The sequence below is a fragment of the Panthera pardus genome, unplaced genomic scaffold (genome assembly GCF_024362965.1).
Source record: "Panthera pardus isolate Hobbes unplaced genomic scaffold, ASM2436296v1 HiC_scaffold_6, whole genome shotgun sequence".
Lineage (NCBI taxonomy): Eukaryota > Metazoa > Chordata > Mammalia > Carnivora > Felidae > Panthera > Panthera pardus.
Window position 1 is genome coordinate 86,236,337 of NW_026526991.1, and position 121,896 is coordinate 86,358,232.

The 121,896-nt window shown below is 38.4% G+C and overlaps 2 protein-coding genes across 3 annotated transcripts; both read left to right on the top strand.

Moving 5' to 3' along the window:
• The first annotated feature begins 19,791 nt into the window (after positions 1 to 19,791).
• Positions 19,792 to 41,401, top strand: LDHB (lactate dehydrogenase B). The gene is made up of 8 exons (XM_019452186.2): positions 19,792 to 19,899; positions 22,973 to 23,107; positions 30,683 to 30,800; positions 32,021 to 32,194; positions 33,851 to 34,024; positions 37,779 to 37,896; positions 39,341 to 39,464; positions 41,037 to 41,401. Exons 2-8 carry the CDS (start codon positions 22,979 to 22,981, stop codon positions 41,202 to 41,204), a joined length of 1,005 nt encoding a protein of 334 aa, XP_019307731.1. The 5' UTR covers positions 19,792 to 19,899; positions 22,973 to 22,978; the 3' UTR covers positions 41,205 to 41,401.
• A 22,979-nt stretch (positions 41,402 to 64,380) lies between these two features.
• On the top strand, positions 64,381 to 120,696 carry GYS2 (glycogen synthase 2). 2 transcript variants are annotated; one of them, XM_019452183.2, is made up of 16 exons: positions 64,381 to 64,810; positions 73,275 to 73,456; positions 77,369 to 77,560; positions 85,673 to 85,855; positions 91,824 to 91,968; positions 95,683 to 95,800; positions 96,205 to 96,325; positions 99,365 to 99,471; positions 100,369 to 100,428; positions 101,363 to 101,441; positions 102,197 to 102,310; positions 111,605 to 111,731; positions 115,050 to 115,145; positions 116,330 to 116,493; positions 117,964 to 118,044; positions 120,221 to 120,696. In XM_019452183.2, exons 1-16 carry the CDS (start codon positions 64,690 to 64,692, stop codon positions 120,437 to 120,439), a joined length of 2,109 nt encoding a protein of 702 aa, XP_019307728.2. In that variant the 5' UTR covers positions 64,381 to 64,689; the 3' UTR covers positions 120,440 to 120,696. The 2 variants fall into 2 exon arrangements, with proteins under 2 accessions (XP_019307728.2, XP_019307729.2); XM_019452184.2 differs by having other exon boundaries at positions 120,273 to 120,696.
• Positions 120,697 to 121,896: the final 1,200 nt, after the last annotated feature.

Here is a 121,896-nt window from a genome sequence, read left to right on the forward strand (position 1 = left end):
AATCAGAATCACAGTAAACTTGAAGTGCTTGGACATGATTAACTGACTTAGTAAAGGAAGAACATAAGAATCAATTAATTTAGGAAATGACCTGTGCTCATTATCTCTCTTGGATAATGCATTTGTCCATCTCATACACCTTTTCATTTCTCCTTCCTTGTAGGTGCACCATGTTATGGAGAAAAACCCATTCTTCCACTAGAAATAATACTGTAATTTTTTTTTTCAAACTAACAACCAAAAACCTGAAAGAAACATAAAGTGCTTTTTTTTTTTTTTTATTCTCAAGTTAGTTAACATACAATGTACTTTTGGCTTCAGGAGTAGAATCCAGTGATTGATCTCTTGCATAGGATACCCAGTGCTCATCCCCACAAGTGCACTCTTTAACGTCCATCACCCATTTAACCCACCCCCCACTTCTCCCATCAACCCTCAGTTTGTTCTCTGTATTTAAAAGTCTCTTATGGTTTGCCTCCCTCTCTGATTTTATCTTATTTTTCCTCTCTTCCCTATGTTCATCTGTTAAGTTCTTCAAATTCCACTTATGAGTGAAATCATATGATATCTTTCTCTGACTGACTTATTTCACTTAGCATAATACCCTCCAGTTCCACCCATGTTCTTACAAATGGCAAGATTTCATTTTTTTTCATTGCCAAGTAGTATTCTATTGTATATATAAACCACATCTTTTAATCCATTCTTCAGTTGATGGACATCTGGGCTCTTCCCATAATTTAGCTATTGTTGATAGCACTGCTATAAACATTGGGATGCATGTGCCCCTTCGAATCAGCATTTTTATATCCTTTGGATAAATTCCTAGTAGTGCAATTGCTAAAAAAAATAAAAAATAAAAGTAGAACTACCCAAAAAAGTGCTATTTAAAAAAATGGCATTGAAAGAAACTAAGTGTCATCTAGGCTGGAAAGAAACTTTTGACCTAATTTATGTGGTACAATTTTCCTCCAAGATCACCTATTAACTCTTAAATATGTGCTATCAGGCTGAGTTTATGCAGCCTACACAGACTACACATGAGGTAGTTGCATAGGAAAGTCCCAGGCAGCTAGGAGGATTTGTGGCTGGGCAAAAATGACAGGGGTTCTGTGGGAGCACGTAGCTCTACACCCTAAGCACCTTTAGATTCGAGGGTTTACATGCATTTGTGAATGGCTGTGAGGTAAAAAATAGTATTGTCTGTGCATCTGTACATCCAGGAAGTCCTAATCTCCCATTATGGAGCCACTAGAAGTTTCCTTCAGATGGGCAAAGTGATGTTTACCCACTGCCAGCAGTTGCTCAATATTTGGGAATTGCTGGAATAAGTGTCTCAGGTCATGATCTTCAGAGTTCATGAATTCTAGCCCCACATCGGGCTCTGTGCTGATGGCTCAGAGCCTGGAGCCTGCTTCAGATTCTGTCTCCCTCTCTCTCTGCCCCTCCCCCCCTCTCTCTCTGCCCCCTCCCCCGCTGGCATTCTGTCTCTCTGTCTCTCAAAAATAAACAAATATTTAAAAAATTATTTTAATAAATAAAAGCTTATAACTAAAGATGTATTTACATTTTGAGTAGTGTGTGTGTGTGTGTGTGTGTGTGTGTGTGTGAGAGAGAGAGAGAGAGAGAGAGAGAGAGAGAGAGAGAGAGACATTGTCAAAGAAAGAGAGAGAGACCCATTGGAAACTACTGATGAGATACTTGGCGTTCCTCCCTCGGAAAAATGTTCAGGTGCATGGACACACAATTTTATGTAAAAATTCAGAAACTGTATGGGTTTACTGAAAGGTTAGGAAATTTTACATTAACGAATACAATTTTAGGCAGTGTAAAAGGAAAAACAAACACTTTTCAGAAAATAGGGAATGTTAGGAAAGAGGATACTCCCTGGTTCAAACACAGACACACAGCCTGAGCTGAATTGGGTTAAGGAAGAGGCTGTGTCTAAAATCACCATTTAGCTACCTCGTACTTCATGCTCCGATGACTCAAAATCACTTGCTCCAAGCTTACGCTCTGCCATTTCATGTCTCAGGGTCTTTGCCCTGATTCACTTCTCTCCCTCTCCCCTCTCCTCTCCTCTCCTAAGGTTGAGCTGAAGTTTATTCAACTCACTCTTAGAAGTGAATACAGACCTACATTTTTTAGGAAGCTTTCCCAGAACTCCTAAAACCTCTACTCCTCAGCGAGGCCAGAAGCCCCAAATATCCCCTCTGGTGATCTCTAGACCTGAAGCGATTTGAGCCCAGGAACTCTGAGTGATTTAACTTTGTGTCCTCAGGTCTCAACACAGTACCTGAAACTCAGAAGTGTTTTTGAATAAATGAATAAGAGCTTAAAGTTTAGACAGGCTTGAACTAATTTTCAGAAGAACTTGAAACAATATCCCTGCCTTGAACAGGCTTGTTTTAAAAGAGCACGCACCCATGAATAAATTATCCTATCTTTTCTCTCGCTTACAGCAAAGCATACTTTGAAAAGGATTGAGGCACCTCCTTCAAGGTGAGCTCCCAAGAGCCAGTTTTCAATAAGTGAATTTTTATAGTAAACATTTCTCATTCCTTTCATTACACTTTCATGATTATTCCCTAAATAGATGTACAGTATATGGTATAAATTTTTAACAGCTACCAAAATATATACAGTGGAAAAAAACTTTTCTTCCCACCTCACCCCAGTTACTCAAACCCCTTCCCAAAAGCAACCACCATAAGCAGTCATTGTCTAAGTATATAAAAATATTTTCCATTACATTTTAAGACATACATTCAAGAGAAAGAATCTGCTCGTGGCTAAAATATTCTCAACCTCTGACAACTGCTGAAAGGAAAGAACAACATGGTCTAGAGGCCTTTCACAGATGGATGAGTGAGTCTGAGGTATCTGGAAAGGATCCAGGCAAATCTATCCGGGAGATGGATGGACACAGAGGTCCCAGTCCCAGAGAGAAGAGCTCTGGGCAGGAGATAAAGATCACAGGTAAGGAATTGTTGATGTCACTGGAATGATGCTAATAGCCCAAGCAGCACAGGTAGAGGGAGGTGAAATTCTGGCATCAAACTGAATCCTGGGAAGCACCAATACTAAGGACGATGCAAAGAGAGCTAATAACCAGATTCAGGAAGGACCAGTTAAGGATTATCATAGTCAGTTTGGGTTGCTATAACAGAACACCACAACTGGGTAGCATATAAACAACAGAAGCTTATTTCTCACAGTTCTGGAGGCTAGGAAGTCTAAGATCAAGGCACCAGCAGATCCAGTGCTGGTGAGAGCCCATTTCCTGGTTACCATCTTGTTTCTGTGTTCCTCACATGGCATAAGGGGCAGGGAGGTCCCTGGGATGTCTTTATTAAGAACACGAATTCCATTCATGAGAGGCTCCAAGCTCATGATCTCCCAAGAGCCTCACCTCCAAATACCATCACACTGGGGATTAGGTTTAAATATATGAACTTTGGAATTCAGTCCAGAGCAGTGAGTGATAAATTAATAATGTTTGATTTTGAAACATCAAAGTATCGGCAAATTTTGTACTGTGGACATTTTAAATTACATTGATACACACTACGAAAGCCAGCCCTGTAGGATACTGTAAATACAGAGATTCAAGAAAGTGTTATCAGCACAGTGACAGATGCAAAAAAGTTTAATCTATCAAATATTTATTGAGTGGTTTCTGTGTGCCAGGACCATGGGAATATAACAATGAACGATACAGGTTCTTGTTCTGTCCTTCTGCAGATCCATATCTTGTTGCAATTGTAACTCTAAGAGAATGCCCTGAGGGGACCTTTCCTCCTCACGTTAGTGGAACATTCAAAGTGGAGACAGACGTCTCCGGTTGCCCTGATATGTAAATCATCCACTTGAACTTGGGACGATTTTGAAAGTCCTGTAAACATCTACTGCCGGACCTGCTCAAAACTTGTGCCTAGAAAGCGAGATCAGGAGTGCAATAGGGAAAGCTTGCTAAAACAATCCGAAGATGAAGACAAAGATGAAGATGAAGGAGGAAGAGGAAGATGAGAAAGAAGAGAGGAAAAAAAGCAGCAGCAGCAGCAAGAGCAGCTCAGAGTGTCTGAGGCTTCCATGTTTTCATCTAATTTTCATTTGTGTATCTATTTATTTATTTGATTGTTTCTTTTAGAGTTTATTTATTTGTTTTGAGAGAGAGACAGAGTATGAGTTGGGGAGGAACAGAGAGAGAGAGAGAGAGAGAGAGAGAGAGAGAGAGAGAGAGAGAATGCCAAGCAGGCTCCTCACTGCCAGCCCAGAGCCGCAAGTGGGGCTTGAACCCATGAACCATGAAATCACCACCTGAGCTGAAGTCAAGAGCTGGATGCTCAAACAACTGAACCACTCAGATGCCCCCATTCATGTATCTATTTAAAAGTAAAAAGAAATCATTATTTTCCACATTATGCCTTAAATTATTTTAGGCTCTGAGAATACAGAGATGAAAGATGGGTCTCTACAAGTTTGCAGCTCACTGAAATTCACAGGCTATACCTGTTGATTTAAGTAGATAGTGTGAATAGATAGCACTTTTCCAGAGAGCCCCTTCCACATGCACAGCTGCACCAGTGCCACGGCCCACACATGCCCAAAGTAGAGAGGAAGCAATAAGAGGGACTCTTTCTCCTGTTTGGGTTAAGAAAAGACTTCAGAAATTATAGACCTGGGGTTATTAGTTCTCTACTGGTTGCTGTTATAGGGATTATCCTGCACTTATTGTATCTATTTTCAGCTTCACAACAATCTGATGCCATTTTTATGTCCATGTTACAGAGGAAAAGCTTCATAAAGATTACTCTGCCTACTACCTTTGACATAGCCAATAATGGAAGACCTGGATTCAAGCCCAGATGATCTGAGAATGTACCCTTGTGATCGTCACCCTTGTTGCCTCCTATACTTGCCTATCACCTTGATCAAAGCATTTGGCAATGAACTGTATATGCCTTCTTTTGGGAGTAAAGGACTCAAAGGTAAGCTCTGAGACTTTTTAGAGGTTTAGAACAGTTTTCCACAAAATGTGTGCTATAGAAACCTGTATCAGAGTCACTTGGATGTTCATTAAATACAGACTCTTCAACACCAGGCTTTACCTGCTGAAAATTCAAAATTCAGAATCTTCCAAAATGCTTCTAAATATACAATGCCATGAATATCAGCCCACTTGTTAACCATTTGAAGCACCCATTTTATTCTGACACAGTAGGAAATTGAGAATTTTCCTCAGCGCTTGCCTATGAAGAGGATATGGGGCCACAATAGAGTAAAATGATGCTGGACTTGCAAATGTAAACAACTGGAAAACTAAACAAAACAGGAGAAACAACAGTTTTTAGACATTGGAAAATAGGGGCACCTGGGTGGCTTAGTAGGTTGAGCATCTGACTCTTGATTTGGGCTCAGGTCATGATCCCAGAAGCGTGGGATAGAGCCCCACATCAGGCTTTGTGCTGAGGGTGGAGCCTGCTTGAAATTGTCTCTCGCCCTATTTCCTCTCCCATGCTCATGCACTCTCTCTCTCTCTCTCTCAAATTAAAAAAAGTGACGGGGGTGGGGGGCGGGGCGCCTGAGTGGTTCAGTTGAGCATCAGACTTCAGCTTGGGTCATGATCTCTCAGCTCGAGAATTGGGGTCCCACATCTGGCTCTCTGCTGTCAGTGCGGAGCCGGCTTGGGATCCTCTGTCTCTCTCTCTCTCTCTCTCTCTCTCTCTCTGCCCTCGCTCATGTTCTCTCTATCAAAAATAAACATTTCTTTTTTAAAGAAAGAAGAAAAGACATTGGAAAATAGACATGACAAGAACATAATCTCTGAAAAACAGGAAAGAAGATGAACCATAGCATTGCCCTAAATTTCTTCATTTTTTGGGGTTGTAATGTAAGTAGAGAGAGTTTGAGCAAAGCCTTGAAGCCCTGGTAAGTGGAAGAGAGAGGGATTGGCATTCAGGAAAGCGGAGGCAGCTGGAACACGTGGGGCATACATAAGATATAAGGTCAGCAAAGAAAATCTGCTATGGAAATGTAAACTGAGTGACTCCCAGGGCCCAAATGATATTTGGTGATAATCTGAATTCTGACCAGCCACTGTATAGGCATCCTGTTGAAGACCCCAGTCTTCATGGTATACCCCAGAAGTGTAACACATTATTAATACGTGTAAGCCAACCACAAAATAAAATTACTCTAGAATTGCGCTAACAGAGCTTAAGAACAAGCCTCAACAGAATCAAGCTGATCCACAAGTGACTTAATTGCCTTCCAAACAAACTTCAACTCTCTCTATAGAATGCAACAAACTCTCTCTATAGAATGCTCAGTCGGTTAAGTGTCCGACTTCACCTCAGGTCATGATCTCACGGTTCGTGGGTTCGAGCCCCACGTCGGGCTCTGTGCTGACAGCTCAGAGCCTGGAGCCTGCTTCAGATTCTGTGTCTCCTTCTCTTTCTGCCCCTCCCCTGCTTGCAATCTCTCTCTCTGTCTGTCAAAAATAAATAAATGTAAAAAAAAAATTTTTTTTTAAAACATGACAACATTCACAATTACAATCTCCAGCATCAAAAATAAAAAGCTAGATATGGGAAGAAGCAGGGAATTGTGACCTATAAGTAGGGGAAGAATATTAGTCAATACAAACAGAAGACAGAAATGACAAAGATAGTTGAACTTTACACACACACACACACACATACATACATACAGAAACACTTAAAGATGTAAAGGAAAATATAAATATTAACAAAAGAGCAAGTTAAAGTATAAAAAGAACCAAGTGGAATTTCCAAAGATGAAAATATTATTTCTAAAATTTTAAATATACTGGGTGGGGGGCACGTGGGGGGGGTCAGTTAAGCGCCTGACTTCAGGTTAGGGCACGATCTCACAGGAAAATTCAAGCCCCACGTCGGGCTCTGTGCTGACAGCTCAGAGCCTGGAGCTTGCTTCAGATTCTGTCTCCCTCTCTCTCTGCCCCTCCCCCACTTGCACTCTGTCTCTATCTTTCAAAAATAAATAAACTTAAAAAATTTTAAATATACTGGGTAAACTTGAAAGCAGATTAGAAACTACAGAAGAAAATTTCAGAGAATTAGAAAACGTAATATAAAACTATGCAAACCAAAGCACAGAGAGAACAAAAAGACTAACTTGTGGGACTTGGTCCAGCAGACTGGCACTGATGATTTCAAGCCCTCCTAACCTTGATTCTTAGCATCACCAGCAGCATCAAGTGGCCTTGGCCAGTTGGTTTGAACTCTCTGTGCCTCAATTTCCCCAATTTACAAATAGGGAGAATCATAACACGTGGATTAAAGCATTCTCATGAGAATTAAATTTAATATATGTTGATATAAGTAAGGTACCAGATACACATAATAATCATATACTGTGATGAATTTTAACAATTTTTATTAAATACCAAACAAGCAAGAGAAAAAATTGATCATGGAACTATTCCTAACTGATGATCTAAGATCTTCAGTATTTGAAATTGGAAAGTATAATTTGCTAAAAGTAAAACAATTATAATGAATAATAAATAACTTACTTCTGAAAAGGAATAGAATTTATTAGTCATGTTGTATGATTAAAAAATTTTCAACTACAGATTTTCCTCCACTTATGATGGGGTTAAACCTGATAAACTCATCATAAATAGAAAATATCAAAAGCCAAAAATGCAGTTAATATACCTAATCTACTGAACATCACAGTTTAGCCTCACTTACTTTAAATATGCTCAGAACACTTACGTTAGCCTGTGGTTGGGCAAAATCATTTAATACAAACCTATTTTATTTTTTTTTAAATTTTTTTTTTAACGTTTTATTTATTTTTGAGACAGAGACAGAGCACGAATGGGGGAGGGGCAGAGAGAGAGGGAGACACAGAATCAGAAGCAGGCTCCAGGCTCTGAGCCATCAGCCCAGAGCCCCACACGGGGCTCGAACTCAGACCGCGAGATCGTGACCTGAGCTGAAGTCAGCCGCTTAACCGACTGAGCCACCCAGGCGCCCCTATACAAACCTCTTTTATAATAAAGTATTGAATATCACATGTAGTTTATTGAATACTGTATGAAAGTAAAAACAGAATGGTTGTACAGGTTCAGAATGGTTGGCAAAATATATTGGTTTTTTACCCTTCTGATCGTGTGCCACTGCCCAGTATCATGAGAGAGATCATACTGCACACGGCTAGCCTGGGGAAAGCTCAAAATTCAAAATTTGAAATATATCTACTAAATGCTTATCACTTCTGTATAATTATAAAGTTGAAAACCTGTATGTCAAATATGCTGAATCAGTATACCTTTTAAGATGTAGAGACAAAAGGATACATATTAAGTTGTTAAGGGTAATTACCTCTAAGGAGAAGAATGGGAGATGGGGAAACTGAGGACTTTTGCTTTCTACTTTGTGTATTTCTATATATTTTCAATTCTTTCTAAAATCATGGACTCTTTATAGAATGAAATTAAGGGAGTTAAAAAGAGATGACCAGACAGTATAGTATTGATGAGGTATGAAAGCAGAAAAATGTTCACCTTTAAGCAGATAATCCAACAGCTTCACACAGCAAAAGCGCAGCTCTTTCTGCCCAAGGGTCCTGTCCCTGTGCTACTCAAGTAAACTTACTAAGTTGCACAATACAACGTCTCAAGAATTCTTTCTTGACCTTTGCACTCCAGGACCCTGCAACAGTATCACTTAATTAGCCGGAAATTGACTGATGCTTTCTTCTGCCTCTGGCTTGACAATGATTCTGTTGCCTCATTAAATTGTTACCTTTCTACCTTAGAAACTATTAGACAACTGTCTTAAGGTCAATATGCGGTATTGAGTATACTGTCAAGGTGATAGTGGGCCATTTTAAATACCAGTATCACATCTAGCACATAGCAGGTCTCAATAAATATTAGTTCCCTTATGTCCCTCTCCCTAATTAGTTCCCATTTCATTTAATGAGCAACATCAGGATTCTGGAATTCAGCGGTTGCTTTTGGTGCACCTTTCTGTCTTTCTATAGCTTTTCTATATTAGTTTTGTTTTTACTGTTGTTCTTTTCTTTAAAATTTATTTTTTAAGTAACCCCTACCCCCGACTTGAGGTCAGAACTTACAACCCCAAGATCAAGAGTGGCATGCTCTACCGACTGATGCCAGTCACCCCCACATTTTTCTTTTTTTCTTTTTTTTTTTAAGATTTTTCTCCTATAGGCTAAGATCGGAGAAAACAAAATGAGAAACTAAAAAAGGGGCTTTTTTATATTCAAATGCAGAGAAGAAAAGTATTCCTTCTGGTATTTTTGCCTAGGAAATACCAAAGAGCATTTGAAGTGAAGGGTAAACACAGCTGCAGGGAAATGGCTTTTCAAAAACCCATTAAGCTAACCGGTTTCAAGCACTGGTGATGGATGATTGATAGAAACAAATTCCTTTGTGGAACACAAGAACACTGCAGGAAATTGCATTTTAACCTGCCTTAAATAATGGGCAAGACAGAATAACTAACTTAAATACACAGTCTGCAGCCAAATGCCTGAGGCATATGTTCTCTGCAACATTTTCTATCAAAAAGTGAAATTCCTGAGTCCATAGACACTGCCTAAAAACCTACATAGTGCTTGATATATTTTAAAATATTTATACTGCATGTTTTCTATTTAGAAAGATGATCTTTGCATGTTGCACAAATTGTTCAATATAAATAAGTAAATTTAAAAGTGTATATTTAAAGAAGTATATATATTTTTAAAGAACATTTGACTCATATGAAAACTGGTGAAATCTGAATAAGGTCTATAGTTTAATTTATCTAGTAGCGTATCAATTTCAATTTCTCATTTTTTTTGTTTTTTGGGGGCTTTGGGGAGGCAGAAGGAGAAGGAGAGAGAGAATCTTAAGCAGGCTTCATGCTCAGTGGGGAGCTCTATGCAGAGCTCAATCTCATGATGGTGATACTATGACCATAAGATCACGACCTGAGCCAAAATCAAGAGTTGGGCACATAACCAACTGAGCAACAAAGCGCCCCTCAATTTCTTGGTTTTAATAGTATACGGTAGCTAAGGTGTTATTATTGAAGGAAGCTGAGTGATGGGAGTATGGCAACTCTCCAAACAATTTTCCCAACTTTTTGTGAGTCTAAACTATTTCAAAATAATAAATTTGTAAAAATTCCTCGTACTTCTAATATTTTGGTTTTAAAATAAAAAATGACACTGTGATTTAAAAATAGGCAAAAGAATATGTCATTGAGGACCCTTTCTGTGGTCAGTGATCTCCATACCTGAAAAAGTCCAGAAGAACCTCAAACGTTATCACTTGGTCTCTCTCTGGCCTGCCTTCCACCACTTCTTATTTCTCTTGGCTGGTTCCAGTTTCAGACAGGTTCTCTCCAGAAGTTACAGTGAGTGTATCTAAGGTGAGAAAAACATTAGAAAACAGAAAATTCTTGGCTGTTTTCACATAAGGTGAAGTTGCTAAGTAAAAAAAAAAAAAAAAAGAAAAGAAAAAAGAAATATCTACTGTAGTAGATGAACAGACAATGGAAAGTCAAAAAAGAAAAAAAAAGCAAGTGTTCTATAAATATTTAAAAGGTATAAGGTATAGATTTTTACCAATAATCAAAGTTATACAAATTTAGAAGAAAGTACCATTTTCATCTAATAAACTGGTAAAAATAAAACATCAAGTAAAACAAACATGGCTAGGAGACCTAAAAGGGTACAATTCTGGAAATTTGTTCCTATGGTTTGTCCCAGTAATCTCACCCTCAGAGATCCTAAGGAAGGAATAAAAAATACAGATGATGACTTTGTACAAGGATATTTATGCAATGTTATTTATCTCAGTAAAAACTATAATGTGTCTAAATATGGGAATAGTTAAATGAGTTATATTTCTGAATGATTGAATATTTAGTAACCTTCCTGACTTCTTGTAATACTTTTTAAAAGGAAATAAAAATACATAAACCTGTGTATTAAGAATGACCTTTAGATTTTAAAACAGTTTTCTTACTAGTTATGTGATCTTGGGCAGAGAATTAACCCTCTGTGTCTAAGTTTCCTCATCTATATAATGGTACACCTGGGTGGCTCAGTCGGTTAAGCATCCTACTTCAACTCAGTTCATGATCTCACAGTTTGTGAGTTCAAGCCCCGCATGAGGCTCTGTACTAATGACTCAGAACATGGAGCCTGCTTCACATTCTGTGTCTCCCTCTATCTCTCCTCTCCTCTGCTCATGCTTTGTTTCTCTCTCAAAGATAAATAAACATTAAAAAAATTTTTTTAATGAGGATAAAATGATGCCTTATATATATTTTTAAGTTTATTTATTTATTTTGAGAAAGCGAGAGAGAGAGAGAGAGAGAGCAAGTTTGGGAGGGGCAGAAAGAGAGGGAGAGAGAATCCCAAGCAAGCTCCATACTGTCAGCGCAGAGCCCAATGTGGGACTCAAGCCCATGAGCCATGAGATCATGACCTGAGCTAAAGTTTCATGCTTAACCAACTGAGCCACCCAGGTGCCCCACACATAGTACTTTTTTTTTTTTTAATTTACATCCAAGTTAGCATATAGTGCAACAATGATTTCAGGAGTGGGTTCCTTAATTCCCCTTACCCATTTAGCCCATCCCCCCTCCCACAACCCCTCCAACAACCCTCTGTTCTCCATATTTAAGAGTCTCTTATGTTTTGTCTCCCTCTCTGTCTTTATATTACTTTTGCTTCCCTTCCCTTGTATTCATCCATTTTGTATCTTAAAGTCTTCATATGAGTAAAGACATATGATATTTGTCTTTTGCTGACTGACCAGTTTTGCTTAGCATAATACCATCTAGTTCCATCCACATAGTTGCAAATGGCAAGACTTCATTCTTTTTGATTGTCAAGTAATACTCCATTGTGTGTGTATATATATATATATATATATATATATATATATATATATATACATCTTTATCCATTCATCCATCGATGGGCATTTGGGCTCTTTCCATACTTTGGCCACTGTTGATAGTGCTGCTATAAACATTGGGGTACATGTGTCCCTTTGAAATGGCGCACCTGTATCTCTTAGATAAATACCTAGTCACACATAGTACTTTTTTACAGTAAATGAAACCAGTTGGTGCAGCATGCCTCTTTTGATCTCAGCGTGGTAAGCTGAAGTCCCCCATTGGGTGTAGAGCTTACTTACGAATTAAAAAACAACAACAACAACAAATATATATATACATACACACACACACACACACACACACACACACACACACACACATCAGTGACAACACTTTCCTGGGCTTCAGCACTACAGTTTGGGAAGTCAGGAAGCATAAGTGGTTGCTCTGAGGATCCAGACTGGCATGAGAGAAAAGGAGAGGAGACTATTTTCATTCTATTTGATTCTTAATCTTTTCATTTGCTAACAATAAAAAGTTAGTATTTTGAGGGGCACCTGACTGTCTCAGTTGGTAGAGCATGCGATTCTTGATCTCAGGGTTGTAAGTTCGAGCGCCATTTTGGGTGTAGAGATTACTTAAAAATAAAATATATTTTTTTAAAAAAAGTTCATATTTTGAAATGTACAGGACCAGAGCACCAAAAACTACTCATTTTCTTCATGGTCTCTAAATTAAGAGAAATATTTGAAGCTACTGAAGAAACTTGGCACCAGAAAGAATAAGAGGCCAGGGTTCCAGGAATGGAAAATACTGATGGTTATCCAGATCTTCTCACAGGGAAGATCTTTATAATGTCCTGAGGGCATGGGGGATGGGCACATCTGTTCCCAGAAGCACTGCCCAGCCAACCTCAAGAACACTCCACTAAAAGCAATAGGAACGTTCTGCTTTCTTTTCTTTTTTAAAAAAATGTTTATTTATTTTTGAGAGACAGAGAGAGACAGAGCATGAACGGGGGAGGGGCAGAGAGAGAGAGGGAGACAGAATCTGAAGCAGGCTCCAGGCTCTGAGCTGTCAGCACAGAGCCCGACTTGGGGCTGGAACCACAAATTGTGAGATCATGACCTGAGCCAAAGTTGGACCCTTAACCGACTGAGCCACCCAGGCACCCCGAAAGTTCTGCTTTCTGATTGGCTCTGCTGGAGCCAGCCTACCTGAAGTTCAACTTTGGACAAAAATTGTGAACTTTAATCTGCTGTATATTTCACTGTGTGAACACTTTCTCCTCTATCACCCCGAGGACTGATCCCTTACCAAGACAAGGCTCACCTGAGGTATCTTACAAAGACTTATCATCTCCCCTAGTAGGCAAGAGCAAAAAGGCATTTTTTTCATGAGTGGGTCATGTTAGTCAAAGAGTTTTCCACTGCTGCTTTTTAGACACCCAGAGAAAACAGCCTCCAAATGAGTAGGGAAAGGGTTATCAGTAGGCAGGGATAGATGAGACTCTGGCGGGGGTGGGGGGCTGACTGCAGCTTTGGGTGGGAGGCTGCAGCTCCAGAGGCAGGTTTTGGTGGGGGGAGGATAAACCCGTTACAGACTGCCCATGCTAGGTGCCATGAACAGAGTCTCACAAACTGTTATCAATTCCTGATAAGGTCCTAATAAAATGTCAAGGACAAAAATACTTGGCAGCAACCCAGTCAGGACACCTCTCGCTCTTGAGAGCTTGGTACTTTTGCTCAATAAAATATCACTTTTCTCACTCTCTGCTGTCTGCGAGATTTATTCCTCCACTCTGTGGGACAAGGACCAGTGTCTTTTCCACCCACCTGTAACACAAGGACAACAGAAACAAAAATCCATGCACACTCGGGGCACCTGAATAGCTCTGTAGGTTGAATGTACAACCTTTGGTTTCGACTCAGGTCATGATCTCACATTTTCTTGAGTTTGAGCCCCATGTCTGGCTCTGCACTGATAGTGCAGAGCCTGCTTGGGATTCTCTCTCTTTCCCTCTCTCTCTCTCTGCCCCTTCCCTGCTCTTTCTCTGTCTCTCAAAAAAAAATAAATAAATAAATGAACATTTTTTTTTTCAAAATCCATGTGTATTTTTTGACTTAAGCTCAGGAACTTTAGCACAGTAATTCTAAACATCTATCAGTCAGGCCCACCAGGGGCCTGATACCTCTTAGCACAGACTAGTCCATATTCTTCTCATTCCATCAGGGTCATTCCAAAACTCCTGGTATAACTCAGGATATCATTACCTCCCTTTAAAAAAGAGTAGCTAGGGGTGCCTGGGTGGCTCAGTTAGTTGAGCGTTAGACTCTTGATTTTGGCTCAAATCATGATCTGATGGTTTGTGGGATCAAGCCCCACATTGAGCTCCACACTAACAGTGTGTGGAGCCTGCTTAGGATTCTCTCACCCCTCTCTGCACTCCCCCCCCCATCTCTCTTGCACTTGTGTGTGCTCTCTCTCTCTCTCAAAATAAATAAATAGACATTAAAAAAAATTAAAAACAGGGGCATCTGGGTGGTGCAGTCAGTTAAGTGTCTGGCTCTTGATCTTGGCTCAGGTCACGATCTCATAATTCATAAGTTCAAGCCCCACAGTGGGCTCTGTGCTGATGGTGTGGAGCCTGCTTCTGATTCTGTCTCTCCTTCTCTCTGCCCCTCACCTGCTTGTGCTCTGTCTCATTCTCAAAATATATAAATGAAACTTTAAAAATTTTTAAATAAAAAGCAAATAAAGAGGTGCCTGGGTGGTTCAGTCGGTTGAGTGTCCAACTCTTAATTTCAGCTCAGGTCATGGTCTTGAGGTTCATGGGTTCCAGCCCTGAGAGCCCTGAGTCAGGCTCTGCACTGGTGGCTTAGAGCGTGGTGTGATTCTCTCTCTCTCTCCTCTGCCCCTCCCCTGCTAGTGCACACGATCTATCTCAAAAATAAATAAATAAACATTTTTTAAAAATTAAAAAAAAATAAAAAGGAATAGCCAATATGTACACAGAAAAGGTACTCTAAGTTACAACTATCCAGTGGACAGCTAGACAACTAAACCTAATTATTTTAATAGATTTCCAAGACATTAAACCTTCACTACTTTCTCCTCTAATAACCGAAGTCCTTGTTTGTTGTTATTGTTATTGTTGTTGTAATTAAAGATACCTACCAACATCAGTTTTTCATTTACAAGGAAATATTGCCATCATAGTTTCAACTTGAGTAACAAGTCACCCATCAGAGCTTGGCTTCAAGGAGCCTCAGCTATCTGCAATATATGTAAGAATTAGAAAACAAAGGACAGTGGGGAAAAATGCAAAAAACAACAAAGAAACAAACAAAAATCTGGTATAAAAGAATCTATGAACCAAGAGATGCCTCTCAAGTCCTAACTCACAGAGCTTATTTGCATATATTATGCCCTACGTTTCTGGGAAAAAAGTATCTTGTCAGATGCTGTGTTACCTGAAGATATAAAGATGAATAAAATACGCTGAAGGAATTTACAGTTTTAATAAGATTAGCTAATCTGGTTTTATAACCACAGAACAACAAAAATGAAAAAACAATTAAAAGGATTCCCACAGGCACACAGGGGTGAGATCAAAACTATTTCTGGTTCTATTGGTAACACATAGAGTAATATGAGGTCAGGGACTCAAACACTGGGTATTCATTAGGATTAGATTATGTCAGAGCTCCTATTCTGTCCTAAAACTCCATGAATATAGTTTTAAAAGAGTTGATAATCTGACAACAGGAGATAATATTTTTAAGGCATAAGATGAAAAAAGAAAGAAAGAAAGAAAGAAAGAAAGAAAGAAAGAAAGAAAGAAGAAAGAAAGAAAGAAAAAGAAAAGAAAAGAAAGAGAAAGAAAGAAAAGACCAGCAGTTTGGGGTAATTTACTATAGAAACAAAGCACTACCCCATAGAGTAGGCTTCATCATGGTTCATGAATATCGTTCACAGCGGGGTCTGGGTAGCTCAGTCAGTTAAGCATCCAGCTTCAGCTCGGGTCATGATCTCAAGGTTTGTGAGTTCCAGCGTCACATCAGACTCTGTGCTGACAGCTTGGAGCCTGCTTCAGACTCTGTGCCTCCCTCTCTCTCTGCCCCTCCCCCACTAATGTACGGTCTCTCTCTTTCTCTCTCTCTCTCTCCCTCTCTCTCTCTCTCAAAAATAAATAAATTAAAAAAAAAATTAAAACAATATTGTTCACAAAGGCCCACAAGTAGGAGAAGCACAGACAATTGTATATTATTATGTTTACAATCTGTATTCTACCATTTTTACAAACTTGTTTATTAACATGATATATACTCACCATTTGAGGGCATCTTGTCCATCTTGATCTCTGAAACAGTGCCTGTCACATATGTCTCAATAAATATTTTTTGAAAAAAATAATCTTCTCTTTGGATGGGTTTTTGACTTTTGCATTCAGTATTATAACCAAATTTCTGGGAACTATTTAGTTTTATCTCTAAATGAACTAGCTTAGCATTCACTGCCTCTGTTACCCACAACACCAAGCAATCTCCAGTTCTCAACAGACGTTGACCAGGTGTCCTACAAACTTAACTCATTCCTGACACTGTCTATGTAGAAATAGCATCACATTCTACAGGTTAAGTAAGGGCTCAGTGTCACAAGACTGTCCTCCCCCTCTTACTTCAGATACCAATCACATGTCCAGGTTGTCACCTGTGCTTCTGACTGACTGGCTATAAGTCACAGGTTCCCATGACCCCTTCCTTGGGTTGGATTAATTTCGCCAGAGCAGCTCACAGACTTCAGAGAAACACTTACATACAAGATTATCATTTTATTATTAAAGATATTGTAACAGATACAAGATGAACAGCCAGATGAAGAGATCCATAAGTGAGGCCAGGAAGGAGTCCAAAGCAGGAGTTTCTATTTCCATGGAACTAGGGTGCACCACCCTCTCAGCATGTTTACTAACTCAGAATCTGATAAAATCTTGTCCAAGAGGTTTTTGGTTTTTTTTTTTTTTTTTTTTTTTTTAAATAGATTTAGTCTTCAATCTCCATTCCAGAGGTTGGTGCATGAGCTGAAAATTGCCCCCCTCTAATTACCTGGACTTTCTGGAGAACAGCCTCAGCCTGATGCTAGTAGGGACCCCACGTTAAATCACCAATTACCATAAACTCAGGTATGCTGTAAAGGTCTTGTTATGAATAAAAGATACTCCTACCATTTAAGAAATTATAGGGGTTTTAGGAGTTCTGTCCTGGGAACCAGATGAAGACCGAATATTTTTCTTATTATACCATACTGTCTACACTTTATGCCTTAACTTCCCCCTTTCTTGGATTCCTAATTTTGCTTATTTTTCAGTGAGTTTGGGATATAGCTTCTAAATGATTTCTTAAAGAATGGAATCATATGGGGTGTAGGGAAGGAGAAAGTTTTCCTTGACCCTGGTAGGGTCTCTGGCTAGGATGGAAAAGTTAACTGATAAGAGACAGATTGACAGGACAGAAACATGCAAATTTTATTATTTTTTTTTACACCTACATGGGAGCCTTCGCAAAAGAATGAAGATGGTAAGAAGTAATCAGGGCAGGAAGCTTTTATATCTTTCAGACAAAGAAACAATAAATTTGTGAAGAATTTCACAAGACAAAGAGATTTGAGGTTTAAGGGGTAGTAGATAGGGAAGAAGTAACTAGGAAGATAAAGGTTAGTTTAACAGAATTGTTTAACCAGATTTCTGGGTCCAAAATCTCTGTTTCTGGTGATAAGAATGTCTCTCTCCTGGCACAGGGAGGGTACCTTTCACGTGGGAGATTTATCTCCTGATTTCTGGAGTAGGGTAAGGGCAAGAGTGGACGGAGGTCAGAGTGACCTTCCACTTTTGCTGTTATCTCACACTTCTTCAGCTTAAGATAGATATTCAGTATGTCAAGGTGCCACATTTTAGGGTAGCATGTCCTGAACCCCATTAAGGGAATATATTGTTTGAATCATTGCATGTATAAAATTGTCTTTCACAATTCACACTTCAATTTTTTTAATGTTTATTTTTAAGAGAGAGAGAGAGAGACAGAGACAGAGTCAGAGCACAAGTAAGAGAGGGGCAGAGAGACAGAGATGGAGACACAGAATCTGAAGCAGGCTCCAGGCTCTGAGCTGTCAGCACAGAGCCAGATCTGAGGCTGGAACCCATGAACCATGAGATCATGACCTGATGCAAAGTCAGACACTTAACTCACTGAGTCACCCAGGCGTCCCTCACACTTCATACTTTAAAAATAAGCTATCTAGCTTTATAATTCTCAAAAATCTTTAAGACTGGTACTACGTGCTGTCCTGGTATCCAGAGTTGCATACTGGTGAACTCACTTTGATCAATCAGATTAAATGATTGTGAGGGTATGAAGATGAGGCTAGAGGAAAGAAATAGAGACCTCTTCTTATTTTTTTCTGTCCCCCTTTCCCTCCACCCAAAGACACACACAGTAATGGAGATGGCAAGAAGGAGAGAAAATAGGGAGCTATTTAGAAGTCTACAGGACATGTAGATTGTTTCAGAAAGTAGGTGAGAAAGAAGTCTTTCTAGGATGATTTTCAAGTCTTGCTTCAAACTTGGATTCAAGGTGAATGGAATACTTTTGAGATTATCCACCAAAGTCTTCTTCTCCTTCATTACACAAGTTTGAATTTGTAACTGGACCAGGAACTGGTTGCTATAATCCTGGAAAGTTGGAGATTTTTCAGTTCATCTAGACAGACCCCTTTCTTAGTGGCCTCTGTCTTTGACTTTTTTATTGTACTTTAACCAATCACATTGTATTCTAATTGAAAGAATTGCCTACTTGTCTCCTTTGAACTGGGAGCATCTCAGGGGGGCGTGGTGTTATATTCATCTTTGTACCTTCAATGCCTGGCACAAAATGAAATGCAAGCAGTAATTGGATTCATGATCATTTACATAAAAACAAACACAAAAAACTTCCCTTCATGTACAGGGTGTTTGCTAAACCTGAAAGCATTTTAAAACACACACACACACACACACACACACACACACACACACACACACACAACTGAAGCTAAATCTTCAGGATGCCTTCAACTGCTTATTCATTCATTCACCAACACTGTATTGTACTAGGCGCTGGGCTGGGTGTTAAAGACACAGAGATGAATAATAACACTCGCCTTTGCAGTTGCTCAGGGACCAACAGAGAAAAAGCATGGTACCCCATTATCTTTCCTTGAGGGCAAAGCTGCCCTTGAGAGGATGTACATTTCCAGAGGAACTTCAGAAGGCAGGCACCAGGCCTTACAGATCTTGTCAGCCAACTAGTAGGAAATGGAAGGATATTTCCTGAATTAAGACTGGGGGCTTGGGGATGGGAGGTAGTCATTGTTGTAGCGAATGAACTTCATCACCAACAAAGCTGAAAATTGAAAATGCAGGCTTTCTTTCTCTCTCTCTTTTCTTTTTTTCAGTTTTATTTTTAAAAAAACATTCGGAAGCACCAATACTATTCCAGGGGAAAGTGCCACCAACATCTTGGCCAAGAACGGCGGTCCTCTAAAGTTTATTTCTATTTGCACTAAATGCATTCAAACGAGAGCATGAGAGTCCAGAGCAGCCAAAGATGGGCAAGTTGTAGGAATAACGGGGCTTCTGTGTTGAAAAGTCCGTAAACTGTGAGGCTGCAAAGAGCAGAGGCCGCCCTTGCCATCGGAAGGTGACCTCCTCACGTGGGGAGGGAGAGAGCGTGAGCACACTGGAGCCCTTGTCCTTGAAGGGGATTGAGCGAGCCGAGGGGAGGGGTAGGCGGCGATCGGGTTTCCAATCACAATAGAGGAAGCTAAGAGGCTGTGGGGCGTGTGGGCCCCGCCTCCTCCTCTCTCCTTGCAGATCCTGGGCCGGAGGAGACGCTTGCCGCTGACGGTGTCTTCTTCGCGCGACCCTTACAGCCGTTTCTCTCTGGTAGGTTTCAGCCCAGGACCCCGAGTCCTCGCTCAGGGACACAGGGTGGGGCGTGCAGGGGAGTCCTTGCGTAGCGACACTAGGGAGAAGGACCAAGAAGGACTGCCGCTTTCTGGGGCCTTTCGCCCTGAGCATCCGGCCTGGGCCTTGCTCAACCCCAGGGCGCGGGGCGGCAGGCCGTGCCCTTCGCTGGGGAACGGGAAGGCAGAGCGAAGGGACTGCCAGAGCCCAGGCCTTGTCCTCACCGCCGCAGAGCTCGCCTCCAGCCTGCGCTGTATCAGGGCAGAGACTTGTTGCATTTGCAGCTTGCCCTTGACCGGTTTATGGCGGCCGCATCACCCCCAGTGCCTGCTGCTGGCCGGAGCCCGGACACGTGCTTGAGGAACTAGGGGCGGGAGAGGGAACCCGACAACAGTGAGGGCTGGCTGATCTCCAGTCTGGGTACTGGAATCCACCAGCACGGTAATGGACAAATGCCCCTGCTTTTGCGGGGACGGGGGTGAAGGATTGGCCCTGCGCTCCAGTTTTCACCCGGCCACAGATCCAGGCCTTCTTGGACATGCGGTCCTGTTCTCTTCTGGCTTCCTTTCTTCATGCTTCGGGTGCTTTGTTTACTTGGCCAGCTTTGGGTGTTGAGAGTAAGGAAGGGCTGGAATTTTCCCTAGAGACCTCCTGGGAGATCTGTGTTTGCCGCCTTCCCTTGTGACCTGCTGCTCTCCGGGGGCCCGCGCGGGGAGGAAGAGGTGGCCTGTGGGCGGCGAGCTACGCAAGCTGCAATTAGGGCCCCGGGAGAGCTGGCGGGGGCGAGCGGGCGGGCTGGGACTTGTCTAGTGGAGGAATTATATGGCAAAACATGGCTTTTTAACCGGCTAAAATGGAGGGGTGGCCTCCAAAAAGGACCTTTTTACCTGAACCTAAAGCTGTGGTTCATTGGCTCATTTCTAATGATTTATATGCGCCGGGAGGAGGTGGGGGTGGGAAGGATGTCCACCAGCAGAGGCGCTGGACCTGAGGTTAGGATGGAAAGGACGAAGAGTCAGCGACTGTTACCCTTTACCATTCTGTTTTTTATTGTTATTTAAAAATTTTTAATGTTTATTTATTTTTGAGAGAGAGAGAGCATGAGCAGGGGAGGAGCAGAGAGAGAGAGAGACAGAATCTGAAGCAGGCTCCAGGCTCCAGAGCCCCACGTGGGGCTGAACCCACAAGCCCACGAGATCATGGCGTGAGCTGAAGTCCCAGGCTTAACCGACTGAGCCACCCAGGCACCCCAACCCTGTTTATCATTCTTTTTCCTTGCAGCCAACACTCTGATCTTGGCACAGACCTGCATATATAATAGAGAACATTTTCTTCTAATTTCTTATAGCTCCTATTAAGGAAAAAATTTTAAAGCACTTTTCTCCAGCAAGATCTGAAAGAAAATATGTACTGGCTTCAGTCTCTAAACTGTAGTTTCTGAAGTTTACAAAATTAATTTAGAAGGTTTGTCTGAACAACTAATCTGTATATAGCAACCGTTTCTGGTTTTTTCCTTTCCACCCTTACTGGATTCTATATATAAGGATCTTAAACCAGCTAGATGTAATGGAGAAAACATGAGTATTTTGTGTCTGTGTTCAACAATAAAAGATGTGGTATTCATCAGATTCTGCTCAAAATGCAGGACGTGTGTGGATTTCTTTGTAAGACCATCCATTTGTGGAGACAATTGCACTAGGTTGACTATTTTTTCTTTAGCACCGGTGAGAAAACTGCAGATGTACTCTGCAAAATAATCACTAAATGTAGTTCCTACAGATGGGGTGCAATATTTTGGGCAGGAAAAATAGCTATAGAACAAAATAGTTGTCACATAGTTGTCTTCCAAATTCAAGTACTTTATACCAACTTAGAGCCTTACCAACTCAATTACTTAACATATCAGTTACTAAATGAGGTGTTGTTCCTTAGTCCACTGCAGATGTGAAACAAAAAAGGAGACTGGAAAGCAGGGCACGGTTTGAAATAGTTAAATAGGTACAGTGGACCTGACAATCTAGCATAAAAAGTAAAGAGAAAACTAAACTAATAATGGGTTACTATTATAAGTGATTGTTGCACTGAAGAAAGGGCTTTGTTGAGACCTGTACTGTCTCTCTTTAAGAAGTCAGGGCAGAATATTTTGTGTCCTAAGTTGCTACAGAATTGGCAAATAATTACTGAAGTTTATTTCAGTAACTTTTGACATTTTAGTTATCCAGAAAATGCCCCTGATTATCTGACGTCACAGATAAATTTGGTGTTACCAGATGGAAAGTTTTCCAACAGATTTTCTTTTCTTTTTCTTTCTTTCTTTTTTTTAATGACTGGAACAAAATTATAATTCAAAGGCTGGTATTCTCCTAATGTGACTCCCTGGAAGGAAAATGTATTAAGCGTGTACCTGCCTTCCAGTTAGCTTCCAAGGTGCACTAAGCGGAATTGAGAGTAATATTTCTGAAGATTTTACGTAAACATTCATCACCCTTTTCCTATCACTGTATGGATGTCCAGTACACTGTAACAGGTTTTAAGTGAGACTTAAAGTAGAAGAACCATTCCCTGTCTTCAAAGAGTGATAATAACCATTAGCAGTAGGAATTATATTCATGACTGGCCATTAATTCTTTTAGACCAAGCTTACATATGGGTTAATATGGGACCCTAATTCAGTTTACATAGTTACATATAAATTCTTTATGAGGGGAATGGAAACAAGTAGGCTAATCTAAATGTAAATATTCATGTCTTTCAGCCAATAAATGAACAGCCACAAGACAAAATTGTTGCAACTTGTTAAATACTAGCACAGAATCACAGGCTGAAGAGAAGGACCCAAATTCTTATGGCTTCATGGAAATTTTTGTTTTAATGAAATTCTCTATTAAGCAGACTACATGGTTCTTTAAATAGATTTTGTGTTGGAGAATGTCATTAGGGTAGTTTTCAACCATGCCATAGTTCAGAATTGCAACAGTAACATTTTATGGATTATTCCCATCTGGGTTTCACATGTGGGTGTATGTATAACGTTTTGATTCTTTTCTTGCAGGGCACAATGGCAACTCTTAAGGAAAAACTGATTGCACCAGTGGCAAAAGAAGAGGCAGCCGTCCCAAACAATAAGATAACTGTAGTGGGTGTTGGACAAGTTGGTATGGCATGTGCCATCAGCATTCTGGGAAAGGTACATTTCAAGAACACCGTGCATGATAATTTCAGCTTGTGTATACAGTCTCTTTAGGCACTTCATGGTTTTATTGTATCTTTTAAAAGATTTTTTTTTTCCTGAACAATTTTAAGTAAGTTATAGACCTTGTGACACTTCACCTTTAAATACATGAACATGCATTTACTGAGAATGCTCTCCTTATGTGACCACCATAGAATTACTGTACTCAGGGATGTTAACATTGATACAATACTGTTATCTACTGCATAGTATTTAGAGTTAAAATTCTCCCAACTGTTTTATAGCTTCTTACATCTGTTTTCACCCGAATCCCAAATCATATATTTTATATACTTGACATGTCTCTTCACTCTTCTTTAGTTTGGAACTGTTACTCAGCTTTCTTTGTCTGTCTTATCACTGACAATTTTGTAGAGTGCAGGTCAGTTTTGTAGAATGCCCATCAATTTATGTTGGTCTGATGTTTCCTTGTAATTAGGTTCAGGTTAAATTTTGGGGTTATCACTAGGTGACGTCATCTTCTTCTTGGGGCATCACACACATCAGCACGTGATGATCAGCTAGTCTTATTACTGGTAGTGCCCAAGATGCCCTGGTTTGAAGTGATGAGTACAAGATTTCTCCATTGCAGAGGTCCCTTTACCCTACATAATTAATAAATAATCTGCACAGGACTTGGTGAGGTTATGGAAATAACCTTCTAAGTCCTTCAGAGTACATTTCCTAATAGGACATAAATTCTCACATAATCAATACGGTTATCGGCATCAGGAGATTTAACACTGATGTCATACTGTTAGCACCTTCCACCCCTGCAGACTTTTCCCTATATACCTCCATAGACGTCTGGCTTCCCGTATATATACTCCAGGTAGGTCAGGCCATTGCTTTTTTTAGTCTCCAAGGACTTTTGAGGAAAGCGGTCTTTTCTTATTCACCTCACTGGATTGATTCCTTGAGCTTTCTGAAGGCTGCCTTAAATGTAGGAACCCTGCCCTCCCTAAAAAATGCTGCTTTGCCTTCAGTAGAGTACACTATCCCTTTGTGTTATATCTGAAGGCTGCCCGAACAACCCTAGCCAAGTATGTTTCTGTTGCAAAGTTTAAATTCTCAAGGAACAATTGTATACATTATCAAAGAAAACAACTAAAATATGTAGTACACACCAATGAAGGTTTTCTGCTTTTACACTTTTCTAGCTAGTATTGACTTGGTGCCTGTTATTAGGATGGCTGTTTCCCAAATTTCAGGGAATTGAAGCAATCACAGTTTAGTGCTCACTGTTCATGCCAGTTAAAATGAAAAATATTCCAGCTTACATGTCTTTTAAAACATTTATCGAATATGTACCATATTGAAAGTATTTTCATAGGGGCGCCTGGGTGGCTCAGTCGGTTAAGCGTCTGACTTCAGCTCAGGTCCACGAGTTCTAGCCCCGCGTCGGGCTCTGGGCTGGTGGCTCGGAGCCTGGAGCCTGCTTCCGATTCTGTGTCTCCCTCTCTCTCTGCCCCTCCCCCGTTCATGTTCTGTCTCTCTCTGTCTCAAAAATAAATAAAACGTTAAAAAAATTAAAAAAAGTATTTTCATAAAACCCCTCATTTTAAACAACAGCCTCAGAATGGGAAGTGTTCATATCCTGTTTTCAGATGAGGTGGCTGAGGTATAAAGAGATCAAGCAGCCTGCCAGCTGTCACAGAGCCGAAGGGTAGAGGTGTGTTTGTGTTTTGTTTTTTAATTTAAGTAAACTCTACCCTCAACGTGGGGCTCGAACCCTCGACACGGAGATCAGAGTCACATGGTGCACCGCCTGAGAGAACACAAGTTGCCCCAGTAGAGATGTATTTTGAACGCGGACTCTGGACTCTTGACCATAGCGCCTCCAGTTTCTTTTTATTCTGTGCTAGTATGTAGGCAGTTAAGAACATAAAGGTGTTAGTAAAATACGAGCTAAAGATTTTTCTTTCCTCCTGCTGATCGCAAAATTTGGACCTTTTGGGAAACAGCATCTGAGCCGTCATTCCATGAAAAGTACCTCTGGTTTTCATTGCAAACTTAAAATCCCCTTCAGTCAATAGCTTGTGACTGTTTGCAGTTATATAACACTTTGGCCCAGTTCTAGTGCTTGGGAGAACAGCCCCAGCTGCTAACACAGTAGGAGTCTTCTAATTTCAATGCTACGAAGGAGTGGCTGCCTTTATTCAGAGACCATTTTTACTAATTAAAAATGTTTAAATCTTATTTTAGTGTGTGAGGATTAAAGTGCTTCAAAATTAGGATTCATAGTTGGTAAGGATTACAAGTGCCACTAATTTAATAGATGAAAAGAACGGTGCCTACTCTGTCAGGGGTTCATATATGACTTCATTTACTCCTCAAAAGCTGGTGGGGCATTGCCATCTCTGTATTACAGTTGGAAAGAAACAAACTAGAAAGGTAAGCCACTTGGTTAAGATCACACAGAGATAGTAAGTTCCTGATCCGGTTTTGAGTCCATCACTGGACTGGTGTGCTTTACAGAGAATACGCATTGCTTTCTCCCCAGGAAGTGAGCCAAGCTGTGGCATCAGAGATAGAGAGGTGAGGAGGCCCACACCTTTGCTAGGCCTGAGAAGGCAACTGAGGCTCCCTAGTACAGTGTCCCATTACCACCAAAAACTCAAGTTATTTTTTGCTTCTTTTGCTCACTTTCCCCATCTTCATTGCCTTTATATTGAATGTAGTAAGCTTTGATAAAAATTGTAGCTCCTGTACTTGAACTTACCAGTAGTTTCACAGGACACAGGATACAGTTCTCAAAATCTGAGACTTCACAGAGCAATTTGGTGGAGAGCACACACACCTCCAGGGGGTACCATTCACACAGTGTTAGCAACACTTTTCCCATCTCTGAGTTTATCATTTACCATCTGTCATCTTTCTCCAAAATACCATGCTCATTTCTAAAATCCTTTTCCAGGGGCGCCTGGGTGGCTCAGTCGGTTAAGCGGCCGACTTCGGCTCAGGTCATGATCTCGCGGTCCATGAGTTCGAGCCCCGCATCGGGCTCTGTGCTGACAGCTCAGGGCCTGGAGCCTGTTTTGGATTCTGTGTCTCCCTCTCTCTGACCCTCCCCCATTCATGCTCTGTCTCTCTCTGTCTCAAAAATAAATAAACGTTAAAAAAAAAAAAAAAATTTAAAACCCTTTTCCAGGAGTGCCTGGGTGGCTCAGTTGGTTAGATGTCTGACTTCTGCATAGGTCATGATCTCATAGTTTGTGAGTTTGAGCCCCACAATGGGCTCTATCTATGCTGGCAGCTCAGAGCCTAGAGCCTGCTTTGGATCCTGTGTCTCCCTCTCTCTCTGCCCTTTCCCCACTCTCTCTCTCTCAAAAATAAATGAACATTAAAAAAGAGAGAGAGAGAAAAAAAAAACCTTTTCCTTCCATTTTCTGTCAGCTCGAATGTTCTACCCTAGACCATCAATGTTGACTTCTTCCTTTTTGATATGCCTTTGTAGGCAGGCAGTCTCTGACTATCCAATATCAAGTTAACTTCCTTCCCAGAAACTTTATTTTATTCATTTATTTTTAAATAATGATTCTAATTCATCAACTACAGTAAATTTTTTTAACATTTGTTTATTTTTGAGAGACAGAGCGTGCATGGGGGATGGACAGAGAAAAAGGGAGACACAGAATCCGAAGCAGGCTCTAGGCTCTGAGCTGTCAGCACAGAGCCTGGCGTGGGGCTCGAACCCACAAGCTGTGAGATCGTGACGTGAGCTGAAGTTGGACACTTAACTGACTGAGCCACCCAGGTGCCCCCCCTTCGCAGAAACTTTAACATCACCCTTCCTTATGGTCTTTTTTAAATGTTTTTATTTGTTTTATTTATTTTGAGAGAGAGAGAGAGAAACATGAGAGCGCCTGCAAGCTTGAATGGGGGAGGGGCAGAGAGAATTCAGAGCAGGCTTCCCACCATCGTGGAGTGAGGCTGGATCTCACTGTGAGATCATGACCTGAGCTGAAAGAGCCACCCAAGCATCCCTGCCTTATGGTCTTTATAGAACTTCACCCTCTGTTAGAAATCATCTCAAATTATTTGCTTAGTTCCTGTTCCCTTTCTGAGATATTCCATGAGAGAAGCGACTTTGCTGAATTTGTTCATTACTGTGTTCCTGATTAGTAGAATAATGTCTGGCACATTTAGTAATAAGTATGTATTACACAAAAATAAATGTTTCTGCTATTCCTAGTAATCACTTACATTTTGTCAAGTTTCGATCGTAGCTTTTCCTTTTCCATGGCTTCTATTGCCAAATAGAACTCCTGCCCTACTGCCAATCACAGGCTCTCCATGTTAGGTGCCAAGGGGAGGCTGTGAATATTAACTGCATCATGTTGTCAGGGTCTTGCAGAACTTTCATTCCACGCAAGGTTGTCATAAACCCTTAGCCTCGGTGTTCAGCTGCCGTGGAGTATCTATCCTCACTTACAGTCAGCTAGCTGTGTTCTGGTGGTACAGCTACGGCCTGAGAAGTCTCCTAGGAGCAATGCAATTACAGGCCTGTTGTGAAGTAGTTTTAAGAGAACAGGACTTGACTTAAAAGTAGGACATCATTAAAATTTGGTACTTGTATAAGAATAGACCAATGAATAACATAGACTGAAAGCCCAGAAAAAGGCCCAAGCAGTATTTACTAATATAAGTGGCATTCCACGAATTGCTGAATAAATGGTGCTTGTCCATTTAGTTCATTATTTGGAAAAAGTTATACCTTTTCCTCCCACAAAATTTCATGCAGATTAAGCACTTGAATGTAAAAATGCAACCATCAAATACCAAGGCATTGGTGGCAAGTAATTTATTGGCTAAGAAGGTCAAGAGGCAAATATGGCCACCTCTGGTCCACACAGGACTTTAGATTAAAAGGTATTTTTGTTGTATGTTAAACAAAGGGTCAGATTCATCAGTGATGTTCTTGCCTTCTACCTGACCTGTTCCTTGATAAGATTACTGCTTTCGCAATTAAGCCTTGCTATTTCAAACTATTTTAAATATGTTAACAGCTTAAGTGAATTCATAGGCTTTATATTACACGTTATTCCCTGCTTTTTGAAAGCTCCTGTTCCGCCATTTTGCTTTTACTGAAAGACCTCCATTAGTAGCTGTTTTCGCTAACCAAACGAAATCCCAAGAGGGAAACTGTTTTACCTCAAAAAGGTAAAAAAGCAAAAAGCAGTCAGAGTTTATTTTGTTACAGAGGCAGCACACATCCCAAGCAGTGAGTGGCCCCACCAAACTCCTTCTCTGGGAACCACGCCCACTCAGCATCTCAGCCTCAAGCTGCTCAGCTTTGAACTGAGCATCTATGCTTTACCTCAATTGAATTCTGTGCATCTGAGCAAAATGTGTCCTGAGGTATCATAAAAGCTTAAGAGAGGCTATTTTGGGATTTGAGAATTCTCAAAATTTTCCCATATAAGTTAATGGTAATCGCTTCTGTTTTATGCCGTTTCTGCTTACAAAAGTGTTGATAGGAACATTCTACTTTATGATAGCGGGGGAAACCTGTGTATGAACACAGAAGGAGATTTATTTCAGTCCAACAAGTGTCGGTACTTAGTCACATATCTTCTGTTTTGCCTGCCCCCACACTCGGAGGATATTCAGTTGTGCAGATGCAGCTAAATTCAGTGCTACGATTATTTTTTTCAAGTGTTGCATCTCTTCCTTCCTTGCCAGCTGAGGATGAGCTTCTCAGCCAATTCTCTACACCCACTGGCTGAAACAAAAGACAGGATCTGAGATCCTGTGACATCCTTTTCCACTTAAGCCTGAAATTGTTTTGCCATGCTGACTTTAGCAGCACACATGTGGTGTTACTAAAATAAAAGTGATATTCTGAGTGCTTAGTACCTTGACAGAATATTATGGCTATTATTAATTTATAATGTATTAATTTAAGGTTTAAAAAACACAAATGAGGGTTTGTGGGATCTTGTCAGAGGCTGCAGAGGAACAAAACCATTTAAAAAGTATCAAAACCTATTTTTAAATAAAACTTGCTACCAATCAATGCCAGTATTTGATAGATGTGGAAATGAGAATATAGTTACTCAGTAATCCCCAATTCACAAAATGGTTACTTCATAAATTTGCAAGTCAATCTGTTGCTTGGAATTAACACATTGGGAGGTTCAATCTCAGAAACCCTCACAAGCAAGCCTATTATAATTCATTTCTTGAGGCTAGCAAGCCACTGGGATTCTAGAGACTGCACGGTGCTCATTTGTTGGCTCCTACAGGGAGCAGGACCTGCTTTGACTGGTAAACTAAAGGAGGTCAAGTTTTCTTACTGGTTTCTCCCTCTGCTGGCCAGCCCTCCAGACTCCCTGAGTTCCACCCTGGACTACTCTACCTTTCCCTTCAAAGTGCTTTCTGAACCCAATTACCTACCCTTTTCACTATCAACACCCCTCTCCTGTATATCTGATGACACTATCCTTAGAAGCAGTATCTGCATTTTTAAGTGGGCTTCAGTCTTGATATATCATATTAAGCTGATTCTTTTGCTAACAGCCCTGAAGACAGTAAAGGCAAGGACTCTAGTTAATTTTGGTGGGAGGGATAACTACTTTTTCCAAAGGTTTCACAAATTTGAAAGCTGAAAGGTTGTTTGGATACATCTAGACTGACAACCTCCCCCCTCCTTACTTTTCCAAGAAGAGATCAAGTTCTTATTAAAGTAAATATCATACATGATTGATAAAAGGATAACCCAAGGCTTTGTTTTCTCCCATTCTTCATGTAAAGATATAGAGAACATGTAAACATAAAACATGTTACATATAAAACATTTTATGGAATATAAAATTATGATACTGGATCAAGATTAGATAGTATATTTGTTGACTTAGACTTTTATTTTGAATGAGTAGCAGAGGATGACAATTGGAATAGAAAACAAGAGAGCTTAGAGAGTGGGGAAGTTTGGGTTGACCACAGGAGAATCTGCTCCTCCTGGACCCTCCCATCCATAGGATGCCTCTTCCTTTCCCCATCATGACAGGTCGGTTCAAGACAACCTGGGGAGTTCAGGCTCCAACCAGGGCTTCAAATTCTACTCTATGCTCAAATTATTGGTGGTTTGAACCAAATTTTTCCTCTGAAAAACCCTCCAAACTGGAGGTGACTTTAGGGATGGACACTGCCCAGGGTTGTTTCTGGGTCTGGGTGAATCTTCACCACCCCTCATTAATGGGAAGTCTTGTATATCCTAAGACCACTGTTTAACTGTTGGTTTCATGAGGAATCTTTGTCTACATATTCTTAAAGTGATTTGTATCATGGTAATTGAATCCTAGTTGAGTACTAGAAGGTAAAATTTAGAAAAAATCAATGTTTTAAATCTTAATAATCATAATTCAAGACTTTCTCATGCAGTTTAAAGAGCACACCTAACTCCATGGTAGAATTCTCAGGGTTTTTAGACACTTGGTACTTAGCCATTTAAAGGGTCCCTGTTGCGCTTCAGCTGAGGTGCCCTCAAATGGCTTAGGGTTATAACGCCTGTTCTTGTGTTTCTAGTCTCTGGCTGATGAACTTGCCCTTGTGGATGTTTTGGAAGATAAACTCAAAGGAGAAATGATGGATCTGCAACATGGGAGCTTATTTCTTCAGACACCTAAAATTGTGGCAGATAAAGGTAGTTGCATTTTATGACCAAAGTGATCTAATAATAGATGCCCTTACTCTAATATAAAATTACTCTTCTATCCTGGTGAATCTAGCGTTGGTGGTTTTTCTTTCCTTCTCAGTTCAATTCATCCTCAAGGACAAATGCAAGTATTACCTCTATGAATTCTTCCCACATGATTTCCACACATCTGATGCATAACATTTTAGGAAATTGTATCATAATGCTTGTTTATGTGTATCTGAGAACAAGAATGTTTTAAACCCCCAAAAATATGTGCACAGAGTAATTGGAGTGCTTTGAAGAAGCAAAATAAAATTCATATTCTGTCCCTGTTCTGGGTTAACACATGTATGCAGTGATATTGCCACCATAGCAGTATCTAAAGACAGAAATGTGGGCCTCAAAATAATTTCTATTACTAATAGCTGCTCTTCATCGAATTACTAGTATCTGGGTACTGTGAATTTTTTGAATATCACATTTTACCTCATTTTCCCAACCAGCCTATGAGAGATAGATCTTATTATCTTCTTGTTATAAGAGGAAACTGATAAAAATATTAATAATCATCAAAAGTCACATAGCAATACAGTTTATGATGTGACTCAACCATAGCTATTGAATCTAATGATCACAATCAGGTCAAAATGTCTACATTTTGGGAAGTGTGGCACACTTCCTTGAGGAAGAAAATATTCTCCAGAGAAACACAGCTGCTAAAAGGGAATAGGCTTCCTCAAAATATTGCGTATTAGAAATTAGTTTCCAGCCAACGACAAATTAGTTTCTCTGCCTTCCTTCCCCTTCATAGATTGGATTAACATTACAAACCTAGAAGTGTCCTTAAGTCCCTTTTTTTGTTGGAGGGCTGCCTGTTGAACTTTGGACTCACTGTTCTGTTTTATCAAATTACTAGCAATCTAATATTCTCTAAAGTCAACAGCATTTTGAATTTGTTAGCCAGAAACATAATTTAAGGCCTTCTTTATTTCCCCGGTCCGTTCTCCGAGCCAGTTGGATTGCTTCTACATAGCTCAAAGAGGAAGAAGTCATTTCTCTTGAGCATCGGACTTCAAATCCTTATAATGTTGAATTCTTGCATACGTAATTCTTATATAAGTTCTAGAAGCTTCTGTATGTTCAGTTTCTAGAGTATCTCATATATGATGTATTTTGATGCAGAGTTGTATTTAAAGTACCTTCTCTTTTTCCCCCTCTTCTTCAAGATTACTCTGTGACTGCCAATTCTAAGATTGTGGTGGTAACCGCAGGAGTCCGCCAGCAGGAGGGGGAGAGCCGGCTCAACCTGGTGCAGAGGAATGTTAACGTCTTCAAATTCATTATTCCTCAGATAGTCAAGTACAGTCCTGATTGTATCATAATTGTGGTCTCCAATCCAGGTATTTTATTACAGTGATGTCTTCAGGTTCATTCCTGTTAAGTTAAATGTCTTGGGGTTTTGTTTTATTTTGTTTTTTGGCTTAAAAAAATATGTTCTAGTATTTGACTAGCAGAATCAATTCTTGAAGTAATACTTGTGTCTTCTTTTATTGACCACAAAAGACTAGTGTTTTCAAAACAAATGGCAGAGTCCGAGGCCAAATGTTTAAAACTGTGAGAAGAGTTCTGTATAAAACAGTTGCATCTGTTTCTTTCATCAGAGTTTGTTGCAGAGTCTAGAAGCTTTTTAAATTTTCTAGGAAGATTATCCTGGGATTTGTAATGAAACATTGAAAGGTGGCTTCTATTTGTAAGAAACATTTTAGCATATTTGACCTTCTGCTGGCCAAAAAGTGTGTTCTAGTGGCAATGAATTTGAGAGTAGCTTAAAAGCCATTAGTCAGTCTAATTTTAAAGATAGAAATAGACTATCTTAATGGACAAATACATGCTAATGCCAAATGTTACTTGCTTTTTTCATTAAATCAACATTTGCAAAATAAACATTAAAACTTCTGGTTAGAGAGAACTAAAACTTCTGGTTAGAAAGAATTGCATTATTTCATCTCAATAGTCAGAAGCCACTCTCTGTTTCACACTTGTGTCTGTAATTTGCCACCAAACATACTGTTTATTGGTGAGCATAGTAGATACATTGATAAAATGATAAAACCAATGGTTTCTGACACTTCACGTTGAAAAAGATTGTGAATAAGAATCAGGGGAATCCTTATGGCTTAGGGAATATTGAGAGTTGGGAATCAGCAAGGATAGAGATTCTATTAGTATTATTATCGGCAATCCTGGATGGGTGTTACTAAATAGTTCACTCTTATGTATGAAACTTGTTGCAAGTACATAGTGGCACATAGGCTTGGAACAGGAGTAGCAGATAGCTGGCACTCAGGAAGTTGCTGTATCCTGTGCCTAACGCAGACATTATTAACTGGTTATACAACTTTCCAGGTATAGCTTCAAAGTCTTAACTCTCCAGAGAGTTACTCCCACCCAATCAAAGTTGCCAAGGAAGAGTTTATAATATCCCATCCAAAATGACCTTAAAATATCATAACCAAGGTCTATATATGTGTGGAGGTGGAGATTGCAAGATTGACCTCTTGCCTTCCTTGTGTGCACATTTTATCCTTTTGACAGCTTAGCCTGTAAGTGCTGTGATCCTGTCTAGACCAGCAAGTTTTACTCTACGAAGTGTCAGGGCTGTGCCACATCAGGATAGAAGTTCTATCCTAGACATCCTTTCATTAAATACTACAAAATGTAAATCCCTTGTATTATCACAATTGCTTACTGATTAGTATTTTGTGCCCAGGAAAATGTGTAGTAGTGTGTCTTAGTAATTTAGTAACCCATGGTTTTTGGGTTACGATGACATTTATTACTGTCATGGAACATTACAATCGGAAGAAATTTATGGGACGATCTGGTTCTCTCTTACCTCCATTATCCCCCAACTCTATAAAGTCAGTATTCACATCTTTCTGGCCACATCTCAGTTGAAGGCTGGAAAAGTTGGGGAGGAGGAAGTTCCTCCCCATAATTGATGTAGCAGTTGAAATCAGTTTTGATTTAGTCACGTATTTTTTTAAACCTTTCAGTGGATATTCTTACATACGTTACCTGGAAACTAAGTGGACTGCCCAAACACCGTGTGATTGGAAGTGGGTGTAATCTGGATTCTGCTAGATTTCGTTATCTTATGGCTGAAAAACTTGGCATTCATCCCAGCAGCTGCCATGGATGGATTTTGGGAGAACATGGCGACTCAAGTGGTAAAGAAAAAATCCATAATATTCTTATGTGTACTTATGGTATTATTCTTGCCATTCTGAATTTTCACATACTTCGTGTTACAAATAAGTAATTTGTGGGAGAATATTTTGATAGTGACTAGGTAAATATGTATACATTCCTCATCAGTTTTTTGCCTGCTAAGTTTAATATTCATTGATAATTCTTTATTAAATAAATTGTTACTATAATTGTCAGACACAATATTCAATCATTCCTTCTCTATTTATTATGTTCTACTGTAAAAGAGAGCTTTATCTTCCCCAGTTATGTATTCATTTACTTATATAAATGTGAACTCACATTTTTATTTTATTCCACAAATGTTCTCTTGCTGTCATCGTAATGCAGAAATTGTCCCAGATTAGGCAAGTAACAGGCTCTTCAAACTGGCTCCTGTGTCTTTTTGACATATCCCAGCATTTTTTGAGCACTTCTTTGTGTCTGGGACAGTAAAGTGCATCATGTCGGTGTTATACTTATTGGTGCTATACCTCCCTGTTCCCTGCACGTGCCGTGTTTCCTTCGAAGAGGAATGGTGTTTAGAAACCAAGATCTCCTAGGTTTGCTCATGATCCTGGTATGTCTCTGCTTCTAGGTCCTTTCAACGGACAGAGGTATTATATCCATTATTTTTATTGAAGGGGGAATAAATGGGTAACAAAAGCTTTTACATAACCAGTGTACTATTCTATAGTGTAAAATAAATCTTGCTTTGAATTAAACCTGATTTGGGGGCACCTGGTTGACTTTGTCGGTAGAGCATCCAACTCTTGATCTTGACCCTGAGGTCGTGATTTCAAGCTCCACAGTAGGCATGGAGCCTACTTGAAAAAAAAGAAATGAAGAAAAAAAATGAAATCTGATTTTTAATAAGTCATTAATAACTCATTTAAGTAGTAAGAGATCATTTGGTAAATATCTCAAATATGTTTTTAGGAATTTAAAAAGAATTGTTGGACATAAATTAATCATTATAAAAAGACCAACATTAAAGTTATATTGCACTCCATTTCTTTTATAATGCTTTGTTTTGAAACAGTTAAAAAAAACGTTTCTTTAAGTTAATATTTCAACTTTCATTTAAGTTAATAATTCTGTTCCACGGGATACAGAAATATTAAATAAATAGGGCTGGTTCAGTTGGAAGAGCATCCAACTCTTGATCTCAGGGTCATGAGACCTGAGTTCAAGCCCTGCATTGAGCTCCACTCTGGGTGTGGTGCCTACCATATATATATATATATATATATATATATATATATATATATACACACACACACACGTATCTATGTATATATGTATATGGCATATACATGTGTGTATATATACCATATACATATGTATATACACATATACGTATGTATATGGTATATATACACATATATACGTATGTATGTATACACACATATATCTAAAATTAAAAAATAGGGGTGCCTGGGTGGCTCAGTTGGTTAAGTGTCCGACTCTTGGTTCAACTCAGGCCATGATCTCACGGTCCGTGAGTTTGAGCCCCACATCAGACTCTGTGCTGACAGTGCAGAGCCTGCTTGGTATTCTCTCTCTCTCTCTCTCTCTCTCTCTCTCTCTCTGCCTCTCTGCCCCTCCTCCCCTGCTCACTTTCTGTCTCTCTCAAAATAAATAAACTTAAAAAAATTTTTAATTAAAAATTTAAAAAAATAGTAAAATAAAATTTAAAAATAAACTTAAAACATTTTTAAATGAGTTGATATTTCTCTTCCAAACAATTTGATGTAAAAACACTTATGAACAATTCTAATTTTATCTTATAACTTTTAAGCCTATTTATTAAACCAAAATACATTGTGTAGGCTAATGGTGTAAAACTGTAATTGTCCACAATACTTTAATACTGATGATCGTCTTTATTTTACTACATTCATATCTGTCCTACATGCAAGGAACTATTTTCTCCCTAAAAGGTTAAGGTATAAATTTTCTTTCGAATTTAGTGAGAGTATAATGTGATTTTAGTTAAGCATTTGCTTTGGTGTAAGAATTTGGACTTGTGACTGTTGTATTCGTGCTTTTTTATATAATCATGCTAATTATTATTCAGGTATCTTGTACCACTTCATTCGAGAGTTCCTTATATCCAAGGATTTGCTTGAATTTACAGCCTATATAAAAAACTCTCTAGTGTACAGTGAAAATTCAATCAATGCTAGTTATTATACTGTGTGGTTATTAGAACCACACATCTAGAAGTGATAGTATGTGTCCTACAGTTTAAGGCTTGCATCATAATGAAGAAGATAAGGCAAAGCAGGAGTAGTGGCTTATTAAAGATCCTTCAGCAGTTAGTGGCATATCCAAAAGTAGAATCATGTCTTCTGACTCCTATCCAGTCTTCTATTCACTCATCACTGTCATTTTTTCCAAAACGCTTTTTTTTTTCTATTTCCACATTTGACCTGTATTGTGTACAACCCTGACGTTGATTATGTAGATTTCATAGTTTCATCAAAAGCCATGAGAGTACCTTAATTTTCCCAAGAATTAGCCTGGGTTCGCAGAAGTGGTGGACTTAAAAGGGAGTCTTGTTTGGGCATGGGTAGCTTTGCCCTTCATAGCTAGTTTTAGCCATACTAGACTTCACCCATGCTTTTGCTCATATTTCCTGAGTTTACAGTGCTCTCCTCCAAAGGTCTCTGAGGAACCATACTTATTTCTCAAGCTCCTCTTCAAATGCTTATTTTTTTTGCAGCCCCCTTTTTTTATGTTTATTTTTGAGCAGGGGAGGGGCAGAGAGAGAGGGGGACAGACATCCGAAGTGGGCTCTACACTGACAGCAGAGAGCCAGATGTGGGGCTCGAACTCATGAACCATGAGATGAGCCAGAGTCGGATGCTCAACCAACAGCCACCCAGGCGTCCCTTTGCAGCCCTTTCTGACACCCTTTACCCTTAAATTAAAGCAGACACTTATGTTTTATTATCCTTTCTCCATACTTCCATGATAGCTCATCCCATTGCTTTACTTTCCTTTACCTGCTTCTCCCAGTAAATTCTGAGCTTGTTGACAGCACAGAACATGTCCTCATTCATTTTTGTACATCTACATCTTTAATATAATATATACTTTTGGCTGGGTAAAGGTAAGGCTGGCACAGGTAAGGGTGTTCTTACGCATCAAGCCCTCCAAAAGATGTAGTCAGTCACTGATAGACCTTTGCTATGCCTCTGGAGGCATTCCTGGAACTATTTGATCCAGTTAGGACCAGAAAAATTCACTGTGGTTACATGGAGTTTCGTTCAAGGGATGGGCTAAAGTTGGGACATGAAGAGATAGAGTATATTTGGACCTTATCATAGGATTTTTTTTAAACTTTGCTCCAGAAGAAAGAGGTTTATTATGTAAGAAAAATAAGTAGGAAGTTAACAATTTCTCAAATCTAAAGTTTAGGGTAGTCCTGAACTGAAACCCATTGTGATTTCACAAACCTAGAGGGAGGCAAGGAGTTTCACATTCTCTGTAAGTAATGACACAATAATTCTGTGTTGCACCAAAATGGTTGAAAGTTAAAATGTCAAATGTGTGGCTGTTTGAAAGCACATGTCTGCCTTTGGGGGAAAGTTTACTGGCCAGTTGTCTTGGGAGCAGTTCCAGGGGGAATTCACTAACTTGCCTCTGAGGTGAAATCTGAGCTAAGAGAAGAAAAGAGGTTTTAAAATAGTGTCAGAAATCTATGAAATGTTTATCCTTTTTCTCCAGTGGCTGTTTGGAGTGGAGTGAATGTGGCAGGCGTTTCTCTGCAGGAACTGAACCCGGAAATGGGAACAGACAATGACAGTGAAAATTGGAAGGAAGTGCACAAGATGGTGGTTGAAAGGTAAGTAGAATGGTGGTTGATTTAAAATGGTTAGTTTCATCTTTATTCAGATAAAATTAAGCTGCCATATAAGTCCCCCTAGGGAAAGCAAATATTTTTCTGGAGAAATTCTGTTATATAGGGAACAGGAGCAAAATGTGGAATTAACAAGTGAGAAGGGAGAAAGGCTTCCCAATTGTCTCTTATCGATAAATAACGTTGACTTAACCTAGAACCTGGACACTGTCTCGTCATTGCCTAAAATGAATGCTTTCTGATTGATTGCTAAAAGTATGAAAGCTGTGCTGTATTTACCTTTCCACACTTAACTAAAGAGGTCTCCCTCTTTTATCTCTCTCTCTCTCTCTTTTTTTTTTTTAACTAACCATCTTCCCTTCTGTGACCTTCATGCTTATAAAATAAGGTGTCATTCTGGAATAGAGTAAAGGATTATGGGCTTGGATTCAAATCACAACACTGGCACTAACTACAGTCTTGCAGAAGCCATTTAACTTTGAAGTTAAATCTCAGTTTTGTCCCCTGTAAAGTCATATGCTAATAGAATTATTATAAAAATTGAGTCACAAGCACATACATAACACTGGTGAGCATTTAATAAATGTTGGCTGTTATTATTTGCAGAGAATTGCTACAAGACTTTCTCAAACATGGAATTGTTTTGCTTAGTTTAAATGTAATGATTTTTTTTTTGGAGGAAAAGATTATTTAAAACTGTGAAAAGATTATTTAAAACTTAGCATTTCAGTTAACGTAATCCCTTTATTTTACAAATGAGAAAACTGGGACTCACCCTGGCAATATAACTTGCACAAGGTCTCCTAGCCAGTGATTGCATTAAATGCCAGTTTCCTAAATTCTAATCTTGGTTACTCCTGCTACACCATGACCAGAGCCGTTGTGGGTTTCAAGGTGTAAATTTTAAGCTCAGAAAATTGCCAAGCAAGGTATTGTCTTCACTGTGCTGTTAGCTTAGTCATAGTATTCTAGGTGACAGTAAGTGGGACCTCAAAATCAAGGTATATTTTGTCCTTTGAATGTAAGGGTCCTTTTATTTTCATTGTTTCCTGATTTCCTTAATAACTTTGGGAATATTTATGTTTATGAATATGAAAACTTGTTGGAAAAAATATTTTTACCACTGTGACTTTGTAAATATTCATGCATACAATAAGCTGTTTAAATTTATCGAAACATTCATATAAGAGCCTTCTAGGTAGTGTTTATAACTTTAAACATTTTTACATGTATGTTAAGTCATTTAACAAACTTGTGAAATAGATACCATTGTTATCTTCATTTTATAGTAGAGGACACTGAGATAAGAAAGGTTTACTGAAGATTGCACAGTTAATAAGAGAAAGAGCAGAAGCCAAATCCAGAGTCCAGTTTCAGTAATTATTAAGTCTGATTTCAATGATCTCTTTATGATTCTTTCTTTCCTTAGTGCCTATGAAGTCATCAAGCTAAAAGGATATACCAACTGGGCTATTGGATTAAGTGTGGCTGATCTCATTGAATCCATGTTGAAAAATCTATCCAGGATTCATCCAGTGTCAACAATGGTGAAGGTAAGAGAAACTGTAATAAATATAATATAATTTTTAGTATTATATTTTATGAATAGATTTATTTAAAGAAGGACAAGATAGTCTCAGTCTGATTTTTTCTGAATCTCAAAAGTTTTATGGAAATTTCTCTTTTTTCCCCTTGTTATTAAATATTAACTGTGAATCTTTTTTGACACATTCTCAAAATGTATAATAGCTCAAGTTGACATATTAATCTATAGATTGCCTTTGCAGTATTTGATACCTTAGCAAATTTAGTTCAGTTTAAAAGCTATGATATACTTCAGTAGAAAATGATTATTTTTCAATAAAATTAAGATTGTATTAAAACATTGTGTGACTTAACTGATTCATTTTCCACAAGTTAGTGGCAGGGGTGAAAACATAAGAGGAAAATGCAGTAGATTAAAAGAAATATGCAAAAGAGAAAGATATAGACGTATTTGGTGGTTAAATGTGGTATCAGGTGTTTGTGGTTTTTTTAAATACTATAGCAAAACTTTAAAGTAAGTATGGCAAAAATTTGATAACTCCATTCAGACTTGGAGTGCATGTTTGGAATTTGTTTATCTCTATTTTGATGTATGTTCAAAAATGTGTTTTTATTTATTTTTTAAATGTTTATTTATTTATTTTGAGAGAGAGAGAGAGAGAGTGTGAGTGGAGGAGGGGCAGAAAGAGGAGACAGAACCCCAAGCAGGCTCCATGCCACCAGCACAGAGCCCAACACAAGTTTCAATCTCACAAACTGTGAGATCATGACCTCGAGCCAAAATCAAGAATCAGATGCTTAACTGACTGAGCCACCCAAGTACCCTGTATATACAAAAATTTTGGAATTAAAAGTTTAAAAAATAGGAGCACCTGGCTGGCTCAGTTGGGAGAGCATGTGACTCTTGATCTTGGGATTGTGAGTTCGAACCCCACGTTGGGTGTAGAGATTAAATAAATAAACTTTTTTTAAAAAGTTTAAAAATATATATAAAAGTAACTTGTTTGATATAATTAAATAATCCAGTTAGTTATATGGTTAAATTAACCCTGTGAATAAATTAATTGCTTTATAGAAACTGATAAAGTGTTTTGGAAATTGTTCTATTTTTTCAGCAACTCTTGGATGTTGCAGAAATCTTGCCTCTGAGTGGCTTCCAATTACTTATTCTTGATCAGCTATCATCTGAAATTCCTGAACTAAATAATTTTTAAAAATTTAGGATTTCATGAAAAGCAGCCCATTAAGAAACACATTACAGTACAATTTAATGTGAAGACATATATGAAATTTTATTAAAGTATATCTAAGCAGAGAGGGATGTGTCAATAAATTTAATAAAGTACTTACTACTTTCTTAGAAATTTCTAGTTTTATCCTTTATTTTGTATATTCTTTGTATAAAATCAAATTCAAAATGTAAGTATTTAGAAAATATAGGCCTGTAAGTGTTGAAAATTAATGGATGAATTTGTGTTTATCTTATTAATTCCTACATTTCTTTCTGTTTAAACATAGGATCTGTGATCATTCTTATCTGTGGTTTCATTTCTTAGTCTGTATTTCTATTGTTCTGGCAGGGAATGTATGGGATTGAGAATGAAGTCTTCCTGAGCCTTCCATGCATCCTGAACGCTAAGGGATTAACCAGTGTTATCAACCAGAAGCTGAAGGATGATGAGGTTGCTCAGCTCAAGAAAAGTGCCGATACTTTGTGGGACATCCAGAAAGACCTAAAAGACCTGTGACTTCTGGCCTCTAAGCTATAGAAATTTAAAATTACAATGTGATTAACCGTGAGCCTTTAGTTTTTCATCCATATACATGGATCACAGTTTGCTTTTATCCTGCTAAATATGTGAATCTGGGCTCACAGAATCAAAGCCCATGCTTGGTTTAGTGCTTGCAATATGAGCCCTTGAACAAATAAAATTATCTTAGTGTGCTTCTGTTTCTGGGATTTTTTCTTTAGTGACTTCTGAAAGATTTCAGTCAGTATTTCAAATAATTCTTCCCCCCTCATAAAATTTCCAAAATTTGATCATCTCACTCCATTTTCTACATTTGTCCCTCCAAACAGCATGCTCTTTGTTACAATATATGACATGATTTTGTTACTGTCATCTTAAGAATATGATTACCCTTTTATTTTTAAAGACATAATTTTTTTCGAGCAACTTTAAGTTTACAACAAAATTGAGAGGAAGGTATAGTGATTTCCTGCATAGATGATTCTGGACTGCTGTGCATTGTATGATGGTTAACAGCATCCCTAGCATTTGCCTATGAGATGCTGGTAACCCATCCCTCCCCCTAGTTGTGTCAAACCCAAATGTCTGCAGACATGCTAAATGTCCCCTGGGGAGCACAAAATCACTGCTCTAAAGTATCTGGATCCTCATTGTATAAATGAGGAAACTGGAATATCGGTACACAGATGGACGCTCAGCTACTAAGTAGCAAAGAGTTGGGATTCAACACAGGTATTATAGCTTCTTAATCCCTCCCTGATCACAGTGTACTATACTGCAGTAAATACTAGTTACTGTTACATTTTTATATCTTTAGGGTTTATAAAATAATCTCAAAATCATTCTTACATTTAATATTCCAGCATGTTATGAAGGTATTCTGTATTACAGAAAGGTAGACAAGGTATTAAGTTCCTTTGCCAGTCACATTTCCAAAGTGAGTCAATCTTGGTATAATGATCATACAGATGTAAGAAGAAAGGTGTTAGAAGGTGGGGGAGAGACAGTAAATATTCCCCAAACTGAGAAGATACTTTGAGACCAGAAAACGAAGGCGGTGACTTTATACAGTTTATACAGTTTTATTCAGGGTGACTTACTGTTGGTGGGGGGGGTTGCTCCAAGCAGAGGATGACCCACAGCAGCTGCATAACCATTCTCTGCAAGATCTGGACCTTAATCCTCTGATTTAATAGAGCAAGGGGACACACAAGAGCATTGTAGGGAGATCAGAGGGTTCACACACACACCTACCTTTAGTTAGGTCTTGTGGTACCACCTGTGCTTCAGGAAGGGGAAAGACATTGATTGTTATCTTTAACAGATTTCGTGGGGGACCAAAACAAGCCTCCCCCATTCTGGACCTGGCAGGCATTTCTGAGGTACATATGTTAATCTCCAAGGGGCCTGGAACTTAGAACCCCAAGAGAGGTCATTGAGCGAACATGAACAAGATGGAGGGCTTAATTTGGAGTCAGAATTGTCAGCACTCCTACAAAAGTTATACATTGTTCCAGTTTCTATGTGAATGCTGAATTTATAATAAGCCAGAAGTTTCCAAGCTTAAGACTTCATGGATCGGTTTAAAAATTTTTTAATTTTGTGGAGTGCCTGGCTGGCTCAATCAGTGGAGTGTGTGACCCTTGATCCTCAAGGTTGTGAGTTTGAGCCCCACGTTGAGGGTAGAATTTGCCCTCACATGAGTACGTGTGTTGAGTGACGTAGGGCATCTCGACATAAGTTTGACAACTTTTTATTTTGCCAAATAAGGATGTGGAGGAAAAAAAATATAACCATATAATCTCACCATCATACAGATAAACAGACATTTTAATGCCAAAAGAATGGAAAGGCCATAATCTCAAATTTATCAACCGTCATGGACCATGAACAGAAAGGCAAAACCATTGGGATGCAGAGCCAAAAGCTGGAAGGAGTCTCGGTCCTTGGTTTTCATAGAGGTGTTATACCAGCTGTGGACTGTCTGCTTCAAAACTGCTTTTACATTAGAAGGAAATAAACTCCTAGCACTGTTATTTTGGGTATCTCTTTCGGCTAGCCAAAGCTCATTCTCAGTGACAAACTCTGTTAAGACTTTATTGGAAACAGGCAATGTACATGTTAGCAAATAACTTTGTATCTAATGGAGATAGACACAAATAAGAATAGCAAAACAAGGTGCTTTATTTTTTACTTTTTTATTAAAAAAAATTTATGTTTATTTTTGAGAGAGACAGAGACAGAGTGCAAGCAGGGGAGGGGCAGAGAGGAGGACACAGAATCTGAAGCAGGATCCAGGCTCCAAGCTGTCAGCATAGAGCCTGATGCGGGGCTCGAACACACAAACTGTGAGATCATGACCTGGGGCGAAGTCAGATGCTTAACTGATTGAGCCACCCAAGTGCCCCAAGGTGCTTTATTTTTTTAAATATTTATTTTGAGAGACAGAGAGAGACAATGAGCAGGGGAAGGGTGGAGAGAGAATCCCAAGCAGGCTGTGCTGTCAGCACACAGCCCGACTCAGGACTCAATTCCACGAGCTGCGAAATTCTATCCTGAGCCGAAATCAAGAATCAGATGCTTAACTGACTGAGTCACCCAGGCGTCCCAAAATAAGGTACTTTAAATCAAGAAAAAAAAAACCAAAAAACTGAGTTCTCACCTGTTCGACTGGGGTACTTCAGTTATTTTCTTATTCTCTGGGGAAATATGGAAAATGGAACTGCTAATATTCTCTAGGAATAGAGTAACAAGTAGTTAATACATGGGTTCAGATATTCCAGAGGTCAATATCCAAAATGCAAAAATCACCACTGTTTGGGACCAACATAGTATACTCATAAAGGAAATGTTATCCCATATAATTTTAACATTGGAGGTACCTGTGTTGCAAGTTATTTTACAAAGGAGAAACTGAGACCCAAGTACTAATCTGATTTGCCTAAATGCAACCAGGTTAGTTTGTGGATTTATTGGCTAGTACTCCTTCAAACTGGCCAAAACAAAACACAAAAGAGGAGGGAGAATTTATTGGTGTACCTCACTGAAAAGCCTAAAAGTAGAACTGACCTTAAGCAAGACTTTATTTAGAAACAACAAAAGAAAGGTCACCAGAATTACCAAACTTCTCTCCAACTCCCTGCTTAATTCTTGTCTCCTTTGTATATTTAGATTCTCAGGTTCTGCGGTGAATTGTTTATAACAACTTCAATCTCATATCCTCTTGTGTTCAGCTTTCCTAGAAACTCCAGAAAAATATCTCATTGCATCCTGTTATCTCACTGATTAAATGCACATTCTTGAAACTATCTCCATGACCTGGGAGGGTCACTGTTCTTACTAATAACTTGATTTTTCTGGAGCCAAATAACTGAGAAAGGTAGAGAGGGTGGGTCCCAGCAGAAATTTAAGTTACCAGACACTGAGAAATAACATGCTAGTTGAAACAACAACAACAGCAACAACAAAAACAATAAATGTCTTTCAATCTTGACATTCCAATTTCTGATCCTTTCCATTCCCCCATTTTACTGCCTAGCATTTCCGTCCCCCAAATACCTACGTAATAACTGCTTTCAATTTTATCTAGATTCTGCCTTAGTGAAGTTTTTTACATCAAATGTAGACCTTTTGAGGGGAAAACCCCTACATTTTCCTTCCTAGAATCTGGCTTAACTTGGTTCCTGTTATTGAAACTCCCACATAGAAACACTAGTCATGGGGCGCCTGGGTGGCTCAGTCAGTTGAGCATCCGACTCAGCTCAGGTCATGATCTCACAGTTTGTGAGTTCGAGTCCCGCATCAGGCTCTGTGCTGATAGCTTGCTCAGAGCCTGGAGCCTGCTTCAGATTCTGTGTCTCCTTCTCTCTCTCTGCCCCTCCCCTGCTCATGCTCGGTCTCTCTCTGTCTCTCAAAAATAAATAAATGTTAAAAAAAAAACTAAAAAAGAAAGAAAAATACTATTCATTACTTTTGAAAACTGAGAGACGAGAGGAAAGTAGGAATCTTGTATCTAGTTTTGGAGCAAGCAGGTCTATGTGAACATAATTAAGCAGAAAATTAAAAGGGGAAGTCATAAAACACTAAGTCAGCCAATAAACAAATATTTACTCAGTGTTTCATATAAATAACTCTTCTAGTTGTTGTGGGAAGTCAGAAGACACAGTCCATGTCTCCAGGAAAATAAAACCATTAGAAGTGCAGTTATATGACATTTGTGCATTGAGTACAGAATACAGAGATATGCCTGTGTCCTAACATTACACTTACTGAGTCACGGCTCTTCTTCAAATCTTTGTGATCAGAATGTCAGATTCTTTTCTTAAAATGTAATGAATAGGGGCAGTTAGGTGGCTGTCAGTCAGTTAAGTGTCTGACTTCAGCTCAGGTCATGATCTCACGGTTCAAGGGTTTGAGCCCCACATCAGGCTCTGTGCTGACAGCTCAGAGCCTGGCGCCCGCTTTGGATTCTGTGTCTCCCTCTCTCTGCCTTTCCCTCACTGGCTCTCTGTCTTTCTATCAAAAATGAATAAATGTTTTAAAAAATTTAATGTAATGAATAAAAATATAAATGAGATTACATGTAGAAGATGTCTTTGTAAATGATAAAACCCAGGGTGCCTGGCTGGCTTAGTCAGAGGAGACCATGCAACTCTTTTTGTTTGTTTGTTTGTTTTTTACTTGTTTGTTTTCAGAGAAAGGGAGCTTTGGTGAGGGGCAGAGAGAGAATCCCAAGCAAGCTCTGTGCTGTCCATGCTGTCAATGCAAATCAAGAGTCAGACACTTAACCGACTGAGCCATCCAGGCACCCTGGAGCATGCAACTCTTGATCTTGGGGTTGTGAGTTCGAGCCTCATGTTAGGTGTAGAGATGACTTAAATAAATAACTTTAAATAAATTATAAAACCCTACACAGGCACATTATTATGATAACGGTAAGTGGTAAAATCCCAAGTGCCATGGCAGTTCTGAACAGTAATCTTTGTGAACTGAAAGATGCTTTATGGGGATGATTTAGAAAAAGAAGATAGAGATATGCAGAAAGAGTTATGAATAACCCAATAGCATGATTGAAAAAGAATTGGTGTTTGTGCCTCACACCTTGAACTAGAACAATTTTTAAAGTGAATCAAAATTTAAATGCAAAAAGAAAAAAAAATACATTAGTTGTAATGTGTATATATACACATATGTATATATATATATGTATATACATATACAAATTATATATGTATATGTATATATGTATATACATATACAAATTATATATGTATATACATATACACATTATATATACATATGTACTACATTCCTTTATTACCTGGACCTTGGAAGCACCTTTAAAACTAAGTCTCCAAATCCAGAGTCATTAAAAAAAAAAAAAAGACTTGTTCAATTCAACTACAGAAAAAAAAGAACTGCCTGCTTGGAAAAACAACATAAGAAAAGTCAAAAGGCAACAAAAAGCTGGAAGGAAAAATATCAACTCATAAACAGGCACAGGGTGAATCTCCCGATAAGGACTTCTCAGAAACTGAATTCTTAAATTCCATAGAAAAATAATTGAAGGTATATGAATATACAGCTCAGGTAAAAAGGAAGAAGATAAAAACAATAAATAAAAAGAAAGCAGATTACTATGAAATATGTGAAAAAAAATTCTCAACTTCTTTCATAAGAAGTACAAGTTAAAAATATTTGGACATACAATCTTTTACCTAATAGAAATCCAAATGTTTGATAATATACTCTAATCCCATGCCTGTGGGGAATGGAGCTCATACATTGCTGCAAGGAGCATGAATTGATATAACCCTTAAGGAGGGCAATGGAGCAATAGTTATCAAAATTTAAAAGCAAATGCTTTTCATTCAGAAATTTCATTTTGGGGAATGAATTCTACATGTTAGCATAAGAATGACATGATTGTATGTTTTAGTTTAGTTGGGCAGCATTGTTTATAGTAGTACAAGACAGTTAACAACTGAAATGTCTATCAATAGAGGACTATTGAAGTATATCTACACACTCAGTAGAATATTATTCCATTGTGTAATGGAAGGACCATGTTTTCCACATAGCAAGACAGAAAGATGGATTGATAAGTGAAAAGAATAGCCTGTAGAAAATGGAGGGAGACAAAAAAACACATTTTATCCTTAAGGGTATGTACATTGAGAAACTATGAAAAAGCCAATGTAGCTTTACAGCTAATGGGTGGTAGTTGGGGAAGAGGGTGTGGTGAGAGCTGGGCATGAGGAAGGGGACATTTTAGGGTATAATTTTTATTATTGATGGTTTTCGAAGCAGGCAAATGTATTGCTTATTAAAGTTTAAAAAAAATGTTGGATGCATGGATGGCTCAGTCAGTTAAGCATCTGATTCTTGATTTCAGCTCAGGTCATGATTTCATGTTTCATGGGTTCGAGCCCCGCGTCAGGCTCTGTGCTGTTTGGAAACTGCTTGGGATTCTCTCTCTCTCTCTCTCTCTCTCTCTCTCTCTCTGTACCTCCCCTGCTGAAGCACTTTTCTCTCTCTCAAAATAAATAAACTTTAAAATATTAAACATTGCTTTTAATGTAAAAAATAACAGCAAGGACATTAAAATCTTCAGAAATTTCGATGGATTAATTTTGTCTGTTTCACCTTTCCCTCAGCCTCTGCAATGTGGAAAAATAACAAAAACAACTTACTTCATGAAGCATCCTTTGCAGACATTTTAAATGTTCTAGTAAAAAATTTCTTTAATGTTTTCACCTGCATCATAAAGTAAAGCAACCCATGCCAATCAGGTCATTAGACTATACAAGCTATTTACTATTGTTCACAGAAGTCAGATTTCACAAGATTTCTCAAGATCTCATTATTTTCTCTTGAGAAAGTTTGAGATTCTACTAAATTACACTGTATAAGATATTTTCATTGTATAACACAGAATAAGCATTATTATAAGAAATAAATTCTATGTCCCTTTTCAAGCCCATGGTACAAGTTTCTGAATATACACTGTGTTTCAGGGAATCTGAATCTAATATTGAGACATGTTTCCTTATCTCCAGATTATTAGCTTGAGACCCATAGGAGCTAATGATGAAAGAACCATCATTCCTTTTTATTTTTTTAATTTTAATAAAGTTTATTCATTTTTGACAGAGAGAGAGTAAGAGCATGAGCAGGAGAGGGGCAGAGAGAGAGGAGGACAGAGGATCCAAAGTGGGCTCTGCATTGGCAGCAATGAGCCCAATGTGAGGCTCGAACTCATAAACCATGAGACCACGATCTGATCTGAAGCCGGATGCTCAACCAACTGAGCCACTCACGCACCCCACCACCATTCTTCTTAAATGTTCTATATTAGTTCTTGCTCAGATAATAAAGGACAGGTGTTACAATCTTAAAACCAATAGATTTAACTGGGTGATATGGAGGAAAAACAAATTTTTTTTTTAACGTTTATTTATTTTTGAGACAGAAAGAGACAGAGCATGAACGGGGAGGGGCAGAGAGAGAGGGAGACACAGGATCTGAAGCAGGCTCCAGGCTCTGAGCCATCAGCCCAGAGCCTGACGCGGGGCTCGAACTCACGGACTGCGAGATTGTGACCTGAGTTGAAGTCGGACGCTTAACTGACTGAGCCACCCAGGCGCCCCAGGAAAAAAAAAATCTTACATCCCTAGAAGACAGATTTAATTTAACTTCTTTTAAACCAACCAAGAAATTGTATTACTAAGGAACACAGAAGAACAGACATATAGGTGACGAGATCATTCTGAATCTGGTTTGGCATGAAAACAACTTTCTAAAAATTATAGAAAACCCTGAGGTTTTGAAGGGTTAAATAACACGGGGAATTTTTCTCCCAAGGGGGGAAAAAAATCAGACAGTGATGACAACTCACTTCTCAGGTTATCTCTTGTTTGTTCTACTGACATGGTATTTGCCACTCACATTACAAAACATTCATGGTTACCGGGCAAGTCCTCTTAGCAATGAGGATCTAGAAGGCTGCCTGGAAATTGTGACTCCCACCTGACAGCAGGCAGCTGGTGCTTTCAATTCATGCCAACATCGTAAATGGTCCTTTCTAATCAGCTACATAATTATAAGAACAATGCACAAGATATTTTTAACAGTAGACAAAAATAACCCCTATATATTAGCCAAGGGCTTTGCAAGGCAACATCATGAGCTTACTTCAGATTTAAAAATTTATTACTCTTTGTTTCTACCCTAATAATAGTGTGGGGGGATGGGAGAGGGAAGTGTGCTAGCATAATGTGTTTGACACAAGCATACTTTTCATGAAAACTAGTTCAACTGTGTATTTGCAGAACTATTTTTAGGTTAAAAGACCTATTTTATACTTTATTGTATTTATGCAAGATGCATAAGAAAGCATTTTTTTCTGTATGTTAATCATGAATGTGTTGTAAGCTCAGTAATGTATTTACATCTCATTTTAAAATTAAATATCATTTATTTACTTTAAAAAAAGGGGGGGTGCTTGGCTGACTCAGTTGGTAGAGCATGAGACTCTTGATCTCAGGGTCGTGAGTTTGAGCCCCAAGTTGGGTATAAAGTTTACTTAAAGTACATAGATAAATAAGTAACTAAATAAATGTCACTTAACACTTTCCTCCATGCCTTAACCCATATAATAAATAGTAAGGTCATTTGAATTTTAATAATAAAAATATATTTAGGGGCCCTGGGTGGCTCAGTCAGTTAAGTGTCTGACTCTTGATTTAGGCTCAGTTCATAATCTCCTGGTTCGTGAGGTTGAGCCCTACATTGGGCTCTATGCTGGTAGTGTGGAACCTGCTTGAGATTCTCTCTCTCTGGGCCCCTCCCCTGATTGTGCTCGCTCTCTCTCTGTCTCAAAAACAAATAAACATTAAAAAAATTATATATATATATATATATATATATATATATATATATATATAAATGACCATAAAATCCTTTTAAATGTAAAAAAATTGCTTTTGCTGCTTATTTTGTGAACATTAAGAATGGAATAAGAGCAATGACGGACATATTTGAGACAGATTCATACTATAAGAAGTTTTACTTATGATGGCATCCAGTTTTAACTTTATTCCTAAGTATCCTTTATCCATGTTCTTATTATTCTTTTTTTAACCCTTCTTCAAAATTGTGGTATTTTCCTGTTATTGTATGTATCATTGTAAACCGTTTGAAATATTGTATAAAAATGTATATCATAAGTAAATACAACTGCATAAAAGGCCACTGCAAGCAAAACCTCCAGAATTCTTGACAATTATGCTCCAGATATTGTGCTCGGGACTGGGATTCAAAGATGAAAACAAGACAATGCCACTTTCGACAGTCTTGTTAAGAAACAAGATTTGTTATGCAAACAGAAAAATGTTATAAAACGCAGTATGACAAATGTAGCCAGAGAATCGGCACAGGACATTAAAGAAGCATCACGGAGGAATAGTTACCATAACCTAGGAAAGTGGAGCCTAAAAAAACGTTGGTCTAGTGACACCTAGAGGATAAGAGAGGAGTTGGCCAAGTGCAGAATGAGCAGCCGACTCACTAAGCCAGCCAGAGGAGAGAGGAACTGGAAGCACACAGGAAAAGAAACAGGTCACATCATTGTGCAGGGGGGGGAGTGGGGGGTGGGGATTGGGAGGGGCTTTGAAGTGCAGCCTGGTGTCGCTGGAGCATCAGATTCCCAGTTCTGAGTGTTAGATGAGGAGACGGGAGCCAGTGGCAGGGGCCTACTTCCACAGAGATATTCGCTACAGGAAGTTGTGGTGGTGCAACGCACTGAGCATCTAGAAATCTACAGTGAGGGGCGCCTAGGTGGCTCCTTCGGTTGGTTCAGGTCATGATTGCACCGTTCTTGAGTTCGAGCCCTGCATCAGGCTCTGTGCTGACAGCTCAGAGCCTGGCGCCCGCTTTGAATTCTGTGTCTCCCTCTCTCTCTGCCCCTCCCTCGCTTGTGCTGTCTCTCTCTCTCAAAAGTAAACATTAAAAAATTAAAAGAAAGAAAGAAAGAAAGAAAGAAAGAAAGAAAGAAAGAAGGAAAGAAGGAAAGAAATCTACAGTGAATGCTGACAATATTTAGGCTATTTGAATAGTTATGATCTTTCAGGGTTTTTGGATGTAAGAATAACATACTCATTAAACTCTCTAAAGAAAGACATTCATTGACATAAATATGTTTTATAAAAGATAAGTAATCTCTCCCCTCCCCTTCCTCAATTCCTTAACCTGAGAACTGACTGCCATGATGCTAGGATGTATGGAGATGCTTGTCACAGGGAAGAAATGCATCATTTCCTGAAGGAGGGATTGTCCCCAGGAAGACAGAGTTTCTGGTCCTGAAAAGTGCATTCGACTTTCTTCCATTATAGGGCTGGGTTAGAAAGCCTTCTTTCCCTTCTTCTTTCCTTCAATCCTTTCCAAATCTTCTATCTTTTCCTTAGAGAGATACTCGGTATTTTTGCAACTGTGACATTTCAACATTTTACCCATGCTTGATGACTGAAATTTGCCTAATCTTGCTTTAAGTGCCTAAATATGAAGAATTCTGCCTGTGCCCCCAGAAACAGGTACGCATTCATGAATCTAGTTAGTAATTTTTTTTTGTTAACGTTTATTTATTTTTGAGACAGAGAGAGACAGAGCATGAACAGGGAAGGGTCAGAGAGGAGACACAGAATCTGAAACAGGCTCCAGGCTCTGAGCTGTCAGCACAGAGCCCGACACGGGGCTTGAACTCACTGACCGTGAGATCATGACCTGAGCCGAAGTCGGCCGCCTAACCGACTGAGCTACCCAGGCGCCCCTAGTCAGTAATTTTGATTGAGTGCTTATGTACCATGCACTGTGACAGGCTCTAAAAAAAGAGTGGAAGGCAACAGGCATGAAACATAGTAGGGAAAAAGACACTAATCAAATAATCACACAACTAGAAACATATAATCACAAACTGTGTTAAGTATTATGAGGGAAAATTGCAGGATGCTAACAAGGACTTTTAACAGAGGAACCTGCCCTATTTAGGGAACCACAGAAAGCTTCTCTCTGGGACAGTTACATTAGATCTGATGGTGAAAGAGAAGCAGAGCATTCCAGGAGGAGAGCACAGCATGTACAAAGGCTATGAAGTCGAAAGGGTCATGGCTTATTCAAGAAACTGGAAGAAAGCCAGTGTAGCTGGGATTCAGAAAAAAAAAGAGAGAGAGAGCTGCAGAAATACGCATTTACTATATTCTACAAAATCCTGTCATACAGGTTTAGGATCTGAATACTTAGTCTAAGAGAATTTGGAGGCAATCAAGTGTTTTGAGTCTGAGTATGACTTGATCAGATTTGTATTTTCAAAAAGCACTTTGGTTTCCAAGTGGCAAGAGTGGATCCTGGAAACTATTACAAGAGATGATTGTAACTTACCCCGGGTTGTGGTGATGGAGAAGTAGAGAAACGGGAGAAGGCTGGAGATATTTGCAAGGCTGCACTGATAACACTAAGAGCAATGAGCAGGGGTTAGGCCACAGTGTCAGGAGTGCAGATTCTAGAGCCGGACTGCCTGACATGAATCATGGCTCTAACACTTGTCAGCTGCGTGACTTTAAACCAGTTCATTAACCTTAGTCTTGATTTTCATTTCTGTAAAATGTGCATGCATATTGGTACTTCCCACCAGGATTGCTATGAGAACAAAATACTCAAAAAACGTAAACTATCTAGCACATTGGCTGACACAACCAATTTAGAAATGTTTGATGCTATGAGGTTTGGTATGGGGAATGTAGATGGAAAAGAGGAGGAGTCAAGGAAGACTGTCAGTAATGATATCCATTGCCTTCAATCCTGGCTGAACTTGGTTTAGAATGAATCATTCAGTGACATGAAATTGTTAATCTCTAAACTAGTAATAATCAACAAAAGATGATTATGCTTTTGCCCAATGGGAGAATCTTTTTTTTTAATGTCAGACCCCAGTGAGGAAATTATTCTTCTTTCAAAAAGTGATCCATTTTTGCCAAGGAGTGTTGAACGCAAAAATGGCAAAATCACAAGAAGCTGCCCAGATACCACAGAGCACATGTATGTGTATTTAATTTTATGTATTAAAATTACATAAGAAAATGTTCCTCGGACAATAATTAGCAGCAAACTCTTTAGGAAGCTATGGAGACCCTCATTCATCTGTTATTTCAGGAACTATTTCTGGAGTGCCTATAATAGGTCAGGTGATTTGCTAGGTGTAGAGATACAGAAGTGACCACAACAGATAGGCATTAGATATTTTATATTCCTGGGTGGGAAGACAGCATTGTAACAATATCTGTTCTTCCCAATATGAAATCACCTGAACTCCTAGCAGAATCTCAATGAATGCTTTTGTGTGGTGGAATGAAGGTTTGAGGGGGTGGTGGTTGTTTTGGTAGTGGTGGATTTATCCTAGTATGTTAGAATTAGAAATTACTGCCTAAACATTAATGTGGAAGACTGATGTTATTGTTATTACTGTTTTAGAGAGAGAGTGTGGGCGCTCACGTGTCGGAGAAGAAGAGGAGCAAAGGGAGAGAAAGTGCCGGGAGCCGATCCATCCAGCCTTCCTGATGGCACAGCCCAGGTGGTTGGCGGAAGGGCAACGCACAGCGCTTCTCTGAATGGGAAGCTACTGGTATCCCTCCTGTTACTCATCATGGCCATCCCCAGTGGTCCAATTGACACTGATGATTCAAAATAAATCCGTGGGGGCAAACTCGGGGATATTTTCTGGGGATGACCCCAGGACAAAAAAGAAACCTTATATCCAGCCGGTGCCACCCCTGCCTGCCCGTCCCCTACCTAAAGAAAGGATAGCCCCATATATTTCCCAGCCAAGGAGGGGGCAAATGGGTTTGAAATCCCCACTCCGGCAACAAAGGAATGTATCCATGGATAAAAGTTACTCCAACCCCTAGGCCCACTTGGCCCCCAGGAGGCATTCCAGATGATAATTGGACCTGGTGGGTGAAGGTACAGAATGGTTCATTAGTTCCTAGGTATACATTGTCTCTGGGAATGCATAAGGTGTGGGTTCCCAGGACCCTCTTGGCTCCCTCCTGGCACCCCAGACCAAAGCGAATACTTTTGTTCCTTGTACTGCAAATGGTTCAAAGGAACAATTAAGAAGTCATGTTCCTGTAAATGTTCCACTTGAGGTGTTGAGAGCTAGATGACCTTTCATGAAAATAGCAAAGCAAATGCTTTATAGGCTATAAATAAACATAGATACATAATGAAAGTAGTATGAAGAAATTAATCAATAAGCAAAGAGCAGGAGGGAACGTTACAAAGAAATAACCATGATGCTCCTTAATGGGTGATTACCCAAAGCAACATTTTTAGAATTAGGAATGCCAAGAAACATAGATGACACACGCTACAAGGAAATTGCTAACAAACATAATGCCACGTTTGCCACAATAAAGCGGCCAGTCTAACACACTGCTGTTTTCTGTGTCCATTTGTTATTTTCGTGGACACCATTCATCCTTCGGGAACCCCTGGACCTACTGGAGCTGGACTCTGGCAAGAAAGAATCTCTCTTTCTTTTTTTTTCTAAGTCTTATTTATTTTATTTTGAGAGAGTGCGCATGTGCTAGCAGGGGAGGGGCAGAGAGAGAGAGAGAGAGAGAATCCAAAGCAGGCTCCATGCTGCCTTTGCAGAGACCCCCGTGGGGCTGAATTTCACCTTGGTGAGATCATGACCTGACCTGAAATCAAGAGCCCGTTGCTTAACCAACTGAGCCACCCAGGTGGCTCTGGAAGATCGATGTTAAACACAACCCAGGAAATTCTTTAAAATAAAACGCTGTATCTGAAATTAACAAATTGAATAAAAGAAGCAGAATTGATACAGTAAAAATAAGAGAAAATTAAGTAAACCTACTCAACATGAGAAAGGCTATATTTTAGAGGTCAATAGCAAATACTATATTAAAATACTAAAAGTAGTGTCATTAAAGTCAGTAAAACATTATAGATGTTTGTCATTGTTATTTGGCAATGTTTGGCATATTCCAGGTATTGCAACCAAACAAAAATGAAATGGGTTATAAATACTGGGAAGGAATTACTGTTTTAGATGACTGCCTACCTAAACAATCCAAGAAGCAGCATTTAAAAACCTATCAGTGTTAATATGACAATTGAATAGGATGGCAGATACAAACTAACTATATAAACACTGATGGCTTTCTTTTATACTAGAAAAATTCAAAATGGAAGTGAAAAAAAACCTCCTCTCACATGTCACACTAATGATAAAGGCTTTAAAAGACATATGAATAAATTAAACAAGAAAAGCAAAATAAAAGTAAAATCTCATATAAAAATTATAAAATTACTATTATAAATTATAATGGAATAATTTTATGTTACAAAATTTACCAATGAAAAGACTTGAACACAGAGATATTTTATATTCCTGGATGAGAAGACAACATTGTAACAATATCTGTTCTTCCCAATATGAAATTACCTGAACTCCTAGCAGAATCTGAATGAATTGATGCTTTTGTGTGGTGGAATGAAGGTTTAAAGGGGTGGTGGTTGTTTTGGTGGTGGTGGATTTATCCTAGTACATTAGAATTAGATGAGATGTTGCAATTTTCCTATTAAAATGATCACTCTAGTTGCTGCATAGAAAGTAGATTGTGTGTGTATGCTACAGGAAGAAGAGCTGGCGTGATGTGGCAGGGAGGGGGGGTATGTAGGTGGGAGGAATAAGAAGTTAACAGGTTATAACTGAGGGTGACTTGGACCATGGTAGCAACAGAGGCAGCAGAGAGAAACAGGCTCTTGAGAGACGTAATGATCCCCAGTAGACAGTATCATGAGAGTAATTGATAAGAAACTTTAGGGAAAGCATCAGTAAAACCCAGGTATCTCAAAAGAAGATCCAGAAATAATGAGAAGAATGACTTTTCTACCAGCCACAACTACCTAAGGGTTTCAGCATTTCTTGCAAGGAAGAAACTAGAAACTAATAACAAAATTATCATTTGTTTTTGCTGTTAGATTATGCTTCAGTTAAGTGTTTAAAAATTGTTCATATTATTAAATGGCATAATGTGAATTCACTCATTCTTACCTAACCCTGTTTTCTTCATTAAATCCTAGTTAGGGAAGCCCTCCAGAGACTGATAAGCATTACGTATCTCAACTGGGTCAATGCTGTTTGATTTGCACTCAGTCTTCTGCTATCCAGAGTAAGGACACTGGGTGAGCAGTCTTTCTCAGAGAATTTTGTTTTCGCTAGTCCAATGCGGTGTCATTTGCTGACTCTGGAGAATAAATTCATTGCACCAGGAGAGATGGATTCCTTTCTACCTGATCTTTCAGACAGTTTTAAGGTCAATTCTCCATGAAGATGTAGTTCCAAAAATATCATTCTAGCAAATAATTATCAGAGTAAAAGCCTAGCCGTTAGAATCTTCCGAAGTCCAAAAAAAAAAAAAAAAAAAAAAAAAGAGAGAAAGAAATGTGTTTAGGATAGATAACTACTTTTTCTTCCTGTTATTCTACAAACTGCCCTGTTCCTTCCTGAAGAAGACAGCATTTTTTATTTTAAATGATGCATTTTGATAAAGGTGAGTTTCTAATAGTCTACAAAAATTAAGACAAAATTGTATCCCATAGACTGATACATATATCTCAGTATGTCCCCAGAGCTCCTGTGGTGTGATGAACAGTGCCAGATATTGAACCAGTAGTGAGCAAAAACTAAAAAAAAAAAAAAAACACTTAAAAAACAAAACAAAACTTCTTTGTAGAATTCATTTAGTTGCAAACATGTAGACTTTTTGCTTTATAAAATATTTAGATTTTTTTAATTCTTAATTAAGATTTGCATAATGTGCAACTAAATAAACTTTAAAAACAACTTTCAAGGTCTTTTTCTATTTTTCCACAAGTCTTCTTGTGAAAGCTGTATGTTCTATTCTTGAATCAAGGCCTAATTTTAGACAGTTGCAAAGTTGAGATAATAAATGCTTTCAGAAAACAACAACAACAACAACAGTATCTTTGAATTTCAATCCAGACATTAATTTGGTCTAGGACTTAAGGACTCAACATCAGTCGTTTTTTAAAGTTTATTTATTTTTTAAAAATCTCTGTCCCCCATGTGGGGCTCAAACTCATGACACTGAGATCAAAAGTTGTACACTCCATTGACTGAGCCAGACAGGTGCTCCTCAACATCTGTTTTTAAATGCCTAATCTAACTTGTCTCTGTCTATTTGCCCATCTCTCCCCTGAAGGTAAGAACTGCTAGTCTAATTGCCAATGAGATAACAGATTGCTTTTAATTTTTAATTCTTCCTGGTTATCTTGGTTATTTCAGAAGATACTACATGCTGGGGCACCTGGCTGGCTCAGTTGGTTAAACAGTTCACTCTTGATTTCAGCTCAAGTCATGATCTCACAGGTTCCTGAGATGGAGCACCATGCATGGGGCTCCCCAGGGACACAGCCTGCTTGAGACTCTTTCCCTCTCTCTGCCCCTCCCCCACTTGTGCTCCTGTGCTCGCTCGCTCTCTCTCCCATGCTCTCCTCAAAATAAATAAATAAACTGAAAAAAAGAAAAGAAAAGGAAAAGAAAAAAGAAACTGCATGCTGCACACTTTGTCCTGAAGCCAGCTTCCCACGGACTGCTCCCAAGCCAATCACTGGTCACAGCACCTTCTTCTTGGGAGACACAAGATTCCTCTGAGGTTGGCCATAGACTGCATAGTGATCTTCCTCTTCTCTGTCTCAGGGTTGAACTTGCCCTCCCTGACTTCTCCAGATCCCTCCATATTTCCCCTCACCTTTGTTTTACCTAATAAAATCCTTACACACTTAATTCTGCCTTGGCACGTGCTTCTGGGAGTACTCAGACTGACACACAAAACATTCATCTAATAAACGGAATAATTCCTAAAAAAAAAAAAAAGAAACTGCATGCTTTATATTCTGATTATTAATTTCCTGAACTTACCTGAGAGATACCTGCTGGTACTGCAGTTACTTTATATTTCCTGATTGGTTCACCCTAAGGAATATGTTACCCTTTATATAAGAACTACTATTTATCTAATTACGGTATTATATGATATATTTTCACGGAGAAAATATTTTTTATGAATTATGGCATTTGGGGGAAAACTGAAGTCAGGGACACAAATCAATCTGTTCACCTTCCTTTGGTAAAAAATTAGTTGCATGTCTACACCTGGTCTGCAGAAAGCTGAGAAATGTGTTCTCTGTCAGGTGGCCATATTCCCAGGATTAATGGGAAAACCAATTTAGTACATATTCTAAAAAGGAAGCTTTCTATTTTTTTCAAGTTTATTTATTTTTGAGGTGGGGTGTGGGAGGGACAGAGAGAGAGGGATTAGAGGATCTGAAGCAAGCTTTGCACTGACAGCAGTGAGCCCAAGGCAGGCCTCAAACTTAAGAACCAAGAACCATGAGATCATGACCTAAGCCAGACACACACTCAACTGACTGAATCACTGAGGTGGCCATAAAAAGGAAGCATTTTTAAAGTTTGTTTTTATTCATGAAATGAACTTTTGGTTCTTCAAGCAAAGCTGATCTTTCTAAGTAACCTCTCTAAAAAAATATGAAAGAAAATTTATTTCTTTTCCCATAATAAAGTTAACATGACCTATTAAGTAACAGAACAGCATTACCTTTAATCAACCATTCATTAATTTATCACTGATTTATTCAATCATTTGTGGATTTAACTACATGGTTATACACATGTTTGATGAAACACTGACTTCATTTAAAGTAATTGCCTGGGATCTCACACACACACACACACACACACACCAGCCCGATAATCAAACCCATGCTCTTAATTATTAAGATATCAGTAATGACGAGGCATATACTCCTATGCATACCTATGCATACCTATCTTCATTGCACTGGGTTAGGAAGAGCTGTTAAAACAAATAGAACATATTTGCCATCTGTAGGCTAGTGCATGGGTTTAGAAAGAAATCTTTTGGCATTCTAATACCCTTCTATACCCCTTTCCTCTTCTTAACCTTCCAGTCTACATCAACACCAATTTTTTTAAAGTAGTCTCCATGCCCACCATGGAGTCCAACACAGGGCTTGAACTCATGACCCTGAGATCAAGGCCCGAGCTGAGATCAAGAGTTGGATGCATAACCAACTGAGCCATCCAGGTGCCCCAGTACTAAAGAGTTTTATAATCACTTATCAGGAAAATGACTCTACAGTATTCCTTGGGAGCCACTTCAGTGTTAAAAGAACAACTTGTTTTCTAGTCAAAGTGCAAGTGGAATTGCCAACTACATAAAGTAACACTTCTCTTCCAAGTGTAGTGATTGAGAAACTCTCTACTGGTCTTGTGAAAGATATGATTTAAAAAAAAAAACTTTAAATGCGAATATAATCTAACATTAAATTTTAAAATCTGACTTTCCCATGGAATTGTGTTTATAAACAGGGCGAGGTAATGTCTATGACTATTATGACTTTTCCTTTTGTTCTGACTCCATCAAATCCAAGACTTGTGTTTAATGAGAACAAGATCTTATGCCTTCTGCACACAAAATGGAGATTTATTAGGTCGATATAAATGGCTAAATCAAAAAAAATATCTGATCTCAAGGAGACATCTGATGAACATTGATGGTAAAAGAATTAATTGGGGTCTCATGTACTGCTGGTTTCATCAAGTTGTGTATGTTTGCCTAACTACGCTGAGCCTTGACAAGGAAGGGAAAGTGGGTGATTACTAACAGGTGTTCTGCCCAGCAGAAACTGATCTAGTGCAATGGCCGTACTACCATTACAGTTTCTTTCATTATATCAAAAGCAAACAAACAAATAAATATTACTAAATCAACTATTTCCATGACACCATTTGGGAAGAAAATTCATTTAACATCACCACATACATTATTTGTTACCCTTGTCATTTTGACATTTACATTTATACACACACACACACACATATATGTATATATATATATATATATATATATATATGAGCCTTGGCATAGTATACATATCTGTGTTTACTATATAATTACTATGTAAAAATATTTGCCAATATTTTACATCCTGAATTGGTGGAGATTATCAGAAAAGTAAGCCCATAGTTAGAAGACCATTAGTTGGCTGCCATTAAACTCCGTTTCCTCCAAGCTCTACGTAGATGCAGGGACACTGGTGTGGAGGTTAGAAATATTGAGTTGAGACCAGGGCAGGAGGGAGAGATTAGCAGCTTGAGCTGGGCTGTCATCAGTCAACTTCATGCATCTAGATTGCAGTCTCTGGACCCTGAGAAGCAGGATTTTGAAGATATTGTAGGAGAGACATGTGTACATTCTCTTATCTAATCCTCACAACATCATCAAGAAGTAAATATTATCACCCCTATGTTACAGGCTAGTAAATAGTCCACTTCTCACTGAGATGAGCCCAACTCCGAAGCCCTTATTTTTAACAATTCCACTATGTTCCTCCTCTACCAACCTTCTGGTAAATATACAGCATCTGTTTCCTGCTCTTGGCAGCTTTTGCTCCCATCCTCACAAACCTTTGCTCCAGATTCTGATTTTTTATCTGATTTTTAAAAAAACGCTCATATTGATTTTACTGAAAATTTACTGTGAAAATGGAGGAGGAGTGTTCATTGACAAAAACATCACAAAATGTGATTGAACTTCTCAGGGTGACTGTTTCCAGAGAGATATCTCTGCCTCCTCTCTTGCTCAAAATCTCATTCTTTCACCTCTTTATTTAAAGGGGCTAAAGCTACCCTTCTGAATATCTTTAGCTTTTATACTCTACTCAGTTAAAGAAGAGATTAAAATAAAACCAGAGAAGACAGCACAGTAAAGCAAAAAGTCTACACTAAAAACATGTCCTGGGTGTCTGAGTAAGACTCTGTCTACGCTGTCTCTAAAAAAAAATGTCAACAGTCAAAGTCAAAAATCCTTCTCATTGTCTTCAATATGATGGGTGGACATTGTCCATTTAGATTACAATGTTAATTTAACAATTATTACTTCCTCCTTCTTTGGAAGTAATCATTTCCTGATCATCAACTCCAAATATGCACAGAAAAAAAGTGAATCGGAAGTTAAGATTCCTGTGTTTCTAGAGATGTGACAGGGTAAATGAGTGAAATAGCCCCATGGGACTAAGGTGACCCTGATGGCAGTTAAAAGGACAGATTTACTCTAGCAGATTGTTGTCTTTGTCAAAAAATAGGAAAAATGGATTTAGATTTTGTTTTCAATGAAACATAGAGATCCAAAGTTTTGTGTGAAATCCCCATTTTTGAGAAATAATTGTACCTTTTGTGCAGTGCTGTATGTACCAAGTACAACTCAGGGCGCCATATCATCGTCGTTGCCATAAAAGTTGAACTTTCTGGAACAATGTACCCTACTCTTCCCAGCGGACCTACCCTACCCACTCTGCACTCCCTCTTCCTGAGATCTCACTACTCCCATGGCTTCAGTTACCAGCTGTGTCCCAGACCTCTTGTCTGAGGTTCTGAGGAGGCAAAAATATCTAACTTTCTACATCTGGCTGGTATCTCAAACTTGCCATTTCTAAAATTGAAGTCATTACCTAGTTTCTCAAATAAATCTATTCTTCCCCCCATATTTCTTACTTTAGTCCACTACCTAACCATCTGCCTTCTTTGGTAGGTACCAAACTACCCTTACTTTTCCACACCCAATCAATTCCACGTTCTGCCGACTGTTACCCGTATCCCACTACCTACTTCTCTCTACTTTCACTATTATTACTCTCCCGCAAATTGCTACTATCTTTTACATAGAGTTAATTGGAGCCATTTTTACTGAGGTTGGATTCTATAGCCATTATACAAATGGAAAAATGTATGTCAAACCTCAGTAACATGAGATACTCAGCCAATGAGATACTCAGACTATGGAAAGACCAAATGCAGGAAATGTGGTTTCCTAGTTCCCCCTCATCTGGGGCATCCTCTCTCCTCATCACATGGATCCTCCCAAGCTATTTAAATTGTTTTCTCTTGTTCTTTCTGTTTTCTTTTTGTCTAGAAGATATAATTGAATTTTCAGAAGTTAAATATTCATATGATGCACTTCCAGATCCTACAAACACATCATCTTTAGTCTCAACTAATGCAAATAATGCTGTAAAATGAACACAAAAATGCTGATATCTTTTTGAGTTAGTGATTTCATTTCCTTCAGATAAAAACCTAGAAGCAGAATTGCTTGATCATATTGTAGTAGTTTTTTTTTTTAAATCTTTTGAGAACCTCCATACTGTTTTCCACAGTGGCTACACCACTTTACATTCCCACCAACAATGTGCTAGGGCTCCCTTTTCTTCCAGATCTTCAACATTTTGCCTCTTTCTTATCCTTTGTGTCTCAATTCAAATATCATTTTCTCAGAACAATCTTCCAAGCACTCTCCAGCTAAGACACTCATTTCTATTGAATAGCACTATCACTTTGCAGTTTTTCTTCTTCACAAACTTAGTAACATTTGAAATAATATTGTTTAGTTGTTAACAAGATTGATGCCTATCTGTCCACATGAAGGCAAGGACGTGTTTACTGTTTATTAAAATACCTTCAGCTTCCAGAATAATAGCACATAATAGGTGTTCCATAAATACATTAATTGACTCTTTCTGGATATGCAGGTAAAGGCTAATCAAGCCTTCAATATCCTAAAGACTTACAAGAAGATTACATGCTGTCAAAGCAAAATGTGTGGTTTTCTAAACATATCTAGTGACCTCTGCTGGAATACCTACTAAGGAAACCAAACAGAAGTCTTCCTTTTTCCCTAATTGTCCTCTTACCTCATTTTCATTGAATGATGAAGTGTTAGTGTGAGTTTGAAATTAGAGATCAGGACTTTTGAGACCTTCTGCCGTCTTGGAGAAATTCCACCTGCCTTTCTATCTGAATGACTGTTTTCTTTCTACTCCCAGCTCAACATTTTATGTTTTTATTATTTTACTAAAAAAACTGTTTTTTAATTTTTTGTTGTGGGGCGATGGGGGCAGAGAGAATCTTAAGCAGGCTCCACACCCAGCACAGAGCCTGATGTGGGGCTCAATTTCACCACCATGAGATCATGACCTGAGCTGAAATCAAGAGTTGGATACTTAACCGACTGAGCCACCCAGGTGCCCCTCAATTTGTGTTTTCAGCACAAATCTCTGAAGAGAATTTTCAAGGAAACAGAAAGCAGAAAACTTTTTCTGATTCCTCTCCAAATCTTATTACATAAATTACTGTCTCTCCTTGCCTTCCCTCCCTGCCACACACGAAAGAAGAAGATTCATCCACATAACATGGATGGATGAAGATATATCCCATGGACATATTTTGTATGACTCCATTTATTTCACTCCTCTTGACTCAAGGAGAAATTTTGAAAATGGCATTCACCACAGAAAAGCAAAGAATTGGCAAAGGGGATTCTTCTGTTAGGAATTATAGGATCAAAAGAGTTATGTAAGGCTACTTGAAGGGTCATTAGGAGATGATGTGTTGTTGAGAATGCTGGTACTTGAAGCAGAAACCCCAAATGAGAATTGAGGACCAGGAATTTCAAAAACAGTAATGAGCTAAGGATGGGAATAAGTGAAACAATCCTGAGGTGATCTGATTAAACTTTTGGAGATAGTTTTTTACTTTTTAATCATCATTGATCAAAGTTACATTCCTTGCATGTTGTACTCAAAACCACCTGGGATTTATACTTTTTCATAGGGAAATTTTTGAGAAAAGTAATTAAGAGAAGGGGGAACCAAGATCTATGCCTAACATCAAAATTTAGATTATAAATGTAGACTACAAAAACTAGGATTTTTTTTAATGCTCTAGAAATAAGACTCAAAGAATACTTAGGAAATCTAAAAGTATTGAAAGTTTGTAAATGGTCCCAGTGAATTCTATGTGTAATCTAAAATGGTCTGCAACCCTAATAAGGGGAATTGCTAATCTTGGATCACTCTGGAAGTGATGAAATAAGCATTGATGACTGAATGAGTCTAGGAGTTTGGCCAAAAGGACAAGGACTAAAGGTCGGGACTTGTGTCGTGCTCAGCCTATGAGGATTCCACCATCTGAAGGGGTGCTTACCTAAGCCCAGAACTTGAGGATTTTATGTATGATTGAGTTGGTCAGGTTGATACTGATTGGAGATACTGTCCTCACTGGACCTGCCCAGAAAGACTGTACAGAAGGGCTGATAATTCCTCCTTCAACTGAGAGTTCTCTGGGAACCACATGAGATTTCATTTGACTGGTTTATACCTATAATAAGTTCCCCAAGCCTGAGATCTTCCAGCTCTGACCCTGCAAGGCTCTCGACACACCGCTACTGGCATCACAGTTTATTGAAAAAGGGATTCAAAAAAGTTTCAGAGGACCAGAGAAAGAATGCTCCGAGGCCGATCTCTATCTGTGACATCCCTGAGCGGGCTTCCTCGGTGGGAAGTGGAAGAACTTCCTGTGGAGGATTTACTGCTGTTTGAAGTCGCTTGGGAAGTAACCAATAAAGGTTTGTACTGCCCTAGAAAGTGGATCTTTGGCAGATTGTTGAAGAATGCAGATTAGGATTTCACAGGGGACTGTAGTGAGAATGAACTGACAGTGAGTGAGGGAAGTATTCAAACTGAATGTAAGTTTAGGTTACATTTAACCTTGTCTATTTCAACAGACAATGATAACTTAGATAGGGCTGTGTGGAAGGGAGACAGTTGAAAGCAGTCGTTGGAATGTGCATTTAAATTAAATTTGACATGCATGTTATGACAAAACAGGAATAATAATATATTATATATATAATTATATATATTATAATATAATGATAATTTACTTTTTTGGTTTTATGATTTCTCTCAACAAAAAAGCATAAACAAGTATTTTATTTTAAGGAAAACCATATGTGATCAGGACCAACTGCAAACTTTAATGCCAAGCACTTTAATGCACTGCTAAAGATTGTGTGAAATACTTAATAATGTTTCTAATAACTCAAGATCAGCTTATAGTTAAAGTTTTAACTTAGAAGCTGCTCAGAATGTATTATATTGAGCTCCTATTAAGAAGAATGAGAATATTTCAAACTTAGAGGAATTATATTTGACATATGTTCTGATTTTCACCTTATGCTAAGTGTTCAAAGTTCTCATGTGTGTACATTCATAAAATTCATAAAATCAAAATAAAAAATCAATTCTGCTTATGTAGAAATGCAAGAATGAATGTGAGAGAACAAAGTACATTCTTCCTCTCTGTAGTTTAATGAGATGGAGGCAAAGAGGACAGAAATCTTATTATGGAAAAGTGTTTTATGAAGAGCTTTTTCTAATATTCTTTTTCCACTCACAAGGTGTTTGAATGTGCCCAAAGTTCCCTGGAACAGAGTCATCTCTATTACATATCCTAGGCTATGACCTGAAATGAAGGTTTTTTTCTCTATAGAGTAGGTGGGAACTCAAGGATATTGCTTGTTGGTGGAAAAATTGGGGGGATTCTTTAGCACCAGGAATCAGTTCAGAAGACCCCTGTGTGAGTTCTAGCACCTGAGTAGAGCCCCCTCTTCTTGCTTCTTTCCTTCTTTTCTCTCCACTTAGCAAACATTAATGGAGAATTGTTTCCAGGCGCTGGGAACACACTGTTGAAAACCGTTATTCCTTACATCTTGGTGACGTGTGTGCTGATTTCAGGACCTAGAATGGTACCGGTGCACAGAAAATCCTCAATGGATTTTTTTTTCTTTTGAATGAAGGAATAAATACATTTTGTTTTTAGCCCTAAGTTTCCTTGAAACCCGTTTTCTTTTGTTTCCCATGCAAAGGAAAGAAAAAAAAGGTTTTTTTGGTGGAAAAGGGAACCACAATGTGATTTACCAACATTGACATCATCTCCATCATATCTTTATTTTAATATTTATTACAGCCTAATTTTTTAGAAATTTTTATATAAATGGACAGTTATTGTGTTCATCCTTGGCAATGCACTGATACTATATATGTAGGTTTTCTTTAAATTTACTTTAAACTTTTACTTCCGTGTAGCTCATGGCAGTGATATGAGGCATCTTAGAGATCAATGATCCAACTTCTCTATTTCAAAGATGAAATGGGTATCTAAGGCATTAAATGATTAAGCAAATGGCAGGGTTGGGACTAGCATTTAGGTCTTCTTTAAGCTCATTTCTCTTTTTACTACCACAGAAGAATGAAAAATTAAAACCATTGCCTGAGGAAATGTCCTATAGATGAAAGAACACAGGACTTATGGTCAAGGGACATAGATTTCTAAGACTTTGAAAAAACATCCTTTAAATTACCTGAATATCCATTTATTCATGAATGAAGTTAATGTCATATGCTCCTGGTATCTCACAATGTTTTGTGGCAAGCAAGGAAATCTATTTACATCCAAGAAAACAAAAGATTTATTAGAGGGAAAAAATCCCTCTCTGCCAGAATTTTGCCAATGAACAATGAATATGTGTAAAATATAACAAGTGAGTCACAGTTAAATTATTGGATGTTAATCCTCAGACTTCAAAATAACACTTTCCCTTGTTCATATTGCCCTTGACATTCATTGGTTTTATTCATTTATCCATTTATCATTGCTCTTCATTTATTATTCATAAAGATTCATCAAGTGTTTATTAGATGTCAGGCACGGGGAAATGAAGGAGATAGAGTTTAACAATACAGAATTGATTCCCAGTCTTCCAGTACTTACAAACCTGCAGGAAGATAGACATTGAACATGCGATTGTTGTCAAATGTGATGACAATAAGAATAAGAGAACAAGTGGCTCTTAGACTATATGTTGGGGGCAAGGGAGGGGCGGTTTCTACCTGGATTGGGGTTGGGCTGGTGGAACCTCTGTGAGAAAGACACAGTTGAGCTGACACCTGAAGGATGAATAGCCATTGGGTAATAGTGATGGAGGAAGGATAAAGAAGGATGAGGGAACTGTATGTGCCAAGATGCAGAGGTGAGAAAGTGTACTCTGTTCAAAGATCTGAGAGAAGCTCAGAGAGGGGAAAGGAGTGGAATGTGAGGGCAGATGGGAGATACCAGCAGGGGGCAGTTCATGAAGTTTAGGGTTACTTAATAGCCTTAAAAATTCTACCTCCAATTCGTGAATGGTGGGAAGCCACTGAAGTTCTAAACAGCAGAAGTACTAAGTAGTCAGGTGTGTTTTTGAAAAAGTGCTATTACTAGTTGGGTGAGAGGATAGCAGGAAAGTAACAGACAAGTTAAAGACTGTGACGTGGTCTAGGATAGAGAGTTTTGCCCAGATGTAAGAAACAAAATGGTTTACTTTCTCCTTTGTTCAGGCAGGCCTCACTACAATCATTTCTTCTGCAAAGACCTGCCCAAATCATGGTAGATTATGGACCAATTATTATGTTGAGAATATTTAAGATCATTAAAAAGACTTGAATAAATATTGTCACAAATAATGTTGCTAATTTAATACATGTGAGCACTTCTGAAATATAGTCGCTAAATGAATGCTTCTTTTTAAAAATTTACTAAAATCAATACATTTTAGTCCTAGGCCAGTATGTAATATAACACATTTAATACTCTACTTTCTCCCTTCTCAAACTGGGCATCAACGCTTTAGGTCACATGGTGTGAAAGGCATAGGGAGAAACTCAGAAACCTACAGTCAAAACGGTGTGGTAAAAACTGATTGTAACTACAAGTCTGCTCTTCTAAGGCAGGAGTTTGGAAGGTGGGACCCTGATAAAAGAGGATCACAAGGAGTTTGTAAACCTTTAAAACTGTATCTGAAAATGGTATGTATAAGTCCTCTTGGAGAAAGAGTACTGAATGCTTTCATCAGATTTCCAAAAGCCTTAATGACTGATGTGAGGACCACTGCTCTAAAGTTCCCTAAACCCCGAGTTCCTTTTTGTTAACCCAAAGCGTCAAGAGACAAAATAGAAAAGCTATTTCCTCTAAGTATTGTTTTCCAAATGGATTTTCTCTAAGGCAGAATAAAAAGGATTCCACTTTTCCCAAATCTTAAGATATTTATCTTTTTGTGATATTGGTCATTTTCTTCCTCTGTCCCTCCCACCCATCACTTTTAAAAATCCATCAATATGTTGTTCCACACAGTTTCTTACAATCTTGCTGTCTAGAGCCTGTGGGCTCTGGGGTAAGAGTTCCTGGATTGGAATCCCAACTCATCATTACCTGTGTGATGTTGGATCAGTCTCATAGCCTCTTTGTGCCTCAGATTCTCTATTTAAAAATAAAGATAATTATAGCACCTACCTATAATGGTGTTGTGCAAATGAGAAGAAATACCAATTGAAAATCACTTAGAACAGTGCCTAGCATTTAATAAATGCTCTGTAGGTGTTAGCTTATTCTTATTTCTTCATAAAATTTATTCATAATATGAGGAAGTTGGATCATTCATTTTCATACTACCTTTCACTTTGAGCAATTCCATGATTCTATTTTTAAATGCAAAAGCAGAGAGGGGGAGGGGAAAGATATGGATCAGGGTTACAGTAATTATGGTTGAGGTGCCTTTGCCCAGTGTGGATATGCAGTGGCTGTGTCAGTGGCATCCTAAGCCCCACCACATGGAACAAAATCTATGCAAAAACTGTGCTTGACACACACATAGTTTCAAGATGAGCACTAGTCTCCTCACTTCCTTTTCATCCAGATTACCATGTCTGAGCCCTCCTGTATAAAACATTTGGAGTTATCATTGTGGAATATTCAGGGTGGGGAGTGTCTAAAGTCTTGCTTTGAGTGTATTGTCCTCCACTGCCCCAAACTGCATATGCTTTAATTTAAACCACAGACCAGCAAAGCTCTGGACACATAACCATTTGTTGACCATTGTTACCAGTAACTCTTTCCCATCAGACCTGGTGCCCAAAGAATGATGTCTAACTGTATAATGACTTCCCCTGCTCTGCAACTGTATCTTGGAATAGGAGGGTCAGGTTAGTAGCTATGCATACAGAAGTCATATAACTTCCAAATTCTGTAAACTTTAAGCAATTAAAAATAGTGAAGATTCTCCCAATATATAAAATACAGTGGACCCTTGAACATTTTGAAGTATGTGGATCCACTTACATGCAGAGTTTTTTCAATAATACAGTACATCACTGTAAATGTATTTTTCCTACCTTATGATTTTTTTAAATAAACATTTTTAAATAAACATTTTCATTTTTAAAATAAACATTTTCTTTTCTCTAGCTTGTTTTATTGTAATAAGATAATATAAAATACATATAACATGCAAAATATGTGTTAATTGTTTATATTATCAGTAAGGTTTCAGGTCAACAGTAGGCTATTAGCAGTTAAGTTTTTGGGGAGTCAAAACTTATACGTGGATTTTTGACTATGTGGGGGGTTGGCAACCCTAACCACCACATTGTTCAAGGGTCAACTATACCTCCTTATTATATAAAACATGTATATTCTTGTTGTATATAATATATTTAGCATAATAACATATAACTTATTATACAGAGACAACATCTTATTTGGCTGGTGTCCATATGCCATACTGCTTTGGAATCCTGATTTTAGCAATATAAGCAATGTTTACAGATGAAAATTTGGGGTTTTAACTATCTCCATGGCATATGCCATGGGATCTCATCTTTTCTTTCTTATGAAAGGCCTGATACTTTGCCCTCACACTAAAGATAGCTCCCATGTTGTTTCAGGAAAATATAGATCAATAAAATACAAAGTACATGTTTGAAAGTGAAGGGTGAATCCAAATTCACTGACCTATGCTGTGGCAAAACAATAATTCAATAAAAAATATGTGTTGGGGAATGTCTGGTTTATGCTCCAAATTTGAAAATAGGAATGATCCTATTTCTATGCCATCACATTCACCTGTAGTTAGCATGCCAGGAGAGGAATTTGGGGTAACGTGTGGCATTTAGACAAAGAAAAAGCTGAAGGAAATTAGTTGGCATCTAAATATGAGGAGGACAGCGAGAGGCTAAAACGAGCTTGACTATATGAAATAGTGGTGAGGTGACCTCCTCATGAATAGACGCACAGGAAGAAGTCAAGGGGGAAAGATTCATTTTAAATTAGGCCCCAACCAATACACGATTGCCTTTTTTTTTTTAATTTTATGTTTTTATTCCTGATAGACTGAAACAGCATATCCATAGTATTTATGACAGTCTAATGCTATTTGGGGACTATCCTCATCAAAGTTGAAATGGGAAAAAGAAGTAGCAAATTAATTAGCAATGTTTAATTTTGCATTTCAATTCCCACATCTAATCATTCTTTTTTTTTTTTTTTTTTTTTTTTCTTTTTTGTTTTTTAGTAAAGATTTTCTCTTCTCCTTTTTGTACTTTGGCAAATAAAAATGTATTTGCATTTACCCAAGTGTATTTGAACTTGAAACACATAATCTAACAAACAAGAATGTCCTAAGATCTCTGGGCAAGATACATAGTTGTACATAAAAGAGAATTTTCAAGAGTAGAGATGTAAGTAAGGCATTAATAAATGTGTGCCATCAGAATCCTATAACATAGCCCCTGATAAGATAAAGATGAAGGAAATAAGTCTACAGAAGAAATTATTTGAAGATTTTGTCTTTTTATGGATAGCAAGTGTGAATAAAGCTTATATATAAGTACGTTGCTATGATGTGACTCTTTAAAGAAAAAAGTTTTAGCTACTCTTGCAAATTATTTCTCTAAATTTGTTTTCCTCAACAAATGGTTTTAACAGTTCATAAAATTTTCTGAAATTTGGAGAAATATTTAGGCATATTTGGTTTTGGCCTCAATGTATGTCATCTCAGATTCATTGTTGATGGTAAGTGAATCCCGTTGGTCCTGGTCCAGTCTAGAAGTCTCTGATGGCAAGGTTTACAGGTTTTCTTCATGTGTTCCATGCTATTCTCATCACCTGACATCTGAAATGTGATTGATAATGTCCTTACCATTCTCTGTTCAAGTTAGTTTCAAATTTCTCTAAATTTTCTATAGTCATAAAGTCTTTTCTTAGAGATGAAGTTCTTAAAGACAATAAGTTTATGTAGACTCATATGAAAATTGCTTGCATGTAATATTTACATTTGGGAAATTATATTAACTCTTCTCTTTTGTGAATTAATGAATCCTGTTGGTCTCATATAATAGTACGAACATTTGCATTATGTGTCTCACCTCTTAAAAATAATTTAACCAAAAGTATATTTTGAGGTTCAGGTGTAAAGAAAAATTTGCAGATGGCAATTCTACCTTTTGGTCATAGATTGTGATTACTGGTAAGATTTATTATTTAAAGCCTAAATTACCGAGACAATTTAAGAGATGCAATTGCTATCGAACGCTCTATCCTGATGAATTGAAATAACTTATGAAAACCTGAGATGAAAAATAGGAATCTCTCTTTTTAATATACAAGTAATAAAATTGCTCCAGGAAATAGAGCTGAAGATTGGTGCCAGGATCTGTGTTAGCTTTGTGATTTCTCACGGCATTTCTTGAGTTGTTTCCTCACTTCTAGCTCATGGACAAAGAATTATTCAAGAAGTTGGTTCAGACTATTTTCATATTCTCATACAACATGATTGCTTAGAGCCAGCACCAGATATTCTGCCTGAGTTTACGAAGGTCGTCTTCCCCTTGGTCCTCCCTATTCCTCTTACCTACCTGCCTCTCAAAACTTTCCTTTTGCATCCTGTTACTCTCCCCTTGCACACTGTGCTGTCAACTTAGGGCCTTGGGTGTAACTCTTCTCTCTGCTTAAAAAGTTCTTCCCCATGATAGCTGCTTGCCTAATTTCTTCACCCTTTTCAGTATTTACTCAAATGAGCCCTAGGTTGGGATACTTCTGCTACAACCTGCCTTCTGCCCCCAAGCTAAGTAATATTTTATCCCCACTGAACAGAAGAGCTAATTGAGCCTTAGACAAGTTGAATTAACTAGTTCAATTTAAGTTGTTGCCAATTTTTTTGCCACAGTAATGCTTCAATAAATATCTTAATAGACATCATTTGGCAGTCTTCTTATTTCCCAGAACAATTTTCTAGATGTGGACATGCTGGATCCAAGAGTGGGCATATTTCCCAAGAGTGTACATATTTTTTTGGCCCTGTGTCTTAGTAGTCATGACATCAGTGCCAGAGGGGAAAAATGAAATACCATGTGAAAATTTGTGTCATTGGGTTCGACATGAGGTTTGGGCCAAGCATCCCACCTCAAAATCTATCAGCTCTTTTCTCTTACCAAAAGGTACCTTGCTGGTTACTTTTGAAGGTAAGTGGTTCTTTATCTTGAGAGACATGCTCATCATTTCAGCAATGGCTGTTACATGGACATACTCTGGCCCCTTGGACCACTGCAAGAGTAAAAGGTGAAAACTGTTGTTGAGGGTGTGTGTCGTGACAATGGCTATGGGAAACAACTTTGACCCTTCAGTGTGGATAGAGCTTTAGGCTACATACTGCTCTATTCCAATCATCTCTTCAGATTTCCTTCAAATGTTTGGAATTCTCTGCTGCTGCCAACCTGCTGCTCTCTGACATGCACCCAGAAAAGGCTTTAAAATATGCATTGAATTGAACCAAATAGTAACTATTTGTTGGTGTCCTTTAAAAATTTTCTTTTAAGGGGGAAAAAAAAGTTACAGAGAGAGAGGGAGCCAAACCATGAGACTCAAGGACTGAGAATAAACTGAGGGTTGATGGGGCATGGGGGGAGAGGGGAAAGTGGGTGATGGGCACGGAGGAGGGCACTTGTTGGGATGAGCACTGAGTGTTGTATGGAATCCAATTTGACAATAAATTATATTTTTAAATAAATAAATAAAACTTTCTTTTAGAAAGTTAAATAAACTCTTGTGCTTGATAAATCCTAAATGCTAACTTAAAAACAAGGACTCATTTCCATACCTTCATCACTTAAAGTGAAATACGAACCTGAATGATAAACAGAAGCATTCCTTTTCAACAGTTGGTGGCATCTATACTGTGATTCAGACGAAGGCCAAAACCACAGCAGATGAATGGGGAGACAATTATTTTCTGATTGGCCCCTATTTTGAGCATAATATGAAGACTCAGGTGGAACGGTGTGAACCTATAAATGATGCTATCAGAAGAGCAGTGGACACAATGAATAAACATGGCTGCCAGGTAAGGGACACCGACTGACACTTCACCCAGCAAGACCTAGTAAAACTGTTATGCGAGAACAGACCACCATTCACATGACCTCACAAGAGAAGACTATCTCCTTAGGGAAAAGGACAGGGTTTGTGAGAAAGATGATCAATTTAAATGTAAATAGGTTACATTTGAGGCACTTTGTGAAAGCCATCAAGAAATGTCCAGGAGGGTTATAGGTTTGGAGCTCAACAAAAAGTATAGGATAGAGATGTTTGGGAGAAAGTTATTTGTGTTTAAATTGTAGTTGACATTATGGCTGTTGATAATATTATTCAGTAGAAGTTTATAGACTAAAAGCAGATGTTTTGAGCCAAACCTTGAGGGGAGTGTCAACATGTTAGAACATCTATATTAAAAAACAAAACAAAAAAAACCCCACAACTCAGAGATTGTAAAAGTAGAAACACAGCTAGTGATACAGAAACAAGGATGTACAATTCCTAATCCTCAGAACCTGAAAATATGTTACCTTATATAGCAAAAGGATTTTGTATATTTGGGTCCCGAGGTGGGGAGATTACCTTGGATTATTGAGGTGGGCCCAATGTAATCACAGGGGTCCTTATAAAAGAGAGTCAGTAGAGTCAGAATCAGAATGAAGATGTGCCAGTGGAAGCAGAGGTTGGCCTAATAAGTTTTGAAGATGGAGGAAAAGGCCACATGCCAAGGAATGCAGTAGCCTCTAGATGCTGGAAAAGGCCAGAAAACAGACTCCCCTAGAGACTACAGATTGACTGCGACTCTGCCAATGTGTGGATTTTAACTCACAAGACCTGTTTCAGATTACTGACTCCCAAACATGTAAGGTCATAAATTTGTGTTGTTTTAAGCCACTAGGTTTGTGGTAATCTGTTGCTATCATAACAGAATAGGTCAAAACAAGTGAGGAATAAGTTTCAAGTATGAAGAAGGGATTAAGTCAATGAAAGATTAAACCAGGGTAAATTGGGTTTAGCAACATTCAGGTCTTTCATGGTAATCTTGTGAAATATAGCTTCAGGAGAGATGAGGGTTAAAGCAGATTGCAGTGGTTGAAGAATGACTGAATTGGGAGGAAAAGGGTACAGAAGCTGTGTCAATGAGAGTTTTCTATGAGAAAAAAGGATAATTAAGTAGTTTGCAAATGGCATTGTTTTGAGAATTAGTGTTTTATTAAATGTGAGACCTGATCATATTTATATGCCAAAAGGAAACCCTAGCAGACAGGAAGAAGTTGAAAATTCATAAGAAATGGACAATTGAAGAGAGTAAGATCGCTGAGAATTGGAGAGGGAACACAATCCAAAGCACTATCGAGAGGATTATTTTCCCCCTTTGACTCAAACAGAAAATAAAGGATGAATGCAAATAGAGATAAGTTGATCAAGAAGCAGGATGGTCTCATTTTTGATGATCTTGCTGAAATAGGAGTTGAAGGTCATCTTGTAAGAGTTAGGAGGAAAGTGTTAAAATAAGATCATTTGAGGAAGAAGATCTGAAAAAAGAAGATGAAAGAATTTCTGGACACCTTGAGGTATACTCGTAACTTTTTAGCGGCACAAATATGCATGACTGTGACTTTCTCCAGCAGCAACCAGTAGCCTGGGGGTAAGTAAGTGCAGGAAGTTGAATAATTGGGGATTCAGTGATGTTTAATTTCAGCAATGGGATGAGGTGGCACAAGTCCTGGAGGTAATTAAACAATTGACTGAATTAATGGTTGAAATTGATGGACAGTTATATCTAAAATGGATAGGAAAGGAAGCAAAGTCAGAAAGGAGGCAGTGATATAGGAAAAAATGGAAGGTTCCAGGAACTGGAGGTCTTGAAGAGGAAAAAAAAAAAAAAAAGAACATACACACTGGGAGAAACAGAGTGAGAGAAGTGCAGGTATAGACATTGTGGGCAAGTAATAATTCCATTATTATTATACCAGAGGAGGAATAGTTTGGGTTTTGACAAGGATAACGATGCAGCCATGAGCTTGGGTGGCTGAAATGCCATGGACATGAAGCTCTTTGAAGTTAATAAAGTCAGATAACTATGAGGTATATGTGTAAGATAAAATCTTGGATTTTGAAATTGCCCAGAAAAAGATGGAAAAATAACCAGATGATTAATAGAACAAGCAAAGGTAGTATGTTTGAATACCATAAATTTCAAAGATGTCTTTATACACAAATAATAAAATTTCAGTGTAATGAAAAAAATCGAAACTTCCTTCACACTCATCCCAGGAATATAGTTTCTGGGGTGGAAAAATGACAAGCCCTCATTGAGATGTCCATGTGGGTAGCAGCATCTACAAGTTATATGCAAGGCTTAAGATGCAGAAGATTTAAATGAAGGGAACTTGAGTTCCCACAGAGCACAGGGAAATATATCAGTGAGTGTAGCATAGAGAACATAGGAAAATGAGAGAGGGATGCCTGTTGTACTATTGGGGTGAAATAAGACTCTGGAAGGGGCTTGCATTTAAAGCTCTTGTGAAAGAAGAGGGAGATGAAAAGCATAATTGACTGATTGATCTCAAGGTTCTAAATGTATTTCTGATGTATGGATGTTTCTGTTATAGCCAAGAAGTCACTGGAAGCCAATACAAGCTAGCTTACATTCTCTAGTATCAACACTTCTCTATGACCCTAGCACACTGTATCATATGTCACATATTAGGCACTAGTCATTGAATGAATACATAAATCAATGAATGTGCCAAAGAGAAAACTATTCAAAAGTTGTTTGGGGCTCAGGAAAACTCAGTCTGAAAAGGGAGGAATGCCATGATAAATGCTAATCACAATGGGAGCAACCGACAGATAATGGAGGTCTTTCACAGTTGTCCAAGGCTAGATGGGAGAGAAATCACCATGCATTCCTGAGTCCTGTGCAACAGAATGATGATCAAATGGGCATTCAGGCTCTCCAAATTCAGCGTTGGGTGGAGTCACAAGGGTCAATATTTAAACATGTGGACACATTCAGTTTACCCAATGCGAGGCTCTTAGTTTTCACCAATTTCCAAGAAGCGCTTGAAGTGATGTATGGAGTTACATACCATGAAATAGGAGAATAAACATAAAATAAAACTCAAGACAAAAGAATGTGTAAATTACTGTAGAAAAAATAGAGGCCAAAAAAAAAAGTTAAAACTTACATATACAGTGATTATATAATTACAATTGGAAAAAAAATGGGAGCTAATACATTAAAACTTGCACAAAATAAAATAGGAATAAAGGACTTCAATTTGAAGAATGTAATAGGATTAGACTTTGAGCTGCTAGATTAAAGAGATAAAGTATCTTGGGCAATATATTTAGTTAAGACATCTGGCAGCAACCCTATTGGGAAACACTTTGTGTCACCTTTTTTTTTTTTTTTTTTTTTTGATAGAAGGAAAGAAAGAAATCGTATACATTTGTCCACAGAAACACATTTTTCTAGCGTGACCTATTATTACAAGTCCTGTTGCATATAGGGAAATAAGTGACACCATAGACACTATATCCCACTACAAGTTAAAGATACAGACCAGTTCATCTTATGACTTTATCATAAAAACATAGACCATGATATTAAATCCTAAAACCATGAATTCAAGGTCACAGGAGGGTAATCAGAAACAGATGGACAAAGATCACATGATCTAGATACTTGGTTTTTAAATGACCACATTTAATGAAGAGCAAGAACTTGGAGGTTCTAGATGAATGCATGCAAGCCCATTCCATCTTCAGGCTCAAATATCAGATGCTTTGGGTTACCACTACAGCTTCCTATACAGCTTGGATCATCTGCTGTTGAATTCTAAATAAAGTGTACATACTCTAAGCATAAATACCTTTTTATCCCTTGCATTGCCTGTTATTACTGCAAGCCCATGTGTTCCTTATACGGCAGGTGTACTTTGGAAGGTGGCTGATAGAAGGGAGTCCTTACGTGGTGCTATTTGACATAGGCTCTTCGGCTTGGAACCTGGACAGGTGGAAGGGAGATCTCTGGGAAGCATGCAGTGTCGGTATCCCTTATCATGACCGAGAAGCCAACGATATGCTAATATTCGGATCTTTAACCGCCTGGTTCTTAAAAGAGGTATAGTTTATCATATAGTCATACAACAGAGGAGGAACATGATTGTGGTCTGTGCCCAGCAATGATCCCATGATTTTGAGATTAAGGTAAATGCGATGATGCCGTCATGATTGTCCTAATACATTTCAAAAGAATCTGACAAAATGTTAGCTTTCCTCTAACTAGATACTAGCCTTTGGGATGGTTGATGATCATGCACTGTGTACATGAATTCTAGACTTATGGGAGTAGAAAGTAGCTTGAAATATTTGGTTTTGTTTATGCACGAGTACTTGTGCAGTTGCAGTGGCTTTTAGATATTTTCATCATTTTCTAAGGGATGAAGTGATCTCAGCAGGTGCTAAGGAGTCCACAGTACTGAAATATCCCCAAAATGAAAAAAAATTAAAAAATAAAAAACCAAGAGCCTTAGAAATCAATTCCTGTGAAACAAGCCAAGCCTGCACTTTTTTAAGTTCTCAAAGCATGGCAGGAGGATTTTTTTTTTTTGCATTCCTTGCATTAACTCAAAATGATTATGCCTAACTTAAATATCAGATGGTGAAGGAAGAACATCCCTAGCAAAGGGGGGGTGTAGTCTAAGGACAAATCACAGAACTGCATGCTTGGCAGTGTGTCCCCTTGACCAGTCTTTCTTACCGATGAAGTCATATTCCAATAGCCACAAAAAGGTTGCCTTGAAGTCAAGGGGAAGGTGAAGGTGCAGTCCCACTGCTTGTGTTAGTGACAGAATTAGGAGAACAGGGTGAGGGTACTGACAAGATCTGGCTTAATGACAGTAAGCAGTTTGTGTTATCATCAGTTGGTGGAACCAACTCTTCCTCTGAAAACTACCTCCCTGAGCCACTGCCCCCCAGGACTGAGGTCAGCTTCCGTGTGTGTGTGTGTGTGTGTGTGTGTGTGTGTGTGTGTGTCTGCCCTCTTCCTTTCTGTTAAAGAGAACTGGAGAGGAGAGAAGCAAGAAAATAAAGCCCCAATATTCTCTAAAATAAAGCCATTTCAGAAACAGAAATTTTCTTTGATTCAAAGGGTAAATAAAGACATTGACAAAAATCCCAGGCTGCTGGGCAAGCCCTGTTTCTGCAGTCACCTCTTGGATGCCACCAATCTGTGCAACTGCTAATAACTGTGAGGAAATTTTGAAGAGCAGGTACTCTAAAATACAAAGGTCCTAGCCTAAGTCAGTGGTTCTCAAAGAGTATTTCCATGGGCCACCAGCAGCATCGCCTGCAAACGTGTAAGACATGAGAGCTCTTGCCTCCAGCCCAGAATTATTGAATCAGATTACCTGGTGATGGGACCCAGATATCCATGATTAACCAGCCTTCCAGATGATGCTGATGTTCTCTAAATGTGAGACCTGCCTCCTTGGGTAAACTTTCGGCTTCCCGATTCTCTGCTCAGTTTTCTTGAATGCACATGTTTTGCGTTATCAATTCTACTCCCTCATTGAGGAAATAGGCAATCATAATGGCAGTGGGATGTAAATATTAATAGTAGAATGTAAAGGGTGAAACAAGGTAAGTTTAAGGCAAAGAAACTGACACCTCCCTAGTTTTATTTTTTTTAATTTTTTTTTTATTTTTTTAATATATGAAATCTATTGTCAAATTGGTTTCCATACAACACCCAGTGCTCATCCTAAAAGGTGCCCTCCTCAATACCCATCACCCACCCTCCCCTCCCTCCCACCCCCCATCAACCCTCAGTTTGTTCTCAGTTTTTAACAGTCTCTTATGCTTTGGCTCTCTCCCACTCTAACCTCTTCTTTTTTTTTTTTTTTTTTCCCTTCCCCTCTCCCATGGGTTTCTGTTAAGTTTCTCAGGATCCACATAAGAGTGAAACCATATGGTATCTGTCTTTCTCTGTATGGCTTATTTCACTTAGCATCACACTCTCCAGTTCCATCCACGTTGCTACAAAAGGCCATATTTCATTCTTTCTCATTGCCATGTAGTATTCCATTGTGTATATAAACCACAATTTCTTTATCCATTCATCAGTTGATGGACATTTAGGCTCTTTCCATAATTTGGCTATTGTTGAGAGTGCTGCTATAAACATTGGGGTACAAGAGCCCCTATGCATCAGTACTCCTGTATCCCTTGGATAAATTCCTAGCAGTGCTATTGCTGGGTCATAGGGTAGATCTATTTTTAATTTTCTGAGGAAACTCCACACTGCTTTCCAGAGCGGCTGCACCAATTTGCATTCCCACCAACAGTGCAAGAGGGTTCCCGTTTCTCCACATCCTCTACAGCATCTCTAGTCTCCTGATTTGTTCATTTTGGCCATCTGACTGGAGTGAGGTGATATCTGAGTGTGGTTTTGATTTGTATTTCCCTGATAAGGAGCGACATTGAACATCTTTTCATGTGCCTGTTGGCCATCCGGATGTCTTCTTTAGAGAAGTGTCTATTCATGTTTTCTGCCCATTTCTTCACTGGGTTATTTGTTTTTCGGGTGTGGAGTTTGGTGAGCTCTTTATAGATTTTGGATACTAGCCCTTTGTCCGATATGTCATTTGCAAATATCTTTTCCCATTGCATTGGTTGCCTTTTAGTTTTGTTGGTTGTTTCCTTTGCTGTGCAGAAGCTTTTTATCTTCATAAGGTCCCAGTAATTCACTCTTGCTTTTAATTCCCTTGCCTTTGGGGATGTGCCGAGTAAGAGATTGCTACGGCTGAGGTCAGAGAGGTCTTTTCCTGCTTTCTCCTCTAAGGTTTTGATGGTTTCCCGTCTCACATTCAGGTCCTTTATCCATTTTGAGTTTATTTTTGTGAATGGTGTGAGAAAGTGGTCTAGTTTCAACCTTCTGCATGTTGCTGTCCAGTTCTCCCAGCACCATTTGTTAAAGAGACTGTCTTTTTTCCATTGGATGTTCTTTCCTGCTTTGTCAAAGATGAGTTGGCCATACGTTTGTGGGTCTAGTTCTGGGGTTTCTATTCTATTCCATTGGTCTATGTGTCTGTTTTTGTGCCAATACCATGCTGTCTTGATGATGACAGCTTTGTAGTAGAGGCTAAAGTCTGGGATTGTGATGCCTCCTGCTTTGGTCTTCTTCTTCAAAATTACTTTGGCTATTCGGGGCCTTTTGTGGTTCCATATGAATTTTAGGATTGCTTGTTCTAGTTTCGAGAAGAATGCTGGTGCAATTTTGATTGGGATTGCATTGAATGTGTAGATAGCTTTGGGTAGTATTGACATTTTGACAATATTTATTCTTCCAATCCATGAGCAGGGAATGTCTTTCCATTTCTTTATATCTTCTTCAATTACCTTCATAAGCTTTCTATAGTTTTCAGCATACAGATCTTTTACATCTTTGGTTAGATTTATTCCTAGGTATTTTATGCTTCTTGGTGCAATTGTGAATGGGATCAGTTTCTTTATTTGTCTTTCTGTTGCTTCATTGTTAGTGTATAAGAATGCAACTGATTTCTGCACATTGATTTTGTATCCTGCAACTTTGCTGAATTCATGTATCAGTTCTAGCAGACTTTTGGTGGAGTCTATCGGATTTTCCACGTATAATATCATGTCATCTGCAAAAAGCGAAAGCTTGACTTCATCTTTGCCAATTTGGATGCCTTTGATTTCCTTTTGTTGTCTGATTGCTGATGCTAGAACTTCCAGCACTATGTTAAACAACAGCGGTGAGAGTGGGCATCCCTGTCGTGTTCCTGATCTCAGGGAAAAAGCTCTCAATTTTTCCCCATTGAGGATGATGTTAGCTGTGGGCTTTTCATAAATGGCTTTTATGATCTTTAAGTGTGTTCCTTCTATCCCGACTTTCTCAAGGGTTTTTATTAAGAAAGGGTGCTGGATCTTGTCAAAGGCCTTTTCTGCATTGATTGACAGGATCATATGGTTCTTATCTTTTCTTTTATTAATGTGATGTATCACGTTGATCGATTTGCGAATGTTGAACCAGCCCTGCATCCCAGGAATGAATCCCACTTGATCATGGTGAATAATTCTTTTTATATGCCGTTGAATTCGATTTGCTAGTATCTTATTGAGAATTTTTGCATCCATATTCATCAGGGATATTGGCCTGTAGTTCTCTTTTTTTACTGGGTCTCTGTCTGGTTTAGGAATCAAAGTAATACTGGCTTCATAGAATGAGTCTGAAAGTTTTCCTTCCCTTTCTATTTCTTGGAATAGCTTGAGAAGGATAGGTATTATCTCTGCTTTAAACGTCTGGTACAACTCCCCTGGGAAGCCATCTGGTCCTGGACTCTTATTTGTTGGGAGATTTTTGATAACTGATTCAATTTCTTTGCTGGTCATGGGTCTGTTAAAGCTTTCTATTTCCTCCTGATTGAGTTTTGGAAGAGTGTGGGTGTTTAGGAATTTGTCCATTTCTTCCAGGTTGTCCAGTTTGTTGGCATATAATTTTTCATAGTATTCCCTGATAATTGTTTGTATCTCTGAGGGATTGGTTGTAATAATTCCATTTTCATTCATGATTTTATCTATTTGGGTCATCTCCCTTTTCTTTTTGAGAAGCCTGGCTAGAGGTTTGTCAATTTTGTTTATTTTTTCAAAAAGCAACTCTTGGTTTCGTTGATCTGCTCTACAGTTTTTTTAGATTCTATATTGTTTATTTCTGCTCTGATCTTTATTATTTCTCTTCTTCTGCTGGGTTTAGGCTGCCTTTGCTGTTCTGCTTCTATTTCCTTTAGGTGTGCTGTTAGATTTTGTATTTGGGATTTTTCTTGTTTCTTGAGATAGGCCTGGATTGCAATGTATTTTCCTCTCAGGACTGCCTTCGCTGCGTCCCAAAGCATTTGGATTGTTGTATTTTCATTTTCGTTTGTTGCCATATATTTTTTAATTTCTTCTCTAATTGCTGGTTGACCCACTCATTCGTTAGTAGGGTGTTCTTTAACCTCCATGCTTTTGGAGGTTTTCCAGACTTTTTCCTGTGGTTGATTTCAAGCTTCATAGCATTGTGGTCTGAAAGTATGCATGGTATAATTTCAATTCTTGTAAACTTATGAAGGGCTGTTTTGTGACCCAGTATATGATCTATCTTGGAGAATGTTCCATGTGCACTCGAGAAGAAAATATATTCTGTTGCTTTGGGATGCAGAGTTCTAAATATATCTGTCAAGTCCATCTGATCCAATGTATCATTCAGGGCCCTTGTTTCTTTATTGACCGTGTGTCTAGATGATCTATCCATTTCTGTAAGTGGGGTGTTAAAGTCCCCTGCAATGACCACATTCTTATCAATAAGGTTGCTCATGTCTATGAGTAATTGTTTTATATATTTGGGGGCTCCGGTATTCGGCGCATAGACATTTATAATTGTTAGCTCTTCCTGATGGATAGACCCTGTAATTATTATATAATGCCCTTCTTCATCTCTTGTTACAGCCTTTAATTTAAAGTCTAGTTTGTCTGATATAAGTATGGCTACTCCAGCTTTCTTTTGGCTTCTAGTAGCAAGATAAATAGTTCTCCATCCCCTCACTCTCAATCTAAAGGTGTCCTCAGATCTAAAATGAGTCTCTTGTAGACAGCAAATAGATGGGTCTTGTTTTTTTATCCATTCTGATAGCCTATGTCTTTTGGTTGGAGCATTTAGTCCATTTACATTCAGTGTTATTATAGAAAGATACGGGTTTAGAGTCATTGTGATGTCTGTATGTTTTATGCTTGTAGTGATGTCTCTGGTACTTTGTCTCACAGGATCCCCCTTAGGATCTCTTGTAGGGCTGGTTTCGTGGTGACAAATTCCTTCAGTTTTTGTTTGTTTGGGAAGACCTTTATCTCTCCTTCTATTCTAAATGACAGACTTGCTGGATAAAGGATTCTCGGCTGCATATTTTTTCTGTTTAGCACACTGAAGATATCGTGCCAATCCTTTCTGGCCTGCCAAGTTTCAAAAGAGAGATCAGTCACGAGTCTTATAGGTCTCCCTTTATATGTGAGGGCACGTTTATCCCTTGCTGTTTTCAGAATTTTCTCTTTATCCTTGTATTTTGCCAGTTTCACTATAATATGTCGTGCAGAAGATCGATTCAAGTTACGTCTGAAGGGAGTTCTCTGTGCCTCTTGGATTTCAATGCCTTTTTCCTTCCCCAGGTCAGGGAAGTTCTCAGCTATAATTTCTTCAAGTACCCCTTCAGCACCTTTCCCTCTCTCTTCCTCCTCTGGGGTACCAATTACGCATGTATTATTTCTTTTTAGTGTATCACTTAGTTCTCTAATTTTCCCCTCATACTCCTGGATTTTTTTATCTCTCTTTCTCTCAGCTTCCTCTTTTTCCATAACTTTATATTCTAGTTCACCTATTCTCTCCTCTGCCTCTTCAATCCGAGCTGTCGTCGTTTCCATTTTGTTTTGCATTTCGTTTAAAGCGCTTTTCAGCTCCTCGTGACTGTTCCTTAGTCCCTTGATCTCTGTAGCAAGAGATTCTCTGCTGTCCTCTATACTGTTTTCAAGCCCAGTGATTAATTTTATGACTATTATTCTAAATTCAGTTTCTGTTATATTATTTAAATCCTTTTTGATCAGCTCATTGGCTGTTGTTATTTCCTGGAGATTCTTCTGAGGGGAATTCTTCCGTTTGGTCATTTTGGATAGTCCCTGGAGTGGTGAGGACCTGCAGGGCACTTCCCCTGTGCTGTGGTGTATAACTGGAGTTGGTGGGCGGGGCCGCAGTCCGAACTTATGTCTGCCCCCAGCCCACCGCTGGGGCCACAGTCAGACTGGTGTGTGCCTTCTTTTCCCCTCTCTAGGGGCGGGATTCACTGTGGGGTGGCGTGGCCTGTCTGGGCTACTTGCACACTGCCAGGCTTGTGGTGCTAGGGATCTGGTGTATTAGCTGAGGTGGGTAGGCAAGGTGCACAGGGGCAGGAGGGGAAGGCTTAGCTCGCTTCTCCTTAGGTGATCCACTTCAGGAGGGGCCCTGTGGCAGCGGGAGGGAGTCAGATCCGCTGCCAGAGGTTTGGCTCCGCAGAAGCACAGCGGTGGGTGTTTGCGCAGAGCGAGCAAGTTCCCTGGCAGGAACTGGTTCCCTTTGGGATTTTGGCTGGGGGATGGGCGGGGGAGATGGCGCTGGTGAGCGCCTTTGTTCCCCACCAAACTGAGCTCTGTCGTCCGGGGGCTCAGCAGCTCTCCCTCCCTTTGTCCTCCAGCCTTCCCGCTTTCTGAGCAGAGCTGTTAACTTATGACCTCCCAGACGCTAAGTCGCGCTTGCTGTCGGAACACAGTCCGTCAGTCCCCTCCGCTTTTGCCAGCCAGACTCGGGGGCTCTGCTTCGCCGGCGAGCTGCCCCTCCGCCCCGGCTCCCTCCCGCCAGTCCGTGGAGCGCGCACCGCCTTGCCGCCCTTCCTACCCTCTTCCGTGGGCCTCTCCTCTGCGCTTGGCTCCGGAGACTCCGTTCTGCTAATCCTCTGGCGGTTTTCTGGGTTATTTAGGCAGGTGTAGGTGGAATCTAAGTGATCAGCAGGACGTGCGGTGAGCCCAGTGTCCTCCTACGCCGCCATCTTCCCTCTCCTCCGACACCTCCCTAGTTTTAGATCTAGACCGGGATTAGACCTATGTTCTCAGGGTCTTACTAAATTAGGATTTGCTTCTAAACAAGTTATTAGTCCCCTTCTGCCCAGTTCCATATTCTTAAAATAATATGTCAGTTAAAATGCTTTTGAGTGCAAATAACAGAAAATCCAAATAAGATGGGGTTAAAACATGAAGTCATTTATTGTTTGTTTCAAAAGAAGCTTGTAAGAGGGTAGTCGCAACTGATTCAGCTGCTCAGCGAGATCTTCAAGAATATTATTGCTATTATTCATTCATCCATTCAATGAATATTTATTGAGTGCCTCCTGTGCATTTGTTCTATGAAGCCCCTCTGTAGATACAAAAAATAAATCTGATCCATTACTGCAAGGAAGGATTATACCATAAAAATACATAGGTTTTATGAACATGCGGCTAAATCCTATAAAACAATTCTGCTTGCTAAATCTGTACACATCATGTTTAACTCTCTTTAAATTTTGCTAAAATTAACAGGTATGATAACTTTCCTTATGCTGTGGGTCATGGGCAAGGTCAGGCTTTACCAACTGTTTTAAATGCTTCTTCTCTGATGTAGGTGACGGATCATGCAGATGGGAAACATGTCATTTCCCAATTCCACGAATGGCAGGCAGGAACTGGACTGATCCTTTCTCGAGCTCGGAAGCTTCCTATCGCTACAATATTTACCACTCATGCCACACTGCTTGGCAGGTATCTCTGTGCAGCAAACATTGATTTCTACAACCATCTCGATAAGGTAAAAAGTCCTTCCTCCTTCCTCCCTCACCACCTTTCTTTCTGATCCTTGAAACTGAAAGATGAGAAGTATTGATCTTTACATTTCATCTGCCAGCCAGATGGCAGAAATGCCCTTTTAACTAATCAATATTCATGACAAAGCCTCCCCTGAGGTGACAGCTGATTCAGTTTAACTTTGTTCAGAGTGCAGTAGAGTGTTGTGGTGACAGGCCGATGTCTACCTACTTTGGAGCTACAGGCCCAAGATCCCAGGAGGCATGGTGGGCGTAGGTGGGTTGGACTCCTGTCTACCCTGAAGCTGGAGAAACACGGTGAGAATGCTAGATCCACACGAGCTCTGAGTGGCAGCTACAGACCAAGGGTTCTAGGCATACAGCTTGCACTATGGTCTTCCTCTCTCCTTCGAATGAATAAATGGTCAGCTTTCTCCTGTAACTCTGCAATGTGTAGGTGGAGTTTTGTGGGAGGGTCAAATAAGACAGGTTATTTAGAACAGGGATGTGGATCCTTGGTGATCAAACAGTTGGGTTTCCTTATCCTAGTGGATTGCCCAACTCTAAAGAGGACCAAAGTCATTCAGTCTTGACTTTTTTCTTTTGTTTTCTGTCAGTTAAATCAGATTAATAAAAATATATCTTTTATATTATCATGTCAATAATATCAACAAAGTATCTGAGTACCACAAAGTCAGGCTTTTACAAATTTGGTATCTATATTGCCAATGAAATCAACTTAGCATTTTAGGGTCCTATTTACTATCAGAAAAATTAGGAAATTGGAAAGTTGATTTCTAAAGACTTCCCAAGTTTAAAAAAGTCCTAGGATTCTGTGGAAATAATATGTGCATGTGTGAGTGGTGTGTATGTGTGTGTGAGAGAGAGAGGGAGAGAGAGAGAGTTTGTAATACATGAACACTTAGATAACGGTAGTGGTAAGCTGTCCTACTATCCCAAAGACCTCTGAGTGCAGGAAAGTTCTTTCTGACAACCTTTAACATTTGAAAAGCAATTTGTGGTCTTAATGAGAGTTTTTCTATAAAAAGGTCAGACTAATCTAAAGGTCAGATTGTAAACATAAGATGTACATTCAAAATAAAGTCACCAAGGAATTCAGAAAGTCAGATCAGGGAAATTTCCTGATGGTATGTAGTAATGGTAGACTGATAAGGGCAAACCAGTGATCTGTGATAAGCTCAGAAACCTTATTTCCCAGAAAAGAGCAGACTTTGATTTTTGTGAAAGAGAAAATATTGGAGAAGGATATCAAGTATTTTACTTCAGTATACTTAAAACCATTATATAGTAACAATTAATAAAAACAACTAATAAAATTCATTGGATATTATTAGTTGCTTTTAAGTAAAAAAAATGATTACAGTATATAGTTACATAATTCAATTTTATCCTCTTAATAAAATATCCTTTTATATCATACTTTTTTCAAATAGGATATATCTCACCAGCTTAAAGCTCTTCACTGGTTGAAATATGTGAGCTTAGTCAGCCCCAGCCTGTCTTTCTAGTAAAATATCCTTCCCAGCAGTGTGAGTATAGATCATAAGTAGTTAGGAACTAGATTTTGAGTTAAACTCCTAATCATTTTTCACAGAAAAAGCCCCCATTATCATTTTCTACAGCAGATCCCCCCACCTCATGCTCACAATAGGTTCAGAATTTGGATGTTGCATAATAACAACAAATTTTATACATGAACAATTTTTAAAAGTTCAACATAAGAGATGAGTCATAATTTAGTCTTTGATGCAAGACCCAGAATCAGGTAAGCTCTGAATCTGGCAAATAAATATAGGGGAGAAATGGGAACAAGAATAATAGTACCCAACTGTTATAAAAACAGAAAGAGTAGGAGCACCTGGGGGGCTCAGTCAGTTGAGCGACCGACTTGGCTCAGGTCATGATCTCACAGTTCATGAGTTCAAGCCCTGTATCAGGCTTGCTGCTATAGGCACAGAGCCTGATTCAGATCCTCTGCCCCCGCCCCTCACTGCCTCTCTCCTGCTTGCACCTCTCAAAAATAAAAATAAAAATTAATTTAAAAACAGAAAGAGTAGAACTATTTCACTTAAATTTTAATTGCTCACTGAAAATATGTTTAGTTAATAGCCAGTTCAAAAGGACTTTGATGTCGCTTTAAGTTTTTAGTTAACTCTGTTAACTAAAATAGCATTTCAACCATTTTCAGCCAGCATATCAGTCTTCTGAGACTCTCCAAGAAGATATTTCCAAATTCATTTTTATTGGTCTAGCCATTGATCGATTTTCCCCTCAATTATAATGGCTACATAACTACTGCTTTAAAAAAAGGCCATTAATTTTCTTATGCTTTGGACTCTCTTTCTTTGATGATATCAGGATTTCCTGGATGGAAATGTAAGGACGGTGTTGTCTGGGATGAACAGACAGTGAAAGAAACCATAGACAATTGCTTGATGGATTTTAACTCTTCCATCTGACCAAGTTTTGAGCTCATCACCTTCAATCACAGGATTATCATCCTCTGTCACTAGACTGTGCTTTGCTGACTTACCTATGCTTTGCCTCACTTTTTGTTCTTTTTACACATTTTCCTGAATTCAGGAAAAAGTAATGAGATATACAAAAATGTAGGAAAGTAAGATCCATGGTCAAAATATCCAGGGCCAGATATGTCCTAGATGTTGGAATTACCAGACAGAGATTTTAACAGGCTATCATAAACATGCGGAAAAGTGGACAATATGTATAAACACCTAGAGTTGCTGTAAACCACAGATGTGGCAAGCATACTGCAGGCCTGGAAGGTAATGGACCCCACAGGACCAGGAAAAGGCACATGCCTGTCTTCGTGGAGACCTTTCACGGGATCACGAGGCCTCTACTATTCTCCCTTTGTATATCTGCATACTTGGTGTGCTCATCTAGACATCCTATCTTCTTATCTCTAAATGTCCAGATGGTAAACCCTTCCCCATATATGAAATCTTATTACTTTCTACAATACCAACAGAAACAACAATAATGATGATGATTATAGGTAAAGTTATTGAGCACTTTCCACGTGCCAGGCGCTTTTCTAAACATCTGTTATGTGTTATCTCATTTAATCTTCACAAAAGCTCAGTAACAGAAAACATTTCATACTTTTTCCAGAGTTATTTTTTCTAAGCATAGACCGTCTTTATCATATGTTTAAATGAGCCTTTTAGTGCTTTCCACTGTATACAGGACAAAGGCTGACTTTCTAGCCTTGTCTATTGTCTTACTATGTCTCCTACATTCTATACTCTCTGCTACGGTCACATCAGATGCTATTTTTCTGCACATGCTATTTTAATTTATATTTTTTTTACTTAAAAAATAGTTATTTATTTGTTTTGAGAGAGAGAGAGAGAGAGTGAGCAGGGGAGAGGCAGAGCCTGACATGGGGCTCGATCCCATGAAGCATGAGATCAGGACCTGAGCTGAAATCAAGAGTCAGATGCTTAACCGAGTGAGCCACCCAGGAACCCTATTTGACTTTATGTACTTGTTCTTTAGGACAGTTAATTTTTCAATCCAAAATAACCTTTCCCCAAATTAAAGTTTCATGTCCCAGTTCAAATGCCGTTTTATTCACGTACATCTGATCCTTGAACAATACAACTTGGAGGTACAAAGATTAATAAATCATGGTCCTTGCCCTTGAAAATCTTACATTCTGGAAGTGATACTGACAATATAAACACTTGCATAGTATGAGCTATGTTTCCCTATTCTCAGTCCCACTCTGTAAATCAGTCTCACTCTGACCCTATGCCTTCCTCAGGCACTTACCTATTTCTGCCTAATTTTAACCTGTTTTCTCACTAATTTATAAGCTCTTTGAGGGCCACAGAAACAATAAATTACTCAACAAATATTGATTGAATGACAGATTTGATTGAATAAATGAGACCAGACATATAAGCCTTTGGGAAAACTTCAGCTGATCCAAGGATGCCATATAAAGCCCTGATTCAAACATTTTCAGATAAATAGTTGCAAACATTACAGACAGGAAAGAATCCTCTAAGACTTTCTTTGTTGTAGTCTTTAGAATCATCTACTTAGTCTTTTTCGGTATTTTCCTCTATATGGGACAGTAATTACTGGGACTGACTTGGTCGAGCTGGAGTCTAAATGTTCTATAAGCAGGAGGTAGCACAATCTTGGAGTCAGACTGATTAAGGATCAGTTTAGGACTCTGCTAAGACACTTAATAGGAATGTGGTCTTGGGCAGATTTCCTAACCTCTACAAGCTTCAAGTTTCCCCTTCACAAAATGAAGACACAATACAAGCCTTAGTGGTTTATGAGGATTAAATATGACATCATGCTTAGAAGAGAGCTTGATGAGTACTGTTGAGCTTCTAATACTCTTTATTATGGAAAGCACCCTGCTAATATAATACCAGAAACTTGATATACTTTTCTCTCTTAAACACAGCTAGTTTCATCTGCAGCTATGTGAGACATAATATTCAGCAACTAAGCAAAATGGCAAAAGCCCATAACTGTTGCCAACTATTTAATCAATTGTTTGGTGTTTGGCTTGTTGGTTTTTAAAGTTATTTTGTTTTTTTTTAAGATACCCAGAATAAAGGATTATTGCACAATTTAACACACCATCCAATTAAAGTAACCATACACCTCTTGAAATTATACAGTGGTAGGAGTTATGTAACCCTGGAAAATCATTTGTCTTTTCTCTTTGTCAGAAAGCTTTTCAGTGAATTAAGGGTGATAATAATTATCCTTATTTTCAGTATCGACTTTACTGTCGGCTTTGTTTCTTTGCTTATGGGGAAAATATGATAAGGTCTTTGGGGAAAGTAATTAGCTCAATGTTTATAAAATGTAAGTTAAGTTAATATAATTAAGATATCAAAAATTAAGAATTCTAATTACACCAAAGTAGAAATATTCACGTGAGGATTAAACAGCAGTTTAGAAGCAGAAATGGACAATACTTTTTAAAATGTTTATTTATTTATATTTTGAAAGAGGGCAGGGGGAGGGGCAGAGAGAGAGGGACAGAAAGAATTCTAAGCAGGCTCTGTGCTGTCTGTACAGAGCCTGATGCAGGGTTTCATCTCAGGAACCATGAGATCAGGACCTGAGCTGAAATCAAGAGTCAGGTGCTTAACCGACTAAGCCACCCAGGTGCCCCTGAACAGTACTTTTTAAAGCATGAGTGGCTGGGGGTGCCTGGGTGGCTAAGTGGGCTAAGCGTCGGACTTTGGCTCAGGTTATGATCTTGCTGTCCATGGGTTTGAGCCCCACGTCAGCTCTGTGCTGACAGCTCAGAGCCTGGAGCCTACTTGGGATTCAGTCTCTCCCTCTCTCTCTCTCTGCCCCTCTCTCGCTCATGCTCTGTCTCTCAAAAATAAACGCTAAAAATTTTTTTTAATAAAAGAAATAAATAAAACATGAGTGGGTATACATTTTAGTAATAGGTTTAATAAAAAGTTACTACTTTTTTCTGGTCATAAAATTTTACACAGTCTTGAAGAAAAACAGTATGAATATATGTGATTTTGTTTTCCTTGTGTAAATGGATCAGTACAGCTGATCCTTGAACAATACAGGTCTGAACTGCACAGGTTCACTCATGCACAAATTTTTCCAATAAGTACAGTACTATAAATGTATTTTCTCTTCCTTATGATATTCTTAACAGCATTTTCTTTTCTCTAGCTTATTATATTGTAAAAATACAGTATGTAACACATATACAAATATGTGTTAATCAACTGTTTTTGTCATTGGTAAGGCTTCTGGTCAACAGTAGTCTACTAGTAGTTAAGTATGGGGGGAGTCAAAAGTTAAATGCAGATTTCTGACTACACAGGGGGTCAATGCCACTAACCTCCATGCTTTTCAAGTGTCAGTAGTATGAGAAAATGTGTTTGTGTTTTTGCTTTTTCCTTCTTTTTTTCTTTTAAACAGTTTGACATAGACAAAGAGGCTGGGGAAAGGCAGATTTACCACCGGTACTGCATGGAGCGAGCCTCTGTCCATTGTGCTCATGTGTTCACCACAGTATCTGAAATAACAGCAATAGAGGCAGAACATATGCTGAAGAGAAAGCCTGGTAATTATTATCTCTGAGTTTGTCAGCAATCTTTCAGTCCTAAATGACATTGAAGTATAAAAATTTTGTTTAAAACAAAGAAAAATCCATAAAATAATAGAGGAAAAATTGCATTCACTATTACCACCCAGATCTTTACACATATTTTAATTCTCAATTTCAGTAGCTTTGTAATAAAATGAACACTAAGCTATATCTACAACATAGTAGTGTTCAGTCTGTGCTTGTTGAATGAATGAGGTATGCTTGAAATAGGCCTATGTCCTAGGGTTGTCACAGTGACTTGGTGGGTGTAAGCAAGTTAAATTTTTTATTTTAAGGAAATAAAAGTTCAGAAAATATCAGAAATTTGTGTGAGATTATGTCAGTCCTACATCTTATGACACTGCCCCATCAGTCCTGTTTAGTAGAAACATACTGTTTTACTTCTCCCAAGACCTTGAAAGCTTTTCTGGGAACTATCTCCAGATCCATCTAGAGGTTGCAATGCCAAGAGGCATGTTCATAAAACATAACTCTAGGTGCTTGGGTGGCTCAGTAGGTTAAGTGTCCAACTATTGCTTTTGACTTAGGTCATGATCTCATGGTTGTGAGATCAAGCCCCTCTCTGAGCTGACAGTTTGGAGCTTGCTTGGGAGTCTCTCTCTCCCTCTCTCTCTCTGTCCCTCCCCTGGTTGTGCTCTCTCTCCCTCTTTCTCAAAATAAATAAATAAATAAATAAATAAATAAATAAACTTTAAAAAAATTTGACTGTATCACCTGGCCACAGCAGATTGGTCCAGAGGTAGATACCCAGCATAAACCAGGCCAATCAGAATACTCCCACAGGAGGGAGTCTAAACAGATGAATCTGTATGAATGCACTCTTGTATAACAGAAATGTCAGCTTTGAGGGGCATCTGGGTGGCTCAGTTGGTTGAGCGCCCAACTCTTGATTTTGGCTCAGGTCATGATCTCACAGATGGTGAGATGGAGACCCACTGTCAGCACAGAGCCTGCTTGGGATTCACTCTCTCCCTCTTTCTCTGCCCCTCCCCCACTCCCTCTCTCTGCCTCAAAATAAAATAAATAAACATTAAAAAAAAAAAAAAAAGAAATGTCAGCTTTGAAGCTGTTGGCAGTGCCCATTTTTCTTCTATGTTGTATGGGATGCAAAGAAGGCTAACCTACAGTGAAGTACAATGAAAAGGAGAAACAGACTCTAGATTCTCCACAGTGATTTAAACTAATGGTTTAAACCAATTCCTGAAGCCCAGATAAACCCTTGCCATGAGACACTAGCATCCTGTGAATAAATTCCTCATTATTATAGATAAACCAGGGTTAGGACCTATTCACACAGTGTTAGCACTGGGTCTGTTACTTGTGACCAAACAGTCCTAATTAACATATCCTTTCTTTAATCCCTGTGATCTTGTCTCTGGTTGTCTTTCTTCCAAATATAGGTTGTTGAATGTCTACAGGAAGTATTTCAAGGTGCCAGATAATTAAAAAAAAAAAAAGAATCCAAGAAATTTGAATCATGGCAGAATAAAGAGCCTATTCCTCTTTTGTCTTTCCAAGTATTCTCCAGCATTCAGTTGGATTATCACTGTCATGTCCCTTACAGAAACGTACTCCATCACCACGCTATTTCTTTCTTGCATATTTCTTGTTTCTTGCATACAGTATCTTTTTCTGAGCTTACAAAAATACTTGTGGTTTTTTTTTTCCTGTTTTAAAATAAAACTTTCTCTTAAAGCTACTATCCTATCTGCACAATCTCATCCTTATATAGCTTTGTTTGTGAAACAATGAAAAAAAATTCCAGAGGAAATAAAGTCATAATAAGGAGATATTCATATACATTTTGGGCTTCTATATCTTTTTGGACAATACAGCTGACCACCACAGTGGATAAAGGCATAGACCTCAGAGCCAGGCTGCCTTGTTTTTAAATCCTACCTCTGTTACTTTGTAGTTACTTTGATCTTGGCCAAATAGCCTCTCAACAGGCCAGTTTCTTCATCTGTAAAATGAGGATAGCAAAATAACTTATACTTCCTGTGGTTTGACAAAAATTAAATTAATATTTATCAAATATACTAGAGTCTAGCACAAGGTAAGCACTATATAATGTTATGGAAAGATAAATACATTATAAGGGAGGATTGTCTACTATCCAGATCACACTATACAGTTCATCTAGGAATTATTCACGAGGGTTTTTACTAGAAACCTTGGCAACCTAAAATCCACTCTGCTGTGGGGAGGTATGCAAAGGAGTATAGCATTTGCCCAATTACTTAGTAAAAACTCATAAGAACCATGAGTTGTTTATTTTTTTTTTTAATTTTTTTTTTTTTAATGTTTATTTATTTTTGGGACAGAGAGAGACAGAGCATGAACAGGGGAGGGGCAGAGAGAGAGGGAGACACAGAATCTGAAACAGGCTCCAGGCTCTGAGCCATCAGCCCAGAGCCCGACGCGGGGCTCGAACTCACAGACTGCGAGATCGTGACCTGAGCTGAAGTCGGACGCTTAACCGACTGAGCCACCCAGGCGCCCCCCATGAGTTGTTTATATGAGAAATGACAAAGAAGCCTGAGTTGATTTTGTGGAACCATTTCAAAAGGGAGTTTGTTGGGGCACCTGGGTGGCTCGGTGGGTTAAGCATCTGACTTCGCCTCAGGTCACGATCTTGCGGTTCCAGCAGTTTGAGCCCTGTATCAGACTCTGTGCTGACAGGTCAGAGCCTGGAGCCTGCTTCAGATTCTGTGTTTCCCTCTGTCTCTCTGCCCCGCCCCCACTCACACTTTTTATCTCTCTCTCTTTCTCTCTCTCAAAAATAAACGAACATTAAAAAAAAAAAAACTTAAGGTAGTTGGTTAACTGTAAAATATCCTTCAAAATAATGGCATATTTATAAGTTTAACTCAAATCTCAAATCTAGCAAAAATCTCCAATGCCATATGTTAAATTTTTTTGACATAGCTTCTTTTTTTTTTATCTCATTTGTTTTTACTGCTACTAAATGCAACAACCCATGTATTCAAGTCAGTAGGTAGCTCTAATTTTGTACTCCGAGTAGTCTCTATCTTTCTTGTCACAGACTAGTATTCTGGAAAACAAAAATGTCTTCCTGCTTGAGTAAAATCTTCTGGGAATTAGAAATACAGGCTTGCCTTTCCAATTTTCCAAGTGGACAGAACATTTCCCACATGGTCGGTCAAAATAAGTTGCTAAGAGGTAGTTCAGTGTACAAAATGATTAAGACACAACACGTGGAGGCATAACGCATGGATTCTACTCCTACTGACACTTGTGTTCTCGGACAGATTCCTTAACAACTCTGTGCCTCCGTTTCTGTCTCTGAAAATGCAGATAAGAACACCTACTCCATTGGTTTTTGCAAGGATTAAATGAATTACATTTTAAAGTGTTTAGAACAGTGCCTGGTGCATAGTAAGCAATCAATAAAGGAAAATTATACTAATCATTATTAGTGCTTTTAATTAGATGTTTCATTGTACTAGTTAATATTATTTTGGTCACACACTCCTGATTTCCTATATCAACAATTTATTGTGAAGTGTTACGAATTTTTAGTTCTATGCTAGAAACTAGAAATGTTAATAGACATCTAATTTTATACATTTAAGCACACTATTTTTCTACAATGGTACCCTCTCCCAAGAGAAGATATTTATGGTGATTTTATTTTTGCTTTTCCAGATGTAGTTACTCCAAATGGCTTGAGTGTTAAGAAATTTTCAGCAGTACATGAGTTTCAAAATCTACATGCCACGTACAAGGCCAGGATCCAAGATTTTGTTCGAGGTCATTTCTATGGGTATGCTTTTCTTTATTGAAAAAAAAAAAAAAAAAAGCACGGGGGCACCTGGGTGGCTCAGTCAGTTGGGTGTCTGACTTCGGCTCAGGTCATGGATGGATTCGAGCTCTGTGTCAGGCTCTGTGCTGACAGTATGGAGCCTGGAGCCTGCTTCAGATTCTTGTTTCACTCTCTCTCTCTCTCTGCCCCTCCCCACTCACCCTCTGTCTCTCTCAAAAATAAATGAACCTTTAAAAATTTTTTTTAAAAAATAGCACATGTTTTAGGGACCTATGACATAGAGAAAACAAGATTGTTATAGTAAATGTTTACCTTTCTCAGCCCCATTAAATTTTAACAGAATTCATTTGTACATTTTGTTGCTGTTGTCTTATTTTATTTGAAACTGTTTTGTTTTGTTTTAGTCATCTGGACTTTGACCTTGAAAAGACTTTGTTCCTTTTCATTGCTGGGAGATACGAGTTTTCAAACAAAGGAGCTGACATCTTCCTAGAAGCCTTATCCAGGTTAAATTTCCTGCTGAGGGTAAGAACACCCTAGGTGGTACACCATGTACTACTTTTATAACAGGACTTCCTTCTGTGAGAAGTAAAGAACTTTCTGGTTTCTTAGGATGTTTTCAAGAGAATACATGATTTTGATTACTTAAAATGACAACCTTATTCTAAAAATGACTCTGGTCTTTCAATTTGCTTATTGGGATTGCTACATTGTTCACTTGTATATTTACCTGATCAGATATTTTTTTAAAGAGAGCCACAAGCTTATGGTGTTATGTTTTAAGATGACATTGTAACATTCCTTCTCCTGTCCCAAGAGTTAATCGATTGAAAGATAAATATGAGGAAATCAAGAAAATGCAGAACAAAATTTGCAATTTTTAAAACCAAAAAAGTCTTTAATGGAAGATGTGGCTTGGTATATGACACCAATAGGCTTCCTAATATTGAACTTGCTATTAGACCTTGCTATCTCATCCGATTGCCATCTTCCCCCAACCTAAGAAGGCCTTCAGAGGAACATGTACCATGCACAGTTGGCAACTAAGCCTTTGCTCTCTGTACAACTGGGCAGACACACACAAATGCTTTTCCTCTCCCTACTCATCCGCCATGCCTCCCCCTGAGATTAAGTCTTGAATTGTGAAACTAGGAGATGTCCCACTACAGGGATACATGAAGGAGGGGAAAGGAGCCTCCCACTTCAATGTGGAATCATTTTTTTTTTTTTGCTCAGGAAGGTGAGACTTAATATAGGTTCCCAGTTAATCCAGCAATAAAACTTGTTCCAGTAGAAGCAGCTATACAAAATGGTATCATGTAAAATCTAGTGATGAAAGTTACTGGCTTATATTCTAATTCTATCATGTAGAAATATAGAATAAATAAGAGTACGTTATAGGTGATGGGTGTAGAATTTCAATCTTACTGAGATACCAAGACAATCTAAACTTTACTGAGCTCTGAACCACTGTCCAGTTAATTTTTTTTCTTGCACATAGATTTGTTTTTGCCTTAGAGCAGATATTGTACTAAGTATCCTAAAAGATTTCCTGATACCACATTAATAAGGAAGTAATACATTAATAAAGACCAGATGGATTTTTCTAGAATAGGCTGGAATAATCTTATTCCATAATATTCCTAGTATGTATCTATTCAACAAGCTTTATAGATGGAGTCAAAGCTATATCAAACATATATCATGTTTAGGGACATTATTAATCAATTTATCTATACATTTATTTAACAGTCACTTTAAATATATATATATATATATATATACACACATATATATGTGTATACACATATACACACATATATATGTGTATACACATATACACACATATATATGTGTGTATATATATGTATATATATATACACATATATATATGTGTGTATATATATATATTTAATAATTTATTGTCAGGTTAGCTAACATACAGTGTATACATTTTAGTCTTGGCTTCAGGAATAGATTCCCATGATTCATCACTTACATACAACACCCAGTGCTCATCCCAACAAGGGCCCTTCTCAATGCCTATCACCTGTTTTCCCTGCTCCCCCCATCCCCCACCCCCATCAACCCTCAGTTTATTGTCTGTATTTAAGAGTCTCTTATGGCTTGCCTCCCTCTCTGTTCGTAACTTATTTTTCCTTCCCTTCCCCTATGGTCTTCTGTTAAGTTTCTCAAATTCCACATATGACTAAAACATATGATATCCATCTTTTTCTGACTGACTTATTTCACTTAGCATAATACTCTCCAATTCCATCAACATTGTTGCAAATGGCAAGATTTCATTCCTTTTCACTGCTGAGTAGTATTCCATTGTGTGTGTGTGTGTGTGTGTGTGTGTGTGTGTGTGTGTACATATATATATATATATGCCACATCTTCCTTATACATTCATCAGTTGATGAATTTGGGCTCTTTCCATTATTTGGCTATTGATAGCACTGCTATAAACATTGGGGTACATGTACCCCTACGAATCAGCACTCCTGTATCCTTTTGATAAATTCCTAGAAGTGCTATTGCTGTGTCATAGGGTAATTCTATTTTTAATTTTTTGAGGAAACTCCACACTATTTTCCAGAGTGGCTGCATAAATGTGTGTGTGTGTGTGTGTGTGTGTGTGTGTGTGTGTGTGTATGTTTAATGTTTATTTATTTATTTTGAGAGAGAGAAAGAGAAAGTGCAAGCAGGGGAGGGGCAGAGAGAGGGAATCCCAAGCAGGTTCTGCACTGTCAATGCAGAGCCCAATGCAGAGCTCGAAGTCATGAACTCCAAGATCATGACCCCAGCCAAAATCAAGAGTGGGACACTTAACCGACTAGGCCCCCAGGTATTCCTAATAGTCACTTTATTTTTAAGTGTGAAGAAAAAGCCAATTGCTATTTTAGACATCAAAGATAATTATAATACTTGGAGAAATTGAAAGAAAGCATTCTTTCAGATAGTACATTTATTCTTCTTTAATACAGTGGCTATTCCTGGAGTGAGTTTCCTATTCTATGACTTCTGTAGATTTTTTTTTTAATGTTTATTTATTTTTGAGAGAGAGACAGACAGAGCACAAGCTGGAGAGGGGTAGAGAAAGATGGAGACACAGAATCACAGAATTCAAAACAGGCCCCAGGCTCTGAGCTGTCAGCACAGAGTCTGGTGCAGGGCACAAGCATGAGATCATGACCTGAGCTGAAGTCGGACGCTTAACCAACTGAGCCACCCAGGTGCCCCTCCTATGACTTTTTTTAACCCCAGAAAAGCACTGTAATTATCAATAGCAGTTGCTCTATATTTTAGCTGGTTAATGAAAATATTTTGTGTCTGAATATTCAAATTGTTAGTAAATCTTGACTGAAAGCCCAAATAAAATAATATTTCGGAGTCAGCTTCAGGAAAGTGGGTATAATTTCTCTGTCAGTCATAAATAAGTATTCCTTTTATCTAAAGATAATGTAAAACACTATTTTTTTTTTAAGTTTAAGGTCCATCTGTTGATGTTTTCTTTTATCTGTGGTAGTTGACTGGTTGTGTTTCCTAATCCCTCATTAGATGCATAAAAGTGACGTCACAGTGGTGGTGTTTTTCATTATGCCTGCCAAGACAAACAATTTCAATGTGGAAACCCTGAAAGGCCAGGCAGTGCGGAAACAACTATGGTAACCTCATGTCCTATAAATGTTCTCAAGCAATAAGTGTAGAGATTTTTTTAACATGCATAATTTCTGATACATCTTTTTGGACTGTTGTGGTTTTTTTTCCCCCTTAATATTATTATAGCACAAATGCTACTCACTTCTCATTAGGCTATTATGTCAGATTATGGAATGCCTATAGGACTATGTTACTGTAAAAGCTTTGGAATGAACCACTGTGGAAGGATAAAACCTCTGTAGAAATCTTTACTATTTTTTTAGACTTTTTTTTTTAACATTTATTTATTTTTGAGAGACAGACAGAAACAGAGCATGAGCAAAAGAGGGGCAGACAGAGAGGGAGACACAGAATCCGAAGCAGGCTCCAGGCCCTGAGCTGTCAGCACAGAGCCCAGTGCAGGGCTTGAACCCATGAACTGTTATATCATGACCTGAGCTGAGGTTGGACACTCAACCGAGCCACCCAGGCGGCCCTAGAAATCTTTAAAGATGGGTTGAACTTAAAAAAAAAAAAAAAAATTCTTGTGAAAATTTAAAAATGAATGCCGAAGAGATTAGTATAATGACACCCTACATGCCCATAGCCCAGATTCAACAATTATCACAGAATTTCCCCATCTTGTTACATCTGTACTTCCAGCCACACCCCCTCCCTGCCCTCCACCCTCGCCTGAAGCAAAAAAATGTGAAGCTCTGTGGGCCGCTCAGCGCAGTTCTGCTGCCTCAGCTCTGGAGGTTTTAATTCAACTAGACTGGCAACCAGGAAAAACAATAGAAGAGCTTGTACCAAAGGACCTGTAATTTCAAAAAATACACTGACAAAAACATCAGCATGGCCATAGCAAAAAAAGATTACAAATTGTGACACTGTTTAAATTATAAATCTTTCAATTTATACAGGGACATTGCACATTCTGTGAAGGAAAAATTTGGAAAGAAACTCTATGATGCATTATTAAGGTAGGTGCTGGGAATTGTGACCACTTCAAACATTTTAAGGCTCCACTGTTCAGATTTAACAATTTACACTATAATGTGTTTCCTTTGTTCCAATATAAAGGAATTAGTAGACTTTGAATATGTATTATGTCATGTGAACAGGTTTTATTTTCTTTCATCTGGCAAATAGTTATAAACAAGATGTACAAATGAGAACATATTTACATAGGTAAATAGGTTCTAATTCAATGGAACTCTCATTAAGGATTAATATGTCAATGTGAAATGGAGGGAGATTTCACAAGATGTTTGAGTCAAAAAATACATTGACTTTATATATTAAATACTTATATTTACTCACATATTAAAATATTTATTAACATTAAGTAATGTTAATTAATCTATATTTACTTTATGAATGATAAACATTAAATACATAATGAAATAAATGAAATATATAAATTTATAAAATAAAATCTAAATAATCAAATCAAATTAAAATGTATTATAAAATAATAATATATATAAAATATATGGATTTTATTATAATATGAAGAGAAAGCTGTGTTATCTTCTGATCGATGGTTGCAGGCATGCATCATTTCCTTTTACCAGTAAAAATATTAACTCATAGATGGACAGTTATGGCCACTTTGGAACATGGTACTCAAGACTAGGCAAAATATAATGAAAATGTCCTTTTCATGGTCAACATTAATGTTTACAAATTTTCATTTTCTTTTATACTATCAAAATTGTTCTTTTATTTTTCTTCATGCTTTAGGAATTTGTCTATAAGCTTCATCAGGAAACCATATGTTTTTATATTTATATTTATATAAAACCATGTTTTATATTTACTTTTGAAGTGCTTAGAACAGAGTCCGACACATAGGAAACATTGAATTAGTGCCAGTTATTTTTATTTTTGTTATTAACATGGTTTTCCTCACAGAGGAGAAATTCCTGACATGAACAATATTTTGGATCGAGATGATGTAACAGTTATGAAAAGAGCCATCTTTTCAACTCAGGTAACAAGGACAAGAGTGCCCATCACTTCCCGAGATTGTTAAAATCAATTTAGATCAATATTTGAATTTATTGGAATGGGCTAGTTTGGGAAATGTTTAAACGTAAGAGCTAGAAAAGTCATTTTTTATGCATTCACCTAAATAACAACTTTGCTTGTTTTATGGGTGCTTTTCAGGGCTCTTTTGAACATTTTCATGGAATGTATCTTGTATCCACTTAAAAAACTTATTTGGAATGAATATATCCATTTGCAAAACTGTATATATTGCAATGACAATAAAATCATCCCTAAAATTTTCAAAAAGCAGAGCATTTTGAGTCATGATAGAGAAACGGTGACTGTTTCTCAGTTGAGTGAACTTACTGCAAAAAAATGGAAGCTAGGTGTCACATCTTGTCACAGTAGTGAGGCATCAGGAACCATCAGAGGTCAGCCCTGCTAGAAGGATCCAGGAAAGGCATCCATCTTGAGTCAAGATTTCAGGACACCTTCATTCTAAATAAATCCTGAAAGCAGTCAAGAAGTCTAGGCCTTTCACATAGTGGCTGCAGGTGAAAAACAAAGGTATGATAATATCTGAAGGAAGTTCTTCAACCCATTATCCTCCTCTGAAACACACACAAAACTTAGTCATCATCATTACTGTCATTTCAGAAGACTGAAGGCTGATGATGTGTTGCCAATGACCTATTGTTGAAATTAGTCACACTCATTCTTTCCACAACTGACATTTTCTTTCCTCTATGACTTCAGCGACAGTCTTTGCCTCCAGTGACCACTCACAACATGATTGATGACTCCACTGATCCCATCCTCAGCACCATTAGACGGATCGGACTTTTCAACAACCGCACAGACAGAGTCAAGGTAGAACTAATTGTTTACATAGGGCATTTCAAAATGACATAGAATATATTTTTGAGAGTTTATTAGAAGCCTCCCGTGTTTGTTTTGACACCTATCAGAACTATTTCAGATGATATTTCTTTAAAAATTTTTTTTTCATTTCATTTCATTTATTTTTGAGAGAGAGAGAGAGAGAGAGCATGAGGAGGGGAGGGGCAGAGAAAGAGGGAGACAGAATCTGAAACAGGCTCCAGGCTCTGAGCTGTCAGCCCAGAGCCTGGCAAAGGGCTTGAATTAGGGAACAGGGAGACCATGACCCAAGCCGAAGCTGGATGCTTAACCAACTGAGCCACCCAGGCACCCCTCAGATAATATTTCTAAAAAAATAATTATATTTCCTGTCTTGGGTGATTAAAATATAATGACTATTTTAGTATCATTCTTAACGTTGTACAAGACTGGCAGTAAGAATGAGGAAATTGCCTCATTTTTAATGATACAAATATAATCTAAGAATTACTTTAATTAGTGAATCTCTGAGATGAGGATGACTTTTCTTTGTTTCTTCCTGATAAAGTTCAACTTTAAAGGGATAATACAAGAAGCTTCTGGTTTCAGAGAGTGTGGCTAATGATATTTTTATAGAATTTTCTATAGACCAAGTCATTCTTTTTGACCGTTGAGTTTCTACAATGATTAAGCACAGTGTTCATTGCATGAATAAGACCTGGTTTCTGCCACTGTGGAGCTTAGTCTATAGGACGTTTACCGAGGGCCAAATATGTTCCAGGTACAGTGCATGGTTCAGGGCACAATGGTGAACATGTAAACGATAGTTGCTGATCCCTACTCAACCCATTCACCAGTATTCCAGATGAAGTTGTCATAAGCTTTTACCAATCTTTTCAAAGGTCTCACTTTTTCTTCTTTCTCTCACCTTATCAGGTGAACAGAGAATTCAATGAGATCTAAATTCCTTCAGGACCCCTCAAATATAAATCTTGACCTATTATTATTTCTTTTCCTTTAGGTTCTGAGGGTGTTCTGGGATCTCATTCCCCTGTTAGTCCTCCCTTATGCTCCAGGTTTACTAGCTCCTTCCCTTGCTGTCATTCCTTAAATATTCTCACATTAATAAGCAAACAAGCTTTGCCTTAACCTGGTCTCCTCTTGATGTTTTTAAATGTTTCTGTCTTTTCCACACTTCTCTGCAAAATTTCTTGGAAAAAAAAAATAGTCCATTCGTATATTCATTCCTCATCTTGCATTCACTCCTTGGTACAAGCATGAGTGGGTGTGGCAGAGGGAGACAAGTTAAGGACGCCCCACCAAGTACAGCTGAGAGATGATAAGAGCCCTTTACAAAGGCCATGCCGGAAGTGCTGGAGAGGACGGAACAATGGTGGTTGCCTACAGAAAAGATCATACTTAGTGACCCATGGTCATTGGGAAGGAAAAAGAGGGTGAAGGCAAGGATGATAGCTTCATTATTTAATCAATACTTTCTAAAATCTAAGGAAAGGCATTATCAGAAGCTTGCTTGAGGGTCAGGTCACATCATGAATTGAGTTCTGTTTTTGATAGATTGAGTCTGAGTTACATGTGAGCTATTCAAGTAGAGATGTTTCGTGTGTACTTAGAAAACAGAGTCTGGGTTTAGAAGGGAGGGATCAGTGCAGGGGCAGTAGAGGATACCGGGGAATGCCAAACATGCTGTGCTGGAAGACCAGCTTGAGTGAGCAGAGAAAAGTGTTGACCCAAGAAAACTTCAAGATTTAAGAGATTAGAGGAAAAGTCCGTGGAAGAAAGGAGCAAGAGTTAGAAGAGGAAAAGTATCTCAGAAATTAAGTCAGGAGGAATTTTCATGATAGTAGATAGTAACAGCTCATAGTGCAGAATTAAATGATAGAAGCTGTTTATAAAATATCCCATGTGGTGTTACCCATCCAATTTAAACACATTCTGCACACACACACACACACACACACTCATGCAAAATATGTGCTATAGAATTATGGGTGACTTATTTTTTCATTTGTGTTTCTGCATTTCCAAAATTTTTACCTGTAGCACACATCACATAATAGGTAGGCTACAAATTTTTCCCTGAAAATGCAGGGATGTATCTCCCAAGGGTGCACCATCCTTTACGTTTTTCAGCACGATTGGATCTGCAGAAACATACCTTACTTCAGAGTGTATCAGCACTAATTTGACCTCGTTTTCATGTAATTAGACTGGTCCTTCTCAAGTCCCTCCCCCCACCTTAGAAAGGAAATAGTGGCAGAAGGAAAACTTATGAATTTCTTTTCAGCTTTACAGAACTTTGTATGTCACACTTATATTTAAATCTGTGGTTCTTCCCCTGAGGACTTGTTGGGTGCCTGGTACGTGATATGTATAGTAAATACAGATGGCACAGGAAGCATGGAACCATGGCTATGGTTCCATGCTTCCTTTGCTCTTGGGAAGACTGAGCCTGGAAGGTCTCTTGAAATTAAGAGCTCTGAACAAAGTATGCTTTGCTGACCTGTGTTGTTGTTTTTTTAAGTATGGTAGAAGTGAAGCAATTTCTCAGGAATGGACAAGTACATATTTCTTAAGTATGTCAAATGCTTTCCTAACTCTGTGTCTTTGTTTTTGTTATTCTCTCTTTCTCAAGTGCCCTAACTTCAGCCGCTCTAACAATTCCTTTGGGATCCAACCTAGAAGTCATCTCTTCCTTTATTTGTTCTTAACATGCATTCATCTACTCCAAATAGAACAATTGCCTCCTTCTGTGCATCCTCAAGATGATTTCTATCTACTGCAAATTAGGAATCATCACAATGAACTATTTGTATTTTTAAAATATTTATGTCCATTCCTCCAGTGAGACTGGGAGTTCTTTGAGGCAGCGATTATGTCTCATATGAATTTTCTCAGTTTTCATTCTCTGAGAGGCAGACACCAAGACAGGATTAGATGTGGAAACACTTGTTGGTGAAAATGCCTGTGAAAGATAAAGAGGTTGAAGGCAAAGGCAGGCAGGGAGGGGTAGTCAGACAGGTGGAGAGAGCAGGGAGGAAGGATGAGGAGTAAAGACCCACAGACTGCAGCCCAGTTCTAAAAATTGCTGAATCTTTTTTTTTTTTTTTACAGAAAGGAAACTCAAATGTCATTAACAAAAACTAGAATTAATAAAAATTCACAAATAAATGAAAAATATGCACACATAGCAGCACTATGTAGTGACTCATGAGGGGGAAAAACAGACCATTAACATGGCTGGTCAGTTAGGGGAAGGAAACACACACGCGCGCACTCACACACGCAGAGGCACATGCACTCCTGTGCCCACACACAAAAATAGTTTTCAACAGTACAATCTATAGCTAACACAGATTCAGAATTATTTTACAGTGCTTCCTTTCTTAATACAAAAGATGCCCATGTGAGGTGTGTGTGCGCACACACACGTGTGTGATCGTGGTTTACTGTTGACTTATTTAAAATATGATAAGTGTTACTACATATGTCTTTTCCCTGTATCTAAACCTTTCCTTTATGTTTTACTTTGACGTGTTTTGTTCACCTACCAGTTTCAGGTTGGTAGGCAGATGGGTGCCTTGCGACAATTTTAATAGGGATTCCTATTCACAGTAGGGATTTTTCCAAACAAATGTCACCCATTTAAAAAGTCATTGGTTGGGCAGAAATGAGTTGGCCCTTGTCCCCACCTCTGCCAAGTCTATAGGCTAAGAGCAACTGCTGTAGTTTCTCCACAGGGGAGGCAGTTGGGGCTGTCAATCAAGATCCCTTGTCTGGCTTTAATCTCTGCCACTTAATCAGTTTGTAAATTGACATAATGGACTTCAGTCTTCTCATCTGTGAAATGGTGGTCAAATAAACCCACATTCACAGAACTGTTGTGAGGATTAAATAAATGATGGATGTTGCCTTTCATGCAGTACCTGGTGCATAATAATGCAGTATAAATGTTAGCTTTTATCTGTACTTAGCCCCATACTAGCAAATCCTGGTACTCAATGACTCTTAGAAAAGAGGTGTAAACAGTTTGATGAGAGTAGAGAATGGAGGACTTGATAACGTTTTATAAAATGGATGACCTGTGAGCTAGATCTTGATTGAGGAGCCATCGGGAGTTTATCATGCCGGTATCAGTTGATTATGAAGATAACAGGCAGAGGAAGTAGATGAAGAGGCCCAGAGATATAAAAGCACATGGCTTATGTAGAGTGAATGGGGAAGGAAGTTTGTCTCATACAAATTATGTTTATACAGTTACAGTCATGAATCTTTTGAGACATTCATTGATTATTATCATAAAGCAAACACTGACACAAGAAATAAAAGAATAACTCCTTCATAACAATATACACTCAAAGCACTGAGATGGATTTTGGTCAATTCAGAATCAGGTATTTTATTTTATGAATGGTATCCTTTAAAAGCTTAACACTAACTTTAAAAGCTTAACTAATTTAAGTGCATATTTGATCACCTGAATATTTATAGAACTCTATCGAGTGATTCTTAACCCTCAGAGTGGAATGATGAGCTCTCCATATGACTGTGGCCATTTGATTCAGGAAGTGTTGCAGATTATTTTGAATTTAAATTTATCATCAATTCTGTCTCAGCAGTGTGTGTAGTGGGGAAACCCCACAGTGCAGATTCCAGGTCTTGACCCTGTGCCACCACTCAGTGAAAGTAAATTAACTTCCTGGGATCTTGATTCCCTCACAGGATAAATATGGTCAGGCAACGTTTTGGTTTTTATTTGTTTTTTCCCTACTGATCCAAGGCCTGCTGTGAGCCAGGTTCTCTGCTAGGGGCTTTTGTACACAGGATCTCATTTAATCCTCCCTATGACCTTGGGCTGACCTCAAACATCCTTTCCTCTGCCCTGGGCCCTTGTAATTGGCTGTTTAGGGCCCACAGCAGCTGTTCTCTTATTTTAGTTGTGCTGTCATTCTGTTTGGCTGGAAACAAAACGAATGAGCCATGATGTTTTCATGTTCCAAAATGGTCTTTGGAGAGTACAAATTTTCCTAGGCTTCCAAATGCCAAAGTAGACACTATGAGTTTTGAATCCCTGTTTGCTGATATTTGCCAGGAGTACAGTGGGCTGCCCATTTGATGACTGCCTGGACACAGTCAGTATCTGTATTTTTGTTGCTTTTCCTACTGCAGTACTTTGCACATGATAGGAACTCGGGTCTGGCTTTATGGAGGAAAACATTTTACCTATTTTTACTTTGCTATTTGTGTCAATTTTGGATGTTTTACCATTTTATTTTTTAAGTTTAACCTACCTCCTGTTTATGGATCTCCTGCAATATAACTAATGTATATAATTTATTTCTAATGTTTATAATTTATTTCTAAAATTAGGGTAATATCGGGTGCCTGGGTGGCTCAGTCGGTTAAGTGTCCGACTATTGATTTCGGCTCAGGTCATGATCTCACAGTTCATGAGTTTGAGCACCACACTGGGTTCCACTCTGACAGTGCAGAGCCTGCTTGGGATTCTCTCCTTCTGCCCCTCTCCCACTGGTTCTCTCTCCCCCCACCCGCCCCTTTCCCTCAAAATAAATAAATAAACTTTAAAATAAAATAAAATTAGGGTAATGAGAATATCATGATTCTGCTAGGATTAAGTGAAGTGATATATGAGAACATTATTTATAATATAGAACATATTATATAACTGTTATTGTTCTTATATATCTAAATTAGGGTTTTTCTTGAAAGTAATCTCTTTGGAAAAATATAGAAAAATTTATCTTTGGAAAAATATATACTTATCCTTTTATTATATTATATTATGTATATATGTATGTATATTATGTATATATGCAATATAAACAATATATATTTATATGTATAATATATACACATTATAAGCATATATATTATAAGCATATATATAAGCATATATATGTTATATATTATATTATGTGTTTATATATGTTTGCATATGATGTATATGATGTATATATACACAATATAAATACTATAATATATAGTATATGAATTTTATATATTTAATTATAGTCCCAATACTTTAAAATCAGATTTTATTTTCTAAACTTTTTTTCTTTTTTTTAAAGTTTATTTACTTATTTTAAGAGAGAGAGAAAGAGCACAAGTTGGGGAGGGGCAGAGAGAGAGAGAATCCCAAGCAGGCTCTGCACTGTCAGCTTGGAGCCAGATGTGAGACTCAAACTCATGAACTGTGAGATCATGACCTGAGTTGAAGTCAAGAGTTGGACACTCAACCAGCTGAGCCACCCAGGTGCCCTCAGATTCTGTTTATTTTTAATAACTACTTAACTATGAGGAGAAACTAACAAATTACCTAATAATGATTCAAGAAAAACGTTAATAAATAGGAGAAATAGCAGAGTTCTTTCATCCAAGTGACCAGTTAAGTAGCTTTTCTATTCATAGCTTTCTAATGATAGCCATTGTCTCCCTTGTCCCTGCCTTTGCATAACATTACAGGCAGCAAAGTCCCAGTAGTGGCTCATACCAGCCCTCGAGAGCCAATTGCTAAATTTTCAGAAATTTTGTGAGCCAGTTTTAAAAACAGATATTTAAAAAAATTAAATTATATCAACTGGGGCCTGAGTGGCTCAGTCGGTTGAGCGTCTGACTTTGGCTCAGGTCATGATCTCACTGTCCATGAGTTCAGGCCCCACGTTGGGCTCTGTGCTGACAGCTCTGAGCCTGGAGCCTGCTTCAGATTCTGTGTCTCCCTCTCTCTCTCCCCCTCCCCCACTCATACTCTGTCTCTCTCTCTCTCTCTCTCTCTCTCTCTGTGTCAAAAATAAATAAACATCTAAAAATAAAATTAAAAAAATTTTTACTTAAAAAATATTAATCAAAAACTTAAATTATATCAACTTAAAATATAAATCAATTATATTAAAATGAAAGGTAATGCTCAAAACACATCACATACTTATTGTTTGTTACATTCTATGATTACCTATGCACTTGAAGTTATTTATGGCTATTGTGCCCACACGGTGGAAATATTCTATAAGGACGTGCTACTGCCCTTCCTATTTCTGGTTCAGTGACATCACATTGGTAACTTGAAACTGGCCATGGTGGGAGTATCTAGAGAGTGAAGACAGTGAACACTACCCATCATGGCTTGATTAATTGTGTCTCGATTGTCTAGACTTAAGAAAGGGATAAAGTATTAACAATGCAGATTAAGCTTAAAAGGGTTGTGTTTAGGGGCGCCTGGGTGGCTCAGTTGGTTAAGCAGCCGACTTCGGCTCAGGTCATGGTCTCACGGTTCATGGGTTCAAGCCCCACATTGGGCTCTGTGTTGACAGCTCAGAGCCTGGAGCCTGCTTCCCATTTTGTTTCTCCCTCTCTCTCTCTGCCCCTCCCCCACTCATGCTGTCTCTCTCTCTTTCTCTCTGTCATAAATAAATAAACTTAAAAATTAAAAAAAAGGGGGGTTGTGTCTATGGTTGTTACACAAAATTGTGAGTGGCACAAAAACATGAGGAGATATGTTTCCAGTATTCAAAGGCTAATGTCCAACTCAGGGAAGAAGTCACTCATGTCACCGATGAACCTATGAAGTTCTGACATTTATCTCACGTCAGAACTACTACGTTCAGGCATTGAAACCATGTACTACGTTCAGTCAACAAAAGCATTTGGGAGTATTTAATCATCTAGAATTTATAATAAGGAGTACATTACATATATATTTAATAGACTTTAGAGAAGTTTTAGGTTCACAGCAAAGTTGAGCAGAAAGTACAGAAAGCTCCCATGTACTCCTTCCCTGGGAACATATGTAGCCTTCCCCACTATCAATATCTCCAACCACAATGGTATATCTGTTACAATTGGTGAACCTATATTGACACATTATTACCTACCAAGATCCATAGTTTACATTGTTTGTACCTTCTGTGAGTTTTGATAAATGTATGACATGTATCCATCATTACAAAATCATACAGAATAGTTTCACTGTCCTAAAAATCTTCTGTGCTCTGCCTATTCAACCCGGCCCCCATTTGAGCACTGATCTTTTTATTGTCTCCATAGTTTTGCCTTTCCCAGAATGTCATATAGTTGGAATCATACAATATTTAACCTTTTCAGATTGGCTTTTTTTCACTTAGTAATATACATTTTTTTTTCCATGTACATTTTTCTTCATCGCTTGCTAGCTCATTTCTTTTTAGTGCTGAAAAATATTCCATTGTCTGGATGTACTGCAGTTTATTTATTCACTCACCTATTAAAGGATATTTTAATGGCTCCCATGTTTTATCAATTATGAATAAAGCTGATACAAACATCTGTGTGTAGGTTTTTGTGTGTACATTTTTTTATTATTTGGAAATTGTATGCTGTACATCTTTTATATCAGTAAAATGTGTAGTAAATTTATGTACAAATATATACTTATAATTTGATTTTTCATTCTTAAACATTTACCTGGACACCACTGCTTTAAAAGACCATGGTAAATACTTTGGACTTTACTCTGAGTGAAATGGGAAGCCACTGAAGGATTTTGAGCAGAGGAGGGGTTGGCATTTTTAAAGGTTCCCTCTAGTCTTGTATTGAGTAGACACCTTGCCAGAATAGAAACAGGGAGATGGATTAGGAGGTGATTACCTCGAGGTGAGAGAGGATTGTGATTTGGGTGAAGGCTTCTAGTCTGATCTAATTTAGATTAGATTCCTAGTATCTCTGTCTCTTAGCTGTTACTCTGGGCTAACTCATGCCTGGGGCAATGGAGAATGGCCTATTACACAGCTCTCCTCTTTCCTGCCTGAGGTAGGAGCAAATTGAGAAATAAGACAACAGTCAGCCACTAGAAAACAAAATAAAATCTTTATTGTTGGGATGCCTGGTTGGCTCAGTCGGTAGAGCATGTGATTCTTGATCTCAGGGTTGTAAGTTTGAGCCCCATGTTGGGTGTAGAGATTACTTGGAAATAAAGTCTTAAAACAATACCCTTATCGTTCAACAAAATTTGGGTTGAAGGATGTAGTTTAGCATGAGAACAAAAATGGGCACATTTTTCCTCCAATCTAAGCCTTGGAACCTGAGGGAAAGTAGGTCCACAGACTAGATACACAGAATGGAGAGAGAGAGAAAAGCACCCACACTTTTTTCTTTTTCTTTTTACTCCTCTCTCTCTCTCTCTCTCTCCCTGAATCTAGAACACAAGGATTCTACAGTATCAGAATACCAAACGGTAGATTTTTTGCTTTAATTTCTTCTATTCTTTTTTTCTCATTAGAATTTTCCCTTTTTTAGGTGATTTTGCACCCAGAGTTCCTATCCTCCACCAGCCCCTTATTACCCATGGATTATGAAGAGTTTGTTCGAGGTTGTCATCTAGGAGTTTTTCCTTCATACTATGAACCATGGGGTTATACTCCAGGTATATGGCTTGTATAGATTGGGGAATGTTTTAAATTTTATTAATATTTTATGCATATAGATACAATATTCAAAGCTGATATGTAACTCCACTAAGGTTAAATAATAATAATACATTATATTACAAAGAAAAAGAATGTTTTATAAAGATTACATGTTATTGAGTTATCTCTACCAGTCCCAACTATCCATGTAAAGGAGAAATTGACTACAAGTAAATTTAATATGAAAAACAATGGTCCAGCAAAAGTAGTCTCTAAAACTTATTTCAAAGTGGGTTTTTTTAAAAATTAACAGATGTATTTAATTTTTAATAGGGAACACATTCACATAGTCAAAGAAATAAATAATATAAGAAGGTGTACAGTGAAAAGTTTTCTTCATACCCTTGTCATTCAAAAAAGAGGTACTTTTAAGATAAAATGCCAATTCAGTGGTAGGTATTATGACCAGTGACATCCTTCCATTCAGGCCCTTTTACCTCTTCATTCTCCTTTTGTTCTTTTCTCTCTAGTGGTGGGTTCTTGGATCCACTATCTGTTTTCCACTTTTGTCCCTTATGAGCATGGTTGTCATTGGTATCAAGAGCACTCAATTTGTGTTTGTACAGAAATGCGTATTAAAAAGGAAACAAGTACTTTACATATATGACAATGGAAAGAATGTAATACTAACTTTTCCTTCTCACATTGGCAATCAGAGATTTTCCTTTTTATTTAAATATAATTCCATTTAGAATTTTAAAAGAAAAGGTTCAGAAAATGTTTTTACAAATAATATATTTTGCTTTCTGATCTCCATGTCATCATTGCCCAACTGAGAGGCGGCAGCAGTCAAGGTTAGGGAGATCATAGGTTGAATTATGTAGAGGAAGAATTTTTCTAATCTTTGTATTCTGATCCCAGAATTTCAATATAGATTTTAAAATTCTATATAGGGGATACCTGGGTGGCACAGTCAGTTAAGTCTACGACTTTGGCTCAGGTCATGATCTTGCGGTTCGTGAGTTCAAGCCACACATCCAGCTCTCTGCTGTCACTACAAAGCCCACTTTGGATCCTCTGTCTCCCTCTCTCTCTGCCCTTCCCCCACTCGTTCTCTCTCTCTGTCTCTCTCTCTCTCTCAAATAAATAGACATCTAGAAGGAAAAAGAATAAAATTCTATATAAATAGGATCTTACTTTACAACAAGAGCAACATGAAGTCTCTGCATCTTTTGACATAAGGCCCTATTCTATCATTTTAAGTTCCACCAAGAATAATTTGCCAGCAGCTGTAAAAACATGAAAACTTTTGGGGGGAAATAGATAAAGGATTATCTCTTCCTGAAATATGGCACAGAAAAGCTATTGATCTAACTCCTCCAGCTATCACTCTTGTAGTTCTAAAAATTGTTATGGGTATCAGTTCACTTTTGTAAAGATGATATCTCCTTATGAAATGCCCACATGTCATCTTAAATTGTTTATAATAGAGCATCTATCCTTTAAGATACATCAAATGCACATTTTACTGGTGGACTTAACATTTTGTTATTGACTTTTGTTCCTTTTATTTCTAGGAAGTAACATACTTTATTATCAAGGAAGTTTCAAAAATAAAGAAGCACAAAATCAAAGCATGAGTGACTGAGGGATATGGGAAGTCATTTATGTTGGGTAAAGAGAATGTTCTATAAATTACAGAGGACTTTCCACCAAATGTCATTTTATAGGACAAAGATAAACTTAACCCAAATGATAGAGGAGATACATCTCGTGTTTTAAGATAAAGTCCACCAAAGGTGTTATAAAAGATAAGTAGATAGGAAAAGAAGGTTGAGAAATACTCCATAGTGAATGAGTCATTCTCTGTTTTGAATTACCCAAAGAAAGTTGGCCACCCTTCACCTAACCTATAGTTACAGGAATAACAATATCTCTTCTGTGGTATAAGTTTGGTGTTAGCATGTTAGATAACTCTATTTGTTTTAGAATAACTTTTTATTTGATGCTAAGTTTAACATACTCCAGAAAGTATTCATTTAAGTCTGTGTTTTGTGTTTTGAGAAAATCTAATGAATATTAGCACATGCTCCATTAAATTCATTCAATGAACATATACTAAGGTTATGGGTACCTGGTATTTCAATACATGTGTGTTAATGAGTATTTAATAAAAATAAGGTTCAGTGAACTTGTGTGGAATTGTAGGCAAAATTCCTTATACATATATGCATAGGGATTTTTCTGGGAAGGAAGTCCAGGTTTGCATTAGATTCTTGTATGAGTCAATAATCCCTGTCTCATTTTCTCCTCCACCAATCCCTCTCCACCAAATTAGGAAACCACATCTCTCTAGAGGAAATACTTGCAGAGCAGAAGAGAAGGAAGGCCACTGTCTAAATTGTATTACTTCTTTAATAGTGGGGAAATCTTTTTTTTTAACCCCAAACTACCAGTCAACCAAGAGTAATTCCATAAACAAATGTAAATTCCTTGTTAAGAATGAAGACATCCTTGTGAGAAGTAACACTTCTTTTTCTAAAAACGTTTATTTATTCATTTTGAGAGAGAGAGAAAGAGAGGGTGTCTGCGAGCGGGGGAGGGACAGGGAGAGAGAGTTGTCAGTGCAGACCCTGACATGGGCCTCTGTCCCAGGAACTGTGAGATCATATCCTGAGGCGCTCAACTGACTGAGCCACCCAGGCACCCTGAGAAGTAATACTTCTTTAAAAACAAACAAGAAAACAAAAAACAAAAAACAAAAAAACCAAACCAAAACAAAAACCGTATGTGCTATTTTATGAAAAACAGGTTTTGACTAGAAGGTGAGAGAGGACTAGGTTCAGTGACCACTTGGAAAAGGGGAGGGATCTGTGGCATGGCAGATTAATTTGATAGGAGGAGGTGCTCATGTCCAAAGTCTATTTACTGACACCACAAACTCACCACTTACTTTGAGACATGGCTTAGAATGGAGCAAAAAACAAAACCAGCTGGAATGAGAGAGGCAGTATAGAGTAGCAGTTCCAAACAAGAGCCCTGGAGCTGGGCGCCTGCCTTCAAATCCCAGCTCTACCCCATTCCCTGGCTTTATGACATTGGGCAAATTATTTAACCTCAATTTCTTCATCTGTAAGATGGAGATAATGACAGTCTCACTTCACATGGTTGTTGAGAAGATTAAATGAGTTAATACATGTAAAGAGCTCAGTACTGTGCCTGGTACAAAATAAACATCACTATCACTAGGCAGACTTGGGCTTTTGCCCCATCTGCGTGCATTAGAGGATATAGGGACTGGTCTGAGGCCAAGCGTTTGTCTATTTCCCCGGCAGCTGAATGTACGGTGATGGGTATCCCCAGTGTGACAACCAACCTGTCCGGCTTTGGCTGTTTCATGCAGGAGCACGTGGCTGATCCTACTGCCTACGGTGGGTGAGGTTTTTCATCATTCACCCAACACAGGGAGAAGTGACCTCTAGCCAGACAAAGCACAGGGTCTTTATGGAGCCTAACTCTAAAGCTATCCTGATGATTAAAGTAATGTTTATACTTCTTGTTTAATTAAAAGTAGATTTAATTATGTGGTTCACAGATAACATAAAAATGCTGTTAATATTAAATATATATGGTCCAAAAGACAAACCATAAAAGGCATGCTAAACTTGGACAAGTCTGGCCCTTTTATCTTTTTATTTTCTGAACTGGTTTGGCCCTTTACTATCTAGAAGTGACATTACAGTAACCATGGTCTTAGAGTATGTAGATTGGTCAGTGTCATTATTTTTTTTTTTTAATTTTTTTTTTTTAACATTTATTTATTTTTGAGACAGAGAGAGAGCATGAACCATGAACAGGGGAGGGTCAGAGAAAGAGGGAGACACAGAATCTGAAACAGGCTCCAGGCTCTGAGCTGTCAGCACAGAGCCCGACGCGGGGCTCGAACCCACAGACTGTGAGATCATGACATGAGCCGAAGTCGGACGCTCAACCGACTGAATCACCCAGGCGCCCCAGTGTCATTATTTTAAGGGTCTGTGCCAAGTTAGCAAAATTCACTTAAATTGTTTAAGATGGCAGGAGAATTTGCATACCACCATCTCTGTGTCCATGTTGCCCAGCAGCAAGAAAGGGAGATGGGATAGATTGTCTGCCCACACATTGCCAATTTCCTGGTCTCCTACCCTTGCATTGTCATGGTTCTCTTTCCTCAGGCTACAGCTGTGGTTCTCAGGCAGTGGTGCATGGTGGGAACACCAAGGAGCCTAAAAAAAATCACTGACACCCAGGTCTCACCCCAGAGATTCTGGTTAGTGAGCAGTCCTGGGGAGAATCCCTGATCCAGGGTTTTCCTCTGCTGCCAAATTTTTTAACAAGATCCATTGTGTTGGCTGTGTGTTGGTGACAGTGGTGAACCATTAGGAGGAGATCACAGGAGAAATACAGTCTTGAAAGGGGAAAGATGAAACAGGCAGTGGGGGCTGTCAGGGAGTGGGTAATGCATGTGGCGGTCTGAGATAGAATGTAAGGAATGGGAGAAGAAATATTTAAGGGAGAAGAAATATTCCAAGGTTAGCCCTACGTTTATCTGTGCTTTGGTTTTTGTGCCCCTCAGGCATTTACATTGTTGACAGGCGGTTCCAGTCTCCAGATGATTCCTGCAATCAGCTGACTCAGTTTCTCTATGGATTTTGCAAACAGTCCCGCCGCCAGAGAATTATTCAGAGAAACCGAACTGAGAGGCTCTCCGATCTTCTGGATTGGAGATACTTGGGCAGAGTAAGCAAGTCTGTGATCAAGAGAGCCACTTTAAAAATCCCACTGAACTATAAAAATCGAGATTCTTGTCATAATCTACAAAGTCAACTTAGTACCATCATTGTTAAAATCTCCAGTAATGTTTTCATGTACTTTTTTACTTACTATAAACTCGCAAAGTCCTCACTTCAAATCTTCAGATTTAGTTTGAGCTTATAACAGCAAATCCGTCAGGAGCTAGCTGTGATCTTACCAGTTACTCTATTGTCAGTGCTTAACTTGATGCATTACAGGTATTGGTTCATGAATATGAGGAAAACATCTAAAGAAACATTTGTATCTTGTTTGGCTCTAAGCCATGACGTGACCATATGCCTCAAATACAGTGGGAATGGGAATAACTTTGTTTTTCAAATGACAAGTACAGAAAATACCTCCTTTCAATTATGCAATAGGTTTGTAAGTACCCAGAGGTCTATATATCTTAGCACTGGATGATTTAATAAAGAATAAGTTGACTTTGCCTTCACATAATAGATCTGTTTAGATATCGCTAAACTCTCCCTGAAAAATGATAGATGCTCCATTTGCAGACTGTCTACACATGCTAATGACAGTGCCTTACAATCCTGGGTGATTAATTGTACTGTCTGCATTTTGTAATAAAACCAGAATGATAAGGCTATTACAAGTTATGTTTCTTACCTAAGGTCTGAAGCAGAATTTAAGTCCAGTTTGTCTGATTATTCAGACCCCACCTTTTCCCCATGTTATACTGCTTTTCTATGGAATAAAGCCAGTGTTTTCAGTCCCCTTAGTGCTCAATTCAGAGTTTTCAGTAAGGTCAGTATGGCTTTTCCCTCCAACATATGTTTTAAGTTTATTTATTTATTAGAGAGAGAGAGAGAGAGAGAGAGAGAGTCCCAAGCAGGCTCTGTGCTGTCAACGTGGAGCCCAATGCGGGACTTGAACCCATGAACTGTGAGATCATGACCTGAGCTGAAACCAAGAGTCTGATGCTCAACTGACTGAGCCATCCAGGTGCCCCTCTCTCCAACTTTTTGTGTATTTCTTTACCTATTCACTGGAAAATAAAAAAACTATAAACTCATTTTTTTCTGTTTTTAAATTTAGGGTGAATAGGTTTTACCACTTTATTTTTTTTTTAAATTTTTTTAACGTTTTTATTTATTTTTGAGACAGAGAGAGAGCATGAACAGGGGAGGGGCAGAGAGAGAGGGAGACACAGAATCTGAAACAGGCTCCAGGCTCTGAGCAGTCAGCACAGAGCCCGACGCGGGGCTCGAACTCACAGACCGTGAGATCATGACCTGAGCCGAAGTCGGACGCTTAACCGACCAAGCCACCCAGGCGCCCTGGTTTTACCACTTTAAAAATGGATTTTATAACTAGGAGAATAAGATTTTACATAATAACTTGGTTACTGAAATATATAATTTTTTAAACCTGTGAATTGGTTTTCTATCACAGTATTATCAACATGCCAGGTACCTGACATTAAGCAGAGCTTTTCCAGATAAATTCCATATGGAACCTACATCACCACCAACGGTAAGTGTTTTATGTATTGTGGATTTGTTTTGAAAGCTAAATTTCTTATGTATGGTAAGTCCTACCAATACCTTTGAATTTAGAAGTAGTTAAATACACAAACTATTATACTTTTTTCATATTTTTGCCCTAAAGCAAAGAATAGAGGAACCAACAGATCAGACCAAGTCAAAGCCCTTGATTCAGAGTTAGCCTTATGCAGATGGGCAGACAGTCAACTAATTCATGTTGTTGGAGAAGCACCCCCACATTAAAACTCTCCCTGCTTTAGTGCTTGAAACTGCATTGTTAGACCCCCATTCTCTTGAGAGTTATTGAGAAATGAACTGCCCTGCTTTCATAGCCAGTGAATTTGCTATCCAAGGAAATGTTGAGATACAGGTGACTACTTGGCAAGAGAAAGAGTGAATTCAGGAACCACAGGAGGAGTTGGATTAGATGAGTATTCATGTACCAGTCAGCAGTGCCCCCGGGAGTCTTCTTCTGAAGTTCACTTAGATATCTATATTCATGAGACCAGCATAGGCTACTTGTCACCACATTCTCTTAGAAGGATATAAGATAGGAAACACAGCTTGAAGTAGGGCAGCATCAGACATTTCTCTTCAGTGGATTCATCCTTACAGCAGTCTACATAGCAGTCCAAAAGTTACACTTCTTTGCCACCCTATCCACCAGGTAAAAGCTTAGGTGTAAAAAAGATGAAACCTATATTATTAGGTATGAGATCTATCTTAGCTTAGTAGTTTTATGCCTCCCCCACCCCCCGCCCCCGCCCAGGAGCCAATATCCCACAGCTTCCATGATCTCCACAAAGAATATGTACAGTTATAAGAGTCATCAAATTCAGGGATTCCCCAAAGCTATAATCCTTGTCAAGTATTTATAAATCCTCTGAGTTCAGATGTAATCTCCCAGTCAGGAGTCACTTTTACCATAATCAATTTTGCTTAATAATACAACTTATGGTCTACCTCCATCAGGTCTCAAGGGAAATGGATCTAAAAAGTTAACCCAAGGTAGAATTTGCCCATATGGAACATGACAGGGTTTTTAAAATCCTTCAGAATACAAATTCCAACTCTCATGTTCATGATTTTAACAGGGTTAATTGTTTAGCTTATTTAGAGGCAGTCACTCTACTTGATGGTAATTCACCTATATTCATCCATTTATTCAACGTATTCAATTCGTAAGTATTGAGCTCCTGCTTTGAGCCAGGTCCTAAATGCATGACTCAGCTCGTTTTTTCTTTTCTTTTTTATTGCTTTCAGGCAAAATATCTGAACCTTGCAGTGATTGTATAGGTATGACATGATAATAATGTGCACAAATAGTTGACATACAGAGTGACGAGGGCTGCAACTATTTTATACAGTTGTCCTCCCTGGTCAAGCATGTGTGCTCTTAAAGGGCAAGAATCTTGGTTTTCATCTTTGTTTCCTCAGTGACATTATGGTGCCAGACCCATAGCTGTGCTTAGCTCTTGTTTAACAAATGAGTTATTTGAGTGAATCTTAGGTAGAAGGGCAATTTGATTAAATCTAGTGATATTTACTCATTAACTGAACTAAAAGTAACTGGTGGAATTTCAGGGTAAACTAAGTGACCTGGCTTCCAGGACTCTTTCTAATGGTGGCTGTCCATGCATGTCCAGAATGCCCATATTCTGCAATTTCATTGAGCAAATCTGAAAAGTGACATAGAGACTGAGAATATCAGCAGCGTAACATGACAGTTGATATTAAAGGATCTGGAGTGATTATAGCCCTGATACAAATCTTTGCTCTAACACAGGGTCATGCTGTGTGACCTTGGGCAAGTCATCTGACCTCTCTAATCCTCAGTTGTCTTCTGTATGTGGGAAAAACAAATTTATTGGTGTTGTTACTAGGAATAAGATAACATAGGTAGGTAGGTAGGTAGGTAGGTAGGTAGATAGATAGATGGCACCTGGCACATTTCAGTGCATAATAAAAGGAAGTTATTTATTTAATGAATCTCTCCTGAGCTTGCTGGTATCAGAATCAAAATAAATCAAAGATAATAGCTCATGAACAGACCATAAAAAATATCCAACTATGCTTTTTTATTAAATGCACATGCAAAGTGTTTACAGCATTGGAAAACTCAAGAAGTCATTATAGTGTTTGTGACTTATTTTTGTCTTTGGCAGACAGAAGGATTTAAATATCCCAGGCCTTCCTCAGTTCCACCTTCCCCTTCAGGGTCTCAGGTCTCTAGTCCTCAGAGCAGTGATGTGGAAGATGAAGAGGATGAGCGCTACAATGAGGAAGAGGAGGCTGAAAGGGATCGGTTAAATATCAAGTCGCCATTGTCTCTGGGCCGTGTTCCTCGTGGGAAGAAAAAGCTGCATGGTGAATACAAGAACTGAATTCCACACTTGTAGAACAGAACTAATGTAGTAAGAACATAGTAAGAATGATTACTTAAAGACATGAAAATGTTACAGATTTCATTTTCTTCTTCTAACTATTACAACAGGATTTATTCTCTGCCTCCAAAGGGGAGAAAATTAAGTGAATGGCAATTTTGTAATTTCTAATAAAGTCCAAGTTATTTTCCCCTACTCCTTTTTCCCCAGTAAATTTAGGCATGAGGAAGAGTGTTCATTAAAGGAGGAAGACTAGATGTGGGGTGTTGTTGTTGTTGTTGTTTTAGGTAGGCTACAAATGTGGGACTTGAATTCACAACCTTGATATCAGGACCTGAGCTGAGATCAAGAGCCAGATGCTTAACCAACTGAGTCACCCAGATGCTCTTAGAAATGTTTTTAAAATGGTTAATGTCAGCAATAAGAATTTTCATTTGCTAGTGTTTATTTTTAAGTGATCATCACCATAATCCTTTGCTTAGTATTTATACAGCTTCCATAACTACCAAACAAGCCTCCCAGTTTCCCCACAAAGGATCCTGATCTCAGCCCTGAATGTCCACTACAAACATATTTTAATTAACTCAGTCTTTAGTGATTATTTCCATGTTTCACATGAGTCAGAACCATGAATTTCTATCTAGCTTTGTAGATAATCAAAATCCATAAGAAAACAAGCTACCTTAATTCCAGATCCTGATACCTATTCGTGCATATTTACAAGGTCACGTCTCAACTTAATGATGGGAAGATGTTACCATCTGTACTATGCCATCTGACTGAAACAATTTTTCTGTTCTTTAAAAGGAAAGCTTTTTCAAAAACTTGGTCAATCAATCAGTCTTCTATAAATGATGAATTGTTAAATCCAAATGAATTAATATGTCAATATCAACATATCAATTAAGCTTTCATTGATGTCTTGTAAATAAGACATTTAATAAGATAACTTGTAGAAAGCACCTACTATGAAATAGTGCCTTGTAAAGGATAACATTTAAAACTGTCTTTTAAAAAATTAGCAAAAAGAAAATATAGAGTCTACTTAATTATAATAAGAACAATGTTTCTAAACACATCCATGATGTGCTTACGGACATTGTTGAGTGATTGTAAACATATCTTTGTTTTACATGTAATTAAACCTAAGAGCTCCTGGGTGGCTGTCCGTTGAGTGTCCAACTCATGGTTTTGGCTCATGTCATGATCTCACGGTTTGTGGGATCGAGGCCTATGTTGGGCTCTGCGCTGAGCACAGAGCTTGTTTAGGATTCTCTTTCTCTCTCTATCTCTGCCCCTCTCCCACTCTGTCTCTTCTGCCCCTCTCCCACTCTCTCTCTCTCAATATAAATTTAAAAACTTTAAAAAAATTATTAAATGTAATTACTTCTAAATAGGCAAAAAAAAGAAAAAAAGAAAAAAAGAAACCACCTTCATTCTTGGATTATTTTTTTTTT

Excerpts from the sequence above, each read along its gene's own strand:
- GYS2 (XM_019452183.2), top strand. The coding sequence starts at position 64,690 with ATGCTCCGAGGCCGATCTCTATCTGTGACATCCCTGAGCGGGCTTCCT. Across the intron at positions 91,969-95,682 it reads TATGCTGAAGAGAAAGCCTG|ATGTAGTTACTCCAAATGGC; the intron begins GTAATTATTATC and ends TTGCTTTTCCAG. Across the intron at positions 116,494-117,963 it reads ATTGGAGATACTTGGGCAGA|TATTATCAACATGCCAGGTA; the intron begins GTAAGCAAGTCT and ends TTTCTATCACAG.
- LDHB (XM_019452186.2), top strand. The coding sequence starts at position 22,979 with ATGGCAACTCTTAAGGAAAAACTGATTGCACCAGTGGCAAAAGAAGAG. Across the intron at positions 23,108-30,682 it reads CCATCAGCATTCTGGGAAAG|TCTCTGGCTGATGAACTTGC; the intron begins GTACATTTCAAG and ends TTGTGTTTCTAG. Across the intron at positions 32,195-33,850 it reads AATTGTGGTCTCCAATCCAG|TGGATATTCTTACATACGTT; the intron begins GTATTTTATTAC and ends TAAACCTTTCAG.